The sequence below is a fragment of the Alosa alosa genome, chromosome 2 (assembly GCF_017589495.1).
Source record: "Alosa alosa isolate M-15738 ecotype Scorff River chromosome 2, AALO_Geno_1.1, whole genome shotgun sequence".
Lineage (NCBI taxonomy): Eukaryota > Metazoa > Chordata > Actinopteri > Clupeiformes > Clupeidae > Alosa > Alosa alosa.
In genome coordinates this window covers 31,080,257-31,223,497 of record NC_063190.1, presented here as the reverse complement: position 1 = coordinate 31,223,497, position 143,241 = coordinate 31,080,257, and the positions used below count along the sequence as shown (strand labels likewise).

The 143,241-nt window shown below is 43.6% G+C and overlaps 5 protein-coding genes across 19 annotated transcripts; 4 read left to right on the top strand and 1 right to left on the bottom strand.

The window, feature by feature from the left end:
• The first annotated feature begins 2,119 nt into the window (after positions 1–2,119).
• mapk9 (mitogen-activated protein kinase 9) lies at positions 2,120–14,946 on the top strand. 2 transcript variants are annotated; one of them, XM_048237510.1, is made up of 12 exons: positions 2,120–2,341; positions 6,131–6,285; positions 6,669–6,798; positions 6,960–7,018; positions 7,212–7,350; positions 9,099–9,264; positions 9,920–9,991; positions 10,728–10,910; positions 11,057–11,181; positions 11,585–11,636; positions 11,854–11,925; positions 12,585–14,946. In XM_048237510.1, exons 2-12 carry the CDS (start codon positions 6,170–6,172, stop codon positions 12,722–12,724), a joined length of 1,254 nt encoding a protein of 417 aa, XP_048093467.1. In that variant the 5' UTR covers positions 2,120–2,341; positions 6,131–6,169; the 3' UTR covers positions 12,725–14,946. The 2 variants fall into 2 exon arrangements, with proteins under 2 accessions (XP_048093467.1, XP_048093466.1); XM_048237509.1 differs by having other exon boundaries at positions 11,573–11,636.
• A 670-nt stretch (positions 14,947–15,616) lies between these two features.
• Positions 15,617–27,417, bottom strand: si:ch211-247j9.1 (rho GTPase-activating protein 24). 5 transcript variants are annotated; one of them, XM_048237503.1, is made up of 8 exons: positions 26,752–27,417; positions 23,427–23,543; positions 19,675–19,882; positions 19,339–19,471; positions 19,025–19,098; positions 18,578–18,699; positions 16,946–18,014; positions 15,617–16,471 (listed from the first exon to the last, which is right to left on the bottom strand). In XM_048237503.1, the coding sequence occupies exons 1-8, from the start codon at positions 27,053–27,055 to the stop codon at positions 16,342–16,344; spliced, it is 2,157 nt and encodes a 718-aa protein (XP_048093460.1). In that variant the 5' UTR covers positions 27,056–27,417; the 3' UTR covers positions 15,617–16,341. The 5 variants fall into 5 exon arrangements, with proteins under 5 accessions (XP_048093460.1, XP_048093458.1, XP_048093459.1 ...); XM_048237501.1 differs by having other exon boundaries at positions 16,946–18,020; positions 26,752–27,416; XM_048237502.1 differs by having other exon boundaries at positions 16,946–18,020; positions 19,339–19,468; positions 26,752–27,416.
• Positions 27,418–30,535: 3,118 nt separating this feature from the next.
• clk4b (CDC-like kinase 4b) lies at positions 30,536–38,225 on the top strand. Of its 2 annotated transcripts, XM_048237507.1 has the most exons (13): positions 30,536–30,675; positions 31,821–31,978; positions 33,113–33,377; positions 33,972–34,062; positions 34,372–34,438; positions 34,557–34,673; positions 35,289–35,455; positions 36,032–36,126; positions 36,482–36,611; positions 36,736–36,818; positions 36,928–37,007; positions 37,703–37,793; positions 37,909–38,225. In XM_048237507.1, exons 2-13 carry the CDS (start codon positions 31,821–31,823, stop codon positions 38,047–38,049), a joined length of 1,485 nt encoding a protein of 494 aa, XP_048093464.1. In that variant the 5' UTR covers positions 30,536–30,675; the 3' UTR covers positions 38,050–38,225. The 2 variants fall into 2 exon arrangements, with proteins under 2 accessions (XP_048093464.1, XP_048093465.1); XM_048237508.1 differs by lacking the exons at positions 30,536–30,675; positions 31,821–31,978; positions 33,972–34,062 and having other exon boundaries at positions 33,250–33,377.
• An 818-nt stretch (positions 38,226–39,043) lies between these two features.
• LOC125312294 (collagen alpha-1(XXIII) chain) lies at positions 39,044–116,536 on the top strand. Of its 7 annotated transcripts, XM_048270752.1 has the most exons (32): positions 39,044–39,556; positions 40,078–40,147; positions 90,836–90,871; positions 94,971–94,978; positions 96,124–96,150; positions 98,347–98,373; positions 98,641–98,667; positions 101,000–101,026; positions 101,301–101,327; positions 103,332–103,397; positions 103,840–103,911; positions 104,585–104,701; positions 106,187–106,213; positions 106,371–106,397; positions 106,522–106,575; positions 106,759–106,821; positions 108,116–108,160; positions 108,373–108,450; positions 108,617–108,652; positions 108,843–108,887; positions 109,017–109,106; positions 109,639–109,692; positions 110,467–110,532; positions 110,953–110,976; positions 111,809–111,877; positions 112,301–112,363; positions 112,580–112,606; positions 112,726–112,779; positions 113,729–113,815; positions 114,129–114,194; positions 115,179–115,217; positions 115,331–116,536. In XM_048270752.1, exons 1-32 carry the CDS (start codon positions 39,266–39,268, stop codon positions 115,331–115,333), a joined length of 1,812 nt encoding a protein of 603 aa, XP_048126709.1. In that variant the 5' UTR covers positions 39,044–39,265; the 3' UTR covers positions 115,334–116,536. The 7 variants fall into 7 exon arrangements, with proteins under 7 accessions (XP_048126709.1, XP_048126755.1, XP_048126732.1 ...); XM_048270798.1 differs by lacking the exon at positions 103,332–103,397 and having other exon boundaries at positions 103,840–103,876; XM_048270775.1 differs by lacking the exon at positions 103,332–103,397.
• Positions 116,537–117,302: 766 nt separating this feature from the next.
• On the top strand, positions 117,303–126,094 carry LOC125312274 (heterogeneous nuclear ribonucleoprotein A/B-like). Of its 3 annotated transcripts, none has more exons than XM_048270735.1 (9): positions 117,303–117,438; positions 121,648–121,947; positions 122,378–122,546; positions 122,637–122,795; positions 122,893–123,024; positions 123,879–123,981; positions 124,458–124,622; positions 124,725–124,810; positions 125,401–126,094. In XM_048270735.1, the coding sequence occupies exons 2-8, from the start codon at positions 121,664–121,666 to the stop codon at positions 124,793–124,795; spliced, it is 1,083 nt and encodes a 360-aa protein (XP_048126692.1). In that variant the 5' UTR covers positions 117,303–117,438; positions 121,648–121,663; the 3' UTR covers positions 124,796–124,810; positions 125,401–126,094. The 3 variants fall into 3 exon arrangements, with proteins under 3 accessions (XP_048126692.1, XP_048126685.1, XP_048126698.1); XM_048270728.1 differs by lacking the exon at positions 117,303–117,438 and adding an exon at positions 120,804–120,927; XM_048270741.1 differs by lacking the exons at positions 117,303–117,438; positions 124,725–124,810 and adding an exon at positions 120,804–120,927.
• Positions 126,095–143,241: the final 17,147 nt, after the last annotated feature.

Genomic DNA, 143,241 nt, shown 5'->3' with positions numbered 1-143,241 from the left:
ATAGACCATGACATACTACGACAAACTACTTAGGCTTGAAAATTTGATAGGCATCAAAGACTCAGCACTCGCTTGGTTTAGATCATACCTTCCTAACCGTCAACAATTTGTACAGGTCCATAATAAACCATCTACCCAGATTATGGTAAAATACCACAATTGTTAAAAACCTAGGAGTTATAATTGACCAGGACCTAGCACTAAATAATCACATAAAACAGATAACCAAAACTTCATTTTACCATTTAAGGAACATTTCAAAGATAAGGAAGTCCTTATCCTTACCAGATGCTGAGAAATTAATCCATACTTTTGTCACTTCAAGGATAGACTATTGCAATGCTATTGCAATGCTATTACACTGGCTGTAATAATACCTGTATAAAAAGCTTATACAAAATGCAGCTGCTCTCACACAAAAAAAAATGAACATATTTCCCCCATCCAACACACACACCAAGACCCCTGGCAGTTGGGTTAGCCCCTTGAGCCGTGGATCTGCCCAAGGTTTCTTCCTTGGTAAGGGAGTTTTTCCTTGCCCTTGTTGCTCTTGGGTGCTCCTTGTTGGTCCCCCCCAATCCCAATCCTCCCCCACCTTTCTTATGCAGCCCTTGCCACTTAATCTACTAACTATATGCATGTGACAATAAACTTCCTTGTATCCTTGTATCCATCCTAGCATCTTTACACTGGCTACCTGTTAAAAGTCATTGACTTCAAAATATTACTTATCTCTTGGTTGGTTGCCTGCATTGAAAGAGGACACCTCATGAAGACGCTCTTTTGTCTGCTTCTGACAGAAGAAGCACGTATCTATGCTGGCAGCAGCTGCTGCTGAATAAGTGTACAAAGTGTGTCTTGATGGACTTGATGCAGTTGCAGGTGTTGCTGCAGGTTCAGAAGATGGTCTGCCACATTTTTTCTGAAGACACTGAGTCCTGCCTGCTTCACATGATTTCTAGTAGCGAATCTTAGCATGCTGGAGATGCTCACTGTTACAGGTGGATTTGTAGCAGTTCCTGTACCAAACTGCTTTGTTCTGTTGTAAAATAACTGCACTGTAACGTTGTAATCGTTGGCTTATCTGTGATCACCATCTCCATACTCTCTCATGGACAAAAACAAGAAATTTGGCATGTCTCTACTAGTGATGGGTCATTCACCAGTCCACACATATCTGCCACTGGATACATAGCCCAAAATCTGTTTCTTTTAGAATATGTGTGCCTGCACTATGTGCTTCAGGTTATTCAATATTCTAAATTCTATAACTGCCAGCTATCAACAGCCAACTGTCACTGCTAGTCTCTCTTTCTCTTTCTCTGTCTTACACACACACACACACACTCACCTGTCTGTTTGTCTATCTGATCCTTTACCCTTTCTTTTCTTCACACTTACATAGGCTACGGAAGGCCTTACAGACTTTAGCTAGCTATGTAAAAGTCTATTAAACTTGATTTAACAGAGATCTCTGCACTTTGTGCTCTGAATGGGTGTAGACAAGAACTGGCAGAGCAGGCTAGGCCTACACTCAAGCACACTAATAGGCATGAATTGATAGTATTGATATTGAAGAATTGAGAATTTTAGGCACAATTTCTTGTAAAAGAGATCAATCATCAGCCTAAAAATGTTTTATAATGTTCTATTGTTTATGTGGTCCACTTTTGCATACTACCTTGTAGAATATCTTTGCTTTTTGGCACCAAACCCTATGCTATAATACCAACAATGTGAGGTTTATGGACAAAACACCACATTTGACCTTTTCTGAATTTGACCTTTTATTTGGGTCCTTCAAAACCTTCAAAAAAATGGAGACATGTTTTTTTTTTACTCTTAAAAACCCCTAGGCCTAGAACAAAGATATAATACTCTCCAAAAATTAACATGCGAATCCCACAAGCCCCCAAATTAGACACATAGGCCCCCCTACTAATTTGTGAAATTGGGTTTGCATGATTTTTCCTTAATATATTTTTTAATACCTCGGAAGTGTCTTTAAAATGACAGCTACTTTACACATTTGGCCTAACTTTTTGTGCCCATCAAAACTTGAAATTGACTCTGCTACGCGATTACGTCATTCTGGCTAACTCGCATTGCCGTCGAATTATTGTCCCACAAACCTCCGCCCCTATAGTCATGCTTCAGACATCGATGGGCTATTTTGCGTGCAGTCAGAGGAAGACCTAATCTAAAAGTATATTTCATTCACTATTCTATAAGAAACGTGTCGTTTTATGTAGACGCAGAGTAAGTGGCTATACTTCCGCAATTTGGTGTGTCTCGCTTGTGTCTGCATGGGAGAAAACCGGGGAGAGTGAGAGGAGAGAAGGTAAGCGGCAAGCTAGCTAACACATTTCATCCCGACAGCTGTGCACAAGATTCTCCGGCTGATTTTGAGAACATTTCTTTCATTCTACTAATCCTGAGTGTGTCTATTACACATTTTAAACAAGTTTCCAATCTATCGTTTACCACGTTGCTTTGGCTTTGACACCGAGGAATTGCTGTCCCGTACGCCCAGCACAGCCCAGCACAGCACAGCTAGCTGTCTGGATTGGTAAGGTTAACATTAGCTTTTGGAGTTCTGGCCTCTTCACTGTAGATATCGTGGATCCTTCTTAACATGTCGCGATGGCAACCATGAGTTATGGGTTTTGGTGGGAAATAACGCTGTTTTTTTAAGGTGGTCTTTTAACTTAAACGGGAAAACTGTAAGTTAGTCAGCCTTCTCATACGGACGAGTAATGTCAGATCAGAAAAGTATATGGTTCTTCTGTCTTATGCATGCCTAGCCCACGATTATACCGTATGCGTTACCATACAAGTGCTAGCTTGTCTGGATCTCGGAGCATGTGATCAAGGCGGTATATGGACGGTAGAGACGTTAGTTATGAACAAATTCTTATGAAATGTTAAGTGTCTCAGTGTTACACATTTTTGTTATGTTGTCCAAACTGGTATTCAAGCAAAGGTGGTGGGTAGTACTACTGGGGTTCTCACTGGTGTCCCTGGCCTGATACATCTGGATGGATGGATCATGGGAAACTACATGGTTGGTTTCTGTGGATGACGTATTTAAGTAACAAAACGTCCCTGCCAGTATCGTCACAGGTTAATAGGATGCACCCTAAAAAGAGTTGCTTTCTCTTTTAAATGCAGATAGTGGAAATTGCATATACAATGTAGGCCTACTCTCTACCAATTACACAGTTAAAGATAGTCTTGAATTGCACATAGACTTGTCATACACCATTTCAGTAATATGCTTCTATAAACAAATTTAAATGTGACACACATAGAGGAAAGTCTGTCCCCTGAATTTATGTAGATGACCCCACAGTCACTGACCCTGGTGTCATGTGGTTTCCCATTGATGTCACATATGAAGTCATGTTTAATCATAGGCTATAATGTGAATCTGAGACCTGGTAGAGTAAGGCGTCGTTTAACTCGTGGAGCGTAAATTTGAGACATTGAATGCGGAGCCCTCGCTTAATCATAGATCATAAAACAAATTTGATCTGTACACACAAGCAGTCATATCAGGTCTGTGAGATGAAGTAGTCGGCGCGAATCAGCTGCTGCCCATTGCTGAGGATCACACAGGCCTTTCTGGGTCACCAGTCTTTCTGCATGCCATGGGGCTCTTGACATACCACTGTCTGAGTCTGCCCGCTGACCACACGGTCACGCTGCTCTGTGTTTCTGTCTGTGTTGTTCATGTGTGTATGTCTGTTGTGGATTGGTGTTTTGAATAAGCAGTCTTTTTCTGCAGCATTTCCTTTAAAACATGCATCCTAGCCGAGAAGGTGGACCATCTATTACTTGGGCAAACTAACGCACTGTGTTGATCTCTCAGACATCGTCTGTGAGATTTGTGTTATCAGACAAAGTCTAATTATTGCCATGTCCCTGCCAGGCAAGCCGGACTAGAAACATGCATATGCTCCCTTCAAAACAGAATGAAAGGATGGCCATGACGTGTTCCGTATTCAAGCAGACACAGACTTCTCTGAGATGTGGGAACAATCTGCAGTTGTCCGCTACCTTGCTTTCCTAGCAGACACTTACAAGCACAGCAAAGATTTTATCACCGTGCGCTGCTGCAAACAGGCGGACCGCATGAGTGTATTTCACCGTGAATGTGGCGTCCTCGTAGACCAGACAGGAGTGCTGATCCTGACCCAGCTTATCTCTCCCATATGACTCTGTTGTTGCCTCCTCTGGTCCTCCTGGCTTTACTGTGAGCCAGAGTAAACGGCATGTGGCGCGGAATGCCGGAGGAGTCATTATCCAAGGTTCCCAAGGTTACCCTTTGTCTTCCCGAATGTGGATGATAATGTTGTAATGGCCACATTACATCACGATGGTCAGTTCTGTACATTGCACAGTGTGTGTTCAGGGTCTTTTGTTTAATGCAGGTGCATGCACGTGGCATTTAAGTCAGGCAGATGAAGTGGTACATTTAACTTGGAATTTGGTCTTTGTTACTGTCATGTGTGGTTATGAAATCACATTGCTAACATGTGGCTGAACTTGTAAAAAAAGACTGGTAAGTGCTGCAAGCACATTATTTCTTTAAGCCTTTTTCCTCACTGTGGTGGATCAGATTTAAAGATTGTGGACTGGACCATTTGGTTACTCCATCCCCTGTGGGACAACCTAAATGTTTGCATTGGATTGAGTCAGGGTACAAAATCTACAGATGTACTTGCAGCTCGGTATTTTCCTGCCTTCCAGTGAATATTCATGTTGCCCTGCAAGTATATTGATTTACTAGCAGGCCTGGATTCCTTGTATGCTTAATCTAATGCCTTTATGTGCTGCTTGTGGCCAGAGCAGCATGGTCTATTAAGATATTGGATTATTGAGCACGGTATAACATGATTAGCTTTATCTCTCTCCAGATCGGATGAAATGGGCTCCAGTACTTTTTTCAGTTGCAACCCTAACAAAATAATATTGCAAGGCTGTGGAAGGCCTGGGCAACGCTCGGCCGCCTCATCCATTTATACCCATCAGAAATGTAATGTTGTCACTGGTCATCCATATTTTGTTCCATGTAGCATTTATGGACAGCATTTTACCTGAAGACATGAGCGTAGACTGTATATTAGCCGGCACAATGCCACCAGTGTATAAAACAGCTTTGCAGAAAGAGGAGACTTTATGCATGCTTGAGCAATCTCTTCAGTGAGCAGGTCCGTTGGATTAAGAAGTACAGAAGAAATGTCTTTGAAGTGGGAAACAAATGGTCTTGCAGGCCAGGGGAGCACTGTAAATTCTGAGACAGGCTTGAGGCGCTGGACCATTTAGGGAGAGGTGCGAGCGCTAGTTGGTATGAAGTTGAAACCCCACGCATGGCTTTATTCTTCCTCCACTCTTCATTTAAGCCCATGACAAGTAAAGCCACGATGACAAAAGAAATGACCGCACAATGCAGTACACAGTACAGTAGAGCCTGTCCATTTCTCAGAGGTTGCAGGGCATGTGTGAGCTGACCAGGGAGGACACATAGACTGATATGAGACTGTGCCAACATTTTGTGACAGGTTTTTTCCCCGTCAGAATATTTGTGTAGCCGCCTATATGATAAGCTATCTGTACTGTACGTCTGTCCGGTTACATCTTTACCTCATCTTTTGAATTCCTCTCGTTTGTGCTCAGGTTAACTGTATGGAATGTGTTAATAATCATCATGGTCATGTTTTTGGGACATTCAGTATTTGTTATCAAAGAATTCTAAGCATCATTTCCAGGAGTAGCCTGGGCAGTCATGTTGTATTTTTCTGTAGCAGGCAAATTGTTCTACTGTAGAATATCAGGCTGCATATTTCTGATGGATGTGCTGAAGTGGGGAGAGAAGGAAGATGACTGGAAGGATCCTTGAACTTATCGGTCTCTTCACCAGTCTCCATTTTTTGAATTCGTTTTTTTTTCTAGCCCCTCAGTTAGAACGTGCAAATAATAAACTCTTGGAATGTTTTGAAATTTAGCTCAGTAAATAAATAGTAAATCTCAGTAAATAGCATAAAAGTCCATAAAAATGTTGTGTCAGGTTGATGGTACTGTGCTGGTCAGTCTCAGATCTAATGTTGCTCTTGGTCTCTGCCTGCAGGTCTGACCCATTTAGTGAGGCCCTTGCACAGGAGCAGCCATGACTGAGGGGGAGGGGCACTTCTACAGCATCCAGGTGGGCGACTCCACCTTCACCGTGCTGAGGAGGTACCAGCAGCTGCGAGCCATCGGCTCCGGGGCCCAGGGCATCGTTTGGTGAGTATGGGCCCACCTGGGAACTCATAAGTGCAGCTCGCACACACACACACACACACACACTCACACACAGCCACAGAACAGAAGTGAGGTTGCATGTCTTTGTGTTTGAACATATCAAATGCTTATTTTAACAAGAACAATGTGAAAGTTACAGAGAGGCAGCCCTTTTCAAGTCCCATAGAGACATAATAGTATAGTACATAGTAGTAATAGTATATAATAGTAATCGTACATGTGTCATGTGTAGCCTACATTCCATGTCTTGTGTGTACATGTGCAGGAGTTTCAGTGGTAATGACCCTGACTCTGTGAGAGTAGATCATGTTATGTATGTTGGTTGTGTGTGTGTGTGTGTTCATGTCTACCCTATTCCCCCTCAGCTCGGCTCTGGACACTGTCCTTGGGATCCCTGTAGCAGTGAAGAAGCTCAGCCGCCCTTTCCAAAACCAGACTCACGCCAAACGCGCCTACAGGGAGCTGGTGCTCCTCAAGTGTGTCAACCACAAAAATGTGCGTCACTCTCCTTCCTGGCTGTCACTCGCGGCAAATGCCGCTTTCTGCTTGAGTTGAGCGAGTGAGTGTTGCTGTTAATGCCAATCATGCCAACATTCTCCAGCCACTAACGGTCCTGCCTCTCCTGTCTTGTCTTGTTGTGTTTTCTCCCTCTGCAGATCATACGTTTGCTAAATGTGTTCACGCCACAAAAATCCCTGGAGGAGTTTCAAGACTTGTAAGTCCTGCACTTGTGTGTTTGCAGACACGTTAACTGTAGAAGTGTAATTTTCCAGTGCGATTCATTCGAAGTAGGGATAAGACCTTTTAAAAATGCATGAACTTCTCTCTTGGAGAGTCATCAAACATCTGGAGTCAAGACCAGAGGAGAATTGCTCTTGAGTTGCTCTCCGATGCTCTGTGCCTGACAGGTACCTCGTGATGGAGCTGATGGATGCGAGCCTGTGTCAGGTGATCCACATGGACCTGGACCATGAGAGGATGTCCTACCTGCTCTACCAAATCCTCTGTGGCATTCGACATCTACACTCTGCAGGCATCATCCACAGGGTCAGCATCATTTCGTATTAGTAGAAAGATGTGTTGAACTAAGGGATCCTGCTGTCAGTGTTTGGGCCGTAGGAGAGGCCGTTTGCTTGTGTTTACCTGAAACTTTTCATGATGAGAATGAGATTGTTGCCAATGAGTAAACCACTGTAACAGACCCTCTCTGTATAATAAATAACTCTTGTGCTATCTTCAACTGCCAAAAAGTTAACAAAGCCCCCTTGTTACTTGAACTTCTGAACTTCTGTCAACTAATAAATGCAATGAGTTAAAGACAAAATTTATAAAATCAGACTGAACATATCTTCTCAATTATTAGACTATGAAACTCTTGAACCTCAACTCTTCCACGTGTGGCTTAGACACTGTACTTACCGTTTTTTAAAAAATCTGTTCTTCACCTCATAGCAGCAGAAGTGCTTCACATTGTAAATGTATCATTGCTTTCTGGCACATTTCCTCGGTCAAATCATATCTACAAGAAAGGAGTTTTTTTTGTTGCCATCGGCAACTGTACCTCAACACCAACGTCCTTGACTTGTGGTGTTCCCCAGATGTCGATCTTGGGGCCACGTTTATTCAACCTCTATATAATCCCACTTAGTCAAATCATCAAAAACAATTTGATTTCCTATCATAGCTATGCTGGTGGCACCCAACTTTACTTAGCTGTGTCGTCTAATGACAGCTGAACAAAGAAAAAAGTAATGCCACTCTCCTTGATACAAAAGGGCTTAAAGCGAAACAAATCTTGGTGTCGTTAGTTGGGCAAAGGGGGATTGTGTGAAGTAGTCACCCTGTTATTCTACAAAGAATAGACAGAGCGGGCATAGTCTCTATGGGCGTAACAGCTCTATCTCGGCTTCTCTGAAGCTCTATTTGGGTGTCAACGAGACTGATGGGGTGTTACTCTAATTACTCTATTCGGGTATTAACACTCTATTCGGGTATTAATTACTCTATAGGGCATTACTGCTCTATCGGCCTTCTCTGAAGCTCTATTCGGGTGTTAATTACTCTATAGGGCATTACTGCTCTATCGGGCTTCTCTGAAGCTCTATTCGGGTGTTACCTAAAAGAGGAGTTACCCATCTCCTTGTTTGACAAATTACTCTATCTCAGGACTATATCTACAGGTTCTATTGGGCATTTTTGCACTAAAAGGATTATATTTGTGCGCGCACATACGGGGCTACTTCAAGAATCTTCATACAGTATTTGAAAGTGCTGCTGTTCATTGGGTGTTCAACTACAGTAATTTCCTGTGTATTAGCCGCATTGTGTATAAACCTCAGGACAGTGTTTTATGCAAGTTAAAAAAAAACAAAACCATATTAATACCATATTAACTGCCCCCGTGTATTATTAACCTCATAGCTGAAGAAATTTTGCAAAATCAATGTATAAACCGCGGCTAATAGTTAGGAAATACAGTAAGAATCACTGAGTTACACATGGCTCATGCTTTTATGCTGTTAATCAGAGTGCTCATCATTCCTTTTACTGTTGTTGTTGGTTGTGTTCCAGTAATTTGTTGTTTTGCACTTTTTATTATTCTATGTTGTTTTTTATGTCTTTCAATTATATATGTACTTTTTTTTTTTTTTTTTTTTTAACTCTTGCCCTTTTATGCTTTTATGTATTATTACTCTTTGCTTTTGTTTATGTAAAGCAGCTTGAATTACCCCTGTGTATGAAATGTGCTATAGAAATAAAACCTTGCCTAAAATAATCCTCCCTTTTGTCCACAGGACCTGAAGCCCAGCAATATTGTGGTGAAGTCTGACTGCACTTTAAAGATTTTAGACTTCGGGCTTGCCAGAACCGCCTGCACCAACTTCATGATGACCCCTTATGTAGTGACCAGATACTACCGAGCACCAGAGGTCATCCTGGGCATGAAGTACAAAGAGAATGGTACGCCACCCACCTGTCCTCCATCACCCCCAGATGTGCTCGTCTCGTCAAATGCTTTTACAGCCTCATACCCAAAGCACATTGGTCATGTCCTCTCCTCTCTAATTTGCTTTGGCAGTTGCTGACAGTGTGCTTATGGGAATTGATGAATACTGGTGGTAATGGTATCACATGTCAAACGTTGATCTAGTGCTGAGATTCACACACACCCTTTTCATTAGATTGACATCCCCAGTAATAAAATCCTCTTTGCCTATATAGATTTTTCAGTGGAGAGGGTGGACTGCTAGCTAGCATTACCGTAAGGATATGCCTGTTCACAAGCTTTAGCCTTATAGCTTGTGTTGCATTTCCTTTTGCAGATGCTAAATAGTGTGTGCTATCTGGTAGGATATCTGGTATATTGGTCCACTTCCTGTGAATATAGAAGATGCGTCCTTGCTTCTGGCATCGGGGGTTGTTTTGTAAGACTGATGTTCTCTACACAGTTAAAGACTAATTAATTAGTACATTTGTCTTTAATTTATATAACAGCCACATTTCTGCCTGTTACATACAAGGCTTTGCAAACACACTGTAAGACTGTAGAAGCGGATTTGCACTCTGTGTCTGCGGTGTGTTATAAAAGGCTAAACTGTCTGTGCTGTCTTTGCAGTGGATATCTGGTCAGTAGGATGCATCATGGGAGAGATGGTAAAAGGCAGTGTCATCTTCCAGGGCACAGACCGTATCCTTTTCAGACCAGATCTTCTGGAAACACACTTTCTGTCCAATTATTTCTGCACTTTTCTCTTTGGTGCATTCATGGGTATATTTGTGATTCAAGCTCATGTGGAACTTCCTCCCAGAAGGCCGGATGTGTCAGGAAATGCTTCCTTTCCCTTATCAAGTGAGCAGCGAGCCTCTTCCCCTGTGTTGTGCAGCTGACCTCCCAGTCTATTATTCAGTGGCGGGTGGAAACTTAAGTGACACGGCCGATAAGTTCAAATCCAAATCTGAGAGGAAAGGGAAACATCATTGGTTGAATAGTCTTGTCTGTCTGTCTGTCTGTTAGTAGGTCAGTCAGTTATTATCGGGTTCCCACAGGTCATGGAATTTCTGGAATATCTGTCTATTCCAGACATGTCATGGTCTGTGGGGCAAAGTCATGGAATATCAGGGAATTTTGTTTTTTAAAGCAATTTAAAATTTACTTTCCAAAATACATTAATGCAAATATATGTCGACACAGAATTGGTGTATATCTTTGGTCGGTATATTGTATGATTCATTCTATAGTAGGACATGAAAATTCAGGTTTTTTGTCAGGGAAAAGACATGGAATTTTACATCTGACTTAGAGTGGGAACCCTGTATTTATTTATAGTGTTAATTTGTCTGTCTGTATACTGGTAATATCCCTCTGAATGTTATTCCATCACAATGTCTCTTCTAGTCCCTTTCTTTAACTACACCTGCTCTAGATATCGACCAGTGGAATAAAGTCATAGAGATTTTAGGCACCCCCTCCATGGAGTTCATGAACCGGCTGATGGAGACTGTGAGGAACTACGTCATGAACAAGCCTCAGTATCCTGGCCTTAGCTTCAGCGAGCTCTTCCCTGACTGGGCCTTCCCCTCTGAAACGGAGCACGACAAACTCAAAAGTAGGCACTCTTGCAGTGTGATGCTTCTGTTGTTGATCTCTGTTGGTCTGCCCATAGAGTGGTCTTTTACAGCAGTGCTCCTAGTGCTTTGGATGGGCCGGTGGCCATTTTGGTGATGGCTCTCCTCTGTGTTCTTTCTGCTGCAGCCAGCCAAGCCCGGGACCTGCTGTCCAAGATGCTGGTGATCGACCCAGAGTGCCGCATCTCGGTGCAGGAAGCCCTGAACCACCCCTACATCCACGTGTGGTACGACCCAGCTGAGGCTGATGCGGTGGGTAGTCATGCCTGTTTTCATTTTTTTTTGGGGGGGGGGGGGCAACAGTGCTAGGAATGGGTTGTTCAATACAATAGGGTTCCCACAGTCCTGGGAAAATTCATTGTATTCTAAAATCCCTGAAGCCTGATAAAGTTTTAACTTGAATAGCCTATTAGAGAAGAAACTAAATAGAAAATATTGTTGTTTAATTCCCAGTCGACAATTAGACCTAACCTGTGGTTTAGTGTTTGCATTTTTTATTTTTTATTTTGTATACTTGTAGGTCTATCATAGAAATGTCATTAAGGGTCCTTGAACAGGCGCAGAACAGTTAATCTATATGAAACCCAGTACAGAGCAGACCTAGGTAAGCGCTTCTGATTGTGTTGTATTTGATTGTGTTTAGCCGCCCCCTCAGATTTCCGACAAGCAGCTGGAGGAGAGGGAGCATACCATTGAACAATGGAAAGGTAAAGAAATTTCTTTTTTTTTCACTTACTTGTACCTTTAACTTATTAGTATACAGTACATGCATACATTGCACAAAATATTAATATGCATGCATTTTCACCAATGTTTAACCAGGTTGTAGATGTTTAGACTGCTGTCACTTTTCATATCAGCTCTGTTTTGTCTGTCATATGGATTGTTTATGTGTTGTAATGCTGGAACGCTGTCTTTCTGCAGAGTTGATCTACAAAGAAGTCATGGACTGGGAAGAGAGGAACAGGAACGGTGTGCTGAAGGAAGAAGGCTCTGGTGAGGAACCAAGATGGACACGCAAAAAGAAATAACATGCTTGCTATGCTAATTAAGTAGAAGTATAAGTATCCTTAATAAAACAGATAGATAAAACAGATTGATGCCAGAAAATAACACAAACCACAATCTGTAAAAAGATGACTTAAGTAAGTATATAGTATAGTATATATACTTTTTTGATCCCGTGAGGGAAATTTGGTCTCTGCACAGTCCACAGTCTGTGAATTAGTGAAACACTAACAGCACACAGTGAACACACAGTGAGGTGAAGCACACACTAATCCCGGCGCAGTGAGCTGCCTGCTACAACGGCGGGCGCCGGGGAGCAGTGAGGGGTTAGGTGCCTTGCTCAAGGGCACTTCAGCCGCAGCCCACTGGTCGGGGCTCAAACCGGCAACCCACCGGTTACAAGTCCAGAGTGCTAACCAGTGGGCCACGGCTGCCCAAATTGTGTTTGTCAGTGGATAATTGCATTTGTCTAATTATATTACTCTAATGACATTCACTTCACAGTTTGCTTTGACAGTGTTACTGCATAGTTAATGACTTCTCATCCTGGAAGTCTTGCAGATCTTCTCTCTAGTCAGGTGGTGGTTTGTGTGTTAGTTTGGGGGGTGGTGTAAGCTGACGGTGCTGTTCTCCTCCTTGTCCACTAGATGGCATGGTGAACAGCAGCGCCACAGCGTCTCAGTCGTCCTCCATCAATGACATCTCGTCCATGTCGACGGAGCAGACGCTTGCCTCAGACACGGACAGCAGCTGCGCAGACACCCTCACGGGGGTGCTAGAGGAGTAACCCTCAGCAACCTTTCTCCTCTGTCTTCTGTCTGTCTCTCTCTCTCTCTCTCTCTCTCTCTTGTTGGCTCCTTCTCTGTGTGCCATGTTATGGTTTGGACTGAAAAGATTGAGACGAGTTATTTCAAGAGATGTTTCTTTTAGTTTATGTTTTTTCTTTTCTTTTTGTCTTCCGCTGGAAGGGCTGAGCTGCTGGTTGCTTCTTGTCTTTATTCATTTTAGTGTGTTTTATTGACTTGTTTACTCTCAGCACCGTATCTCTACGTGATTTGAAATGGCAGAAGCTCTAAGGTTGTGTTGCCTTAGAAATGAAAACAACCAGCCTTTAAGAAAGAAAAAAAAGTATCTGCGGAATCGACGTTGGATTTTTTTTCCATTGTGCAATTATTTTAAAATCAAACACCAATGCCTTTTTTCCCCTTCATCTCTCTCCCCATGATAAGTCAGACCTAGGTTTTTAAAGTGTTTTTTACATTGACATACACCTGGACAAATTTCTTGAACGTTAGCTCCATTCAAGGAACAATTGTGTAATCTTCAACTGATCAATATGGTTGTAATATTTTGAGTTCATCTTGATGAAGTTACAGTCACTGTACAGTTGATGGCCACCAAAACGAAGCACAGAAGCAGATAGGCTACTAGTAGTATATGCAATATGGACAGAATCCTCTGAGTTTGTGCCATCAGGATCATCTGTGGTGTTCAAAATTTCCAGCTGCATGTTAACTTCAAATGACTTAACACTCTAAATGCAACATACTAAGTATGCCTGTACACATGTAGAAAAAAGTAGTGCCTGCCTTGTATATAGAAAAAGTGCTCGTACATGTTTTATGGTCTGCATTGTCAAGGGCTTGAGGATAATGAATCTCATGCGTATAGCCTTTAGTTGTATTGATGTATATAGGTATATAAGTAAAAAAAAAAAAAAAAATTCTCGTGCTGTGGAAACCAAGTTTTACAGCTTCTCCGAGTGTGCAAAAGCATAAGTACTGTACAAAAGACATTTCCATTTATTTTGAAGCAAAATATAGATTTGGAAATGATGACGGATGAATTGGGATGTGAACATTAGATTCACGACGAACTGTTTTAAAGTGAGCTTGCACACTGTTCGAGTATGCTCAAACAAAAAGACCCGCCTAAGGGACAAACAAGCAAAAGTGACACTGTACATTTTGAGCACTTTCTTAATGGACCCTGCTACCCACTGTTGCGGCAGTGGTTCGCCAGTTAATGGAGAGAGCGGTCAGTTGTCATGTCTCTTCATTCTCTTTGAATACTACGTGTCCTCAGAATTCTCCTGGAAAACCCTTTGCTGTTTGACCATCTTTTTTTTTTTTCCCCCTGTTCACCTGCTCGCTCCACCCCTAGCCACCGCACTCAAAGTTAAACTGTACTCCTACAGTGTTTTCATGCTTTTTATTACCCGCCATCCTGTTTGTAAATATAAACATAAATCACAGAGCCGTAGCCTGTTTTAAAAGAGAGTCCTGTAAACTGTACTTCAGGAATGCCAGTCAGATTGAGAGGGTTGGTGTATCATGTAGAGGTTAGGCATCATGTCCGAGTCCCTCATTCTGTCTCTCTCTCTCTCTCACTCTGTCTCTCTCTCTTTCACTCTGTCTCTTTGTGTCTCTCTCGTCACTGTTCACCCATAGGCTGCTGACGGTCAGCTTGTCTCTGATCGTTGCTACATATCATACATTATGTCCAGGCCACCGCTGGACCTCTAAACTTGAACATGATTTGAAAAAAGTGTTCATCTGATCTTGTTGTGCACTTGAGCATCAGCCAGAGAGTGACCGGCTTGAGATGGTCACTGTGTTTGTGTCGGCCATCCTTCAGGGTATTGGAGTGGAGGTGTTCAGGAGAGAACTCACGTTTTCATGAGCTGTACATTATTGCATTTGCCTTAAACAACACCTGAGTATCACATCTTATCCACATCAAGGTCTATGTGATGGATAGTTTCACTAAGAGGACAAGACTGTTTTATTTTATTGGTATTATTTGGTCGGACAAGTTTGATTGTTTACCTTTTTCCAATAGAATTTCTGTGTCAAATTGTAACCCTGCTTCCCAGTTATTCACATCGGGCCATGGATCTCTTGTGGATGTGTCTGTGTATGATTTCTTTTTTTTTTTTGCTTTCTTTTCAAATGTCTGCATGAAAATACATTTCAACACAATAGTGCATCAGCATCTATTGTTTACCAAGTCTGTTTAGTGTCTTTTTGTGTTGTGTCTTTGACTATTTGTTGTCACAACCGCACACTTGCCACATCCCACTCAAGAACACTGATGTCAAATGTCTAATTCGTGTCAAAGTGTAGGCTGATCTGAGCACGGGCCTCAGCTTTTGAAAGGGCTTTTCATAGTGAGTTCATTTTCACACGCAGAGATGGTGGGGGGGTGTCTCTGAGTGCAGCAATGTTTGGCTGTCTGTCTGACAATCCAAACCCACATCAACGAATTAGGGCTTTGACGTTTCAGAAGAAAAGTGTCATTTCCACTGATTCCTGTACATGTAGTCGAAACATGTAGACTAGTGTTGCATTAAAGACTGTTGTTGTGAAACAACTTCTCTTGGCTGAGAATGTTTTCCCATCAGTGATCACTCAAAAATCAGAGATGTTTCATAAAAAAAACAGTTGTATCCTATTATTGCTGTATTATTGTGGGATATTGAGAATATTAAGATGTGCTTGAGAGTCAGATGACTACTCAGAGGCCCTTACAACATCCCCCAGTTTGTTTAATGTAAAATATACAGATCTATGGCAAGAAAAGTAATTGTGACGAAGCAGAATTAAAATAAAACCCTTTTTCTTTGGTGAGAGAAAATTACAAATAATCCTGAACAATAAAATATACACAGGGCAGCATGTTGGACACTTTTTGTTGTGTTTTATTAGTGTACTAAATGAGTGAGTTAAACGAGTGCATTATAACGTATTTACATCTATATATGTGTATGGAACACTCTTAAATGAGTGCATTATAATGTATTTACATCTATATGTGTATGGAACACTCTGTTGTAAAAGTTCAGCTTCAACAGCCAAAACGTGATGAAGTATGATGCCAACCAGAGGCGAGTCATTCCACTTAGTGTAGGCTACATGTGATTTCAAGCAGGTCTAGGTTCCCTCATATCTGTAAGCTACCTGTAGCATAAAGCAGTCCAATAACCAGTAATCCTATCCATGCTTCTATCATCCTATATCAGCAACAGCTTCACAGGACGTAGTTCATCACACCCTTCTACAAATCATGCTGATCCCCTCATCTTGTGGGGAGAGTATATTCCATTTAACTTGGGTGGTACCACCCAAGAATGAGAGGCAGGTTGGCTTTTACAGTATCCGTGTGATGGTAGGCCATCATAAAGTGAGTTGTAACTTGGCTGGTTTCAGGATTTTAAAAGGCAGCCCTTGACAACTAACACCTTGGCCTGTGTTTTGAGTTATCGATTGAGTCGGTAAAGGCAGTTTGATGGCCAAAGATTAGAAGCTCTGTATGATGCGCTCTGTTTTCTTTGCCTCAGTGGTGAGATCTCCAAAAGTGTCAAAAAACTGTTCCATCTCCTTTTGGAGGGCGGCGTTGCGTCGGTCAGCATCGCGCGGCGCGCTCCACGTTGCGCATCTTGATTTCCGCCACGCTGAACCACCGCCGCTGCTGCTCAAGGCTTGACCGGAGGCCCTCGACCTCAGTCTGTAGTACCTCGTTCTTACGTTCTAACCTACGAACAGAGATGCAGGTTCTCATACTCGCATCTGAAATGAACTTCCCTAACAATCAGACAGCCTGGCTATCAGGATAATAGTAGAAATGATAGCAGAACGTGGATGAACTTCATGAGATTGGGCATAAAGCTACACAAAAAACACTTATAGATTTACAAATGTTTGCCTGTGTGTGGGCCTGTACTGTAGTTTGTCAGTTACATTTATATTACTTAATAATATTGTCCCCTAGTAACATCATTGAAACAAGGCTTGTTTCCCCTATATGGGTTACAACTAGTCCTAGATTAAAAATGAATTGCTGTGAAAAAACGTTTAGTCTAGGACTAGGCTTAATACGAACTGGCCCCAAATGTGCTGACGATAAGGCTACTGTTCAAAAATCACATCACTCAACCGGAAGATTTAAAATCAGCCATGAGGCATTTTACAATAAAAAAATTGTAAAAATGTAAATTGTATTTATGTACCTCTGGATCCTGGCTTCATACTCGGCTTTCTGCCTGGCCATCTGCTGTCTCAGTCCAGCTAGGAGGCAGTGCATGGCGTGGGAGGCAGTGGGCGGCATGTGGGGGTCCAGCGGTGCTGAGGGCAGGAAGACCTCGCTGCTGCCCGTGCTCAGCGGGGCGTCAGTGGGGGCAGAGGACGAGGCAAGCGAGTTGGGGTGGACGTCGCCGTCCTCGCGGCCCTCCCGAAACAACGAGGGGAAGCTGACCGAGGCTTGGCACGGGCTGGTGGGACCTGCGCTTCCACTCCGCACCAAGGAGTCCTGGAGCAGGACCTCGCAGGACGACCACGAGCTGGCACTGCCCGCCTCGCTGGTGCCCCCCTCGGCCGTGCCGATGGCACTGCCCGGGTCTGCCGCGTCGTCACCGCCGCCGCTGCCACCGCCCACGTGGAACGTCATCATAGTGTCCATGTTGTCGTAGACGGACAGGGTGCTGTCCTCCTGCGCGTCGCTGCTGCCACTGTTCCCTGCCTGGTCCTTCTCTGCCGTCCAGCTTGGCTCCTCCTCCGCGCCGGACCAGTCTGTGGCCTGTTGCTGCGGAACCTCCAGCAGCACCATCTGAGAAGAGGCAGGAGAGGGTGGACCAGCGGGGGAAGCGACGAGTCCCGTTTCCTGAGGGGAATGACCCTTTGAAGGGGCAGGGCCGTAGCTCTGTGGGTCGGCCAGACTGGGCCCCGTGGCCGAGGAAACGGACAGCTGACATGCCCCGGTCTCGGTCACAAACGGGGACTTCCGTCTCTCCCTGGGACTGTGCGCCGACACCCGTCTCTCGGGGGTCAGCGGGAGCGACAGCTGGCGTGAGCACGGCGTGGAGGCCTGGGGGTGGGGGGAGGACAGGCAGTCGGCGGACACCCCCAGATGGGAGTCACTCTCCTGGGGCTCCAGCTCGGTGCACATCCACTCGGCCTGGTAGCTGTGACGGTGGGACAGGGGAGCCGGTCTGGAGATCCTTGGCTCATCGGTGTCCCTGTCTTTGGAGAAGAGCAGGCTTTGTTCCCGTATGAGCTCAGACATCAGGTGCTGGATCACAGCTGCCCCTTGAAGAGAAGCCCGCAGACAATCAACAACAATGCCACTAGATACACACTAACACAGCATATACGGCATATACAGGATTCTTAGTCATTCTGATTATGCATATTGTGTAAAAGCCTATAATATTGTACTCTCAGTCACCCTCTCATTCTCTTAAAATCACATTATCTCACTAGCCTGGCTAACGTCATACCCTCATCTCAAATGAGACGGGGTCTGGGAACTAGGCATTCATTTTCTCGTATTTGAAACGTGGTTTACGAATGCCCAGAGCCGTTTATTGGGCGCTACAAATGTCTATCAAATGCGTCTTTACGTGGCTCATAACGGCTATGGTGTGTCGTCATCGTCTTACTGCCCTCCCTCCGTTCTGTGATTGGTCCCCTAACTGAGGCGAAAATTTGCTCCATGGTATCCAGGCTGCCTAGCAGCGTGAATTAAATCGCGCGCGCATAGCAGCATGGGAAAACCCAGGCTATTATCTCACCCTCTCTCTCTCTCACTCGTTTATCTCACTTTGTATTTCCCCCTCTTCCCCATATCCATACATCAAACTTACCTCCAATGATGCTCTCAGGGTCCTCTGCTTTAGGCCGTAAAATGTTGGGCCCAAAAACAGTTGCCAGATTCTCAATGCTCATTTTGTTGCTGCTGGAGTAAGTCTGAACTTCACTCAAAAACCTGCAATGCACCAATGCACATATTACATATTAGTCACAAAGAAAGTGGGTTTTTCATACTGTGGAAAGGTTTGATCTTGATCTCCCAGACAAATCTTGATCTTACAGATAAGTATACTTTGTATTGTTGTTTGCGATGTTGTATCCTGATGTATAAGTTTGGATATGAAAACACTTTTGGTGAAGCTGAAGTTTTTGCCTCGCTTTCTCTGGTCAGGATGTCAATGTGACTAGAACTCATTACTATATTTCAGACTAGTAAGTGACCTGACTGGTGGCTCCTACATCAGAAGGTGTTACTATAGCCGGTTGTATTGAAGACTTACTGGCAAATGTAGTTCAGCAGGTTAAAATTAGCCACAGGAAGGTCATGAAGCAGACTCCTCAGCTCACGCAATCCCTGATTAACCAAAACAGACAAAAATAATTGTCTAATAATCAGTTACTAGCTTACCAATTTAATAGTGCCATATAAAACACATATTACATTTATCCAATAATGTCATAGTCAATGCCACAGACAGTCACAATGGCAAAGGATGCTGCAGAGTCAGTGTATTCTTGTGCAGCACCACCAGTGATTAAACTGCCATGTTGCCACTGTCTGTTTTCACTGCTTGATCGTGCAAGAGGTTCCTACCTGCTTCTTGTCTGCAGAAATTCTCTTGCCACAGATGAGGAAGTCTGGGTAGCGTGAGAATGGCACTAAAGGTTCAGGAAGTTCCCTCAGGTACAGCTTCAACAGAGATGCCACTGTGTGGACATCAGTACTGCTGGGAGAGGAACACACACACAGGCAAACACTAACATAAATACCTGCACGAGCATGCTAACCCCCTAGCATTACATAACCCTCAGAAAAGAAATCACAACCACTCTATCACATCATACACACTGTGTGTGTGAGTGTGAGTGTGTGTGTGTGTGTGTGTGTGTGTGTGTGTGTGTGTGAGTGAGAGTGAGTGTTTAAGGGCACCTGTCAAAGGAGGGTTTCTCCCCGGCGTCGAAGGCCTCCTGCAGCTCCTTGACCAGCGTGGCCTGGCCTGGCTGCCGGAACAGACCCACCTCAGTGAGGCCGCGCTCGCGGATGAAGTCCACACACTGCTCCACCACCAGAGGGGCCATGCGGAGCCCATACCGCCGCTCGTACAGCACTGTCTCCTCCAAACGCTGGCCAAACACACCTGACAGAGAGAGAGGGAGAAAGAGAGAAAGAGAGAGAGAGGGTGGGGAGGGAGGGAAAAGGACAGAGAGAAAAATACCTGTACTGAACTGTAAGACACTTTGGATAACATTGTCAGCCGAATGAATAAATGTAAGTTAATGTCATGAGAGAGATAAACAAGGTAAAGGTAAAAGAATAATCAACACTTCCTCTAGCACACGTTAAGTGTTTTGGCAGTAGATCTAGTGTTTATCCTGTGCTACTCACGCCTTCGGAAACTCAACACTCGCTTGATCTTCCTGTAAGCCGAGTGCGAGAGGTAGCTGCTCGTCCGGCACACCACAGGTTTGTTCTCAGGCATGATCGCTTCCCTCACAGCACCTCTGCTTCTGTTCTTTTTGTCTCCCTCGGGCCACCGCACTCTCCCTGCTGCTCTGTACATAAGCTTTCAATCTAATGATGACTCTCAAAGGATCTTAGTGCTGACACAGAGTTCCATGTCCTCGTGGAGATCTCCTTGTGTTGTTTATTTCTTTTCTGCCTGGAACTTGAGTGCGTGTTCTGGGTTTTTTGCTCTCCTCCTTCTCCTAGTCGTCCTGCCGCTCTCCCATCTTCATCTGAGCAAGATAAGGCTTCTTTGGTCAGATAAAAGCAAAGTAAAACGGGACGTTCCCCCCTGAACGTGTACAACAAAGACTCTCCAGTTTGTGACTATGTGATACTTTCATGCCTCAGTGCTGTGATGGAAAAACCCTCAATCAGTACTCCTCCCCCCACACACACAAACAAACACCGTGGAAACTCAAAACACGTCCAACGATCCCAGGAAAAAAATATCTCACTAGAAAAAAAGTCACCAAAGAAAAACAATACGTAAATATTGCAGTCACACAGCGTGCCTTCTCACATTGCCATTAGAACCATACCCAGACGTTTTCCTCAAAATCCACAAGGGAAAAAAGTGGATGTGAAGTGACCTGGGATTATATGGTCAGTTTGAGGAGACGAGCGATAATTCACCATGTCACTGAGTCAGAAGTGACCAATTGCCAGCAGGTGTCCATAGTGACAGAGCAGTGAGAGCTCCTCCTCCTGGAACTTTCCGCCTCCTGTCCCCTCTGTGGACGTTAATCTTGACCTCTGACCTCCCAGCTTGAGCTGGACTTCGCTGAGGGAGCATACCTGGCCGCGCCATGTGACGGGGAAATCGGAGAGCTGTCCGGCGGCTCACAATGCAGAGGATGTGGAGAGAATAGTGGTGAGGTGCTGCCAGATTCCACTGTGTGCGGTCACTCTATTTCAGGGAACAAATGCAGTCACGTGGCAGGGTCCGTGGTGCCATCCACCTCACTGTCCCTTCAACCCCTCTGGAGTGTCCGTGACAAAGTCTGCGAGGAAGAAGCCTTGTTGAGAAGAGGAGGCGGCTGTGATTTGGTGTGCTCTGAGTTCACAAGAGGCCATCCATCTGCTGCTCCCTTCTCAGAGCTCCAGTAGACTCATGAGACATGCTGTACCTCCTCAGAGCTCCAGTAGACTCATGAGACATGCTGTACCTCCTCAGAGCTCCAGTAGACTCATGAGACATGCTGTACCTCCTCAGAGCTCCAGTAGACTGTACCTTCTCAGAGCTCCAGTAGACTCATGAGACATGCTGTACCTTCTCAGAGCTCCAGTAGACTCATGAGACATGAGTACCTCCTCAGAGCTCCATGCTGTCAGAGCCAGTAGACTCATGAGACTCAGAGCTCCAGTAGACTCATGAGACATGCTGTACCTTCTCTTCTCCTATCCTCGCCTCTCTCCAACTCCATCACAACTTTAGTTTGTTCCTTTCATTTCTCTGTTGTTTGTTATTGTCTTTGTATGAAGACTATAACCACACTCCCTTCATTTCTCCCTCTCTCTCTTTCTCTTTCTCACTCTCTCTCTCTTTTCTCTCTCTCTGTCTCTCTCTCTCCTCTCTCTCTCTTTCTCTCTGTTTCTCACTCTCTCTCTCTCTTTTTCTCTCTCTCCCTCTACTCTGCATTCCTCTTCACCCGCCTCCTCACTCTGGTGTCAGAATACCTCACACCGTGCTCACTGGAGGGTGGCCAAGGTGGCACTAGCACCCACTCTTTCCCTCTCTTTCTCTCTCTCTTTCCCTCTCTTTCCCTCTCTTTCTCTCTCTCTCCCTCTCTTTCTCTCTCTTTCTCTCTCTCTTTCCCTCTCTTTCCCTCTTTCTCTCCCTCTCTTTCTCTTTCCCTCTCTCTGAGGAATCATTAACAAGTGAGAACAGGGCCACAGATTGGCTAAAAATAAATGAGGTGGAACTTTCTGCCCCTTTCTGCTCTGCTGCTGCTTGGACAGTGCCTCTGTCCCCCCCGCCGGGCTTTTGCACGCCCCGACAAGCACACTCGATATTAGTCGATCAGCTGATCAAACACTTCAGAACAGAGATTCTCATTCTTGGGGGTTTTGACAGCTTGAGGGTTGTACAGCTCTCTTATCTGGGGCAGTCTTGACCCGTGGATGTTTGGGCTGTATGTGTACTCAAGAGGTGAGGACCCCTGGGGGTCTCAAGTAGCAGACGGTTCAGAGGTTGTGTGGGGAATTCACTGGGAATGTTAATCTCCTCCTGGGAAATGATTGGTGGCGAGAGTGAACACGAGCCCCTAGACGTGAGACTGTGAGAGTGTGTGACACACACACACACATGGGAAACATCTTTTTCTAACAGTCTCAGCAGTTGTAGCTGCAATTCTATGATAGCCTATTCATTCAATGAATAGGCTATAAAATGTTCACAAATAGGTTCTCAATGCATTCAACAAATAGGCTATAATACACTCACTGTTATTTAAAAAGTAAAAGTGAAATTACTTTAGCTTTTTAGTTCTACCTAGCTCCTTGTTAAGAGTTACAGAATGACTGTATAGGCCAGGGCATAAACCCCCTGCTTTTGACCACAGCTCCTCATGCGCAACAGCACTGGAAGATGATGAGGACTGGATGAGCCTTGTTTAGACAACTATCCTGCACATCAATCTGAGAGTCACTAGGCATGTAGCCAAGGCAGACAGACGGCTGTACAGACAGAACAGGGGACGTGCTGCACTGCCAACACACAGGGCCAAAATAGGGGCTCTACACAGTCTCAAGCTGGCGGTATGTGAGCACACAAGGCTCCTCATTTTACCTGCAAGTGAGAGAGTTGAGATTCTGTTGGCGGTTGAACTACATTAACATTTGCATTACGTCAGGGTCTAGCTAAAGTTGATGCATTCAGGGCTCACATATTGAAAAGAAGTAAATGGGATTTCCCTGATATCTTCTGCATTACTTGAAATGTGCTCAACGGGCACATTTCGCATTGGGTGCGCGTCCTCCAAGTTGTTATGGCTTCAGACATATCTCTGATCACAGGGATCTTCCCAGAAGTACAAAGTATGCATTCAACTAGAGATGCTTGTGCGCATGCATGCGTGCGTGTGTGTGTGTGTGTGTTGGTTCAGGAGTGTGACAGTGCACGTCTATGTCTCTGCAACACCACTGAAGTCCATTCATGTGGGTGTGAGGATGCTAACCTGTGAAAGGTATCCACACACCCTTGTTGAGGCTCTTCAGCCACTCTTCCCCCTGACCACAGCTGTTCGACAAGAAGAAGTAGGAGCCAGGACTGACCAGCACATCCCTATTTCCACCTGAGAGAGAGAGGGTCAGAGACAGAGCAGATGAGGGTCAGAGAGAGGAGACAGTGTGTGTGTGAAAGTGTTGGTGTGTGTGTGTGTGTGTATGTGTGGGAAAGTGTTGGTGTGTATGTGTGTGTGTTTTGTGTGTGTATGTGTGTGAAAGTGTTGGTGTGTGTGTTTGTGTGTGTGTGTGTGTGTGTGTGTGTGTGTGTGTGTGAAAGTGTTGGTGTGTGTGTGTGTGTATGTATGGTAAGAGAAGCTAGAGGAGATAATACATTTCTGTATTTCTTATTATGTTCAGGGAACTAATTACCTAGTGGATCAATATGTGTGTCATTATAGAGATGGCTCTGTAAGTAACCCAAACCATATACACTTATACACTGATTCAGACTGATGGCACTTTCATCCCTAAACAGTACATTTAGAGAGACAGGGCATTTCTCTGAGGGCCCTGAGTTAACTTTTAATCCATTTAGATGTCTCTGCCATGCCTGCCCTCTACTGCAAGGACCCCTGATCTGTCTGTGTTTATGTATGTGCATGTTCTCCTTGTATATCAGTTTGTTTGCATCACATGACAGGACCTTAAGTGTAACTCAACTTGATGGAGGGCACCCACTTAGAATACACATTTACAAATTCAAATTAAAAAATGTTAGCTTGAATGCTGAACCTGATTCTTGTCAGATGTCCACTGATGGCAGCCCTGTTGTCTGAGTCTTGTGTTGTGATAGTGTCTGAGTCTGTGTTCGGTCTTGTGTTGTGATAGTGTCTTAGCTGATAGCTCTCTCTCTCTCTCTTTCTGACTCTATCTCCCTCTCTCTACTAGTGCCATACCACAGTGGCAGTGAAACATAACAAATCCCCACTCTCGGCAATCAGATAGCAAAATAGTTTTCAACTCTTTCCACGCCAGCATAGCTTTGCTCAGCTAGGGAGCTCTGAAAAAACACCCCACTGGCAGTGAAAGCAGGTGTGCAGGATCATTCAGGAGTATCTGAGATTATACGCGAAATACCATGCAGGTTAGGATTTATGTCTTCAAACCCACAAGCATGCTTTCATAAGCATTTTTCCCCTTTTGAGCTGGGGGTTTTCACACAGAGGATTAATTTCCTCTAATTAAAGGAGGTCATTTTTCTTTAACAGCACGGCCAAATGGGGATCTGGGCACTCACGGTCACTGCGTCCTCTCGGAAGGTGAGTGCGCGTGAGAACTGGACGACAGCCCAGGATGAATTGAATCACCATTTCCTATATTCCAAAGCACTGTGAAAGGTTTCAGTGTGGAAGGAGTGCTCACTGGTTTTCATAATTTAATTAAAAAAGGGAGGTCTTGCTTGCTGTCTTTTTCACAGACATTTCTCTAAAGGTATTAATCAGGAAGTGAGTCTCGGCCACAATTAAACTGTGCTCTCTATTCCAGGCAGTCTGCAGGAGAGTGTAGTCATTAATTTCACAGAGGACACTCTCCTTAACAAGCCCAGCGCCGTAAAACATAAAACAGCCATCTAAGTGGTTTATCAATACCTGTCCCGGATCTTGTTCGGTTAAATCTGCACATAGTATGCGGTGTGTGTGACAGTAACTCAAGAAAATTGAACAGCAGATCACAATTCCTATGAAATACTGGGCCACATCATGATAGTCGCATATATACTTATACTTAAAGATGTATTAATGTTCTTGAACAGCTAGTATTATGGAATACGCACTGATCATATTTTACAGGTTAACTACTGTACTGTCTTGTGTCATATTGAATAAGGGATCATTGTTTCAGATTCAAGTGGCTGTATATAGTAGATGTTACTGTTATTCCAACTTGCTTACAGCTGTGATTAAAATAGTGCCCTGTTGTACTTGAGCACAAAACTAAAACCTGTAACTTTCTTATATTATGAAACATTATGATACATATTTTAATGTCAGCAAATAGTTACCAAAATTCCCCTTGGGAACCCTCTCATGATGAGACTGAGCACTGCTTCTTATTGTTTTTGCCTAGTCAGGTCCTCCAATCCCATTGGATGCTGAGAGCATAGCAACACAACTGGCCAGCTACTAGGCAGTTTTAACAAAATAATTTGGCCTGACTGTGAGCAATCTATAGATTAGCTCCACATTTAGTCTTCAGTCTGTCTGTCAGACACTACGTGCCTGTCTGTCTGTCCTACATCTTGCTAGATGTTTTTCACCCCTGTAGTTAAAGAATGTGTCTGTCTCATACCCTGAGGTAACCTAGCCGTTCCATCTCATTATTTTAAGTGCCCTCCTTTTCTCCACCCGCTACACAGTCATCCATCAGGTTGCTACTGTAAATCACAGACTGAATTAAGAGACTGCCCCACCAGACTCTCCCTCCACTCTCCTTCTCCTATGTGGACATCCTTCTATCTGCTATATAGAAGTCATATCTCTCCTTAGTGTCACTGTGGAACAGAACCAGAATAGGTACAGTTTTGCTAGTTCCCTTTTTACTTCACACATGCACACACACTTACACACACACACACACACAAGAGCAAGAGCGCACACACACACACACAGAGAGAGAGAGAGAGAGAGAGAGAAAGAGAGAGAGAGAGAGAGATAGAGAGAGAGAAAGAGAGATACACACTCTCTCTCTCTCCTCATTCTGGCTCTTTCCAAACACCCTCCTTCGTATTCTATTGGGATAGACTCTCTTGAAATCCCTAGCTAAAAGTGGTTGGGTATAGGCTTTGAGAAATACCTGTACACATACAAGTAATTTGTTGGAGATCAATACCGACCAATACTCATTGTGTAGAGTATGTCCTTGCACTTGAATAGTAGAAACAAGTTTTTCCAGGACTCTGACCTTTGGAAAGGGCCGTTCTTTGCGTAGTGACACTTGCAACTGTTATGTACTACATACAGTTGTGTAAATACCCCAAATGCATATTTGCCATTATATACTTATACATTACCTTTTTTCAGATAAACCCTTAATACCTCAGTGTATACATTACCTTTTCAGATAAACCCATTATGCCTGTATGTTCTTATTATATACTGTATGTCAAAGGCTGCATATATGTTATTCGATTCAGAAGTCCCTTTTCTAAACTTAATTTCCTCCAAGACAATAAAGGGCAGACTATGTCAATAAAGCTTTTAAAAAAAGCCAACACTGCAATTGCATGAGCGAGTGACACAGACCCAGTTGCCAGGTGCCCAAGCTCGTCCCACTCACCTTTCTGTGTGGTGCTGTCATACTTCCAGGACTTGAAGCAGGTGAGTCCCATGCTGCAGGTGTCCGTCTCTGTGTCTCGCCTAGAGTCTCCTAGCCACGCCACCACAACTGTCCACGGTGAGTGTCCATCATCATTACCCGGCGTGCTCAGTGGAGACGGGCAGACGGCTGTGTCGTGGGCTGGGGGACGCTGCCGCTGGCCAACCTGAGGGCACCCGAGCGCCGCGGGCTCCACCGCGCTGCCATGGCCGGAGTCGGACTGCTGTGCGCATTCGTCTGCCTCTCCCGATATCTCCCTCCCCATTCATCTCATCAATAAACATACTGTCCCATTCCCTTGGCACCACTGTGCTCAGGGAGATAGGGAGGGTGGGGCTGAGGGTGTGTGTGTGTGTGTGTGTGTGTGTGTGTGTGTGTGTGTGTGTGTGTGGAGGGAGGGTGGATGTTGAGGGTGGGGTGTGTGTATGTGCGGAGCCGAGCGGGTGGAGGGATGGGGGGTGCGGACTGGCAGCGAGCTCTGCGGCAGAAGAGTCTGGACCAGAGAGGCAAAGCCTGGCCTCAGCATCCCGCCACCAGCCATAATTACTTCAGTACAGTGCAGCCTCTCAGGCAGGGGCAATTTCCCTAATGCATACCCCCCCCCCCCCTCAACACACACACACACACACACACACACACACACACACGGACACGGAGCTGCACACACACACGTGATGAGCCCTCCACTCCTCCCTCCCGTCCACCAGGCTCTGGTTTAATGGCCATCGATGTGATCGGCCCTCGCCCGCTCACAATGACTCAAGAGGTCATAAAGATGTGAGCAGCTGCCCGGCACATTCAACTTTTGAACCACCATCCATTACACTAAGAGGAGCTTCACTCGCATCTTCAATGCACCCCCTCCATCCCTCCCCCACAACGGCGGAGAAACCACACACACACACACACACACACACCACACCACACACACACACACACACACACACACACACACACACACACACACACACACACACACACACACACACACACACACACACACACACACACACGCGTTCTCTCTCTCTCTTCCTCTGGTTTCCCTATCCCAGCATGCAGGATTTATGGCCCTGCCCGGGCTGAATCTCAGGGATATATTGATCCTGATGAAAGAGGTTCACTTCATTTGGCACGAGAAATGGTCTTCTTTAGAAGACTCTACAGATCCCATCAAACCACTGTGGCCTGGCTGGAATGATAAGGCCATTGATGTGACCCCTGCATGCTAAAATTACCATAGGAGAAAAAAAAACCCTGCTTCCCCTGGAGATACACACAAGCTTTTGTGTTCTGAACAAAAAGTTCAACTTGTGAGGCTGTTTGTCCATGTCACAAAAATCACTTTATTCAGTGATAAAATCCTAATCAGAGCAATTATCTGTGGTGGTCACTTAGCTCTTGCTCTCATTCCTCTGTGGCCCTACACAGAAAGACATCTCAGCGTGCATGGATGACTGTACAGGAACCTGTTCATATTCTGTTTGACCAACATGTTTAAAGTGTCTCATGAGGCTCTCTGACCTACTGCACTGCTTCTGTTAGCTGTCTGCTATTTCAGAGTAGCGAGATAAATTGCTTTTCAGATCAGTCAGTCAGGTGGTGTTTCTGTAAGTGTTGCCCAGAGACTTGAGTCGCACAGCAGAGAAGTGAAGACATGCAAATCTGACAAGTACCTTATTAGATACCTTGCAAAGGTCAGTGGTGGACATTTGTTCTTCTGAAGATGAAAACTCATTTATATTCTGTGCTTAAACAGCGGAGTAATTTGTCTGTCATGGGTACTCTCTACGTTCACACTCAAACATCATTCCTACCCCTCCAATCATTGAGAGAGAGAGAGAGAGAGAGAGAGAGAGAGAGAGAGATTCAGTCCGTAACCCATTCCAATTACCGCTGAGAGCTTTCAACTCCCTCTGTGTCAATACACCTGTCTCAGGGCATTCATGAGGGGGGAGAGAGCTCTTCGGAAAATGAAAACAGTCACATTACCCCTCACCCGCCACCTCACACCCACCTCTCATTTTCTTAGTGATTTTTCCTTGCCATACAGTCCACTAGTTAGCCGTCTTCAAGTTTTCCATGGTTTGGGTCAATCAAACTGTCTAATTTTAGAAGATTAAAAAAAAAAAAAAAAACAGTGAAGTAACTGGACAGTAATATTATTCATTGGTGCATTTGTTTATTTATTCAAAGAATGTAGCCTAAGTCACCATGGTTATTACCCCTGTCTAGAAGATTCCATTTTCTGCCCACCACTTTCTCTAAAATCCCTCTCAACAGCCACTTCTGCCATCTACCGATAAAAGCATAGAATGACAATAACTGACCTCTTTCATGTAGCCTTAATGAATCAGCTGTGCATCTCTGTACAGGTAAAAGTAATGGATGCTTGCTTGTGGTAGAATGGAAATTAGTTTATTTATTTTTAATCTCAGAAGGGCTTATAAGGCTGAGATCCATCTCTGTGTGCCAGTAGTAAAAGCTAAGATTAGCAGAGAGGTAGTAAACTGCACCCACAGTTCATTGCCAGGAGACAGTGGTAGCAGTGGGAAGGTCACAGCAGGACAGTTAGTCATCAGCACCTTTTAGAAATAGTATCTGTAATAATCACATGTGATGGATTACCACTGAGTTCTGTACCATCTGCACAGGGGTTTGCAGAATATCAAAATATTATTTCCATGTTAAAATTAGATAGAACATAATATGACTATATACAAAAGGGGCATTTGCCAAAATAAAGGAAACTGTGCACATAGAAGTCTGTTGAATATGCCAAATAGGACCAGGACACTATTATAATACGCCTTCAATGAATTATTTGAAAGATGACCAATCCCATAGGGAAGGTGCTAACATGCTGAAGTTGTAAATGCAACTGAAACTATATCTTGCCATGTATTCAGAGAATGCATGGCACCAGACATTAATCATAAAACTAAGTGGCATCATGTATTAAAAGGGTTGTTTACAACCATCCCTTTGAGGCCTCTCGGTAACCCTTTCACACGCTGTATAAACACTATAATAATAAATGTATATTTCAAATGTATAAGAAGTTTATACGTTTATAAGACACTTGATGTCTTTCTCTTGGGTCAACATTAGAATATTAGGCGACACAATTTTTCATGCAATTATTCCATTGTAATTTATAGAGCCCTAGCCTATGTAAAAGAAAATTTGCTGATGGGCACATCTGGATATCAGTGAGTACCAGTGTAGCCTATACTAAACTCACTGAATGTATTTTGTGATAGGCCTAGTGATGTGCAAAGGGGTTTAGGTGTAGTGGTGATGTGTGGTAGCCTAAAAAACAGAAATGTCTAATTTTTAAAGCAACATTGATATGCAATGTGTGATAAGCTGGTTATAAAGCAACAATTTAGTTTGGTGATTAACGATCATTGTGCTTTTGACTTTTTTCCCCTTCTGCAGTCTTCAGATTATACAGACCTATTTCAAATAAGTCTAGCCTATTTCATATTCAGATTTAATCGAGTATGCCAGCCATCTCACCTACGATCTATAAACTCAACTACTGAGACTAGTTAAAAGTTAATAGTGATAGGCCTATCTATCAGGCAGAAGTCTCGTCCGAGCTGATTTATCTTTTAATGTCTATGGATTTAAGTAGGCCTTCAGACATTTTAGCTATTTTATGTAAATTCAGTGTCCGTCCCTGCTGGATTCGGTGCTTGTCATTAAAACGATTTCATCATTTCCTCGAACACGACTACATTTCCCGTCAGCGGTCAGTGGTAAATAATTGGGCAGGGTACACAGACGGTCGCCATTTTAGGTTGGAACGTTCGACGTGGTGAAACACAATTTAACAGAAGTTGTCGTGTCTTGTTTTAGATTTGAATTATCAAGTCGTTTGAGGTAAGTCTATATGTAACTTAAGAACGATATTTATAAAGGATGTGATTTCATTTCATAATTACGGTTTACATGTGGTTGTTTATTATAAACGTTACGCGTAGGCCCGACTTAGCTAACTTAGCATTCTAGTTTATCATAGGACAAATTGTACATTTTAGGTATCTAACGTAATAACGTTAGTGCTCTCTATATATAGCCTGTCAACCTCTCGACGGTGAAATATTGTTAATGTAGTTTGTATGATATGTACGTGTCATCGATTGTAAGTAAACTTATGTCTATTATCCTGTCATGCACTTGAAAATGGCTAGCTTAGCTAGCATTATCGAGTGCTAAATTTCGGTCTCGTTGCCTTTGTTCTACGCAACGTTAACTGCATTAACGTTAGCTAGCATGCTAACGTTAATAGCAGTAACGTTATAGCGTTTGTGCTCCCGGCTGATAACAACCACACGCCAGAACTAACTTTAGTGGTAACGTTATTGCTCATTAAAACATATTTAGTCAACGCATTGTGTACTGTCTGGAATTGGTAACGTTAGATGGTAACGTTAAAGATTGATCTCAGCGGTTATGATGGGGGTTGCGTTAGCCTAGCTGCTACCTGGTATAACGTTAACGTTAACAGATGTTACATAACTATCGTGTGGTAGTCGTTTAGTAAGATATGCTTATCAAGATCTAACATTAAAGTTCTGTGTTTAAACCGACCGAATGGTGTCGGGAAGCATCTACTTTAAAATTGTAACTTTCCACCACAGACGACTAGAAGCTAACGTTTCTTTTTTCTTTTTTATTACCCACAAGTCCATGCGCTCAAACTATCTCCTGACAACAACAATGAATATTTGCTAATTTTCTCGGCTTTGTTTTTAATATGTTAACGTTAACTTAACGTTGTTCTTACCAGATATGTTGTCGAGTTTTGTGATCCAATGACCATCACACAGCAACACAATTTAACGTAATATGCATTTTGCTTGTCAGTTCACTTGGCGGGTACTTGAGCCAGGTAGCGATTTGGGTGTGCTTGTTGACGTCCTTGCCAGTGGATTGAATTTTACAACCGAGGCACTTAGGAATGTGTAGGGATTGACTTCCCTGTCGTATTTTGTTTTCGACCTTTTTCTATTCTTGTTTGGTAGATGCGTCAGTCCAAACGTATGCGTTCAAGTGATGGCTGGCTGTCGGAGTACAGCTGGGAGGAGAGACTGGAGATTCGAAAGCGACCAAGGCGAAGGTCACGCAGTGGTGACCGAGAAAGAAAACCAAGGACACATCATCACTACAAAACATACGAAAGGTAAATCATTGTGACTTTGCAGTCAACTCTAACTTGTACTAACTATGGGCAGATACTTAGACAAACATTTCCTACCAAGTTAGTTATGTATTGTTGTTAATATAGGTACACAACCACAGCTTAATTACATGCTAATTAATTTAGTTGTGAATCTGTCTTTGGTTACCATATTTTCTTCTTTATCTGGATATGGCAGAGTTTGAACTTGTGAACTTTGAAAGTGTACATTGTTATAGGAGACTAATTATTGAGGGTTTCATTTTACTGGTTTACCTGGGAATTATTCTGCACTGTGACTTAGATGTGACTGGCCTATGATTGAAACCATAAAGTTACAGAAGCATCATTAGATCTTTGCCAGGCAATATGAAAGTGAAAGATGTTTAAAAAACAAAAAGGGTTGTGATGTGCTTGTGTTATTATGTATTGATAACTAGAATTGATTCAGAAATCAAGACGTCTGTGTGAGAGAGAGAAAGAGTGAGTGAGTGACTCTTTGGGCGTGTTGTTTCAGTGGAATGTGAAATCAGTACAGCACTATTTGTTTAGTCAAGTAAGATACCTGCCATATTTTGAAGTGTGGCTCCGTGACAACTCTGCTGGGTTAAGGCATTGCTTCCACTCCTGGCAAGCGTACATCTTGGGACAGAGAGGCGCAGTATCGGTATATCTTCTGCGGGTGTGCCTGTGATTTCCTCTAAGTATAGCGCACCTTAGCTGGCGGCTCTCCTTTCTTGGAAGATACTTGATGCTGCGGGTGCCTGTCAAGTCAGGATCTAGTGTCCCCAACCATATCAGTCCTGCTGAAAGGGACAATAAATTCACCCAGAGTGGAGAGGGCAGCATTGACCCATGGCCAGATAGCTCAACACATGCCAATCCATGAGTGTACTGTACATGGAATATGTCCCATATTGGTTTTCCTAAAGCTCTGCAGTGCTATAATGGCTTGAGTTCTACAATCTACGATTTAACAGTGGCTATCGGATTGTGAAGCTCCTTGGTCAGTCTCGCTGTTGTGTTGTAGTGATGTTCTTTCTGTAGGGGAGTGTACAGCAGCTGTTGTAGAACCCTGTTTTTAAAGTGTGGTGTATGTGGGAGTAGTTGTTCATGTTTGAATCGTTTTGGTTTCAGGTGTCACGTGCACACCAGGAGGCTGGAGGTCAAAGAGAGGCGCGTTGTGCGAGAGGCCAGCTTGGAGCCCGAAAGCTATGGGGTGAGAGACACTGACCGGGCTGACCCCAGCAGGGACCGCGACCGTGACCGCGAGCGGGACAGAGACTGGCACCACTACAGCAAGTCCTCGGCGCGCTCCGGCCGCAGCCAGTGGAGCAGCCACGCACATCACCGCTCCCGGCGGCGCAGCCCCTCCAAGCACCGCAGCCACCACTCCGACTCGGTAGGGCGCGTTCCCAAACATGCACACGCTCACTGCTCAGCAAATACACAGAAAACGGTATGCCTTAGGTTACATGAAATGTTGAAAATGTGGGGAGATTTTTTTTCGTACAGGGAATTTATATTATGTCGTTTTCTGAAATGTAATTTAGTAGCTGCATAAGCAACATAATGTTTCTTAAATATAGTTTAGTATTTAAAAAAAAAAAAAAAATGGCTGGAGGTTTGGTTTTGAAAGCAGTAATGTGAGTATGCGGGACCTGTAAGCCTGTGGTATTCTCATTGAATACCTACTAGATTGTATTTCTACTCTGTAATCACCAAAGCACTTTTTCTGAAAATGTGTTGCCATGTTTTTCTTCTGTAACACACACTATGTGGGCCCTGTGCCTTTCGCGGGGATGAATTTGAAATTGCTGCCGCCGCGGCCCTGATGCGGGTTTCTGAATGGGCCGAATGTCGTCCCCTCTGCGGTCACCCCCCTCGCTGAATGAATGAATGGCGCGTTCTGGCCTGGTTCTGGCGGGTGTGTGGTGGTGGTGTTGGTGATGATGGTGGTGATGCTGGTACCCATGAACCTACCTGCCCCCTCCAGAGGAGCCAGCGCAGGAAGAGAACCAGGAGTGTTGAGGATGATGAGGAGGGTCACCTGATCTATCACAATGGAGACATGCTAAGAGCAAGATGTATAGAACATATACCTTTTTTCTCTCTGTACCTTTTTTTTTGTTTTGTTTCTTGTATTTGTGGTGGGATGACTTTGTCAATGAAGACTAGCATCGGGGTTATTGCTTCGCTAAAAAAATGTTTGAATTCAGTTAGTAACTGGAATCTGATAAAGATTTCTGTGTTCAGGAAAGTGTTTTATATTGTCAGGAACACAATGTAGCAATAATTACCATTTAAATTGAATTTGTGGAGTTAAGTTGTATTTAATATGTTCATTTCTCTCCTTCTGGTGGTTCTAACTGCTGTGCTTTTACTTCCAAACATAGATGAGATTGTGTGCACTCTAGGCGAGGGAGCCTTTGGGAAAGTGGTGGAATGCATTGACCATACAAAGTAAGTAATGGATCCCAGCATGAATAATGCATACAAGTGCATGTTCATTACTATTAAAGTAAACGGGCCTTGACAGGCTGGAATGTTCCATCCTAACTCGGACTGTTGACTGTTTTAGAGACGGCCAGCGTGTGGCAGTGAAGATCATCAAGAATCTTGAGCGCTACCGCGAGGCGGCTATGTCTGAGGTGGAGGTTATTGAGCAGATAAATAACCTGGACTCCAGCAGCAACTAGTAAGTAGTAAGCGTGGTGCTGGTGCCCTGAATTTGTTAACACTGCTGAACTCAATACTGTTGTAGATGGGGGAGGGGAGGAAATGAATTCGACCACCTCCGGTCCCCAAAACAGCAGTTGGCGGTCATTATGTTACATTTCATGGCTTTTTGCGTGCACTCGTGAAGAAAATGTTTGAGCTCGAATGGGAATGGGAGTGGGAGAATGAGAAGCATGTTCTGAAGAATAATGACTTTACTAAAGAATAATAACTTTACTAATGATGAGGCAGAGGCATTCATGTACCAATAGTAATGTGGAAATAGTAATCCTGCAAATCATCGGTTTCTGTGCTTGTACGGCTGTACGCCTATTACTTGAAATAATTGGTGTACAGCTTAAAGTGCTCATATATTTGGCCCAGCATTGCTGAGTGTCTGTCTTTGATTTGGCTGTGGTCCTCCATACATAAATATAATTTTGGCCAGGATGGAGTGCATGTGCCCCTGTCAGTCCTGTCACTCTACAACTGTAGTATTATTTTTCCACACCATGTGGCAAAGCATTCTGTTTCTGACTAATAAAACCATGTGTGTGGAATGTGCTGAGTCATGGGCCTCCTCTCTTTCTTACAGTGCTTGTGTGCGGATGCTGGATTGGTTTGATTACCACGGACACATCTGCATCGTGTTTGAGCTGTTGGGCCTGAGCACGTTTGACTTCCTCAAGGAGAACGGCTTCATGCCCTTCACCATCGACCAGATCAGATATATGGCTGATCAGATCTTCCGAGCCGTGCTCTGTGAGTATGCGTTGTCGTTGTCTACAAAGTAGCCCAGAGACACAGTTATATCTTTATCTGTTACCTTCCTGCGACGCACACACACACACACACAGAGTGTAAAGTGTATGGAAAGAGGCTGGATGGTGTGTTGAAAAGGCATTATGAAACCCCAATATTATTAATATTGAGTGCTGATATTGATATTATTAATATTTATGGAGTTATGGAACCACTTAAATACTCTGTTCCTGCATCCTTCAATGATTGTCATTGAGGCTTCCGTGAACTTCATAATCTAACTCTTTAAGTGGTGGTCCATTTTATTGGTGGTGGCTCGTACCTGAAAAAAGCGGTCAGCCTGTATGTGTAGTAGAATGTCTGGTAGTTCTCACGGTCCTGAACTGACCCAGACATTTAACAAAAGCGTAGGCCTGTGGTAATTCTGGGCAACAGCTTGGAGCCATTTTGGTTTCAATATACATTCATATAAGTGTGTCCATATGTAGTTGACTTTAAACTGCTTGTTTGGTTTACATTCGTAGTGTGTTGTCTTCTTTGGACTAACTGAAGGTCTTTTTTTTTTTTTTTTTTTAGTTCTTCATCAAAATAAGCTGACTCACACTGATCTGAAGCCCGAAAACATTCTTTTTGTGGACTCCGATTACGACATTGAATACAATGCCAAAATGGTAAGTAAAATCAGTTTATACACATGAATTTTCTAGTGGTGAAGAGTTCTTGTTTATTTTCTGTGTTTTCTCCCTCCCTTGCCAGTAGAAAACAAAAATTAATTTTAAAAGCAGGGTTAAAAGCAGTTTGGGGTAAAATGACATGCAAGGAATTTGTTGCGATGTTGAGAAACTTTTTTTTTTTTAACCATGCCTTCATTTATGGCCAAGACTATTATATAGAATATTATCTGGGACTAATTTTGTTCAGGAAATGTAATAATTTCATCAGAGAGACTAAAGAGGCTATGCAAAAAAAAAAAATCAGTTTTCAAATGAGTGCACTCAATAAATCATTGGGATTTTCCTTTTACAGAAACGTGATGAGAGAAATTTGAAAAAGCTAGACGTCAAGGTTGTGGATTTTGGGAATGCCATTTATGACCACGAACACCACACATCTGTCGTGTCGACCCGTCATTACCGAGCCCCTGAGGTCATCCTCGGTGAGTCATCCTCGCCTGTCAGCCAGTGTGAACCATGGTTTACTGTTCCAGTAGTGGCTAGTCTTTGCATCAGCATTTTGAAGTAGGCCTTAATGAAATGTGTTTTTTTTTTTTGCTCACCCAGAGCTGGGCTGGAATCAATCCTGTGATGTGTGGAGTCTCGGCTGCATATTGATCGAATATTATCTGGGATTAACTCTATTCCAGGTAAGAAACTTTTTCTTCTGTAGTTTGTTGTTGATACGCTCACCTCTGCTGCTAGCATTACTTGGTGTTGTACTATTAGCCCGGTGACCTTTATTTGTCCTTTTGACAGACACATGATAGCAAGGAGCACCTAGCCATGATGGAAAGGGTGTTGGGCCCAATACCTACTCACATGCTGCAGAAGACCAGGTACAGCTTTACCATACTGTTGCCATTTATTTGCACGTAACCAAATTAATGTTGAATGTGAATGAATGTGCCTGTGATAACTTCACAATGTGTTTGAATGTTATACTATAAGGCAGATTTCCTGTGCATGGATTAAAACTAGTTGGAGACGAAGAGGCTTTTAGTTTAGGACTAGGCTTAATCTATGTATGGGAACTGGTCCATTGACTATTAGCAGCTGTAGTTGAATAATGAATGAAAGGGCATTAATGAACCATTTATGGTTCTCTACACTACCTAATGTGTTTTTACACCTGAAGTAAATTTAGTGTACAAAGGGTGGTGTCCTCGGAAACAGACTTTGTGTTTGCACTGAAATTGGGGCAGCCGTGGCCTACTGGTTAGTGCTTCGGACTTGTAACCGGAGGGTTGCCGGTTCGAACCCCGACCAGTAGGCACGGCTGAAGTGCCCTTGAGCAAGGCACCTAACCCCTCACTGCTCCCTGAGCGCCGCTGTTGTTGCAGGTAGCTCACTGCGCTGGGATTAGTGTGTGCTTCACCTCACTGTGTGTTTACTGTGTGCTGAGTGTGTTTCACTAATTCACGGATTGGGATAAATGCAAAGACCAAATTTCCCTAACGGAATTAAAAGAGTGTATATATACTTATACTTACTTAAATGATCTAATCTCGTATTTGTGTCTGTATTTATACAGAAAGAAACGCTTTGTGTACCATGAAAAGCTGGACTGGGATGAACATAGCTCCGGCGGCAGATATGTGAGGAAACATTGTAAACCGCTGAAGGTAAAGGCCATTCTCATTTTAATTAAATACATTTGCAATGGAGGAATTTGCAGATGTATATTTAATTAACTCAAAAACATGACCTCTGAGTAATGAGTTGTCTTTCTGCCCTCAGCAATACATGTCTTCCAAGGGAGCTGACCATGAGCAGCTGTTTGACCTGATCCAGAAGATGATGGAGTACGACGTGTCTAAGCGGATCACCCTGGAGGAGGCCATCAGTCACCCCTTCCTCGCCCCTCTGAAGAAGAAATAACCCAAAACCTGTCACTGCCCCTTTATTTGCGCTCCAAGGGAGAGGGACTCGTCAGACTGTATCAGTCTCACTTACATTGTAAATTCTGTTCATATTTATTTCTTGTCAGTAGATAATGTACATTTCACATGCACTCTTTTCTGTCTTTAATAAACCTTATGATTTGTCTAGCATTACTTTCATGTGTATGCTTCTTTTATGTTCATTTGAACATGGTAACAAATCCTGTTCATGCTTCTATTACTTTGATTTGAACACAGCAGCAATCCTAACAGCTGACCACTGAAGAATGATGGCCATGTATGTTGCTCCTTGTGTCTATTAACCGTATTTAGTCTGGAATAGATGTTGTGGTCTTGATTACTTAAACCTGAAACAGCTATATTCTTGGCGACAGCTTGTAGACATAGAAGTGTGTAATAGAACAGTTTGTCCAGTGGGTGGCGATCAAGAGTAGGTGTTTGAATACTATTCTCTTGGGCTCAGTCAGTAAAACAGTACTTCTCACTCCTGTATGTTCTCACCGTGTAACCAAGGCAAACTTGAAGTAAAGCGATATGACAATATAACTAGGCACCTATTTATTCTACAATAACAACTGGACTTGGTGCACACTAAATGTTGCACACTAACGCTCCACAAAACCTAAACGGAGAAAGTGAATTGGTATAACTATTAATTTATTACGTTAAAGTAATTTATTATGTTTATGTTAAAGAGTGGAGAGTCAAAGACTCAGTTTGGGGAAATGCAAAGTATTCGATAAAAGTGCACATGTGAGAAATCAAATGTATTAAGGTTAAGTATAGTGCCTTGAACAAGAAACAAATGGAGGAGTTTTAAAAATATTTTGTTTATCACGTCTTCATATCCACCGGCTGCAGTTTGTAGTGGCAGGAAGTGAGGGACCCCAATTTCGGTTTGCGATTCGCATGCCTCAGAGAGAAACAATTTAACCTGGCAGCCCGCGTGCAACTAGAACAAGCACAAGCGCCCTGCAGCTCGGACGCTCAACAGCAATTGGGCAGAGTTGCGCACGCTGCATGGACACGAGGGTGGTTCATGGTCTTAAGCGCAGGGGTGACATCCGATAACTTAGTTGTCTCACCATCCGACTAAGATAATAACAGTGTTGTTCGCGTAATTTAACGAGTGAGCTGCAGTTGTTTTACGTTGCAACTTTTATCCTTGAAGAATTGAAGAAGAAACCGTCAGGATGGACGCAAAGGAAAAATCGAATTTAAACCTAAAAGCGGAGAGCAGTAAAGGACAAAAATCTTCTTTCTTACATTGTGTGGGAGGATTGCCAACAATCTTGTGTGTTATGATGTCTGTTTGCTCGATGGCCTTTTGTTTTATGATGAATTTCAAGACCTCTCATCTGGAGCACAGAGTGCATGTTTTGGAGATGGAGCGACTGTCTCTGATTCATCCTTTACCGTCAGCACCGGAGCCAAATGGAACAGTGTCTGCACTGCGGGAGACTATCGAAAAACTTTTACAAGAGGTGAGAGCAACAACTTAAAGGTCCTGTCTATTTATACCGTTGTCATAGTACGCTTTGGCATGACTACAGTGAACGAACTGACCCCATAGTTATCCCTTCACAAGTGCCGCCTGTCGCGCAGGATGAACATACCATCACGCGTCCTGTTTTAAATATGGTTGTGTATGTGCAACGTTGCTAGCACACAAACAGTAATGTGTAGCTGTCTATCATCGTTAGGCCTATTTTTGCCCACTTATCTTTACCGATGACACCCAATTCCTAGTTACTGAGCAGGTGCTTAGACGTTTATTACAGCAAAGGATTTTAATTTCATTATTAATTGCTAGAGTAAGCAGTATATCTCTAGGCTAGATGCAGCATGTTCGGTATCAAAGTCACCTACTGAGTTTCAGGTATCCAAAGCTGTCATAAAAATAGTGTTGAAATACTTTTGGTTGGAAATATTTTGCGGTTCATCAAGCCAGTCAGGTGGATTTTTACCCCATGTTTCATGTCTCTCATTCTGTCCAACTTAACAGAGATTTAATACCATGGTGCCCAGACTTCGCACAGCGAGGGAGGCAGAAGCCGCATGTTCCTGTCCACCAGGTTTGTCCCTTAATAATGATATAATAATAATGTCCCCACACCACCTGAGTTTGACTAGGTAAAAAATACAAAAGGTGACGTTTGAGGCCAAGAGTTTGTGGAATGTCTAAGTCAGTGTGAGCGCAGCTCTCTCACCTGGGATGCCTTTATGCAGCACGCGCAGGTGGAAGTCAAAGAGCAGGCGGTACTGAAGTGTGTGCTTTGATGCTCTCTGTCATCTCTGCTGACCCCATCCTGTCCTTGGCTTGTAATGTTTCCTTCACAGAGCAAGTGGGTGTCTTATGTTTCATATACAAAGCAGATAGGATGGGGATAGGATGGGACTGTCTTCAGCAGATAGGATCTGTCTTCAGCAGATGGGATGGGACTGTCTTCACTGCAAGCAGTACTGTGTGCGTTGATTTAACACAAAACATCTTTCAAACTTAATTAAAAAGTTAATTGCTTCTTGCCTTTTGTTATTTTGAAGCAACTCGTGGTAGCCTACATCTTCATTAGCTGAAACAGCACTGCTTTGCCCTGGAATGATGCACTGTGTAGACAGTCTGATAACCGCAGAGCCACAACAGAATGCCTGTCATAGATTTCGTACAACAAGAAGCACTTACATGTGGAACTTATAAACTTTAAATGTGGTTCTTCCATCCACAGAGACAATTCAATGGTATGGGCGTATTGTGCAACCTTGGCCATAGCATTAAAATTTATAGCCGACTATTGAGAGAAAACAGAGCAGACAGAGTGCTTAACCTTTCATGCATCTGTGCACTTTTTGGCACCCCTCTCATGCTTTCTTCCCCAGCAATCTGCTTTTGTGCCTCAAAGACAGTGGTGGGGTAACCTTCAGAGCGACTTCAGAAACGTGCCCCGTCTGTGAATAGCAGAATTATGCGGAGTGAATGGATCTAGTGCAGCAGAGTGATTTCATGGTACTGTAGCCTACAGAGGCATTTTGTCCCCTGCGAAGTCCCCCAGTTTGTCTGAAATGTGCTTGTGTTTTGACTAAGTACCCAAGGGATGGTTAGCCTTTGGGGTAGATTCACATTACAGGTTGATGTGTTTAACATTTTATGTCCATACCGTTCTGCAACACCAGGCATATGTTACTGTTAAAGATCTTTCTAGCAGCTTGAGTTTGAGAGAGTGTTAGGTTTGTTGGTAAAGAGCACTCACAGTTGCTCACAGCGTTAGGAAGAGCTGTCAATCTCTCATAATTGATCACCTATATTTAAGAAAAGACATTATGTTATGATTCATGTAAATTACATGAAAATTAGAATATTTATAAATTATTTGATACCAGCAGACTGACTAATCATTAGTACCTATTATTATTATTAGTAGTATTATTAGACTAATCATTACATGATCCAATTATTTTTATGTTACCCCGGTTGATTGACTGACTCCAGTCAATCAATAATTGTCTGAGAAACCGTTTCGGTTTAATGTATTCATGAATAATGAATCCTACAGATCCTATAGCAAAGCTATATGCCCCTTTTGAAAGGTCATTTGGTTGATTTTATTGAAGTGATTCAAAAGCTATTTCAAGACTGAACCAAGTCTATCAGCAAGTCTGTCAGCTATGCTTCTTGAAAGAAGCAGTGTTGTTTGCTAGGAGTTTATTTGGAACCTGACTCATCAAAGGTCAGAGATGTTTCTTTTTTTATAAATAAAGATTACCTCATGCTTTGTGGTCATCTTGCAATTCCACCTAATGACACATTCTGGTTGAGATTCTGGTCTGTCTGTGTATTATTGTTACAACATTTTAACAACATTGCTTGAAATGCAAAAAGTCACATACATGTACACAGAGCTTGTACGACAAGCCAATGTTCATAAAACCAAGAGCCTTTGTTAGATGTTCTGGGGAAGAAACTCAAACTGACTGAGGCATCCCAAAGGGAATTCACCATTTTGGACTTGGCCTGGAGTCACTAAATCATAGAGAGGGAGCATGTTAACCCATCAAACAAGCTCAGGAGAACACAGGGCCTCACTGCTGAGTGACTGGTTCCTACGAAAAAAGTTTTCATTGTATATTTTATATATTCCAACATACAAAAACATCTTAGGAGTCTCATAAACTCATACACATAAAAATTGCTTGAGGGATATATAGACATTTGTCTTGGCCCTAGCAGAGTTTTTTCTGTTTTTTTTTGTAATTCAGAGGAGACCTCAAATCTTAGGTCTGCAATCTATGGCTGTACATAAGATACGTTCATGCCTTTGGGTATCAGGTGTTTGTTATTAACATGGCCTATCCCCCACATCTCCAGTCGGATGGTATACACATTGGCTTAAAGGGGGGAACTGAGAACCGTTCCCTCGGTTTGAGTGAATGCTGTTCTAGGGAGCCTTCTTTTATAGGTGTGGCAAAATGACATCCCCTGTGGAGGATGGCATGTTTCCCCCAGCGTGGTCTGATACCTGCAGTTCACATAATTCTCAATTAGCTGCCATGGAAAACACATCTGCTTTATCTCCATGGCTTCGTCCACCCACTCCAATTGTTTGGTTCCTGAGAGCATCTCACTCAAGGGGTTCTTGGAATTTGGCATGCCAGGTGTAGTCGCGAACATTTTTACACGGACATGCGAGGGGAATTCTAGGGAAAGGGAGGAAGTGTCTGTAATTTACAGTATAAAGTTGACCTCTAAGGACCAAATGAGAGGGGAGGACGGGGTCTGCTTACTCTTAAGTATTCCAGCTTTATGGTGTCTTACATTTAATTGGCTTGTAAGTGTAGTCCCCTAAAGACACTGTAATGTTCTTGGGTGTTTATGTGCTGTGTAAATGGCTTGGATACATCTATGTTAGGCACAGTTAAAGATCTGAATGTGCTCTTACATTTTAGAGAAACCGTTGAGAGGCATAAAATGAACATTGAGGTTGAAATGGCTGGCATAGTTTAACCTCAGGATGTTTTGACTGAATGTAGTGGCTGCAGCCAGATGCTAGGTTTCTGTTGTGAAAAATGGACAGGTTTGCTTGAAGCCTAGCGGAGCAAGATTTGCCAATCCCACACAGCTCTTGGCGTAAGGATATAGAACTAAGAAAGTGAATGGCTGTTGTTGCACTCACCCTTTCCCAATTAAAGCTTTGTGCTTAAACAGGAACAATGGACCTTGGAGTTCTCCACTTAATGTGGATACTTCCCTCAGAATATAATTCATTCAGCCAAAGGATGTGGGCATTATGCTTTCCTAATGGGAATGCCTGTTGAAAGACCATTCAGCAGACTTCCAAGAGAGAAGTGTAAGAGAACATGAAGTAATGGGATAAACAAATGACGAGTTGACCCACATCTTTCGCAGCAAGTCGATGAAGGCTTTCCAGGTCATGGGCCTGTTGCTGTTGAATCACTGGCCTCTGGGACCTTCAATAAGTGAAGAAATTATCCAGGCGCAGCATCCTGAAGTAAATCTGAGCAAGAAGAGAAGTTGAACTTTATCAGCAACTCGATTATTCAGGCCAAAAGAAATTACGGCCCGAGTTCTGATAAGAACAGAAAATTGTTTGACCCGACCACAGAAGCGTTGCAGCACAACAAAACCACTTGAACTTTGGCAGGCGATGCCGGTGGTCCCTCCTGCTCACATTGTTTTCTTTGCTCTTGAATTCGTAGGAGTGGCTTTTCTTCGTAAATTACATTTTTGTAATTCTCTGAAGAGACATTTCAATTCTTCAATTCAAGAACCCTTAAAGGGTCCTGAAGTCCACTTAAACTTCCAAGATTTGCTCAAGTCTTGTTTGCCTTACTTGACCACACTGAAGCACATATTTCTCCAACTTACGTGTGTGCAGATGTGGGAGAACTGCATTAATGTGTCAGAAAGATATACTGATTGAATGGAGAATGAAATGGACGTGCTGTTGTACAGATGAAATGGATTATATGCGGTTTGTCCTGGGAAGAAGAACCATGCCTTTCCTTTTTGACACATGGCCCTCTCATCCTCACTTAAAATACACACATTATCACATTATTACTCTTGTTGGTGTCTCAGTAATGAATGACTGTGGTTGTCTTAATTCCTCTCTTGCGTGCACTTATGTATAAAATGACGGGGACAGATGTCAAGTCTCAGTGACAGTGACACTAGTTGCCTGTATCCTTTGTTTTCCGCCAATGCAGTCATTGACTTGAGCAGCAATGTCTGTGTTCTTTCAATTTAAAGTCTACAACTACAACCAGAGCTGGAGAGCTTGTCTGGCTGTGTGTGTGTGTGTGTGTGTCTGTGTCTGTGTCTGTGTCTGTGTGTGTGTGAGAGAGAGAGAGAGGAAGGAGTGTGTGGGTGTGAGTTTGAGAAGAGAGAAGAGTGTGTGTGTGTGTAAATGTGTGAGTGAGAGAGTACAGATTAGAAAGAGAGGAAGGGAAATAATAGAGAAATAAAAAGCGCACAAAGCAGACAGTTCTGACTAAGCGTCTCGTGTCATGCAAAAGCGATAGTGGACACATGTCCGCTTGTGAGGTCAGAGAGCGCCAGCGGGACCCATGGTGGATCTTCCTGGATAAATGTAGCTTTAAAACATTAATCCCTCTTTTACAGGCCTCCCCATGGAGGGAACTGTACTGTTTAATACTTCCTCCCAGCTCTCCCTACGTGGTGGTATGTCTGACCCACAAGACTGTTAGACCCATAGAGTTATAATGAGTTCATGCATGCATTCAGTCCTCAATATTAAATAATGCTGGGGATAGGGGAAGGCATTAGTGTACGTGAGAAGTGGAGGTTGCTTTGCAGCCTGGTTTGTTTTGGCATCTGGCACGAGCCGAGCCAGATCGCACTGAGTGCCTCAGTCTTCGCCGCAGGAGTATGCACGGATGTTTCTGGAATGCGGGTCGCTGTGCGCAGCAGCGGTCGCTCTCAAGGGAAGTGAAACCCGAGCCCCTGGGTGCCTCCTGTGTTAATAGTTTCATGCCTCATCAGGTATTGGCTTGTTGGGGGACCGTGGGGCAGGGTCGGAGGCGTCAGGATATTACAGTGCCGTGCGCTCTGGAAAACGAATCCGCATCCGCGCGCGATTTGTGTTGTCGCCAGTGCAGACTGTGGCGTCGGGGTAAGCCAAGCGGCCATTGATGAACACTGATATATGCCGATATGCAAGCCGATGTTTGTTATCGTAGGGTGTGGTAACACACAGGTTGTCAGGTTGTAGACCGTGAAACTTTGTGTCGTTTATTTGGTTTAAGCGTGGAATGCTTTTGTAGCCGGCATCACAATCTAGGTTACAATAAGAACACAGAGGCCAGTACAGTGCCTCAACCTGGGCTTATTGGAAGCATGTGTACATAGTTTGTGGGAGGGCATTTGGCTTTTTCTCAAATGCAGTAAAATCCCTCGGCCTCATTCTGTGGCAACATTTCACAATTTCATTTATATGATATGTGAGGCCTTTCGCTTTCCACGATAGCAGCCGGAATGGAAGCAATTACGCGACGCTAGGCTTCATTATCCAAAAAAATTGGTGATTGTTTGATTGGCTGATCTTGTGGGAGATGCACTCTCTTTCACACACACACACACACACAGACAAAGCCCCAAGCACATGGAGTCATTGTCTTTGCAGAGCACGGTTGTGTGTCCTCTGCACGACTCCATGGTTCCATGGTTATCACTGCTGCAGCTGGCCACAAGGGTTGGAAAATGTGACAGGTCCCATTGATCAATAGCCTATATTTCCACCACAATTACTCTTCATTGTAACGAAAACAACATGTGTGGTACTCTTGGCGTTTTGATAAGATTTATTGCCACCTTCAGCCTTTCTATAAGTGCATGTATTATTTATAAAACTGTTGATGGAAAACTGTCAAAACAAGTTAAAGACATGAAGATAATACTTGTTTATCACACTTCAAAGATGACTTCCACATGTAATCACACAAGAAGTGACACATACTATGAAAGAAACAAATGTCATCACTTGGCCTATCAGCGGAGTAATAATTTATAACACTAGAAATATTTGTTTATTTATAAATCAGGGGATGTATAAGATTAGTGGTCTTTCATATAGAAAACATTTGACATTAGCAGTTTTAGTTACCTCACTCTTTGTGAAGTACAGGAATGTGAAAGCGTATATCATAGAGCTGTAAAGTAGGATGAAATGCACTTTCTGAAGGTAATAAGGTTTGTAAGTGTAGTCAAAATCAAAAACCCGCAGGCCGCACACCTAGATAAGTGTGTGCTGCTGGATTTATGGTGGAGTTGATGGCTTTTCGTGGCAAATACAGAACACAACATTTGCTGTCAAAGACATTGTCACTGCTTGTAAATTGTCAGTTGTTTTGTGTCAGTTTGCATGCATGAGGGAGTTGGCAAGGCTCGTTGCTCTTAATTTGTTGAGCTAGTGTGAAAATGCTTGTTAAGAGCCTGTGGTTGGCTGAACAGGACCTCTCTCTCTCTCTCTCTCTCTCTCTCTCTCTCTCTCTTTCTCTCTCTTTCTGTCATGAAAGTTTGTGGGGGGGGCAGCATACATCTGTATTGCATGCTGATGGCAGCTGCATTCATTGTCAAACAAACAATTTAATGTCACACAGACCATCAGGGGGTTGTGGGTCAAGGAATTCACTGTGTGTTGCCGTGGTGTGTATGTGGGTGGGCGTGTTTTCTTGGTGTTTTCTTGGTGTGTGTGTGTGTGTGTGTGTGTGCAGTATGTGTTGTGCGTGTGAAGAAGGAAACTTCTGAAGTGAAAGGAAAGTGATCTGTTGCAACCACTGAACTAAATGGGCAGCACTATGTTTAGTTGCGTGAGCGTCAGGGAAATGATCCAGAATGCCATCAGACAGCCAGAGAATGTGATTTTTTTTCACTGTTTCCTCCATCTGGGTGGCTGTATGACATGTCTCTTCATAATTTAAACTTCAATCTTCTCTCACTAATTCCTCCGAATGGCCTGATATAGAGGAAATGCATGTAATTGTGGTTGCAACAATGTCTCATACTAATTGCAGTGAATTGTGATCTTACTGTAATTATTCTGTTTTTTTGGCATGACATTGAGGAAACTTCCTAACCTGTTGTTGTAGTTGCTGGCCCTGGTCTTAACAACGTCCCTTAAAGATCACGTGCACCACAATAGCACCAGTGATTCAGACCTGCTTGCATGACACGCATGCTGTTCACCAGTGTGGGGACAGAGGTCGTTCCCAGAGAGGGTTAGTATAAGTATAAGTATATATACTCTTTTGATCCCGTGAGGGAAATTTGGTCTCTGCATTTAACCCAATCCGTGAATTAGCGAAACACACACAGCACACAGTGAACACACAGTGAGGTGAAGCACACACTAATCCCGGCGCAGTGAGCTGCCTGCTACAACAGCGGCGCTCGGGGAGCAGTGAGGGGTTAGGTGCCTTGCTCAAGGGCACTTCAGCTGTGGCCCACTGGTCGGGGCTCGAACCGGCAACCCTCCGGTTACAAGTCCAGGGTGCTAACCAGTGGGCCACGGCCCCCTGTTGGTGGGTTGTGGTCTCTCGTAGTCACCGCCACTCAGAGGTACAGTCAGACGGTGCTCTTTACCGGCAGGATGATAATGGAGGCGGGCTGATTTGAATGAGGCGTAGAATCCAAGGCTGGTTAAGCCGACTGCTTCCCAGTCAAAGTTGCATTGCGTGCTCAGGTCGTATTTAGATGATCCCAATCTCTTAATTGCCCCATGTGTGCGTGTGTTTATGTGTGAGTGTCTGAGAGTGTGTGTGTTTGTTTGTGTGTGTGAGTGTGTGCCCTGTTGTTGGTTTCTGTGATTAGCTGAGGCGATAAGACGTCCAGGCTTCCTTAGGAGTGCTGAGGAAGCTCGCCATTCAGACAGGGCTACCCTGGCATTCAATGGCTGCACTTTGTTTACTGTTGTCTTCCTTTACTGAATGATGTCTCTTGCATAATCAGGGTCAGATGAATCCCCTCTTGTTATATTGCTCTCAGTCAAAACATCAAAATCTGTTGGAATGTGTTATCTGCTCTTATCTTAATTTATATTCAAGTTTGGGTTTTCAGGGAGATTATCTAGTACTTGACCCAATAGATCACGTGATAGATAGAGATCCGGTTTCACATTTTTAATGGTTGGAGACCTTCATACCTCCATTGAAACCTTTAGAAGCACCAGTGGAACTCTACAGGCTTGGTTTAGTAGGATTTATCTGGACTTGCCTGTTTTTGACCTCTGTTGGGTGTTGGAGTGAGAAAATAATTAGGTACATTTACTCTTAACTCAAAGCGGATTCAAATATGGTCCTGTGTAATAGATAGTATCAGGCTTGGAATTTCAACATTCTGGGGGCAAGGCCACTTGGCCTTCAGTTGGGCATATTTGGTGGAGGGCACAAAGGCCACATGTCAGGGCACTAAGGCCAACTATACAGTAGTAGGCTATAAAAATGATCAAAGTTGTATTTAGCCTATTCACTGCAGTAGACCTGCATCACTGTATGGAACATTACAAAAAAATGAAACATGACACATTACATATAACTGTAAATCATCTGATCATCTAATATTTGCAGATATCTAGGCTATATTTAACATTTATTTGATATTTGGCCTGTTATGAAATCATGTATTGAACAATTTAAGCACAGCTCAGCTTTAAGAAAGTCAAATAGCCTAGATGCATGCTTAGCATTTTGTGATCATTAAGGCTACTTTCACAAACTCTTAGTCAGCTGTCCTCTGATTTACCGATATCTAGGCGATATTTGTAATATTTATTTAGTATTTGGCCCGTTATAAAATAATGTGGAACAAACAAACACAGTGTAAAACTTAAAGCCCAAATTTGGAGACATCCATGTATGTTGAAATTTACTGCAAATTAAAAACGGGATTACTCTGGAACGGCTAACTGTACAGGGGACTGCTTTACACCTTTGTGTTAGGTAAGGTCTGCTGTTTATTCTGATATATGGTTTGTCATGTGTTAAACGAGGGGTTCGTGAAGTATTCCGCCGAGATGAATGGGTAGGGAGATGGACGCAAAACCTTCAGTAGAATTTATGATTAAATTTAATGATATTATTTACTTTTCTCGCGAACCGTTCACCACAGCAATTAGCGGCTGACATCGTTTAAAAGCTGAGAAAAGGCTCTTTAGTTGTGATGTCTGTGTGATGAGTAGGCTACTTAGTTCAACTGAGAAGAATGGGTGAATTTGGATGCACTTTCTTTCTTGCGCTAACTTTCTCCACTGCGTAATTTGCGCTGTGAATGCTAAGATTGTTTTGACAGGCCATAGGCTAAATATATATCGCTATTAGTAGGACGCAAAGCAGAATATTGAAAGAAGGGGGCACCAAGGCCACCGTGGCCTGTAAACCTCTGATTCTCAAAGGGGCATCACGGCCAACGCCAGGGGCGTGGCCGAAGTGAAATTCCTACCCTGGATAGTATAATAGTATAATCCTGCCTAAAGTGTACATAATTGGTTAATTCACCACAGAACATAATTAGTCATTACAGTTCATTCTTCTCGTTTATATGTGACATATATCAGATTCAAAACAGCTGATAAAAACACCAATGGTGTGGGGAAATAATACTCAAATTATCAGTTACGCAGCTCACATTAGCAGTGTTATCTAACTAGAGCCAAGGGACCCCAGTCTGTGTTAAATGTGTGAGGTTTGGATTTACCATCGGCGACCTGTGTGCAGTTGTGTTTATGGGGCCCTCACGTGCCTATTTCCCTGAAACACGATAAAACAGAGGGCAACTGATTGGTCAGTTTGGAGAGTGCACAGGACTAGGAAACTGAAATTCTCACAATCTGTTATTTACACGGTGTGTCACGAACTGCCAAAGGCTGTCCATTTATGAGCATGGTCAGACACGAAACGACTTGTTGATAAATCAGCCCACGCGGGCAGTTCGGCGTGAGATGCGCCGGGGGGCCAGGGAAAGAAAACGCTGGTCGCCCGCCGACTGTGTAAACATGGCGCGGTCTGATTAATCCCCTTCCCGCTGATTCACATTGATGAGATGATAAAGGCACAAAAAGAAACGCAAGTCCACATATACATTGTTGCGGGTTTGTTGGAGTGGAAGGATGGGCTAAGAGTGCGCATATTTTCATCTGGTCCGTAGACAAACAAGGAACAGAGTTTCAGCTTGAGTAAACAACCAGTAAAGATTTTGCTGATGATAATTTATCCTCTTTTTTAAATCAGAATGTGTAGCTCTCTCTCTCTCTGTATTGTATTATTGTGTTGAATACATCTATTACCGTGTTCAGAAATACAAAAAACAAGCTCAATTTGGTCAGATATGAGAGAAATCAACATTTTTGTTTCCAAACAGAAAAAGGGATGGCAACTCTAGTGTTAATAGCTCGTTCAGTCATCAGATGGCCCTTAAATAGAAAGGCCCATGTGTCACTTTAAATAATAACCGTTTCAACAAACTTAGTAGAGGGTATTTGATTGCTTCAAGCTTTATTTAGAATTGCTATGATTTTGCGGTGTGTCTTGGCTAAGATCGTTAGAGCCTGCTCTTTTGCGAACAAAACAGTTCAGCATATCTGACCTACTTAAACCACTTACTTGGAATAGGTCTGGTATAATTTTAACTACTTTTGAGTTGTTTGTATGTCTGTTTGGTTTGTGTGTTTGTTCCCAACATGTTTGTTGGTGTTTTCCCTTTTTCGTAGGTCTTTAATTTGCTACACCTTTATTTGTTTCTTGTTTGGCTATTTGTGTTGATGTCTTTGTTTACATGGCTGTTTTGCACTTGTTTATGTCCATGTTTGTGCGAGTCTCCGGCTTGTTTGTAAGAGGTCTGAGAGCATGCGAGCGAGTGAGCGGACGGGATAAAAACGAGCCGGCGCTGTGCACTCTCCGAGAGGGATCTGTGTCCAGATGCAGGAATGTCAGCTGCGTGCCTGGCAACCCGGAGATATCAGAGCCAGTCAAATTTAGGCCCACGCTGGCACACTCAGCCAACACATAAAAGCACTGGAGCCTCTGCCCCCTGCCCTATGAAGCCCACTGCGATTAAGGGGCTTAAGCGGCCACGTCCAATGCACCCATGATTCATCCTGCTGCTCGCGCTGGAATGCTTGTCTTGATTCAGAATGAGAGGTGAATAATATATATACAGTTATATATATATATATGTTGTACAACTACTGACACCATGATGCTAAACTCCTACCAAGACTCTCTGGTGGAGATTCTCTCATTCTCCCGTGGTGCTGCCCCCCCCCCCGGCCTGTGAGTTGTCATTTGACCCCAGCTGACTCTCTCACTCTCTCACCCTGGTGTGTCCTTGTTGTCGAGAGGAAGCGTGTCTGTCTCATTTCCTCGCTATCTCTGGGCCTGACGGAAACTCACACCCCTGTGCCGACAGGCTTCGCTCCAGCTGTCCCTGACGTGTTCTGACTGATGAAGGTCGAAGCGCGGAAGGGGCCGGGCCTCCGATAGGACCCCCCTGAGCTTAACACGCGGCGTGTGCAGTGTTGACACCGTTGAGTGTGCTCTTGCAACCGGCTTAGTGGTGATGCTATTTTAGTGGCTTCAAAGATGCCAAATTGAACCCTATCAAGTCATATTCCCTGATTTGTTTTTATTTCATTCTATTTTTACACCACACTGCCTATATTGGCTTCATCGATGCTTTTGCCCTGACAACTGCATTTAAGATGGGTGGAGGGAGTTTGGTGTTGCCCAGCGATCGTGAGAAAGCTAATGGATCTAATCAGGCAAGATTGATTGTCATGATGTTTCATCAGAGACAGAAACCTCCAGTTATCCCCATTTTATGGAGAACAGAAAGCTCGGCAGTCTCGCAGTCTCTCTCTCTCACACACACACACACACACACACACACACACACACACACACACACACACACACACACACACACACACACACACACACACACATGTGTCTCTTAACACTGTCTATCCTTATCTCTGCTAACAGCCCCCTGCCAGCAAAGACATTGCCCATGCAGAGTCAATCAGGGGTCAGGCACAAGCAAACCAGGGGACATCCTCTCAACACTGCGGGTCAGCGCAGCCAGTTGAACTCTGCGGTCGCAGTGTCCGGCAGAACACGCCTTTCCCCCCGGTCAGGTCAGAACTCGAGTTGGTGACCCAGATAGAATGTTGTGTGCACGCAGCTGCCCCAGGATTTGTGGTGAACTGGTTTCTTATGAACTGTGAGCTGTTAAGTTACAACAGGAGAGCTGAACTTCCCCTGGTGCTGGTGCATAAGCAAAGCATCTGTCAACAGTCAGGTGTGTGTATAAACACGATTGCAGATGCAGATACAGGTACAGATGCTCACACACTTATGCTCACGCTGGGAGACTTCAGATGAGCTAGTACCCCTTCTAAAATGACAGATTTGTAAACACAACTGAAATAAGAAACACCTTGAGGGTAATGAAAGCTCTGGGAAATGTAAATTGTGTACCTGTAATCACTACACAACACCACATCATACATTGTCAATGTTGACATATCAACGAAATCAAAGATAACAAAATCGTCAAATGACTCAGAGACAGGGCGAGCAAATAGCAACCAAATGACGTTGCTATGGTAATGATCTGGACTTGGCGGTGGGGGGTATGGAAATCCACACTCTCAACAACCTGATGTTTATCACCGTGCAGTATGACAATCTGTACTCTCAACAACCTGATGTTCATCACTTAGGAGAGTGATGTGTGTGGTGAGGAGATAGGAAGTGAATTATGGGAAAATAGGAACTTATTCTCATGTGGAAGTGGATGCTGAGTTACTTAACTAGTTCAACAGATGGCGAACCCGCTCAATGGAAACAGAGAGTGAGAATAAGCCAGCTCCAGAGAGAGGGAGTGTATGTCTCGTGTGTAAATATGTGTGTGTGTGTGTGTGCCTGTGTGTGTGTGTGTGTGTGTGTGTGTGTGTGTGTGTGTGTGTGTGTGTGTGTGTGTGTGTTAGTGAGAGAGTGAGATGAGAGAACCTGTCCTTGAACATGTGTAGGCTATGTTAATCAAATATATAATGGGGAGCACTCAGCCTTGTGGTTTGGAGAGGTTTGTACTATAAGGACTTTATATAGATCAATTAAACAACACGGAGGCCCATTTGGGAAGTCAAAGGCGGACCACTTCACTGTGATTGAGCTTAATGGTGCTAATTTAGACGTTCAAAAAGCCCCTCTGCTTGTGGCGTCGTGGTGCCTCCTCATTGGACCAGATCCAGCTGCGCCTGCCTGATGGATGATGTTTGTTTTCCAGAGGCCCGCAACATAGATCAAGCTCCGCTAAATATTTGAGAGCGTTATATTTACCAATCATCTAAACAGATTGGATTGCGCTCCTCCCACGCCACAGACGACCACTCCGCAGCACGCAGAGGTTGCAGGTGTAAGAGTCCGCCCGGCCGGCTCCTGCCAAGGCTTGTCGCCCGACCTGAATGTCTACCTACGTCCAGCCGTAGAGTGTGGTCCCGACCTGTGTTTCCCATTAGCATGTCATTGGGTTTAACTTCCTTGGAAGTTTTTTTCTCTCCTCCTCCTCTCCTCCTCCTCTCCTCCTCCTCTCCTCCCCCTCTCCTCCCCTCCTCTCCTCCCTCCGTCTCCCGGTGTCAGGGTTGTCCTACAGAGCCAGGGCTTGCTGTGCGTCTGCAGATGTTTAGGCCATTACTTCCTCTGCAAACGCCTGCTAACAAGGACAAACAGTAGGGACAGTAAATTTAGTGAAAGTGGCAACAGTAAAACGCGGCCTTTCCTGTGTGCTTGACCCTGACCCTGTTGCAGCAGGTGAGAGTGAGGAGTGTGTGTGTGTGTGTGTGTGTTTTCTTGGCTTGGCCTTCAGGCTCACACATGCATCTCAGGGTCCTTCCGTGAACTTTTTCTTTCATTACACGTGCGTGTGTGTGTGTGTGTGTGTGTGTGTGTGTGTGTGTGTGTGTGTGTGTCTGTGTCTGTGTCTGTGTGTCTGTGTCTGTGTCTGTCTGTCTGTCTGTCTGTTTGCTTGCAGATAAAAATAATTTACGTAATAAAATAATTTTCCTGCTGTGCATCAGTATCCACATGAGGGAAATGAGTTAAATATCTGACTGTCTTTTTGTCTCCCCCCTCTATCTCTCTCTCTTTTTTCTCTCCCTCTGATTCTCCTTTCCTCCCTCTCTCTCTCTCACACACACACACACACACACACACACACACACACACACACACACACACACACACACACACACACAATTATACATACCTTGGGAGAGTTTATGGATAGCGCTTGTGTTTTTCAAGCCTGTCCGTTCTAAAAGGCTTTTTGTAAAGCCATGCTGATAGCTATAGCATTGAGACAGTTACTGCTCCGTTTAAACTTCTCAGTTGAGTGCAGTCCAGTTGGCATGACGCGAGAGCTTTCAAAAGCAAGGGAAAAACCTCTGCTTACAAAACAGGAAACTAACAGTGTAGTCAGGTATGTCTGGAGATCGTGTACTGAAAATTGCCTTGAGCCATGTTTTTAGTAGGCTTACATTAATAATACAACTAAAAGACCATCAGACAAACAATTTAAAATAAACCAGCTTTAGCCATTAGCTCAGACAGACAACTTTGTGGAGCTAGACTTAAGCACTAGAAATGTACGTGGCTAACGTGGTTTACTCTTCTGTTTGAGCAGCTCTAGAGTGACAAATAAAGATCCATAAAAAACAAAGCAGGAATGTGTTTTACTGCTTTTGGGTAGGCCAACGGGGAAAGTAAGGTCTATTAAACTGAACTTGTGATGCATCGGTTTGATGAAGAAAACTAAATGAACCCATAGACTCAGGGTGTTGTCACCCACTGTGTTTTAAAGTGAACTGTTAAGCGTGCTGACTGCTGATGATTGACTACATCAGTCACTTGACAAGGAGTACATGCAAACTATGGCATGGCTGGGATCTTGACTGGGTCACGGACACAAGCCAACAGTGACTACTGTAGATGTTTGTAGCCATGATGTTACTAACAATACCATATGACCTCAAACTGTTCTCTTTACTCCAGCACTTTGAAATAATGCCTTAACTGCACCTGAAACAGTTATATCAGTATGTTTTAATATTGTTTTTTCTTTGAAACAGTGGTATATGCCTTTTTAACCTGTAATAGGCGATAAATAGTTAGAATTGGTAGAATAATACAAAATGTAATTGACACACATCTGATTGAGCTGTGCACATTCATTTTGAAAGCAGGAGTTGATTTGCCGTGACAGAGATGACAATGTCTAATTTTGAAGTAATCAGGATTGCATGGATAGCACTAAATTAAAATGTCCCCCCACAAGTTTCCAACCAAAAGCATCTTCAGTGTGGAAATATTTTGCGGAAACTCAACAAAATGGTGGTTTGCTGTCCATGTTGTTTACATATTTGTCTAGTTGCAGACTGTTGGGTTTTGGCTCCTGTCCTGTTCTTGCAGGCTGTTATTCTCGAGACGACGTTTTTACTGACCCTCTTAGTCGAGTGCAGAACAGCGCACACTAGTGATACATTCATTGGAAGAAAAACGCATCTAATTATAGACCGAATCGTTTGCACGTACACTACAGTATGTGTATGTGTGTGTGAAAGAGTTTAAACAAAGCCAAGTAATGAGTTGTGTGCCTGATGCTGACACAAACAGGTAGGTACTGCATGCAGTGATGTGAGACAGGGGGGATGGAGAATGAGGGAGGATAGTGGAGGGTGGGGGTGAGATTCCTGCCGCACCGGTGTGCTGAAACAGCAGAGGGAGCGGGGGGGCGGTGGGGGTGGGGAGGGGGGTTGTTGATGGGAGTTTAATATCCATTCATCTCTGCGTGACAAACACCAGGCTGGCCAGGCCAGCACACCACAGAATGTCTGGAATCCACGGTGCCCTGCGCTGCCCGTAACTGGATGGTGGCCCATGCTCACGTGGGGCTTGTGTGTGTGTGTGTGTGTGTGTGTGTGTGTGCGTGCGTGTGTGTATACAGATGTGTACGCATGTGTGCACAGACTCCCCTGTGCGTGTATGCATGTGCAAATGTGTGCGTGTCCATGCCTCCGATCGCATGCTCGTGTGCGGTGCCCTTTAATGAGAATGTGTATGTTTAACCTGGTCAGGTTCTGCAGCCTGGGGGGTTTATGTAAATACAAGACTTAGCCCCGTGGGTGAGAATCAGAGCGGTCGGACAGCTCCTGAAGGAAGGCTAACACCTGCCTAAACATCGGAGTAGGCCTCTGCTGCTCCAGCTCAGCCACTCTGATGTGGCTTCCCATTATAAATAGATCGGAATCATGAATACAAATCAAGGTGGAGTGCTCACGTTTACCGCTGCCACTTTTATACAGGTCGCATATTGCTACTTTTATATGAGATCGTATGTATTCTGTACATTTAATCTGCAAGGTAAGACTCTGAGGGTTTGGTTGGTGGGAACTCACGTGGTAATTTGCGTCTCCATGAAGATGAGGATGAAGATGAGCACAGCAGGTAGAAGGCTGGCTGCCATCATCCAGATGTGGAGCTGGCCATTGGAACCAAGGGGGTGGATCACCAAGCCACGCTTCTCTGGCCTCGTCACAGAGAACCCACTGGGCACGCTCAGCTTTCTTCACCTCGCCCCTTTTCTCGTCTTTTGTCTCTCTGCCTTTTGTTTTTCTCTCTCCTCCGTAGAGCTGTGTTCAGGAAATGAACACGCTAAAGTGAACTGCAAAAGCGGCCTTCCATGGGCTTCACTCCCATGCAAAATGAGTTCAAGCTGACCACACAGCGTGATTGTTTCGAAGGTGCATGCTCTTTATCACGCTAAAGACCATATTAAAACAGATCGTAAATATCCCAGTGCATGTGGGCTGCACTCTCCCCTCTCTCTCTCTCTCTCTCTCTCTCTCTCTCTCTCTCTCTCTCTCCTTCTCTCGCTCTCTCTCTCTCTCTCTCTCTCTCTCTCGCTCTCTCTCTCTTCTTCTCTCGCTCTCTCCTCTCTCTCTCTCTCCTTCTCTCGCTCTCTCCTTCTCTCTCTCTCTCTCTCTCCTTCTCTCTCTCTCTCCTTCTCTCTCTCTCTCTCCTCTCTCTCTCCTCTCTCTCTCTCTCTCTCTCTCTCTCTCTCTCTCTAAACTGATGAGCATGTAGCTGTGGGCATCACGTCTGGGAGGCACGGGAGTGAAACTGAGTGTATCCGTAGCTACTGCATCCGGGTTGTCTCGCTCTGCCACCAGTGATTTACTCCGGATTAGCGTGCTCTTTGGCCCCGCTGTAGGTAAATACACACATGCGTGACCTTCTCCATCTTTCTTTTCAACCTCGGGATTTTCTAAAGAACTATTATCTTTTCATTTTCACGGTTTTGAAAAACAAATAAAGTGGCAGCAATAAACCCATCAGAATCACATCTGTGTTATCATAGCCAAAATGTCCGAAGACACCATTAGTATTGCTCTATAAATATCAACGGGGTTATCGGAATGACTCATAAACATTCCCATCTGTCTGTTTAAGCATGCTTGCATTCGTTTTTTGCTCCCAAAGAAATAACCTTTGGCTCTCAAGATGTCAAGTGCAGCTATTTTAAAGAAAGAGGGTACAAAGTAGGTCAGTTTGGACGTGAGCTGATCTGTTTTTAGTCATACATCTCTCCTCACTCAACCAGTTTGAAGAGAACGACGACTCAGGAATGAGAGGAAAATTCCAATGACCATAGATACACGCATCACTTAGACGGTCATCCTACATTTGAGTAGATGTCATTCTTCTTGAACAAAATGACTTCAGTGCTAGATATAGGGAGGGCTGCGTTGGCTGAGATGTTTTGTGAGATGTTTAATGGTGGAGCTTTGTGCTAAAGTACTGGCTGATGTCGGTATCTATAATTGCTCACAATTCACCCCAAATAGCCCTTTAAATGGTCATATCGTTGTAAGTCAGCTGTTTGTTTCTCATTTTCTGACAATAGAATTACTTGAATTGGTACTCATGAACACATGTTATAGACACCTGTTACGCATTATCCCCAACCTCTATTAGCCTCTTCTCTCTCTCTCTCTCTCTCTCTCTCTCTCTCTCTCTCTCTCTCTCTCTCTCTCTCTCTCTCTCTCTCAGTTTGTGTGGAATTTGGTTTTGAATTTAAATGTGCACTTTAAAGCTTGGACTGTATAAAATGATCAAAGCCCACAAGACTGGTATACAATGATAAACCGAGCATCTGGACAGATATGTGAAACTCCTTGGGGTCCTTGGAGTTGGTGGTGTAGCTATCCTCCAGGGACCGTAAAGCCATAGATACTCACTGTGATGGGATAGGGAGTGCATATGTACATGTGTATAGGAGATTCGCTCATAGGCCAGCCAGGCAAGCAGACAAAGACAGCTGCTCAATGTCTCTGTGTAGAAATGTTACCTTGTTACCTCGTAGCATTAGGTGTTTGAGAGTAAGAGTTTGGAGTATTGTGTGCTGAACTCTCGGGGAACCCTCTTCCTCCTCCGCGTCGAGACTCATCTACGCCGTGGAGGACCAGCCACAGGGTCTGTGTGGGCCACGTAAACATTCCACATTTCCATATGGCGCAGGGTGAAATGTTAGCTCAGTCCCGGCTCAGTTGGGACATTGTGCAATGGCGCGTTCCCTCTCCCGAATCAGAATGCGGAGGGGTAGAGGGCCGGTTTAGGGGGGTTGGAGGGGTGGTGGAGGTGGTGGAGCAGTGACAAGGTCACCTTGTTTCCAGAACGTACTCCACTAGATTGTACTGTATGTCCTGAGAGAAAAAGAACTCCAAGTGCTCTCTCCAGATAATGTTAACATACATTTGCATATTCTTAATGGCCTTTCAAGGGAATATTAGGATGTGACCCTGAGTAAAATGTTACGGAGTAACATTAAATATAAAGATTGGTGAGTCATTTTCGTTAGTATTTCTTTTTACCTTTTTGAGACCTGTTTTTGAGCTTAGCAGCGTTACAGCAGTCTCGGCATGTTTGTCAAGCTGATGTGTTGGACATCTGCAGACTAGTGTACTTTCTCCTCTGTGAGGGACTCCTCATTCATTATGATTCCAGGGCCACTGCACTGTATGTATGCATGGTGAAAGAGGCGCACTATTATGCTAAGCATTTCCTGCGTATCTGATGACAATCTAATGGCTGTGGCTTGCAGTGGGTCGGAACATATAATGCACTGGTGTTTTTTCCCCCGGAGGTCTCCCTTACAGGGCAATGACTGCTCTGAGCTCGTGGGTCATCCCCTGACGGTTAGGCTGCTCCCACTACCTCGGTAGATCTGCTGCTGGAACGAATTAAGCTGAGCTCTGGAGACTGTGGTCAGTTAGCAGCACCGTGCCAGTTTAAGTGGGACTTTGGGGCGCTCGGATCGGTTTGGTTTGGCACGTGGGGAAAGGGCGCTTCTGGAAATATGTGGCACATTGACACAAGCAGAGCCGAACCCAATTGGATCTCCAGTGTGCTGTGGCAGAGGCTTCATTCATTCATTTTCAGGATATGTGTGTGTGTGTGTGTGTGTGTGTGTGTGTGTGTGTGTGTGTGTGTGTGTGTGTGTGTGTGTGTGTGTGTGTGTGCACGTGTGTGTGTGTGTGTGTCTGTGTGTGTGTGTCTGTCTGTGTCTGTGTCTGTGTCTGTGTGTGTGTGTGTGTGTGTGTGTTTATATGCGTGTGCTGTATTTAGTCTGCATCTCATTAGGGCCGAGTATACCCACAGCAGCCACGGGAGAAATGATGTTTGTGTGCTGTGGGGGGGGCTGGAGCAGAGTAAACTTTAGCACAAATGATTTACCTCCCCTCGGAGTGAGGCCGAAAAAACTAACCAGCACCATATGTGACCTTCTTTAACCTAAATGTAACCGCCATAGTGTCATTTGCATAAACCAGTTTCACTGAGGAGGCCACACTGCAAGACAGACACTGAGCCATAGAATATAGTACTCGTAGTTGTGTAATCTTTTATTGACTTTTTTGTAATTAGGAAACAAAACCAGAACTTGTATTGCGATATTGCTTCATGTATCTCTTAAAAGTCTGTGTGAATAGGACAGTAACAATAGTAAACACAATTCCGTATTGTAAACAGTAGCCCGGCCGGCTGCCTGTCTCTTCCACTTGTTTCAGAACTGTAATGATCCAGATATAACTGCCAAAATAAGGATACACCCTGACTTGCCCTTGACTTGCCCTGGACTTGCCCTTGTAACACAACTTGGATTCCTGCTGTAAAGCATATGGTTTTAAATTATAAAAGTCTCTTGGATTCCTGCTGTAAAGCATATGGTTTTAAATTATAAAAGTCTCTTGGATTCCTGCTGTAAAGCATATGGTTTTAAATTATAAAAGTCTCTTGGATTCCTGCTGTAAAGCATATGGTTTTAAATTATAAAAGTCTCTTGGATTCCTGCTGTAAAGCATATGGTTTTAAATTATACAAGTCTCTTGGATTCCTGCTGTAAAGCATATGGTTTTAAATTATACAAGTCTCTGGAGTGTTTTCCCTTTGGGAGTCACAAATACACTTCAGTTGAGCTCAAAACCTGTGTGTGTGTGTGTGTGTGTGTGTGTGTGTGTGTGTGTGTGTGTGTGTGTGTGTTTGTGTGTGTGTGTCTGTCTGTGTGTGTGTGTGTGTGTGTGTGTGTGTGTTTGTGTGTGTGTGTGTGTGTCTGTGTGTGTGTGTGTGTGTGTGTGTGTGTGTGTGTGTGTGTGTGTGTGTGTGTGTGTTTTCCCTTAATGTCAACAATACACATGGATTTATATGGCAGTCAGCCTGATCAAAGTATTCCGACCCGAATCGACTGTCAGCGTCACAGGGCAACGGACTTTATCTTACCTGCTTTCCCCCAACCCCTCCGTCTCTTACATTTTTTTTGGAGCCACAGATCGCTCAACCTGCACCTCACAGAAAGGTGCTGACAGGCAATTCTGTTTGCTTAGGTGTGTGTGTGTGTGTGTGTGTGTGTGTGTGCCTGTGAGTGTGGGACTGTAGGTCGGGATACAGCCATCATATATCAGCTGGGATCTCACCTCGCACACATGGGGGTTGTTAGTCTTCATTATCACTGTTGACCTCACAGATATGTTGGCCCCCCCTGGGTCACTGAAGAGGAGCCAGAGAGAAGAGTGACTGAGGCGTGTCAGGGATATATTAGGTCTTCATACATTTGCCTTTGCTTTTTTTTTCTGTACATATTTTTAGTTTTCAACATCTTTCTTTTTCGACATACCTTTCATGTTTAGATAAGATGTTCTCAAATCCTTCAGTTACATTCCAACCATGTTGCCACTTACTCATCAAAGAATTTAAGATCTGTCAAATCATTTCCCATGCCAAAGAGAGATCTCAAAGCAAATTATGGATTCAGTATAAAACATTTTTAGTCTTTCTAATACACTCTAGGCTGAGCACAAATCTGAGCTAATTTCCACTGTGTTTGCATATATGACAAACTTTTCACTTGGTAAAGAATGGTAGTTATTTGTTCCCCCTCCTTTTTGTCAGTTATCAGATATGATATATGTAGTGTTTGATAAAGATTATGCTGAATGAATAATCCTGGTTCAACTAGATTATATGCTATCTCTGCAATATGACATGGAACATTATCTTGTCAAAACGACCAACATTATGTTGGATAGATGGGATACTTTGAAGTTAAACTAGGCTCTTCAGTGGAGGCATTGATCTCCAGGTATTAGTGGGCCCTGGATACACCTCCTAATGTCCACCGACTAGATCATTTCTCCACAAGCTACCTGTCCAGTTACTGGCACATGGACTCATTGTACATCTGGGACCATATGCTTAGCTCACATTACAGATTGCCTGCCAGTTCCTATGGATGAGTCTCCTAGACATGGAGAGTGTGTTTTGTCTACTTTGTTTCTCTTAGAATGAATCTTGTTAAGAGGCAACATTGATGGGTCTCTACATTTATTTAGAAATGGGATGTAACGTGTGTGGATTCCAGTGGCGCTTCCTCTTGAGCAAGTTCACAATGGAGATTTTCCATCCCATTGACCCCATCGCATGTAATCGACTGTTTATGCAAAAAAATGAAATAAAATGTGGCTTTATAAAAGGCCATAATCAGACCTGTTTATAAGGATGATTTGTATAATGGGATGATTGCCGTGAGGGATTTTTACCATGATACATCATAATAACTGGTAGCCAGTCTATTACTAGTCCATTACTTCATGTAGGTTATGGCAGATCCCAAGTCTACTACCACTGTGGTGATGTTGGTGAGACCCATGATTCATTGGACAGGCCAGCCTTTGGGTGCAAGCCATGTTGTGGTAATACTTCTAATCCCAGTGTGAATATCTTAAATCGTTTATCATGGTCAGGATATGCAGCCTCCATAATAGTCCATAGGGAGCCCATATTGCTACTGTCTACCACTGTCACGATAGCAGTAGCCAGCAGTATTGTCTTGCATTATGGAGACTCTTGACGCGTTTCTTCCTTTTGAAAAAGTTGTTATTCAATTGACCGTCAGCACTCAGCAACAAGCAGTAACTTGAATGTGTTCAGGAGTCCTCAGGGCAAATGAGCCAGTGATTGATGAATCATTTATTGAAAACGGGGGATTATTTCAATTGTGAAGTACAAGCAGCCATTATTGTTCAAGCTTTCAGTAATAGTTCAATGATGGAATTACATTTGACATGTGAGCCTGTCCCATATTTCATGACCTCCTCGTGGCTTGGTGCTCATGGAGTCGTTGAAAAGCTGAGATGCTGTAATAGGCTTAAACATTTGTAGCTGGTGCATGGCAAATTAGTGAATACATTGTCCATTGAATGTGGTGAGTGAGAAATATACCAGCACTGACTGGAAATGCAATGCCGATGTTGAAGTTGATCTAAAGCGTATGGTCTTCTAAATGCAGCCATATGCAACTTTACCTTTTAAGCATTCAGAATCAAGTGAGTAGGATTTCTCTGTAAGTGTACCTTAGAATAATTTCTCTATTCTTTGACACATTTTCACAAATGTTTTACCTTGTACCTTGAAGAGTGTTGGGTTTGACAAGATGGTCCATGTCAGATATACTTCTTACATTTCTTTGCCTCTGTGTAACCTTAGACTGGTTTGAACATTTAACCACTGTAGAGACCATGATATACAGTATGTGGTTCCCTTTCTCATACCAATTGTAAGTCAAGAGGTACTTTTCTTGTTTTGTATTTGACCATGACAGACATGTTCTTGGCAGCAATTATATACTTTTATATTATTATTTAAAGCCCAGGGTTAATTTGTGGTCAGATGTTCTGACAAATGACAAGAGTGAGAGGTCTCATTGTCTGCCTGACGGAGAACCAGGGAGATGGAGGATTTGCAAAATTCACCTGCGTTTGTTCATTTCAATTTATTGGATCCCATAACATGGTTCACTCAGTTCACATAACATAAGATCAAAATGTTCATAAGATGTTGTGCAACACCACTCTGTTGTCAAGATGCAGTCCTTTAACAGCATTGTTTTTATTCTGTCCATTTCATGCTGTTGCAACATCCAACACATATGGAAAACATTTAACCATTGTGAGGGGGAATGAAAGGAGCCTGTCTCAATTATTACAAAATTAGAATTGTATAAATCTGCCACATATGGCTGCCTAATGACAGAAAGACTTGTCGGGTCCTGCAAACCTTTAATTTTATAGAACTGTATCAGATGAGGCCCAAACACTTTGGCAGAAAGGGCAAAACACAGCCTTGATCTTACCGCCATTAATCATATATCCTGTCAAGCAATGCAGATGAGTCATTCAAAGCACTTGTTTCCGGAGATGACTCTCTGGCACCAGTCGCTAAACAAGAGTGTTTCTAAACAAGCACCTTTCTTCAGTTGAGGAGGTCATGCTTGGACGGTGTGGGAGAGTGGGTGTGTGTTCTGAGTATGTATGTAGGCCTGTGTGTGTGTGTGTGTGTGTGTGTGTGTGTGTGTGTGTGTGTGTGTGTGTGTGTGTGTGTGTGTGTCTGTCTGTCTGTCTGTCTGTCTGTCTGTGTGTGTTTTGAGGTGTGATGGTATTGGTTGGGTAATTGGGGTTGGGTTATTTATGAACTGATATATCTGGACAGAAAAGATTAGAGATTGTTGTCCGAGTGACATAATCACTAAGGTATAATATAGTCGGTTCCATGTGACACAACTTTTGGCATGAATTACACACAGAGGTAATGCTGTGTGGTGTTTCAGTCTACAGATCTGTGAGCTCTGGCAGATTTATGTGCAGTTGTTCTTCCAGGGCATGTGGTGAACGATCATGCCTTGCACACGCATATGGGTTTGTTTTTGAACTTAGATAGTTCATCTCCCGTCATAGGTGTCGATGGTCTTGCGCAAGCGGCCCTCTTGATAATGCGTTCTGTGGATGGTTCTCCTATAACAGCTTGGCGTCTACTCCCCCATGTCATGTCAAGACCCAGAGTAACACATGATCTGTTGCCAAACAGGTGTCTGACACAGGCTCACTGTGTTGTCCTCCAAGCCTCATTCAGTTCCCCCATCTCCGCGTTGAGTGAGAGTGAAGCTGCCATAACTCCCCACAGTCGGAGGTCCCAAAAAGACATGTCTGTCTAATCTCTCCACGTGCCCAACCTTACCAACTACCACGTGCAAACACGCAGAACATATATTCAGCGTGCATGCAAACACTCACACGGATAAATACATAGATAAAAAACATACACACATAACCGCTAGGCATATATACATGTGCTCTGTATGCGTTCACATGTAGGAACACATAAGTGCCATTTCCTGCAGGTGCTCTATCCTAGGTCTGGTGTTATGAAGTGCGTGAGTTTCAGGCTCCGGTCCCTTGTTCTTGACACTTTAGTGCACAGATGTTGTGATCCTTTAATAAACATGCCATTAATCATGATCATAGTATTTCTCTATCAACATGTAAACATGATCTTCATGTGTTCGTGTTAACACATTTCCTATGACCAAATGCAATTACATGTGAAAACACAGGAAGTCATCAGGTTTCCTAGATGTCAGGCGATACAGTGTTAGCTACGTTGTTTATCTCTTGAATCCGTATTGAGCCTCTGCAGTTGCTTCTCCATTTCTAGAGTTCAAAGAGCTCTCTGCTATTCTAGTCCAGGGCACTTTTTGTTTCAAATTCAGCAAATTGCTCTTCACCTGTCCTCTAGTTGTGTGTTCAATGTGTGCGGTGCACTCAAAAAAAGTATATAAGTATATATACTCTTTTGATCCCGTGAGGGAAATTTGGTCTCTGCATTTATCCCAATCCGTGAATTAGTGAAACACACTCAGCACACAGTGAACACACAGTGAGGTGAAGCACACACTAATCCCGGCACAGTGAGCTGCCTGCAACAACAGCGGTGCTCAGGGAGCAGTGAGGGGTTAGGTGCCTTGCTTAAGGGCACTTCAGCTGTGCCTACTGGTCGGGGTTCGAACCAGCAACCCTCCGGTTACAGGTCTGAAGTGCTAACCAGTAGGCCACGGCTGCCCTCTGTGGTTGTTTGCTCAGTCTTGTCTCTGTAAATAGTATATTAACATAATGACTCGGACAAACTCATTAATTAGTCTATAATTCATAAAAAAGAAAACACAAAAGAGAGTAGTGTAATTTGATTGACTGTTGAACTCAATTATCAACACCCTTTCTCCAGAGTTGTGGATTTTGCCTTTAACCCTTAAAGGTGTAGGTTTTTGAACATTCTAAGTTCCGCAACAATTGAAGGTTCTAAAATTCTATGTTGAATTCAATGAACCCAGATATTCTTTAGAATGTTAATTTCTCAACATTCCCGTCACACCGGTACTCCTTTAAGGGTTAACAATCTCTCGTCTGCCCACCTCCTGACCTGACTGACACCTGACTGACACCTGACTGACACCTGACTGACACATACAGTACGGCTGCGCGCCTGGGTGCCATGACGGCCAGACGAGAGAGGGCTGACTGGAGTCCATCTCGGTGCTCACTCTGCATTTCCCAATCAGGTGGAGACTTTCCCCCACTGTGACCAACTCCAAGGACAAGACACAGGCCAAATCCATTCACTGCAGAGAGCTGTCACCATGAGTCTGACGGACTAATGTCTCCAGGCTCCCCTGAGGGGAAATTATACTTTTGCATGGAGGAACATGGCAAGATAATTTAGTAGCCTGAGTTTCATCACACCCCCCCTCCCATATTGTGACAGAAGCAGATGTTTGTGTTGTGATTTGCAAGGCCAATTAATTGTCGTTGTAAGCGCATTTCTTGTATTGACTAATCAGACTGACAGCATTAAATCATGTTTGGTGCTTGCTCCAAGCCAAGGCCTTGTTGTATTAATTATTAAGGACACTGTATCGGCAGCTCTCAGATCCGATCGCTGCTTGAGTATTCCCTCCGGCCAGCAGCGCTCAGAAGCCTCCGGACTCAGGGATTTGGTGCAATTTCCTCCATGCTGTCTGTGGTACCACTGCTGAGAGACATTTGCTTACATTCTCTCTCCTCGCTCGAGGGAACGCTGATACATTTTCCTATTGCGCTTCCAATTCTGTCTGCTTGCTGCTGCCTCAGCCCACGTTTGGCTTGTCGTCAGTGAATAATGGCGGTTTGAATGAACCCTGACGGACTAAGGGATCGCAATTACTCTGTCTTCATTTTCTTTTAGATTTAATTCCCATGAAATGGGATGCTCGAGACCATTAATCACATTACGGAGCTATGTTGTTGCTTTTACGGGCCCGTGCAGATATGTCCAAACTTCAGCGTAAGCTGCTGGAACAAGCAACAAATCCCCTCAGCATTGTGCTCGAGAGTGGGAGTGACATGCAAACGGATGTTTGGTCGTTAGCGCCGGGCAGCCAAATCCAGCGTGTCAGTGTTGTGCGTGATTCCCTTGGCCAGGCTCACCCTTTCCTTCCCTGCTTAAGTGGAGCTGATCTCCCCATAGACCCTGTGTCTCGGTGCTGTTCCCTGTGCCATGTTCACTCTTCCCTGTCCTACTGAAGTGCAGCTTACTTCAGACAGACTCCGTGTCTCTGTGTTATTCTCTTGACCTGGCTCACTCGATCGGTGGGCCCTTCTCTACTCCCTACTGGATGCTGTAAAAAAGGATTAGCGCCCCAAACAGAACCTTGTCACCGTCATCTTGTTACTCTAGCTGACTTATGTTATGTCAATGTGTAGTGTCAGGTTTATGACACATAACTAATCCTTTTTTACAGTTTAGTACATTACGACAAATAGACCCAGTGTCTCTATTATTCTCTGTGATACTAAGGCAAACTCTTCTGAGCTAATTTACAGTACATGAGCTCTTAATGCAGATGTGTATAAATGAGTATTGGTCTCTCGCGCTGCTCTGGTTAAGATATTCCCTCTTGTTAATGGATTGCAGTTATATCGTTGAGCATGACATTGTGTATGCACTGGCTGGTCAATGTTTGTCTGCCAGAGCGTAAGCACTGTTCACGTCTACACGTTGTGCTCAGTGAGAGCCATGCTGCAGCTGGAAGAATAAGTCTGTTATTGAAGTCATACAGTCTGTCTTAGAACTTGACCTGGGGTTGGTCTTCAAATTCCTTAAAAATGTCATGATTGAATTTTAATACAAAGTGATTAGTCTAACCATGTAGTATTTCCACCCTTCAATACATAACTGCCCCAGACATCGACTGTTTGAATTGTTACAAATAGGAATACAACTCTTACGGTCATACTAAAATGTTTATGTGCTTCCTGTAGTTTAACTAATAGCTGAGTGTTCTGTTTAGCTAGCGCCATAACATTTTTCAGGATAAATATACGGTTTGACTTGCGGAGAGCCATTATTTTGGTCATTTTCCTCAAATGAACTGGCTGCTCAGAAGTCAATGTGGACCAGTGAACCACACGACTATTCTCTAATGGCCTGACCACATTGTAATGTAATAACAATTTTCTGTGGAGAAACTGTTTTCTGCTTTCCATCAGCATGAGATCAACAATAAAAAGAAAGAAATTTGACTCTGACAACTTGCTATACTGTAAACGCAATGTAATCTATATCCTCCTCTATGTAAGAATGTGCTTATCATGAAGTTGTTTTTTTGTGAAAAAGAAGAAATACATATCACAACAGCGACGGCGTGGCTGTGGAATGTGAGTAAACTCGCAGTTTTTACCCACGGAAAAGCATCGGCCATTAGGCATGGTTTACCTCACGTTCCGCCGTCTCTACCACAGTGGCACCCAGACAGAGATGTTATTTGAGTTAGACGGCAGACAGACAGAGAGAGAGAGAGAGAGAGAGAAAGGAAGGGAGGGAAAGAGGGGTACGGGAAAGAAACAGGCTGTGGAGGAGTAAAGGTCAAAGGTGAAACAAGAGGGACTTGACAAACACCAGTGTGGCCCAGGACTTGGTCAAGCCTCCCTGCCCTGTAAATCACAGTAGGCACAGATCGTTCAGCCACACAGAGGCTACGTTGAGGAGCATTGGGAGGAGGGTGTGAGGGAGGGTGATCCCTGACCAGTGCTGGAAGACTGATACGGGCCTTGAAGTAATTTACGAGTCTGACAACAGCGTGTCTTGGTGTCTGGGGGTTGTTCGAGGTCACCAGAAGTTACTTTCTGACCGTGCTAGTGTAGTTCTGTTTAAGGAGAAAGAGCAGACACGCAATCACAACAGGGGGAGCAGACCTACCAAAGAGACGCCCAAGGAAGGTCCATCTACGCAGTCCCGCACTTTGGTCCGTGACAGGCGGAGAGGGTCCCGCAACCAAAGCCCAGGCATGTGTTGAATTACAAAGATTGACATGTAGTTGGAACTTGTATGTCATTTGACATGTTAGGGGTGCACTGCCATCAGGCTGTGAGTTTACCTGACGGATCCTCCTGAGTGTGTGTGAGGTAAACAAGATGAGCGGGAGTTTACTCCACTCCTCCGCCACGGGCCTCAGGAGCGAGCCTCCCCTTTGATGTTGTATTTATTAGACCAGTGAAGTGGTGCCTCCTCTGTGTGTGTGTGTACGTGTGGGTGTGTGTGGGTGTGCGTGCGTGCAAAAGACATCAGCAGAGATGCAAATCTGAACAGATACATTTCTGAGCAGCACGCTGTTGTCAAGAAATGGGATTAGGCCGCCAGATTAACGTTGCACGTTTCTGTCAAACAAAAATCAGTCGTGATGTCGGAGGTCAGAGAGATGCTGTAAACAGCGTTTGGCTGAGTGTGTGGGTGGATTTGCCCTTAGGTGCTATGCTTGACAACAGGACTAAGGGATCTTGTCATCTAGCCAGCGGGGGAAACCACGTCTCTTCGCTCGCCAGGGAGGATAAAAGTGTTCATAAAGTATCTGTTGTTAATAATCAGTTACACTATATTATGTATCTTGCGACATCATTTATAAATTGTGAAATCGTCTGTTATAAACTGTTTACGGAGCCTTACATGAATGAGGATTCCCCCTGTGTCATCTCCACTCCGATGTTTAGCCCTGGCTGTCAGACTCCACAGGACAAGCTTTCATCACCGCCGTCCAGTTTCCAGTTTAATGACCGAACTCTCACTGCATGTCAAACCACAGTTTCGCACACTGGGAAAGCTTACGTATATCCATCAGTACTGTCACCACTGAGAATAAGCGAAGATGCGACGCCCTGACCGTATGGCTATTGCTGCCACGTGGTCAACTGCGAAACCATGAAGTGTTTCCCTGTCAGCAGCATGGGATTAGTATAATGGACGATGTGGGCATGGAGGTTTTTATTAAAGGCGCTGAATCACCGGGTCAAGAGTGGCAAAGCCTGCTGGGCGATATGACCAGAGAGAACTCATTTATCTTCAGCTACATTGTGTTCCATCCACCAACAATCTGCTCTCAATTACCGAACACGGGATGCAAGAAGGACTGCAACATTTCTGTTTTTTTGGAAGGGTTCTTCAGCTCAGGGGTCTACAGAAGCCAATAAAATTGTGTCTCAAAGTTATTTTTGAGGGTCTTTGACCACATTTGTCTCAACTCAACGTTTCTTCACACAGATGTTGAAAGTCTTATTACATAGTCCTACTTTGAAATGGGAGTTGAATAGTAGAATGCACTGCAATTTATCACTCCTCAAGAATGTGTTTTAACATTTTATTGCTCCAGACGCTTGAAGGCACATGTGCCATTATTTGGTGTTGGAGACGTAACTTCTTGATGCGATACGTTGGTTTGTTTTGGTATCTGACCAGTGCAACTGCTGCCCAATCTGGCCTTCCCCTGCAGACTCCCTCTTGTGGCTGAGAAACGATAATGCAAGCACTTGAAACAAATGAAAATCTCCATACTTTCTCCCAAACATTTTTTTGACAAATGGCAGACCAGAGTGGTGTCTCACTGTCTGTGGTCATTAACTGCACCATTTTCCCTCACTTTTAGCCCCCCTTTTTCTCTTTCTTTCTCCGTCTCTCTCTCTCTCCGTCTTTCTCCCTGAGGGGAGGAAAAGGCCTTTATATCTCCTGTCTGTGTCTGCCCCTGTGGGGGAGCGGGCGAGTGCGAGCGTGGAGGATCTCTGATGTGCGGCGCGCTGGAATTCCTTGACACGTTTTTAAACGTTTCCTCATGAGCACCGTCCTGCTCCAGAGTGACGCGTGCCGAGTGGGCCCTCTGCTGCTCCTCGTCCGTCCTCACGGGTCCCCCCTGTCCAGCCAGCGCCAAATTCTAAAGGCCTTGGGAAGAAAACCAAAGCTGCTTTGGACAGTTTCTCTGCTTATGACTCTCATATTTATGTGTGGTAACTTTTTTTTTTTTTTTTTCGGCTCTATTTCTTTTTTCAAAGCCAATCTCTGAGAGCTGTCAATCCATTTATATTTCAGAGTAGCCTCCTTGATCTGACATGCTGTTGATGGCCCCCAGTTCTATTCTGGGCTATGAAGGAGGGCGAAATCTATCAGCTCTAATGGCTGCCAAGTACATTGTGATGAAGAAAGACTTCCCCTGTCCTCTTGAATTATTCTTGTGGATTTTCCCCCTGTCAGTGATAGCAAAACATTGTGTCAGGCATGCGGTCCACTGTCATGTGATCCATTGTCTTATATTGTACTGCGCAAGGATGGTGCACGCACAAAGCTGCTGGTTGCACATTTTAAGGGGTCAGATATGAAGCAAAATGGTCTTGTCGTTGACCCACTTGTAAACTCTGGCAGGATTAGTAGTGGATAAAGTGGACGTAAAAGCTCTTTTAAAATGATTTATTTGGCCGCGCTGGGGCTGGTTATTCCACTGTGTTGTGGTTAGCCACGCAGGATTTACCAGGAATGTATATGTTCCGTGGGGTTTGCTCGAGAACTACTTCCCCGCCTCGCAAAGGTCAAGGAATTCCTGTTGTTCCAGCATGCAGACAAAAAATCTGCAGTTGGTTTATTATGCTGCCATAATCCACAGAACAATCAGCAGCTCTTAAACCAGCACATCCTTTACTTAACCTGGGACGCCAAAACGTGTCCTCCACGGCCATTTATCTCACTCACTTATCTTCCTCAGACCGTTGTCAGGCCGCCCCCCCCTCCAGCCTTTCACGGCTGTTAAGACACCCTCACTCCAAGACCTGTGGTTTAACATAGTAGGGAGCGTGAGGTTGAACATGGGTTAGCCAACCCGTTAGTCTCAACCCTCATTTCAATTTAAAAGAGGTATACGAGGGCAGTATATCCCAGCTAGGTAGAATTTACTGTGTTTTTTACCATGCTAATTAAACATGGACGTGAGAGTGATGAGGGAAGCATGTGGTCTGGCTAATGAAAACAGAGAGCACTAGGTGAGCGTGAATGGATAAGCCAGACCCTCACACCCATAAATTAAACACGAAGTCTGTTTATACCGCAGCATTCTCCTTGGCAGCCTCGCCCCCCCCATCTCATGTCCCATCTTCTCTTAAAATTAAGCCGATGTCTGAAACATATTAAGCCACTCTTGATCTGTCATACATTATATTAAGTTTCATCCTGGGACTGCTTTTGTTGACATTTCTATTTTCCAGCCAAAGTGTCTGGCTGACTGAGACTCCCCTCCTTTGTGGGGTCAGGCTCAAAGCTTCCTCAAGAGCAGCTTAGCATAATAGGGAGCAGATAGAAGTAATTTCACATTGATCTGTGTTGGGCCTGTCGGATAAAGCCGAGGTGCTTACAGGCACGCCGGGCGGCGGGGCCAGGAAAGGGTTATCTACGGAGGAAGCGTCCGGGTGAGCTCAGTGGTCCACCATGCTAGGCGCGTAACATTAGCGCTATGAGATTTTCACTGTGCCCTAATCATTACAGAAAATATTACATTTGAAGTGAGTTAACTGAGCCGTGGATATTTTTTTAAATATCGTTTCATGTTTTTTGAACTTTAGTGATGGAAAACAATCACTGTGCAGTGTTCTTGAAGATTGTTGTGTACTGTGGAACAATTCAGTTCAAACACATTTTGTTTATTATGCCAAAACATTTGAAATTGTCTCAAGGTGCTTAACAGAGCCTGAACCCTCAGCAAGGCAACAGTAGCAGGGAAACACTCACTTAAAACGGAAGAAACCTTGAGCAGACCATTGACTCATAAGGGGAACCCAAACAGTAGAATGCACCTATGCAGCACTCTGCTTTTCTCTAATGTATTCATGACTGACTGTTTGGGCTTCAACTCAAATGCAATAATTTGATGTAGTAAGCTCATGGAGTGGGTTTAAATAATGGCTAAAGAACCCCTGCAAATCATTCAGCTGTTTACACAAAAATCCGTCCTCACCAATGATAAATCGAAAATACTTCAGAACTAAGAAGAATGTTTTGGTCAGGGAGAGAGAGAGAGAGGCTTTCTTAAACACTTTACACTTTTAGACAGAAATCAAGCCAAGCCATTTTTAATCCAAACTCATTCCCCCTTCTGTCAAGCTCCCTCCCCAAACACTACGGCCATTACAGTTCCTCTGATCAAGGACGGCTGGTCCCAGTTAGCTCAGAGGAAGCCCCGCTGCTTGTGTGTGTCTGTGCGTGTGTGTGTGTGTGTGTGCGTGCGTGCGTGCGTGCGTGCGTGCGTGCGTGTGTGTGTGTGTGTGTGTGTGTGCGTGCATGTGTGTGCATGTGTGCGCGTAGGTGCGTGTGTGTGTGCGTGCGTGTGTGTGTGTGCGTGTGTGTGCGTGTGTGTGTGTGTGTGTGTGTGTGTGTGTGTGTGTGTGTGTGTGCCGCCCCCCTCGCAAACTTAAAACAGGGTCTGGGGGGGTTTAGGGCAACTTCCTCCCTGCTGAGCCAGCTTTAAGATGTAACGCTGATCCGCTGTCCTGGTGGGGGCCACGGGTGTTGAGTGGGCCTGTGGCGAACACTCAGGTGAAGAATGCATTAACTAACGCACGTCGACCGGGGCCCACTGGAGCTCCTAATGACCACGCTCAGCCCCCACTGAAGGACATGTGTTGAGAGCCACTAAAATGATGCGTCCTTTTTAAAAAAACCGTCTGCGTGGCCCAGTGGAGCTCCTAATGACCACGCTCAGCCCCCACTGAAGGACAGTGTTGAGAGCCACTAAAATGATGCGTCTGTGCGGCCCCGGAGGCTCGAGGTCTGGTGATCAGAGACAGCCAGAGGGTCGGTCCTGAAAGTGCCAAGAGCTTTATTAGCAACCACCAGCAGCACACTGTGCGTGTTCCACCCTTTGCGTGTTCAGTTGTCTTCTGCTGATGTGGACAAGGCCTGTAAAAACAACAAGACTTTTCAGCACTTTTTGATTGTCCTGTTTTATTTATTTTGTGGGATCTTGGGATGTCATGCAGCAGAACAGAAAGAAAATGCTGCTTTTATCATTCTGCATTCTTTCAGAATGTTTTTCTTATTACGTTGCAGGGAAAAAAAGGCAGTTTTAAACGAGATACATAAAATGGTTGATAATAGTAATTCAATATACATATTGCAGGAAGAAGCCCAGGATTTCTGGGAATGTGAATTAATATGGTCCCCTCCGCCAGTTCAGAAGTTCAAGAACGCTAAGGTAATCTGTCCTGGTTTTCCGCAGGTCTGTCCCCGCTGGCTCGTCTGGGAGAGTGTTTACTTCTCAGTCCCAGTGAGGACGACTTGAAGGAGTTTCCTAATGAAGTTAGAATTTAATTAATGAGTCTCTCCTCGTTTGCGCCACAGGCACATTCGGTGAAGCGGGTGAGCGGCTGTGTATTTTTCTTTTCCCCTCGTAGCCCTCGTGGTGACCCTTGGGGAAGAAGTGGTCACTGTATGGAGAACAAGAGCTAATGACCCAAATTAATCAGCCCCTTGCCTTTTAATGATGGGGGTCATTTTAAACAGACCCCCCAATTGACAGTTGAAAAACAAATTCAGGAATTTAATTTATATAATGAAGTTTTAAGGTGAATTTAAAATTCTGTAAGGTTCAGGTTAAGGTTGTTTAAAAATGTCTTGAAATCTTTTTTCCTGCTTAAATTGCTGGCGATTGTCGGGGGTACAGCGATACATATCAAATGGAGCAGATGCTAAATTATATTTGAAGATATCGGTGCTCCTGGCTTGTCCGCTCAGATGGGACTGAACTTTGCTTGGCCTTATCGTGACAGAGAAAACCTTGGGATTATGGGAAACACGTTGAGAGAGCCGAACGAACTCGTTCCTGACTGCCCAGTGCTTGGCTTGAGGGTGTGAAAGAGGTTACAGCAACATGGCAGGTTTGGGATGCTGATAATTGCTTCAGCTTGAGGGGGTCACTGAGAGTTCCCCTTTGTTTTGGAAGCGGTCGAGGTGCCAGAGTTACCTCGCTCACAAATATTTTATCTTCCATCGAGCCGCTTTTGCCCAAAGGAATGTTTCCTCGAGCTTTCGGTGGCACACATGGAAGCATGTAAAAAGAAAACACGTATGTGCAGACTCAGAAGGTCCGACGGTCGCCCAGCCATCACGCCGACAGCATCACGCCAGTGTTTGGTGCTAATAACATATTCCTGTCATACATTCTGCATAGGCCAGGAGTAGGCATCAAAGATGACCCCGGTGCCTGTTTAATGCACTCGCACGCAGAAGGCTTCGCTAGTACAAACACACGTCACTTACACCTCTATGTCTTCTTTTTAGAGGTGTCGGACACGCATGGGCTTGGGCTTCTGAGATTCTGCCTTCCCTTTACACGTTAAGGGCCTCTGAAAGTGGAGGGAGGAGGGAAAAAAATGATTGCAGCAAAGACCAGTAACAGGATCCACTGTTTATTATTGTACATGCATGTGCCCTGCTGGCGCACTTGCAAATGAGAAAAAGATGCAACAACCATCCGGGTTTGTTGTGGAGAGGCACGACACATCTGGAGCACAGGAGAGCTCTGCATTCAGGGCCGGTGACTCAGTCAGAGGCTGGAATATTCTCCTGCCCCCGTGCAGATTAGACCTGGGTATGGACGAGAGGATGTCTTCGCCAGTGTCTCAGTGTGGATGATTTAGGGGCCGTTTATACGATACGATTGCGAAGGAAGACGACAAAATATTTTATCATAAGTGCCTTTCGTTTACACGGCGACCCCGCCATCAGGGCTTGAAGACGCAAAAATCTGAAGACTCCTTCCAGAGTGTAGAGTTTTGAAGACGACCCGGGTTGCGTCTCCGTCTAAACGGCTAGACCAAAGATCCTTGATTACCTCTCTGGTTAAACTGTCAAATTAGAATGTCTGCGCCTGCCGGGGTTCTATCACACCACCACCCAGCGGTCTGGAATGCATATCCAATCGAATATCACATACTCTTGCGTCTTCATATAAACAAAGATTTCCCCCTGAGAATGCTCGTCTGAACGCGAATAAAAAAATGAAGACGAGACGCCACTTCTGCGTCTTCTCTTTTCATCGTCACCGTAGAAACGTAGCCTTAGTGTCCCTCGTCCACACATGGCCACCTAGAGCGCAGGCCCAGGTGTGCAGGTTATCCTCCTCCAAATCCCCGGGAGCTGGAAACTCTCCCTATCTGTCTGTCTGCCAGCGTGCCTGCCTGCTTGCTCATGGGACCGTGTGTGTCCACAGCTCTCTGTTCTGCTCTTTAACCTGCCTGTGTCCTGCTCACTGATGAATCCTGTGCTGTCTCCTCGCATGCCCTTTTGACGTGTTTGCTTCTCCATTTGAGTTTTTGACTGGCTGTCCGTTGGTCTGCTTGCTTGTTTGTCTGCCTGTCTGCCTGTGTGTGTGTGTGTGTGTGTGTGTGTGTGTGTGTGTGTGTGTGTGTGTGTGTGTGTGTGTGTGTGTGTGTGTCTGTCTGTGTGTGTGTGTGTGTCTGCTCTTGTGTGTGTGTCTGTCTCGGTCTACCCATCTGTTTGTAGGTTTAGGCCCAGTGTTCTCTCACTATTCAGGCCAAGTCTCCTCTGCAGCACTCTGTTTGTGTAGGCCCAGAGGAGCTGGCTACGACCACTCGGAGGGAGTGGGAACCAGGTTAGCGTCCACTCAGTGTCCACCACATGTGAGTGAGTGGGTGCGAGCATCGCTTTGTGGTGGTCAGGTGGTCTTAAGGGCCAGCTCCACGGTGGTGGAGCACTGATAGGTGCTAAGCTGTCCCTTTTCGGACTTTAAAGCCGAGCCTCCATCTGGAACCACTGAAATCAAGACGCAAAATCAGAGACATACAAAGAAACACAATCTTCACAATTACAGTCACTCTGAAATATGTTCTGCGGCATACAAAAGGAACCATTGTTCCGAGAAGATAAACATACCTCTGCAGATTTTCGTTTGTGGCATTTGTGCTGGTTTAGTGTCACTGAAGTAAATAAATAGATAGATGGAGTAGGACAGTCGTAATGGTTTCAATTATACCCCATTTGGCACATAGTCTCTGTAGCCTGGCTTTGCTTAACAAGAGACAAGACTCCATGCTATGTCTCCCCAACCCTTTCTTTTGTTCAACTAAGTATTTGTTGTTGAATTACAATGTTCGTCATTTCTCAGTGGGAGTGCGTAAAGGGATTGACCATGTGTTTGTCTTTCTTGCTAGCCTCAGAACTTAAGAGTGCCGTCCCATTTAGAATACACCACAGTACCCAAAACTGTTTGCAGCTCTTGTGTGTGTCTTGTGTACGTTTTCGGCCCCATAACATTTGGTTCTATTTTTAGGATGAAGGAAAAATGACGCCAATTTCTAAGATGCCAGTGACAGTTGCGTAGGTCGGTATTGTACCGTGGAATGAAACCATCCTCTCAGGGCCAGAAGGGTTTTTGTGTGGACGCCGATGATATTATGGGATGCCCAATTAGGTTCAAATGAAGCCTAAAACCCCCATTTTCTTTAATTATGATAATCAGATCAGTTCCTCTCCAGCCCTGCACTGTGGTTTGGCTTTGGGATGACTGTCAGATGCCATATAATGGCTTCAGGAACATTTAAAAAAAAGAAAAAGAAATCCCTTCCTCTTGTTCAGTGTCAGTCCTCACTCCACCTGTCGATCAAGCCTGTCATCGTTGCTGTTTTAAAGTGTAGAGACAAATGCTGCAGTGTGTTGTCCCCCCCTCACTCAGCCCCAAAGCAGACATCAAAGCCAGTAGCAGTATGTGGATGTTTAATAGGCTTCTTTTCATCTTGCTCTGTTTGGTTGCTGGGCTGTTTTGAAGCGAGGAGCACAGGATTTCTTTTTCAAGGGTATCAGTAAAATCAGTGTCAACCACAGCACTGATTTATTCAGGCTGCTCTCTGTGACCTATTGCATTACAGGATCAATGGCTGCAGGGGGTGTGTGTTCGAGTGTGTGTGTGTGTGTGTGTGTGTGTGTGTGTGTATGTGTGTTTGGGGTTGAGTAATACACATACAAAGGCTACAGAAGAATATGCTTACCCATGCTGATGGGGAAGGACCCTGGTAAGTGTTACACAGAAAATCAATCAAAAGATGGAAAAACTCTGAACGAACTGTCTGATTATACCCAGACCTCTATTTTGTATCAAGTCACCAATTTTTATTTGTTTTGGGACTTGAGAATAATGGAGCAATTCGATTTAAACAGGAAGCAGATGCTGAAAGATATTAAAATATTGTTATCAAGTCCAATTATCTAACAATACTGGTGAGAGAATTATTAAAAAACAGTATATGAAAGTATGAAATCAGTATATAATTCTCAAGTCAGGAATAAGAATAGGAATGTATGGCTAGACATAAAATGAGAGATCTTGGTCAGACAAGCACTTTTGTTTTTTTGCAAAGGTATTATTTACACGAGAAGAATTTATAAGTGGTTCATTGGGGTATAAGTCACAATAAAGATAGAGGGATGGTTGGAAAAAGCATGGATTAAATATAAAAGGAAATATCCCACAGAGGATAAATGTTTTTCTAGTTAGTTAATCAAATGCACCTTTTCTTATGGGAAGTGGCGCTGGGGGGGGGGGGGGGGGGGGGGGGGGGGGTTGGCGAGCTCATGTTACAGGGCGCAGATTCTGGAGGCTGAGATAATTATAATGGCCTGGGAGCACCAGAGAGAGAGAGAGAAAGAGAGAGACGTGCTCAGCTGGGATGAGGTGCTTTCTCTCAGGTTTTGTCCAAGCCGGGATCCCAGCTGTCTGATATAGCTGTCTGTGGCCCTCTGAAGTGCTGGTCATCCAACACCCTGGTGATGTAACACTCTGGAAGAGGGAAGAGGCTAGTCACCACGCTCAGCGTCAGATTTTTTTCATTTTTTTTCAATTGTTCAACAGATTTTCAATTCATGCGACCTGAGTTTCTAAATATTTTATCCAGTTTTGTTCTGTAAACATGAAATGGAAACCACCAGTACTGTCAGCATATAGATGCAGTAGATCAACAAGTAGGAGCTGTAGGTCATTATCGAAAACTCACCTATTTTCGCCTAATCTAAAAGGGCGGAAATTGGTTCTTATTACGATATTTATTCTCTATCATCATTTACCGGTATACGGTCACATTCTGACGTGTCTGGTTGGGAAAGGGTTCTTAAAATGTTAAAATGGGAAACAATAGTTTTTTTTGGAAACTTACCGCAACTTTATCTTCCCAGAATTCCAGTAACTAATCAACAGTGGAGTGTTTGAGGATTACAACCGGTATGGCAAGCCTACCTGTCCCTGGCTGTATGGGCAGTATAAATTCTAGCGGATTTCGGGGGGGGGGGGGGGGGTATTGTTGAATAATGAGAAACAGACCTGCAGCGGTGTCCACAGTCTGCACACATCCACGGAGTCATCCAGTGCAGAGCAGACACTGCACCCCTTTGATGACTAATAACTCATCCTGTCTGCCTGAGAGACCTAAAACAGTAATACGCAGAAAGAACGAACCTCCAGTAAGTAGACACGAGGCATATGATAAATATATACACAGACATAAGGCCACATATCATGCCAGAAGGAGGAAAAGACAGTGGCAGATATAGAGATTAAAGGCGAGGAATACACTCCATATGAGGTGGCCATGTGTGGGAAGGCCAGAGAGGGTTAAAGCTTTAGTAATCAAGGATCTTTGGTATGGCTGTTTTCATTCATTGCGTTGACGCTTGCATATCCCAGCTAATAGAATGTGAATGTGGGAAACTGTGAGTCCAGTGTTTCACATGTTATAAGCCCATTATGTATTTTAGTTTATCATGGTTTATGGCTATGTATGTAGATCTAAGGCCACCTGTGGTGTTTTGATATCTATGTAACCACCTGCACCTGTTTGTAGTTATGTACAAACATTTAGATGTTTTTGGTTTTATTACATTTAAGCTCCCAGTCAATAATAGTGTAGTCATGCAGACATCAGTTCGTTTGGCCAGTGCTAAAATATGAAAATGTGTGTTGAGCAGGGTAGGAATTTCACGGCGGCCACGACGGCCATGGCCGTCGTAGCCCCTTGCGTTGGCCGTGAGGCCCCTTTGAAAATCAGAGGTTTACAGGCCACGGTGGCCTTGGTGCCCCCTTCTTTCAATATTCTGCTTTGCGTCCTACTAATAGCGATTTTTATTTAGCCTGTGGCCTGTCAAAATAATCTTAGCATTCATCTTCATCTTCATTCATCTTAGCACGCAGTGGAGAAAGTGACAGCGCAAGAAAGAAAGTGCGTCCAAATTCACCCATTCTCAGTTGAACTATTCGCGAAGTAGCCTATTCATCACACACATCACAAGTATCAAACGAAAGAGCTTTTTCTCAGCTTTTAAACGATGTTAGCCGACAATTGCTGTGTTGAACGGTTCGCGAGAAAAGTAAATGATATAATTCAATTTAATCATACATTCTACTGAAGGTTTTGCGTCCCATGTTCTCCCTACCCATTCATCTCGGTGGAATACTTTACGAACCCTTCTTTTAACACATGACAAACCATATATCAGAATAAACAGGAGACCTTACCAAACACAAAGGTGTAAAGCAGTCCCCTGTACAGTTAGCCGTTCCAGAGTAATCCAGTTTTTGGGCTTTAAGTTTTACAATGTGTTTAAATTGTTCCACATGATTTCATAACGGGCCAAATACAAAATAAATGTTACAAATATCGCCTAGATATAGGTAAATCAGAGGACAGCTGACTAAGAGTTTGTGAAAGTAGCCTTAATGATCACAAAATGCTAAGCATGTATCTAGGCTATTTGAGTTTCTTAAAGCTGAGCTGTGCTTAAATTGTTCAATACATGATTTCATAACAGGCCAAATATAAAATAAATGTTATATATAGCCTAGATATCTGTAAATATTACATCAGATGATTTACAGTTCTATGTAATATGTCATGTTTCATGTTTTTGTAATGTTTCATACAGTGATGCAGGTCTACTGCAGTGAATAGGCTAAATACAACTTTGATCAACTTTGATCATTCACTACTGTATAGTTAACTTTGGCCTTGGTGCCCTGACATGTGGCCTTTGTGCCCCCCACCAAATATGCCCAACTGAAGGCCAAGTGGCCTTGCCCCCAGAATGGTGAAATTCCAAGCCTGGTGTTGAGGTTTGCTGATTGGATTTGAGGCTCTTGATTTATGTTTTTTCTCAGACAGTGTTAACACAACGGTCCGGACTTGCCTTTCCCAGCCTTCTCTTGGCTGTCAAAATGATGTCATGTGGGAATGAAATCCCAGATATTCAGTGACACTGGATTTATTTTTGATAATAAATTCAAGGGCAGAAATGAAATAGCAGACGAATGATCCAGTAAACACATGTCGTCGCCATCAATCAGAAGCTCAGAAGTCTGCTCAAGCTCATTTAGGAAATCAGACAGAGTCAAAGCAAATGTCAAACAAACATCTTTCGCCTCGCTGCAGCATTTGTAAACACCGTGGAGTTATAGATTTAAAAATGGTGGGGTCTCCATATCCCTGTACTAAGCCTTTTTGCTTAGTGCTGTTTGTTGTTTTCCTGAAGCGCTGTGGACACATGGTTCTGATTTGGTTTTCCTCTTGTGCAAGCAACTCTCAAACAGAGTTACCTTAGCAGCTTTTTTGTTGTGAGCGTAGCTCCACTGATCGCTTCCCTGGACCATTATGCTAAACTGGCGGTGCACCCCAACCTGTGCTAAATCTCAGGAAGTCCCTGGTAGAGCCTGCTGTTATTGTACAGTTGACCACAGCTAGACGTGGCTCTTGCCCATAATGTCTTTGACGGGAGAAGTCTGTTGATCAAACAGCTTGAAGCTCATGGTCTCCCCCTCCTTACCTCACTTGAGAGAGTCCTAAGAGCTCCACCACATCCCATGCTTGACGCTCACTTATGTCAATTACGTTTCACAAACTTGAGCCTGTGTTTACATCGTTACAAAACACTGGCCATCTCTCCCCAACTGGGCCCATCTGGAGAGGATCTGCCTTATAGACCTGAACAGCGGCCTGTTTTCACACACACATACAGTACAATACATACACACACACACACACACACACACACACACACACACACACACACACAAACACACAAATGAAATGCACACACAAACAGGTACACATGCAAACACACATGAAAACATGTACACACCGGCACACACACACAGGCACCTACATGCACAGGCTTACCCTCTCAAGCACACATGCGCATACACACACACACACACACACACACACACACACACACACACACACACATTGAAACACACATACACATGCACACACACACACACACACACATTGAAACACACATATGCATATGGAGAAACTTCTCAGAGACACACACAAGGTTCCTCTTTCTCCAAGGGTCACGGCTAAGTAAGCAAACGGCCCTGGTACTCCAAATGAAGCAACCTCCTGTATCTCCTCTCCTGCTCGCTCCCTTCCTCACTCTTTCCACTCGGGACATCTTTGGTGGCAGGGCGGAGCAAGCGCATGGGGAGACTGAGGGATGGCTTAGCAGAGACGTTAGGCCCATAGCCAGCACCATGAGGAAAGGGAATGTTTTCACAACTGGAGTGGATTTACTTTCACTGGAGAGTTTGTTATATACAGCCACATTGTTTTGCGACCAACAAACCCCCTCTGAGCTGTACACAAATGCAGCTATTGTAAATTCAGGGAGGTTTCACTTTTCCCAAGGCCTTTGTTTTACTTATGTGTCTCTATCCCCATTGTCTAGCCATTGAGGCTGTTGACTATATTATATGGGAGAGAATATGATTTATTGGTTATTGTAATGTAGCTGCTGCTAGTTTTTGAGGAACGCACAAGTCACCGCTGCCCTGGAGCCTAAAGGATAATGGCAAGAAGGCTTATTATGGTTTTGTTGTCAGGATTGGTTACTGGTAAAATGACGTTCTTCAAAACTCAATAGTTGTATCTATCCAACTGTAATGTGAATCATTATATCACTTCAGTCTAAGACTTCTCTAGTTAGATTTGATTTGAAGGAGTTTTATTTTTTTTTACTCTGAAGAAGACGCATGGGCGCCGAAACGTTACACGGTTTGCACTATAGGCTGATAAAAATCACTTTAAGCGTTGTGTGCTCCGGTCCTGCTCCTTGATTCTAGCTAGACCTTGGGTTTCCTCTTTTGACTTCTGCGTCCTGTTCCGTGAGCACCAACCAGGCTGAAGCGCAAGTGACCCCCTTCTAAGGAAGTTTTATAAACTGACAATTTTCTTACCCATTCATTTCTAATGCCCGGTAATTTTTGACCGGGAATACACAGTGTTCTAAAGTTAAGTAAAACACCTAAATTGTTATGAAAATTATAAAATTCAAATTCAAATTGTGTGTTCAGATGCCCTGTGTTAACAAAGTCATGAATCCTGTCAATGAATGAGTCAGAATAAATTAACAATATTTTTGAGAGAACAGAATTGTCAATCGGTCACATTTGACCACGACCACAACAGGAGGGTTAATTATAATCATATATACCCTATAGGGTTGCAACTTTTTTTATTTATTTTTTTGCAGTATGATAATTGTCTCCACATTCACAGTTCACAGTATAGTGTGTATAGTGTGTATAGTGTGTGTAGTGTGTGTAGTGTGTGTAGTGTGTATAGTGTGTGTAGTGTGTATAGTGTGTGTGTGTTTGTAAGTCAGGTTACCATATTTGGGGATGATTAGAATGATGCTGTACAAAAAGGGGCAAACAAAACTTTTTTTTAGCCACTTACGGCCACTATATACAACTTCACTGTAAAAGAAGGTGCAGTGGGCCACCTGTGTATCCTGGGGATTGAAGCATCACTTCCCCCACTGTACTGCCGGGTCACTGGCGTTCGTCAGTGCTGTCACTGCGCGGACCCCCACCTCTCCGCTCCACTCGGGCGCCCGCTTGATGGGGAGCGGCTTGACCTCCCCCTGCAAACGTGTCCGTCACTGCCGAGCTCGGCTTTCCGCTCTCGGCGGGGGTCACGATGCGCCGCTCCCCGAGCCCCCTTCTCCGGTTTTGATCTCACTGCAGTCATAATACGGGATTGGGTTTCCTCTGGCCGCCTGCTTCCAGGATAGCGCCCCATCGCCGTAGATCCTCTATTTGTTCAGTGGAAGTTTCTCATTTAGGAGGAGATCACAGAGAGACCTGCGCACTGTGCTAACCTCGGGGAATAGCCAGGCACAGCTCAATTAAATGCCTTATCTGCAAAAGCTGCTGGAGGATTTTGTGCTTAAGATGAGTGTTCTGTCTATGTCTCTTTACGAGCTGAGTGATTATTGTGCTTCTATGTTTTAAGTAGGGGTTGCATCAGATGAAGAGTTATGTGGTTGTACAGCCGTTAGCTATCTAACATGCTTGTTTTTTTTCCTCTGTAAATCATGTCCAGGCTCCTTGAGTTGTCAGATATCTCTGTCATGTGTTGGCCTTTGGGGAGCAGGTCACTCACCCTTCTGGAGCAGGGGACTGCAAGAGGCTTGACTGATTAAACAGCTTCCCTTTTATTTGACAGAATGTTTTGATTGCTTTGGCATAGCAACGGACCATATGTCCTGTTCTTTTGGTCATAAAAACAGGGATGAGGGTGGGGGGGTGGGTGGCTGAAAGATTTGCACCTGGTGTTCAACAAACAATGGCTTTTTTATTCATTTATTATTTATCAAATGTGTTAACAACTAGAGCACATGCTATGACACACATTACTTTTAACAAGATTGATACAAGTGGAATTTGTTTGTTTGGACTTGAATATAACATTGATGTCAACACAAATCAATCCTCATCTGATGCCATTTAAACATGAGGATCAACTCAATTAGGACTACTGTATATTGGTGCATTTATGACATGTAGGACATTCGGAAATCCCGACCAGCGACTCAGGAAAAATGACTTGAATGCAAAGTCGGGTTAGATTTTATGCTCTGAGACTTGCGGAAAACCTCACTCTCGTTACAAAGAGCCAAGGTACTGTAATTTATCACAAAATTGAAACTACAAATAGAAACATTCACCTGCGACATTCTCATTCTTACTCAACCATAGTAAGTAGTTCTAATAACTTATTTATGTGTTCCCTGTAAAGACAACGCAAACATGCAATCAAGTCACTGCTGGAATCCATGTTTGTTTCCCGAGCTGATCTATTGAACACACTTGCTTTGGGAGTTGGGATTTTTAAGGTCAGGTCGTCCGAGTTTACGGTCGCCGTGAAGGCAGTATATATGCATCAACACCGGGTCCAGCACAAAGATGGGTTTGATCAACCTTGGCTTCTTGTTGGGCTTATATTGTGTCCCCCGTAGGTTACACATGCAGGAGTCCTCCACGTTTTCCAGTGCACACATGTCCAAAATTGCACAGGCGTGTAATTTCATGGATTAAATGGACGTGAAAGAATAACAGTGTTCCTAAGGCTAGATTTCATCAAGGCAAGATTTAATGCTGCTTTAATCAAGCCCTCCAGTGGCGCTCGGGTAGAGTTTGATGAATTGTGTAATTGTTCCCCCATAAGTTTGAATAAGATACAAATAAACACAGTCAGTTTAGAGAGCTTTTCTGCCTTTTAAAAAATGCCAGATTTCCTCAGGTATCAACTTTCTGTGGAAACTCTTGAGTCCCCCCTGGATTTACTGTAGTTCTGGCAGTGTCATTGGAGACAGCGGCCCGTATTCATGCTGCACCTATTAAACCTAAATGGAAGTGCAGCTTCACTCAGTACAGTGCTGCCAGGAAAAGGCTCCCATAAGCACAGGTTGAGCATCAGGTTTCATGCTACCCAGGGACATCTCCGTCATTTTGAGGTAACTTTAGAACTGATCTCAGGACTGTGGAGCTGTTCACATGCACACATGTATGCCTGCTGGATGATGAGGTTTTTGTCCCATGTTTGGGTTGCAAATGAATCAAATAAGGACCACATGAACTTGACCTGAACCTCTCCACACACATTCAGATGTGTTACTACCTCTGTAGCGATTATAGGATACGTGTCAAACCGTAAATATGCGGCATTGAAACTTTCTCACTCTGACAATTAAATTGGTGGCTTAATTTGATTGAAAGTTATTGCAATTCAAATTGGAGTCGTTTATATAGCCTATCAACGTAGCCATTATGTACTGTATGTGCTGTAAACAAAATAATATATTCAGATATATTTAGATTATTTCTCAAAAAATGTAAAATGTGTTCATCATATAAGGTTAATGTTCTGGCAGAAATGACCAGTGAATAGCCTCGATGATATATGCATGTTTAGATGAGGTCAGCACACAAGGCTACCGCCAATGAGGTTTGTTTTAGCCAAGATGGTTGAGGTTAAAGCATTAACATGTCATTAAATGGTTACACATCAGTGGATAACAAACTATGCAACATGATGATTACAAGGAGCAATGCAGACATGTTCCATGAAAAATGTTTGGCAGCATTGTAATTTATTTAAAAAAGAAAAAAAAATGAACACAAGGAATTAGTCATTTAGAGGACGAAGCCAGGCTGTAGAGGAGAATAGACATTATTTTTGTATTGTGGAATTGGAGGTGATGTTCTGTGGGTTTCTAGTGTTTCTCTGTTTAACTAAGACGCTTATTACAAGAGACAGGCTGTGAGGTTAGAACCAACCATTCCAGTGAAATGAGTAGTCTAGGCTTGTGCTGCAACATGTGCTCGACAAACAATACAGAATAAATCAGACTGGAGGAACAAGACGCCCCGGATCTGCTCCTGACATAGTTTGTGTGTGAGTAACCCTCTGAGGTATAAACCTATACCCATACATCAGCATGATCTATTAGCCAATCATTCTCTTTCATTTCAATTCTGTCACTACACTCATAACTGCATTTGCCAAATTTTGATGACTAGTAAAAAGGCCTTTCTTGCCTTTGAACTGGAGTGGAATTTGCGAAACTTTTGTTGTGATTCTCTTGTGAGTTTTCTTTTTTCTTTACGAAATCAGGTAGTTCCACAAAGCAGGTTTAGACATAAAATTCATCACAGGTAGGGCAGATGTAGAGTAGAAATAATGCTTCAGTTTGCTGTCAAAATAAATGACAGACACACAAATGTTTCCTTTGATGTCCATTAAATCCTCAAGCATAGGACCAGGTATCATCTTTGCAAATGTGTTGTATTTTAGCGATAGCCTTGTATCTGTGCACCACACAGACTGTGTAGCTCAGGAAGAATGTATTTTTGGCTCTTCAGAACTCTAGTGATATAGTGTTTCATACAAATATGGACTTTGATTCGCATCATTAGTCAGTTCATAATTCAGTTCAAATCTCTGGCCAGGTTTCAGATTTGGCAGAGTTCTGCTAAACATTTTAGCACATGCAGGCTCGCTGTAAGTGCTACTGAAACCTGATGTAGACTAATGCATGCATGTATGCATTTGGGGAGCGAAAGATGTGTGTGTGGGGGTGGGGGGAGCAGTCATGTTTCCTGCCATGGTCATTTTTACTATTAGTTTATTTAAGCAGTGTTCTGCAACAGCGCCTTTGTATCCTAAGATGTGGAGAAGGGATCCTTTAGTGTGAGCCTGGTCTGAATTTGATCCTAAGGAGGTCGGCAGATGCTGAGGCCATTTATTGGATTTTACCTCCTTCTTTTCACACTTTTTGTGTGAAATAAGACGTTTTCAGATGTAACAAATTAGAAATCTTAACATAGAACACCTGTTCATTTAGTGGCTGTGGAATTTATCATAATTAATGCCGGCTTTGGCACCTTTCCTAATCCAACACTGATGGAGGCCTAGGCCTAGGTGTGAAGTTACTAATTAACAAAAGCCATGTTTGAAAGCCCAGAATAAAGGCCTTGTGGTGGTCATGAGTTCAAAGGTATCAATTGTTTATGTTTGTTTCTAAATGTTGTACTATTTCCTGTTTTATTTTTGTAATCATTTGCTGCCTTTCAATCTATCTCGCTTGTCCTCTCAAAGTGGTAATTTCATGATTCATAGAGTACTCGTTTAAAACTCATTTAAACAAAGCCGATGCTTTCCCAGTCGTGAACGGACTCGTAACTCTGTTCAGTCTGTGTTTGTGCTGAGGACTAAAAGAACCAATATAAACAGAGCAAAAACAAAAACAGAGTCTGATGAATCACTTCCTCATGGACGAGGACTGGATGTAAGACAACTGTGATGATCTTTTAAGGACATGTTTTGTAACAATGAACAGACAACTTACATCAACTAACATCCATTAAGTGTAGTTGTTAACTTTAAAGTGTATAATACAACCTGTCATATTAGTGAATGTTTATTCATGTTGGTGTGACATATTTTATCCGGCGTCATATTAGGTTACCAATTTACCAAGCTCTGGATGTGAGATCAAATAGATAGAGAATATTATTCATCCCGAGGGGAATTCTTCCTCTGCATCTCACTCATCTGTGGTTATTGAACACACACACACACACTAGGAACAATGAACACACAGTGAGTAGTGAGAGCACACAAACACCCGCTGCGGTGCCCGTGGAGCAGTTGGGGTTAGCTGCCTTGCTCAAGGGCACCCCAGCCGTGTATGTGGACAAGGGAGAGTGCTCCTACCGATCGGGGATTGAACCAGTCCCACTCACCAGTCTGAATCCCTAACCCCCGCTGCCCCCAATCAGCATCATGGTACATGTGCTTTGGGTCAGTGCTGACCACAACACACAACTTAAGAAGTCAGACCAGCTAGTAAACAGTGCTGAGCATCGCTCAGAGAACATTCCAGATAGCACACCTGAGTACAGCCAGTCCAGTCATATAAAAATATACAAAGTTTATCAGCCTACCTTACTGGCAGCCTTTCCAACTTCACTGCTTTTGTGTGTAGCTGAGGCAGGCCAAGCAGCAAATGCAAACAGCAGCACTTGTCAAACAAAAAAAGTACACTATCCTGCCAGCAGTTGGGCTAACGACAACAACATCTTACCTGCATCTGGTTTAACAGTCTTGGCCTAAAAGAAAACATGGAGAGTAGACCATTACGAATGCCGAGCTTTCCCGTTTGGCCACAGGTCTTGCCATTCCTATGTTTGATTTCCACTGATTTGAAGCAGTGGACCAGTGGTATCTATTACCTTATCAAACCTCCCAGCTTAGCTCAGGGGATTAGAGGAAGAAAATATAACAGCATAATCAATGAGATGGTATCAAACAGGGGTAAGCAGTTCAAGCTGTGGATTAAGCTACCACTGCATAGAGAACACCAGTCAGGCCTTGTCATGTTTTGTTCTGTATGTTGGGTTTTCTACACCCACTGTTTAGTCTGCTGTTATCACAGTAAAGATATTGTTTAAGTAAGTATTTTTGTTCTACTCTGAAGTTGTCAGCAAGGTGAGAAAGCCAGGGATTGTGTTACCTACAGCTTGTATTGATAGCTGTTATGTCAACAGTTTTTGGGCAGACCATGGTGTGCCATGTATCATTGTTTTGTCTAATAGGTAGCGTTAGCTTTGAATCACTCGTGGCCATCTTTTGCTCTCTGAACTAAGGCCAGATAGTAAAGACAGATAACGGATATATTAACGCTAAGACAAAAAGAAAACAGCTCTGTCAGACTGACAGTCTGTCAATTTATTTTGGTTCGTGACAAGTTCTGTATAAACCTACAGGGCAATTTGACTTGAAACATGGATGGGAGTGATTAGGCGCTTAACTGAGTTTGAAATGTCTTAACTGCTCCCACCCACGCCTTGTGATAGCACACTTCGAGTAGTCGGCGTGATGTGAACATCAAAGTGCAGCGGCCACTCTTGTCAAGACTGATCATGATCTCATGGGTGTAGCCCATGTCATGCTATAGATTTCATCGCCTATTCATTGGCCGTCACTCAGCCCTGATCTAAAGGGAGGCGTTATCAAAGCGAAGGGGCTCTCGTCTTCTGGCGTCTTTTGTTGCTCCCAGTCACGCCGAAGGCAAAATCCCCCAGCTCCTAACAAACCTCAGGGATGTCTGTTCCGAGACATGCCTTGTTATTAACAGAGCAACAAATCTTCCATTCTACGCCGTTTAGTCTCTCATGCGACGAGCTGGCCGTGTTAACAATTTAGTTTGTTTGCTTGGCTGGCGTGATGTCATTGTTGGCAGAGGGGAGCTGTCCTCCAGCTGAGAAGGGAAGCGTGAGGTGGTCACCACGTTTCCTCTCTGGCCGTCAGGAATAGCCCTTTCCCAGAAGAGCTCTTATCGCCCGCCGTGGACACTCCTCAGGACGTCTCGCGCGTAATCAGCCAGGCCGCGTCCACAAATGGGAAGCGGACCTGCCTTTTTTTCTCACGCTGGACCCCCCTCGCCCCCTTGTTCTAGGTGCTTGAAGACCATGAGAGATATCCCACAGTGTGGATGATAAAATGCAAGTGAACTGCCGAGATAGGACTGAAACCATGCTCGATGACTTCAGTTGACTCTTTGCAGTCTAGTTATCTGACTATGTTATCTGTCAACTGGCATAAGTCACAGCCAAACCCAAACAAAATGATGCAATGTGCTCACCCCCAGTCATTTGTGTTTGCAAGGAAACTGGGTTATCTAATCAGCTGAGGAATTATCAATATGTTGGGGTAATGGGGGCGGTGGGAGCAAAAACAATAGACTGAAAAGTGTTTTGATTCTGATATCCTTTGTAATGTTTGGCACGTCAGTCTATGGTATTTCAAGATTTTGGCAATTAAAGATTTCAAATAACTTAATGTTATAAAGACTCCCAAAAAGACAGATACCAATAAAATACATGCTATATTCCATTGGTCTGGACAAGAGAAAACATTGCCATTGTTTTAAGTTGACAGATTACAAATGGCTGTTATGAGTGCTCGTGTTGTTAGCCGTCCACAGTGAAGCCACATTATGTCACGTCTGTTTTCCACAAATGAAATATGCTTATGTTCAAAGCAAATCAAAATGAATGATTAAAGTAATCTACCCTGTATTTACTCTCACTTTTCTTTGTCTCACAGGGCCTCCTGGGAAGCGTGGTAGAAGAGGCAATCCTGGTGAGTTGGTGGAGTTTATTGTCTCTCTTTGAACTGCTCATTTGCTGAACATCTGTGAGAAATACAAATCAAGTTCTTGTGTGTGCTCTATTCTAGTATGAGCAGAGTATAGCGACAAAGAAAAGAAATTAGAAAAAGAGATTTTCATCACATCACAGTTTACATATACAAACATTTCAGACAACAGAGCTTGTCCTGAATAAATGACTTCTTGTTTTGTGCCATTTTCTGTTGTGTACATTTTGCGATAAATTCTGGGGAAATTTCGCTTTTGTCCCAAGCATGGCGTGTTTGTGTATGTTTGGGCTAGGCTGGTGAATTAAGCTGGTGAGATAGTGGAAAGTGCCTGTCGGCCCATAAGCCTGTTTGTCTCCACAGAGTTGAAGCTGCCCTTGTAATTTCCCAGTGAGTCATTATGAAGGCTTATTGTTTAGGTGATAGTGTTCTAGACTAACCGGATCCTTATAAGGACAGAAATGGAGAGACAAGTAGGCTAATTTGAGTTCCTCAGACATTTTGTTGAATCACATTGTGGCCAGAGTGACCACAAGCTATCAGGCCTGGAGGTGAGTGGTTCAAATCAGATGGCTCGGAGATCCAACTGAGATTGTAATAAAGAACATCTTGTAGACCAGGTCAAGGTTTACCACGAGGTGATGGATTGACGGCAGACATCTGAGCGCCTCTGAAAGGGCTTGTGTGTGATAGTAGAGTGTGAAACCGACAGGCAGGGCCTTCTGGGCTGTACAGTAGCCTCGACTCGGGGATCTGGCACCCAAATGTACATTAGCGCGCTCCTAGTGTATCACAGGTGGGGGGCAACGCTCGTAAATCTTCCTGCTGTCTTTCTCCCTTGGTGGTCTGGCGATACTGCAGGGGATTTGCACTGACACCCTAACTGTTATTCCGTATTTACCGAAGGGAGCAGACCAAGTCTGTGACCACCTATGGTTTTGCATGTACATTACTTGACTTGTTCGAAGCTGTGTAGATAGGAGGGGAGATTATCTTCAGTGTGTGTTTTGGGTGGGTTGTCGTGGATATGGACCCCCACCACACCCAAACCCCCCACCCCACACCCCACCCCCCACACACACACATGCAGACCTGAACAAGACTGCACTAATACTCACTGGAGCAAGCACAAACGGAGAAGAACTGTGTCTTTGTTCTGTGTTTGATTTCTTTGGCTGTCATGACAGGGGGCTTGGGGGAACGGGGGGGGGGGGCAATTTGACAGGCTCCAAAAATCACAGCGACATCTCCATAAAAAAGCTCCCCTGCAGCACCTCCCCTGCTGTCTGTGGCCCGGTTTGATCTGCTGAAAACGACCTGTTTTTACATCCAATTGACCATGCGGTCTCCAGGATGGACGCACACACACACACACAGACACACGCACACACACACGCACACGCACGCACACACACACATACCATACGCTCTCCAGGATGGACGCGCACACACACACACACACACACACACACACACACACACACACACACACACACACACACACACACAATCACAATCCAGTTGTTTCCATGATGGATTGAATGACAAAATGTAAGAGACCAGAAAACAGCTTATCTTCTGGGTGTCATTGGTCATTGTGCAAGATGGATCATTTGTTTAGCCGATAGCATGATTTTCTCCAGGGTCCGAGTCCTCCCCTAGGCCCCCAGTGTCATGAAGCTCTATTCAATGTTACATTCCGACCGCGATATCAAATCTCCTCAGGCATCTGAATATGACCAGAGACAGACCCCCTTGAACTGTCTCATGCATACATTTCTTGTCTCTTCTGATGAGAGATCAAGGGGGAAACTATGCAGCAGGCATGGGAAATTGCTCTCATCTTAGCGCCGTACTAGCCTAGCGCCTATCTCCTCTTTATGTCCTGTGACACAGAGAGTATGTGAACGTATGACCTCCCTCCCCAGCGGATTACAAAGAGAGAGAGAAGAAGAAGAAGAAGAAAGGACTTCATTTCCATCAATGTAGCTTTACATTCCTAATATATGTGCTTCATCTAAACTGGTGTCATGTATGGCTAGGCTGTGCATGCTTCATGCCCAGTCTCTTGTTCCGCTGCACCAAAGAGAGCTCTCCCTCAGCCCACACATTGCTTCCATGCTGGGCTCAAATGTTTTTGGATGAGCTTTTGGCACCTGGATCTAATTCCTCAACGTTGAACAAAAAAAAAACTAACAAAAAAAACTAATTTGCATTTATTAAAAAATGCATTGCTCTGTGGTGCCCGATGGCACATCCATTCCCACAACAAAGCATCAATTGGGATGGATAAAATATCCAGCAGTTGTGACCTTTGACCCTTTCTACCCAGCGTAAACAGTTTACAAAAAGATTGAGGAGATTGTGTCTCCATATGCTGTGTTATTGCATACATTATCATAGTACATAAACACACATTTGTAAACAAATTGACTTCAGGGCATGCAGCCAGCAGTAGGGACCCTGATGGCCATGGGGTTGTGGTCATTCCTCCACACAACAAGCCCATGCAGGCAGAGAGGGATACTGAGGACAAACATATTTTTGTCTGTTCCTGATGCAGATGTGGACTTGACGGAACATGGTAGCGCATTCAGGCATCAGGAAATTGAGCTGAAACCAAATATGTCGCAGTAATGCCTTAGTCATCCTCAGTCAGCTAACTACGGTGAGACGTGAGGGACAGACAGCGCTTGTGTAATACTACCTATAAAGATGATCAGATAATGACTTATGTAATGACTTAATAGACGTGAGGCGGGTGAAGCTATTGAGCTGCACAGGAGGTCTGGCAGGAATGATGGAGGCTCTGCCATTAAGAGGTTGAAGTGCAATAGCTGTGGTCTAGTCCAAGTCATTTAAACATCAGATGCCATAAAGATGCACATAAGAGTGGTCTAACCCTTACCCTAACCTTGTCCTTTAGAGGGAAAGTGATGGACAACATGTTGTATCCTATTGATTTGAGTGACAATGGAACCAAATATATATATATATATATATATATATATATATATATATATATATATATATATAATTTTTTTTTTTTTTTTTTTTTTTTTTTTAATGTGTCAATGCATGGATATCTTCAGAAACATTGTGGATTTTCCATAATGAATGCATACTCTTAATTGTAATAGCTATCCATGTCGGTACTTGCTGATTAGTTTGACACATGTGTCCTCAGTGTTGTGGAGGAAGTTACAAGGCACCAGGAGGTTTCAAATGTGAAGTATTTTGAGGTCAGACATGAGATCCAGGAGGTCTGTGTTGAGATGACTGATGTTAAATAATGAGGAGATTTCAGCCATTTCTGGGGAGAGGAATAGGATAGTGTGAGAGTGCTGGAGGTCCTACATATGCATATGAAAGGCTCCGTTTCAGCCAATTACCATGTGGATCTGCACACCAGCCGCTCTGTCCACAGTGAGGCTTGGACATGGCTTGCCCAGAATATTACAGCTATTCAATAGTGTGTGCGTGTGCGTGGGTGCATGTGTGTGCACACGTATGTGGTTCTCCTCATGGAGGCTTGATGATATTGATACAGTAAGTCATTCTCATCAATCAATGAGTGAAATCCAATAACGCCATTATATACCATGTACCGGTATACATTTGATTTAGGCATGATTGAAATCTGTGCGCCAGGTATAATTACCAGCCTAAATATTCTTGTTAAAATCTCTCTAGTCAATCTAGGTATCTGAGAACAGCTAAACAGATAGCTAGATCAATATGTGTTAAAACCCAGAGTGCATATAAACCACTGCCTATAAAGATAATGCTGTTATATCTGTACTGTAGGTCATACAGTATGACGGGATGGAATCCTGACATGTGCACTGTGTCTGTGTCCTTCTGCATGCTGTATTTTGCTGCTTTGTTGTTGGATAATCATGAGAACCAGTTACAAAGCAGAATGCTGTGCAGATTTGTCTTGATCAGTCTTTTAATCAAGGTTAGCAGCCACATTTGTGCATGTATATTGCCCCACTGTAATGTAATCAAGGTTAGCAGCCACATTTGTGCATGTATATTGCCCCACTGTAATGTCTACATTTCTTTGCTTCTTGTGTTTCAGGAACACCTGTGAGTAGCTTGCCGTGGTCGTCTTGGTAACGTAGAACAAATACTTTTTGGTTTGTTTGTGTTTTTTAAATCCACATCCACTGGGCTCTGATCTGGTGAGAACCGTGGGTGGTTATGCGTCATTACCCACCATCATACCGCTTCTGGCAAAGCTGCTGTCAACGCCTCATCAAACATATCCACCACTCCACTTTCAACTAACACTGATATTTAGGTTATATTTGAAAAATGAAAAGTGAAAGTGTTTTCTATGCATAACAAGTGCCCAGTGAAATGACATTGAGAGGTAGGCTACTGAAAAGTCAGTGCGCTGATTCTGGAACTACTGAGAAACATAGTATTAGTTTTATAAATCCCAGGTGGGCAATCATGTGTTTTAAAAAGCTCATGGCAAAGACAGAATGACTCCCGAGTAAAAGCATTCCTGCGGAAGTCCTTGGACCATGTGTCAATTGGTGGAGTTACCGCACAGCCTTGAATGGTCGCCACCTTAAATGGCATAGTCCTTGGCCACGCTGAGATGGAGTCCTGTCACTCTCGCTTTCAGGATTGATTATGTGCTGCTTTTATGGGAACTGCAGATGAAAGAACGACAAAATAGAGGCATCAGTGGGGTGCATGTAGGCCACAGACACAGCTCTCTCTCCCTGAGACACAGATGTCTCTGTCCCTTATGAACCACTGCTCTCGGCTGCAACTGGGAACTTTATGACACCACAGAGGACCAGATCTCTCTCTCTACATCTCAAGCCAACATGTTATGGCTTTCGCAGATGATTTGTCGTCACAACACGATAAAAACATAAATACACATACAGCGAGCAGCTGAGTGTGTTCACATATCCCACAATCTGACACTTTGGATCCACTGGCGGATTTTGGAGGTCGAGGGGTTTTTTGCATGTGGAAACATGGTCATTATGTGGTTCAAGAGGATGAATGCATGATGATGCAATATGTATATATAGTACTAGGATTTAATTCATGTATAGTTTTTTTTTATAACGACTTTAGTGTTGACATCAGATGCAGCTACGTTCATCACAATGCTACTACCTCATATTTATGAACAGCAAAATCCATTTGTGTCGTAATCCTAATCCTGGTCTTTGTCTTGTTTTGCTTTGTTGACTGTAATCCTCCAGGGAACGCCAGGACGGGATGGCTATCCGGTAATGTCCATTTCAGTGTCCTCCTTCAATTAAAGCGCAGCTCACATCTGCTGTCCTGCATGAACAGTATTAGTTGCAGTGTTGTCTTGACTTGTGCTTGTTGTAATTCTAGCAGTGCTAGTTTTTGGGGTCAGTACCCTTCTAGAGTAATGGCATTGTGTTGCGACAGAGCAACACCTGGTGGTTCTGTTCAGAACAACACTTTAACAGGCTGAGTGTTCAAATGAGCTGTTGCTATACTAGTCTCAACATATGGGATTATAATTCATTCAACATATGTGGAAAAGTGTTCTTCTATATATAGTGTATAATTTTAATGTTCAGCAATTTGTCTCCCTGATGAAAGAAAACCTGCTGCTTTAATGATGTGTGATTTTGCAAAACATAGGAAATGCTACATGACTACATCTAGGATTTGACAATTAACAGGGAAGCATCGGCATGTCGCATGTTTTCCATCAACAGGCCATACGTTTCTGCGTCCATGCATCAGCATTATGGCTGTTGCTCCAGAAAACGTTAATTCCCGATATCATAAAAGCAAGGGAACAGTCAGAGAGCATAGCCAACCCCTGCAGACAACCGGGGCCAGATGCAATTGGTTGCATGCCTTGGCAGCCCTCGCGCTGCCGTAAGATCAACAGGGAAATGCAAAAGCCTGTGAAGTGGCTCCAATAATAACAAGCTGAGCGGCTCGGTGCTGGATGTGCTGTGCGTAGCCACATGTGGGCTTAGCTGGACTTCCAGTTCCCTTCGCAGCGATCACTAAACACTATATCCATCTCGCTCTCACCATGTGCTAGCGTCTGTTAGCGTTTGGGTGTTGTGTGTGTGTGTGTGTGTGTGTGTGTGTGTGTGTATGTGTGTGAGAGAGAGAGAGTGTTCGTGCTTTCCCTTTCACTGTACAGCACACTCCACTGTCCAGGCCCTGTGTTATTGACAGGCATTAGTCCGGTTTGGAATCAGTCACAAGTGCATTGACAGCTGCAGTGCTCTTGGCACGGGTCATCCACTGACCCCAATCGACGTAGCCCCAAACCCAAGCCATGCGTGTTGTGAACTGCAAGCTCAAGTGTTTAGTTTCCCAAAAAGCAAACAAATATGGTCAGTGAGAGCAGGTGGCCTGCAGTGTACTCAAGATGTGTTAAAAGGACAAAAAAAGTTTCAAACTTAAAAGCCCGAACAGAAAGGAACAAGTCCATCATCAGGTTTCCCCCCTGAAAGGAGAGCTTAATGTTTTTCGTTTGATTTAGTTTATTCACTGTTATTGGCTGTTTGCAAACACACTGCCCAGTTGAGAGCGTCCTGTGGGGGTCACGTCTATGTAGACCTTTCAGCACCTTGATTGCTGTGGACAGCGACCTTCCCTGCTCCCTCTAATGAATGTGCCTGGCTGGGTTCGTGAGGTGGGACCTACAGATGTAAACGCTCCCAGACTCTCCCAGACTCCTGAACATCAAACGCAACGCTGGTTGCAGTCGCCCTCTATTTGTTCTTTTGTTTGATTCACTTTTTCAGTTCTTTTTTTAAAAAAAAAAATTTTTGAGAGAGGATTCGCTCCGTGGCCTAACACATGTGTGTTAATAAGGACCATGGTGAACACTGACCCGGAACTGGTGCCGTCTTCTGGGCTCTGCCCATTCGTTGGGGGGTACATGTGGGCCTCGGAGCTCTGGGCAGGTCAATGTGGTCGTTGTCAGCGGGGCTGTCTGAAGCGATTGAGTTCCTGCCCGTCAGGGGAGCAGAAACAGACACATCTGGGGAACGTCTCCACATGTCTTTCATGCACAGACCACAGGCCCTGGACTCCCTGATGGCTACCTGATCACAGAACATTTTAGGCTTAAGGTCAAAGAAACACACATGCTGAAGACAAACACTGCACGCTTACCTTGTGCTTGTTTCTGCCCTGCATTATGTTTTTCTGTATACATGTGTATTTAAAGTGGAGGGGGGGTGCAGTTAGGCAAAGTAATCCCTTAAGTAGTGGAATCTGAGACCCTTTGCTGGGTCCGAGCAGTTGTGGGAACGTGTTACGACAGCCACGGTCATGCTGACAGTGTGCAGATGTGAGTGTTCTTAGATGACCTCTTAATGGGGAAGCCCCCAAGAGGCATGTGATTCTCTGGACTCCTGTCATAACGTGTGCGCCCTTTATCCCTCTCTCTCTCTCTCTCTCTCTCTCTCTCCATCCAGGGCCCTCTCGGCATGGACGGGAAGCCAGTGAGTATCCACATCTGTCATCGCACTGTCAGATTAAGGCACAGAATAACGTGTTAAATGGGGTATAATAGAGGGGCTGTTTCTGCTGTCTGCTCGGTCAGTTCATAGCCCGGCTGTGACAGATATATGTGTCACCGAGAGGTTTTCGAACGCAGGGCCACGGGCCGCCGAGCTGCTAGAGGCGCAAAATTCAGTGTTTATGGGGGGTTTTTCTCTCCCTCTCTCTAAATGTCAAAAACCTCTTTTTTTCTCTTCTGCTGTTATTAGGGCATACCTGGACCAAAGGGAAGCCAGGTATGTGAGTCTCTTTTCCTTTGTCAGAGTTGTTCTAGGCAGAGTTGTTGTAAGTGCTTTGCGAATGGCAGAGTTTATGTAAACATAGTCATTAAACCAGATACTGGGAAAAAGCAAATGGAATATGTTCTCAGGCAGATGGTGGAACAACAACAACATGTGTTTGACCAACTTATCTTTTGCTCCAGGATATACACAATATGTCAGAAGTTATTTATCGGTTATCGCATACTAGTTAGCTCATAATCACAATGCTCTCTGGGCTGTAGAGTTGCAGGTCTAAATATCACCCTGAGTTCTCCTTCTCAGTCTAATTTGTTATGCACTATTTCAGCCAGCATGGATGTGTTTCAGGAATTTGGGAGCCAGAAGTCCAAGTTGTAATTGTACATCAACAATACTTTATTAGTTATTTGAAAGCAACCAAATGGGCTGATACTGGTAATTGTAAAAAAATATTTTTCGTGCTTGGGCAACCTTTGTGTTCTCTGAACACAAAATACACAAAATTACAGACTTAGGTTGGCTTGAGTGCTGAAAATTCCATAAGTAAACCAGTGCACTTCCACAATACAGCCACCGAAATATGCAAATTACTTGTGTCATATCCACTGACATTCCACTGTGTTGCTGGTCCAACAGTAAATGCATCTGCAGCATCATTCTGCCAGTAGTTAGACAGATCTCAGGGGTATTGTTGGTTTAGTATAATCTCAAACAGTCCTGTAGTCACTGCTCTACCCAGAATGTGTCAGCGTGGAACATCAGGAAAATCAGAACATCATGAACACGAGAACATCCAAAACCGCGCGAGAATAGAAGGATTTTCAAGTTAACACACTCAGTAGTGATAAGCCACTTGACCAAAACTTCCCCTTGACGAGATCAACACCAACTCTGCTTTGTGTCTCAGTTCTCTCTGCTGCAGTCTCTCAAGGCTAGTCTTAATCCAGTCTCCAGATTAATCGCTCTGCCATACGCATATGTGTTTACATCGGGGGGCCTAAGAGGCATGGCTTGAGCAAACGATGGAGTGTCACACACACACACACACACACACACACACACACACACACACACACACACACACACACACACACACACACACACACACACACACACACACACACTCACACATGCACACAGACACACACACACACACTCACACACACTCACACATGCACACAGACACACACACACACTCACACTCACACATGCACACACACACACACTCACACATGCACACACACACACACACACACACACACACACACACATGCACACACACACACACACACACACACACACACACACACTCACACACACACACACACACACTCACACATGCACACAGACACACACACTCACACATGCACACACACTAAAATAAATGAAGTGTTTCAAACTTGGAAGGGGGCTCTTTAAAATCACATTAACAGTGAGAGTTTACACATAGAAACCAGAAGATCCTCATAAACAGGTTATAATCGCTCCAAGGCACAGAAAACGGGTCGTGTTTTGTGGCTGTCATGCGAGCAAGAAGACAAACAGCTTCATTCCCACTTCGCTAGATGTGCACTGAGTTATTTAACTGCCATCAAAAAATCATTTTTTATAGGCAACTGGATTTTGAATCGTCAAATTCATTCTTCAAATTCAAATACTGTACTGCTATTTTAACGTGAAGTCATTACATTAGCACTCCCTTCATGTGTAAGAGATCTCTCTCTGACGTGAGTGATCTAAGCGTATGGACTGGGCTTTTCAGGGGCTTTAGTTAACACATGGGAAAATGCATTCGGAACGGCAAGGGCCTGAAACAACAGCCCCTGCATTCTGAAACAATTTTAAATGCTGTCCATATGTCAGAGAGCTGTCAGAGGCGGTGAAGCAGAGAGGCCCGCTCATTTTCAAAGACAGTATCAGCAGATGTACTTCAGCTCAATCCCCACATGCGTCCACATCAGGCCCCCGGGCCATGAGCGTCCATGACATCACAGGATTAATTGTAATCAGGAGAGAGCTGAGGCTCAAATGTGCCTGCAAACTGACTGTGTATGCATCACGCTCTCGCAGATTGTCACCGAATCATCTTTTTCTGTGCACCATGTTCCTAGGTAAGGGCTTTGAGATCTTGGCTTGAGCAATGAGAAAGGATTGTCATGTTATAAAAATAACAGTTCACTTGTCCAGTGTGCTAATTTGGAAAAGAACCATGAAACTGCTCTTTTGAAACAAAGGATTTTGGAGGAGGGGGGATGGATAGGTTCAGATTTGATCCTTTCATGTGAGTCTAACTCCTGATCCCGCTGTTGATTTCCTCTGTTGCCAGGGTTTGCCAGGAACCAAAGGAGAAAAGGTACGTTATGAAATCTGTCCATGTGCATTACTGTGCAGTGCACCCCGCTATAAAAGCACTGTAATAAACGTTTGGGCATAATGAAGACCAGACCCTCGACATTACAAGCAAGTGGAACAATGGCCTCTCTGAAGAACACAGGATCGAATTAGATGTCATTTGTGTGGTGCCTGTGTCAAATCCGATTGGCCAAAACTGACTCTTTTTTTTTCATTCTTTTTCTTTCTTTCTTTCTTTCTTTCTTTCTTTCTTTCTTTCGTCTTCTCTTTCTCAGGGTGACCGAGGAGACATCGGCCCCAGGGTGAGTTCACAACCTTAAGCACAGCCTCCCTTTGGTAACCCAAGCAGAGATGCGGCCCCAGCTGCCATTGTCATCATTGGGAGCAGCCTCTCTGACCATTAGCAGCACACTTATCCACATCAGTTAGCCTGCACCGGACAGCGTCGTATCCCTCCACCACTCCCACCTCTCCCTCTCCATCCACCTCCCAGCGGGAGAAAATAGAGTCCGTGTCCAATCAGGAATTCGACCAAAAGGGTCATAATGGTTTTCTATTTATAACAGCCCTAGCCATCACGGGCCAGCCATTTAGGCTGTTTAACGGCAGTGACCTGTAGGCCCCCCATCGCCCACGAGCCAAATTGGCTCTATTAAAAACAGTTGCTGTCGTCCAGGCCCACCTCTTAAACTGATTATACTGAAGAATGCTTTGAATAGTTCGCATTGCAATATTGTCCACGCGATACTCACTGACGATGGAAATTCTCCCCCAAAACCATTAAGTCATATGAGTGTATTGAAAGAAAGGCGCTTAATTTTCCCATTAATAATCATACGTGCAAAGGGCTGAGTAATGAGAGGAAGTCCGCCTTCTGTGAAATCGTATTTTTAACAGTAACTTGGAGGGAGTTCCTGGAATCACTTAAAAGTTCTTATGGGAAGAACCTCACAACTTTGACTACCCCAAAAAGCAGTCAATTAAAGTGTTTTTTTGTTTTTTGAGCTCTGAAAAGAGTTTTCTCCTCACAGATGGCAAATTGTTGTGTAACCCAAGTGCACTTAACAGGTGGACCCGTAGCCTTTCCTCCGTACTTGACCCCTGCGCCCTTGAATGGAGCAAATTAAGCGCAGCCCAGGGTCAGTCGGCGCTGCCTCGTCCATCCATTACTGTCAGTGCTGACGTCCCGCAGCTGCAGGGGCATGCTTATATGCTTATACTTTAACCCATGTCTGTTTGTCTCTCATTGAAACGGCATTCTGCATTTTTTAAAATGCATGAATATAAGATGACTAAGGGGAGAATGTCAGCGAATACACAAGCTTAATTACTCCAGGTCTGAGCTTCATGGATTCACTTTTTTAACTGTGTTTTTTGTGGCGTTTTGCCTTCATTTGTGTATGACAGTGAAGAAGGTCCCTGTCAGTGCTTGGACCCGAAAGTGGTGCAGAGTCTGCAGCCGCGGGCACCACAGCTCCCCCATCTTTAACTTGTCTCTGCTCATTTCGCATCCATACAGTATTCCGCATTTTTGGGATGGATGCTTGTAGCATCACTAGCCAGAGAGAATGTGGGCTGATAGGCGAGCTTGATTGCTCCAGGTCTGAGCGTCGCAACACAACAGCCATGTGGATGTCGGCCCAGACCGCTGTGTTCTGGGTTCCATCATCACTATTGTGAACTGCGCTCAATAACCAGTGTCACTGTGGGAAGAGAGTGCAGAGAGAAAAATCACTCCGGGGAAAATGTGATTTTACTCTCCTCGACCACAACTATCCGAGCAAAAACCACGGCCCCAATGCAAACCTCATGGCCATTATGTGCGTCTTCCGCTGCGCCAGCTCCTCCAGGCTCCGTGGGAGAGGTGTGGCATCTCCAGACGCAAGCTGTTGTGACAGTTAGAGTGGTCAGCGCTGCAATTTAGTCCTATGGAAATGGAAGTCACGTTGAGCTGTGATATTCGGATTGTCACATTTTGCTCTGAACTGCTGGCCCCCACCATCGGCCTCACCTAATGCTTGAGTAAACAGTGTCTCTCTCCCACTGCTTCTGCATCTGTCATCATGTCCCATCATATACCCCCACCCTGCTCTCTCCTCGCCCTGCACTATACCCCCCTGGCCTTCTCTGCCCCCACCTCAAACTCCATCAATCCATCTCTCTATCTCTCCATATATCTATCCATCCATCCATCCATCCATCTATCCATCCATCCACCCATCCACCCAATCCTCTTACTACCTTATTGTCTGCCCTGCTCTCCCCCACCCTGTCCTCTCTTGTTACCCCCACCCTTCTATTCCCAGGGACCTCCTGCGTACCCCATCTCTGCAGGCCTGTACAATAGAGACAATAATCAGATTCCTATGAAGGTTTGTTCCTCGTACGCCACCCCTTGCCCCCCTCCCCTGCACACACACACACACACACACCCACACACACACACACACACACCCACACACACACACACACACTCACACACACACACACACACACACACACACACACAGAGCTGTCTGTCTCCAAAGCCGTGACACTAGCAGATCTGTGCTGGGGTCCACGGAGGCCCCCTCTGAAGGCTTCTGGTTTTGCAGGTCTTTGATGGGGTCCCGCAGCCTCCTCTCATCTCTTCTTCCTTTCAGACTCTTCCTTTGCTTTTGCTTTTCCTCTTCTTGTGGTGAGGAGAAGGGTGTGTCAGTCACGACTGTCCTCTTTTCACTAGACGCCTTTTGTTTTCAGCCTTTTGTTGTTTTGTTTTTCTTCCTTTCTTCCATTTTCTCTCTCTCTCTCTCTTCCTCTGCTTCTGGGCTCTAGATGGTCTTCCCTCGACATGACCACGGCTTTCTTTCAGGTGACCAGCATGTTTTTCCAAGGCGCCTTCTGAAGGTAGAGCAAGCCTGTTGCATGCCTCGGCTGTATCTTACACTATCTGTCTTTCTCTCTCTCTCTCTCTCTCTCTCTTTCTTTCTTTCCCTATTCTCTCACTTTCTATTTCTCTCTCTATTCTGCTCAAATCATGCATGTTTTCTTCCTCCTGGCCTTTCCAATTACTGTTATAAGTTCTTTTATAACTTTTTTCTGTTGGGACCCCTGTCTGTTTCCAATTAAAACTTAAGGCTGAAAGTTGGAAAAGTTAAAAACCCCTTCTCATAAAGGCCATTCAAATGAATTGCTTTGTTTTATGGTTGTTAAGTATAAACCTGCCTCACCAAAAGAATAAAAATAAAGTCTTTTCTCTTGTCAATGCAAGTGCCCTTTTGTAATGTAATTGGGCAAAAGTTATTTATGTATAATGCCATAACAATCAACCGCAAAATTTTCAGTTTTCCAGCCACATTGGACTGTATTTAACACATTGGGTTTGGCAAACGTCCCCCAGCCTCTGCTTCTGCCATCACGTGACTTAGAAAAGACACGCATGCAGCTGTTTTTTTATTGTTACCAATATATGATTATTACATTTGAGCATGAAATTGTGACTCATTTTGATGTGTTGTTTTGGTGCCTGCATTTTCGCCACCCACACATCCACCCACCCACACTAATGTTGTTATGTTAGGGAGACCAAGGCCAAGTGGGGCCCCCGGGCCCTCCAGGGCCCCCAGGAACCCCAGGCCCCAGGGGACCGCCTGGGAACACCGGGAGGGATGGACCGAGGGGGTTCCCTGGCGAGCCGGTACGTACCGTCCCAGGATGTGTTTACCTTAGGGACAGCAGGTCTGATTCACTCATCGATGAGTCACACACTCACTCACGCACACACAACACACACACATGCACACACACTCACTTACACACACACACACACACACACACACACACACACACACACACACACACACACACACACTCCTCACACACACACCCTCACACAATCCATCACACAATCCATCACACACACACACACACACACACATACACTCACCAGGTGCTGCAGCGCCAGAGAGGGAGGTGACTCTCACTCGAGCCTAATGACTCACCATTAGTTACTACGATTAAACACATCCAGCCTGTCCCTCCAATCCACACACATGTCTTATCAGTGAGCCATACAGATCCCTGCCACCCAGACATATCGACCAGGCCAAGAAACCCACTGCTCCATCACTCTTGGAAGGGAACCAATGGGCAAGTTCCAATGAGCAAGTTCTACACCCAAACCCCCCCCCCCACACCCACCCCCACCCAAACTCGCCCCTCTCCTCCCCTGTCCCGTGTCTGTCAAGCACTGAACCCAAAAGGCTCCGCACACACAGCCCGGGATACCACAGATGCGACAGCTCAAAGCTGGCGTTCACATTGAGAGCAGATGTTCCAGGGTCAGCCAGGCTCAAAGGCCATTTCCTGTTGTTGTGTCCCTTAATTGTGTTTATCTAAGCTCACTGAAACCACCTCATTAGCAGCTTGAGAGGGCTGATGGCTGAGCCTGTTGCTTCTCACCAGACGCGTGGTGTTAACAGAAAAGACACTCTGACGTCGCAGAGATTTATTTACAACCCGGACTCTAGTGTCCCAGCAGGCTTTGAAGCCCATCCCATAATTCAATGCGTTGAGACCTGTCACCAAGTCTCATCATTAGACCATATGCATGCGAGTGAAGCATAGCCTGTTATACTATTTGAAGTGTCTATATGACATATCTTCCAAGGACATCAAATGCCTCTTCTGATGTGGAAGATAATGATGTAATATTTTTGTCTTAAAGAGTTTTGACTTGAGGATGTAAATCATTTGGTGGGACCTCTCATCATCGAAAAGCATATTTTCATTAAAGGACGCCTGTTTAAAGGGAGAGAGACTTTCCCTTTAAGGCTACTCAGAGTGTAGTGCTTGCTGTTTTAATGCTGGGAGAGTTTAGAGAGGCTTTGTGTTTGTGTTTTCGGGCAAACAGGCCAAAGAATTTATGACGGGAAGAGAGGGCTTAACATTTCATTCTGCTATGAAGTTGTTGTTTTTTGTCTGTTTAACTTGTGAGGTAAATTGTGCTTAACTACAAAAGAATGTGAGGCAAGGACATAGGAGCCCACAACTCAGCAGTATTTCACCGAGCAGACCCACAACCAAGCTGTATACTGACCCCTAGTGGTTATTGAAAGAAATTACTCCTCATAACTGTTCGCATTCATGTGAGGTGTTTTAAACCTTCATCTGTCTTTCACAGGGACCTCCCGGACGTGATGGCATTGAGGTGACATTTTGTGTTTTCTTTACCTCTTTACTACTCACATACAGTATATTTTATTTATTAACACTTCTATTAATATAATGTATGTAGTTAGGACAAAATAGGGGTAGAATAGAATGCTATAGAATAGATTTTAACTTAAAATTCTAACCTTTAACAGGGACCAAGAGGGCTCCCAGGCATTCAGGTCAGCAACTCAAATACACTTAATACAATAGCCACATGTAATAGTGCATGCATACATAGACACATGCGTGCAGACTCTTTCACACACTCTCTCAAGGTGACTTGAAATGTGTATGTGCTTTCAGGGTGATGACGGTGAAGATGGCGGGCCAGGGCCACAGGGACCTCCAGGAATAAAGGTACTGTTGTCTGGTCTGCTGTGACGAATATAACGAATATTTATAGTAAAATCCAGAGCATTTCTTCTGTAAGAACTGAGAAGTCTAGAGCCCCAGTATCAGTGTGTGTTCCCTGGTCACAGTACTGGTCAGTGGTCGTCATGAGTTCATGTGTTGTCTTTGTCTCCTGATGGTGATGTGCAGGGAGAACCTGGCATGTCGGGTGGTCCTGGAGAGAAGGGCATCGACGGGCTCCCAGGGATGAAGGTGAGCTACCGGCCTATCTGCCATCAGAGTATCACATAATCAGCAGGGCTCAGCATCTGGTGAGGTTTAGGAACAGAATGAGGGGATGAGGTTTAGCAACAAAAAAAAAAAACTAGAAAAGAATCTATTGCACAGAAGGTAGCCTGACGTCGTCATACTCAAATTCTAGTCAGAATATGAGTCTGATACTGCTCCATTGGGACATGATTATGGGGCGTGTTTCAACTGATACAGTGGGGAAAATGCCTTTGCGCTTAATTGGATGGTCCTAACCAATCAGAGCAACGAAATAACTTAACGTGAGCTGTAGGAAGAACACCCGAACCATCTTTCTTCTCCACAAATGCCTTAACATTGTTTTCTGGTCGTTTTTCAAAGTTATTGCGCTGTCAATATCTTGTACAACACCCGGAAGCTAAATCTAAGACAACGAAACACGTAGCAGGGTAGAAACACGTAGCAGGGTAGGCTATTCGGAAAAACTGATATTTCCCCTCCTTCCTTTTTAAAAATAATTCTGTTCATACCGATGCTAAAAACAGCTGGGGAAGGGTGTCGCAAACCCCTCAAGCAAACAGGTGGCCAATCAGAGATTTCAAAAAAACGAGGGAACGACATGTCTCAATGCAAAAACACTGTTTCCCCTTGATGAAGGTGAAACTGGAGTTTTCCCAAATATCCACTTTAGCCGGAGTTTTCAGAAATAGTCTATTTCAGTGATAAAACCTCTGTTTTCGTGTAAATAAAAGGCCAAATCGCATGGAAATTTCGCTATGTGTTAACAGCGTCTTAGAAGCCGTCTGTCTAGCTTCTAGCAACAGCGTTTTTGTTGCAAACAAAATCAACCTAAGCGTGCTCAGTGCACTGTTGCTCTGTCCATCATCGTACAAAGCCCAATTTGATTGGTCAGAACAGCTCTGGTCCGGGCCTAGTTGCTCCACAATGGAACAAGTCCAGACCAAACTTCCCCACCTCAAATGTTGTGGGCAGGGCTAAGTTCGGCTGGCATCCAGGCTACACATAAGGCACTAGACCGAAACACATTTGACACTGAAATCTATGAATCAATGAAATTCTAATAAATTAATTAGTTCATTTAAAGTGCAACTCTTTCTCTTTTTTTCTGATTACTAAATCATACGTTTGGTCCAGAATATTGAGTGAGCCCTGCTTCCAGGTTTAACAAATATCCAGATAAGCATTGCTTATGCTTTAATGGCATCTGACAGAGGATTAGCGTGTGATAGTAAGCATATGTCTGGTGTATATACATAATGTGGTGATATCTCTACAGGGGGAGAAGGGTGATTTTGGAGAGCAGGGGCCTCAAGGAATTATGGTGTGTAATACTCTCTGTGTGTGTATTTTGTGCATCGTATTTGTGTGTTTGTGTGCAGGTCTCCCTTTGTGTATGTTTTGTACATCGTATTTGTGTGTTTGTGAGTAGTTCTCCCTTTGTGTACTTTTGTATATTTTTGTACACCGTATGTATGTGTGTTTGTGTGTTAAGTACCTGGATGTTTGGCTTAACTCCATCTCTTGTCTGTGTAGGGTTTACCTGGTGAAAAAGGAGCCCCTGGTTCATCCGAGGGAATTGACCTCACTGGAGAACTCTTCCACGCTCTTAGGGTCAGTTACTATGGAAAGCTGGTATTCTGGGATGGAATTTGTATTCCGTTGTACAAACAAAGCATTCATATGCACTGCACATGTGCACTGTATGCATCTTTTGCTTTTGTGTGTTCACGTCCATTGTCTACAAATTTCATGCAAATATGTCCCTGTTTCCCTTTAGGGAGCTCCAGGGCCGCCGGGAGAACCAGGACTCAAGGCAAGACCACCCTGTCTCTACAGATATTTAGTTTGACAAGGCACGAGGCAGTACAACTGTTGTACAAATGTTTGTGGCACCACCCTTCCCTCTGCCCGTGTTTAGTTTGAATGCAGTGGGTCTGGACAGATGATTGCAAGTGATGTGGTAATGCTTGTCACATGTGTGTTTGTTTGTATCGCTCTTGCAGGGAGAAGACGGCTTCCCTGGCCTACGCGGAGCAGATGGAGCACAGGTGGAGTAATATCTGACCATATCTGACCTGCGCCCACCATGATTATCATTCAGCATGAACTTACCGAGTAGGACTTGCTAGAGACGTGTTTGAAATGTGAATGGAAATGGGCCTTCTCCTCCTCCACAGGGCCCGCAGGGCGAGAGGGGAGAGGACGGGAGGCCAGGGAACCCTGGGGAGAAAGGAGAGAGGGGGGAGATGGGGCTGTCTGGCCCGTCGGTGAGTCTGCTGATTATACACAATACATATACATTCATATGTGCATATATACATACATATATGCATACATGCTTACATACACAGAGCAACTGAAAAAGAGCAAAGTATGTTGCATACAAACTAAAACTATATGGAACATATGGAAGCAATGCAATAACCCACAAATGCACACAAATGTACCTGTCATATGTTTAGAGAGATTTTGTGTAAGGTGGCAGCATTTGAAACTGTGTGAGAGTGGGCCTGCCAGAGGACACATTGTGTTTCCTTAAAGGAGAATTCCGGCAATTTTTAAAATCATGCCCCCAAAGTGTAGCACTGTAGCTGCCTGCTCTAGCTGTTAGCTGCAGTATTTTTTTGTCATTTAGCCGACAGTACTCTGGGAAACAAAGATCTATGTGAAAAATTGCTAGAGTGTGAACCAACACAGCCTGTTTGGTCATTATAATTTGACCACCCATTTTGACCACCCATTTCATTTAAAAAAGATTTGACTTGCCATAGTATTGACATACTTGCATGACTTTGTCAGGGTATGGATGGCCAAAAAGGAGAGAAAGGAGACGCCTGGATTCAGGACAACCTGGTAAGAATAGCATGTCATCACCTGTACAGGGAAAACACACTGAATGGGAATGGTGCCATGGCTTGTTTACATACATGCTTGCCAAGCTTAAGAAGTTACATAACAATGGGAAATCAGACAGGTGTTATGGCCTTTTTAAATCTCTCTTTCTCTCTCTCTCTCTCTCTCTCTCTCTGCTATATTTAAGCAATATGGAACAAGTGAGAGTTGGGTTGGTAAAGGATATCCCCACAGCTGTGGTTTGGCAGCAGATAACCACAGCCGTAGGTGTGACCTTTACCAACACCATGACCATGAGTGTTATATTGCTTTTATATAATAGTTCCACTTGCAACTAGTGAACCGTAAAGACATCAAATTGTGTTTTTATCATTCATTTTGATTTTGGCTCGTTCCTCCTCTGCCTCTCAAAAATAGTTCTAATCAATAGTCTTGGCAGTTACTGTTGCCAAACAACGGAAACTCTGTACATATACTTTGTATACTCACTTGTCCTCACGTTACATGTTAATCTGAACACTCACCCTACTCCATTGACTCCGTCTTCTCACTCAGTAACAGTCAAATGTGACATTATGAAATCGATGCTCTCTCGTTCATGTCATACATGTCAGACGTCATTCATGTCAGACAGTTTAGTGCTAAATGTGGAGTGATTACGAGTGGGGATGTCCTAAGATATTGCCTATCATGGAAAGCCTCTCGTCCAAACAGACGCCAGTAATAAATGTAGCTTTGTTTAACTGAGGTGTACTGGTCCCCTTCTCGCTGCAGGCACAGATCATTTCACTGCCTGGACCTCCAGGGCCAGCTGGCCCCCCAGGGCCCCCGGGTCACCAGGTGAGTCTAACCAGATGCAGAGAACATCTGAACAACAAGGGTGAAGATCCTCCATTATGCCAATTTTGCGAAATGCCCCTGTCAGTGAGACATATTTTGACCTGTTGCCCTGCCTTGAAAACCAAAAAGCAACAATTTTATCACCAAAATTCTATAGCTGATTTTTTAAGTAAGGTCCCACCTTTGTTACTAGCATAGTTTTTTTAAAAACATATTTAAGCTTCTATAACACACAATGCTCTGGTCATTAAAAGCCTTAGTTGCTGAAATGGCCTTAAATTAAACCAACAAACAAACAATCTGAAGGACAAGCCATTGTAATAAAAATCTAATCTAAATGCATTTGCCTTTGAATAGTGTAGACTTTCATTTGAAGCGTGACCACTTTACAGGCACACTAACACAGGCATTGTTTTTCAGGGTCATGGAATACCTGGCCCCAAGGTAAGAATTCTTTTGACCATTACATAAGCTACTTTAGACGGGGAAAAACGTTGCCGTTAAACAACAATTTTGTGCTTTGAAAAAATATCTACATTTGTATGTATGTCAAAACACAATATAGTTTTACATGTAGCTTAATGTTCAACCCAGAGAGTATTCATAACATTCATTTTTGTGTGGAACTTTTTCATTGGATTCAAATAGTTAATCCATGCAAATTGTTTGTATGTAATAACTTCTGAATAGATCAAAACATGACTGAAAAGATTGTACCAGCTCAAAGCTCACTCCAATGTTGCTGACATAAAGGCACATAGAAAGAGAAAATCAAGCTCACCAAACCAGTACAGCACTGATACATTTCCTCAGGCCATTTTCAGAAAATCTTCATGAAACTATGCACCTAAGCTCAAATCAATTGTTCACTGACTTGTAAGCTTTCCTGAAAGAGCTTGTGTGGCTCTGAACGCTTTGTACCACATTGTACTACCCACTATTTTGTACTACCCAAAGTTGTCCATTATCCTTTACGCAGTTTTTACTTCACAAATAGATTTTAGCCACTAATATGTTCCCCCTAACCTGTCCTTAAAGTTGGAAAGCTTTACTTAAATCAACTCTGGTGGCGTAGAGCCAAAACATACAGTGTGTAACAGAGTGAGAAGTGTTGTACTACATCATGACTACAGTCCACAGTAACTCATGGCGGTAGCCTATACGAGTGTGCAGACTCGTGTGATAGTATGTGATAATGAAGTGATAATGTAGTCATGTTGTGTTAATGAGGATGTTTATTTGGTGTGATGTGTGAAGTTGGACTTTGTGCACTCAGGGGGAGCCGGGCGAGGCGGTGAGAGGAGAGAAGGGAGAGGTGGGAGAGCAGGGGGCCCCCGGCCCAAGAGTGAGTCCCCAACAGCACTGCACACGTCCATGCCTCACCAGCCACTAGACACAGATGGGCCTCAGCTCAGACAGAATCATGTATAGAATAGAATAGAATAGGATAAAATAGAATAGAATAGGATATGATAGAATAGAATAGAATAGAATAGAATAGAATAGGATAGAATAGAATAGAATATCTGAATTGTCATTACACAAGTACTGTAGCCTCTGTAAATAATGCCATGGAGGACAGTAAATAGATGTAAATAAAAATAAAGGAATATGATTAATAGCAATAAATTAACAAAAGGTGTAGCCCAAAACAGTCTCACTGGCAAAACACTGGTTGTGTCCATCCCCTATCCTGTGCTTCTTTTGAAGATTTGCCTTGTGATGATTTTGTTTTGAAATGACGTGTAACTCTCTCTCCCATGCCCAGGGCGCTCCTGGTTCACCAGGTGCTGATGGATTAGTCGGACTTCCAGGTTCCAAAGGAGAAAAAGTTAGTACCTTTTCCATCCATTTGTGTCTGTCTCTGTGGAAGTGTACACATCTTAATATGTGACCTTGAATGATTCTTGTCCTGGTAAGAATCAGCGACGTGACTTGAATATTTAATGCACTTTTATGTGAATGTAAAGCTATTAATAATCAGACTCTCATCTGGTCGGAAACATTGTTTCATTATTATTCTCTTCTTACATGTGTCTGGCCACAGGGCAAACAAGGCCTGCCTGGATTAGATGTGAGTATTGGATTCCATTTGTGGGGGAGTGGAGTCATGCTTAAGATTGGTTGCATTTAGTGTGATAAATGGATCTTTTCTGGGCTGTGATTGGTCCTGAGAGTGTGTTTGATGTGCAGGGTTTCCCAGGGCTCATGGGGGAGAAAGGGGACACGGGAGGCAGAGGAGAGAAGGTTGGTGCTGCACCTATTACACTCAGTAACCAGCCAGCCAGCTGGAGAAATGCGCCCAGTCATGTGCTCAAATCAAGGAGTCATGGGGTTATGGAGGTTATGATCAAATGTTCATCACTCTCTCTCTCTTTCTCTCTTTGTCTCTCTCTCTCTATGTCTTTCTTTCTCTTTCACTCTCTCTCTCTAGCTGCTTTCAGACATATCCTCTGCAGTATATGTGGAGCTTTGTCAAACGGAGGTCTGATAGATAAGATGCTAACATGATGACATTATGCGATCATATGTGTGAACAACACCTATGATCGCACATTAACAGAATCTCTGTGTGGTTCAACAGGTTGAACGTGGTTGAACATGCACATGAACAGAATCTCTGCATGTTCTTTGCTTCGTTCAGACACAAGCTCATTTACATAATGTCCGTCGTAAATACTAGGAGGGTTGTAGTGTAACAGTCGGCTAAGTTTAGAATTCCAAATGGCCAGTTATGTTGTTCAGATATACGGCTCAACCGCTCATCCACAGAACATGCAGACTTACACGTAGGTCTGACAACAGCTTATCTCTTTCATTCTCTTTCTCTCTCTCTCCCTTTCACTCTCTCTCTCTCTCTCTTTCTTTCCCTTTCACTCTATCTAGCCTCTCTCTCAAACATTTAACTAACATAACAACCAGTGACAACGTATTGAACAGCATTACTAAAGTGGTCATTTTGACCAAATTCCATACTAACAAACCAATTAAACTGCAAATAGTTTTTTGTCAACCTAGGGCACTCAAATTAGACACTGCTTATCGTACCAAGCGATCACACTAGACTAGCCAAACACACTGAACTTTTCCGATCAAAGGTTCTTGAGCATGGTACGGATTGTCTAGTGTGAGTACACCCTTGAAGAGGAAGAGGAAGAGGAAGAGGCGTGTCTCACCTCTCTTCTCCGTCCCACAGGGTGACCGTGGCCCAGGGGGGAAGAAGGGCCTGAAAGGTCAGAAAGGCGAGCAGGGTCCTCCTGGATTGGACCAGCCCTGCCCTGTGGTACGTCACCAACTCATCTCATATGTATAGAAAGTGGAACTCTAAAGTGGACTGCTTGTTTAATGCTGTAGACGCAGTAACATCCTACCTACTAGGGGCTCCATGTCTTTACTCTAAGCTGTGAAACATGAGGCTTCATGATAGATAATTTTTTTTACTCAACTTTAGAAGGATTACACTTTTACAGATTCTTTATACCCATGAAAGTTATATGAGTGTTCCGTGTATGGTAGTGTGGAGATGTGGTACGTGAGTGTGGAAAGATTCAGACAGACATGAACATAACAGAGAACTGAATGAATTTCAATGGCAGGCTGCCAGCGTGTTAAAAGGACATGGCGGGAAAGCAGGGCTGCTCCCTGACGCCCCCTGCCCCCTGGTACAGTATACTGTGTGTTCTGTGTCTATGTGTCTCCCACGACCCCCTCATCATCATTCAGCTAACCCGCAGGCAGTGGTTACTGTACTAGGTGGAAATTTAAAATAAATACCTCACCAGTCTCAACATACTGGGACCAGGAAAGGAGTTTGACTTGTGTGTTTGTTTAGGTGGATGACGTCAATAAATAATCAATGATGCAACTCGATCAGGGATTCTGAACATTCGTATGATTGCCACTTAGTCAGTACATGCATGATGGCCTAAAACTGAAAGCGGGATAACAGGAAGCAGGAAACCCCCTATTACTACCTCCCTTCTCAGCTCACTGCCTTTAAAGGCGTTTTCGAAGAGTAGAATTATGCATTTCCTGATTACCACAATGACCACTGCCGGTGGGGCCTGTGAGTATGGCTTGTGTTGTGATGTCTCTTATTGTGGCTCAGGGTAACCAGGCTCTCTTTTGTAGCATTTCAGTCAAGTAGCCTTGACTGTCAGTGCATGGTACCAGTACTTAACCTGCATATGTTGTTTAACCCAGCCTGGTTACTCTCTGTGATTTCTTTCATTCATGACAGATGATCACACCTTATGATATTGCACTCCATCTAGAACCATTGCCCCTAAACACACTCAAATCAGAGTTGGACACATTCTAAATATGTGTGGAGATGTATTGCCTGTGTGCGCATGGTGATCAATTTGTTTGAGTTTTTTTTTTTTGGTCTGTGTTTTTTTTTACCCTGTGTTTTTGTGTGTATGAAAAATGACTCCTTGTGTGGTTGTGATTGTGATGGAATGACCTCATAATGTTTGTGTTCAGTGCCCCCCCTTCTCATTAAGGGTGCAGATTGCAGATTGCAAATCAGTGCAGTGATTGCCTGCCTCTTTGCGTTTGCCTGCGGTGGTCCTCTCCTGTCCCTCAGTATGGTCAGAGCTTTGGATGGCATGCAATAACTACACCTATTCTATTTCTGCCAACAGGGTCGAGATGGGCTGCCCATACCAGGATGTTGGAACAAGGTCTGTATTCTCTGTCCTTCTGTCTCAGCATTCTTAGACTCAAATTTCTACACGGTTCATAAATACTGTTATTATGTGATATTGACGTTTCTCTCTTTTTTACTCTCTTGCAGTGATCGTTGACTTGGAAGCATGGGATTTGTACATATCGATATATATTTTGCAGCTAACACACTTTTTGCCCTTTTTAACATTTTCTATTTAATATATGGAGGATTTATATAGGATCTGTCTATTTTTTTTTGGTGTTTTGTTTTTATATAAACTATGGCACTATGGTTTGAATATTTGAATGAAGGATGATTCTATGGCATTATAGCATGATGCTTTGTAACAGACACCTGAATGGAAACGTATGGGAGACTAGTAAATGACAGCGCTCATAGGATGGACAGAGAATGCTGCTACACCTCTTGAGGGAAGGATATGAGGTCAAAAAATAACAAACACGACGTCATATGATTATTGGAATAGGATGTACATTCTGTTACTTACCATATGCAACATACACACCAATAGCATGACCCTCTTTATCAGCAGAATATATGATGTTCTGGATCCAAGACAGCCACGGCCTACATTTTGTCTACCAGGCTTTCTGCAAATGGTTTGAATTCACGTTAAAGTGACCTCAACTCTCAGGAATTCTATCTTTTCACATTAATCATATCAACAAAAAACTCTGCAAAGCAATATAATTAGAACAGAAAACACCAAACAGGTAAACTAAGATAATGCAGTGGTGAGGTATGAAGTTGTATTTTTGTTTGTTTTGTACTTTTTAAATAATGTGTGTTCTGAAAACTGCTTAGCTATGGAATCTTAACGAAAGCCAGTTTGAATATTAAGATACTTTGTTATTACCTGATCAGTTTAAGATCTTAATGGTTGTTGATGTAATGTGCACATAGCTGGTTGTAAATAACATGTCTATAGTTAGAATTATTGAGGACATTTCAGTGTCTTAAGTATGTGTGTCTTTTCAGTATCATTTGTGTATATTTCTTTAAAATACCCGTTGTATTAAACAAACATTTTGTTAATTATATCTGTTACAAGTTCTGTGCATCAAATGGACATGATCGTTCAATCCACACACATCATATTTTATGGACACTGTGTAATATTTACTACACTTTTGATGCAGTACTGCACCTGTGCCTGCCATGTTGTAGAATACACCCATCTTTCCTGGGAGATACATAGTTTTTTTTATCTTTTCCAGTTGCTGTTGACGATACTGTAAAGGGATTTTCATGGAGTAAATCTAAAATACCAAATTTTTCAGGAAACCGAGATAATAAAAAAGTTCAGATAAACATTGTTTGTTAAGTGAATTATGTACATGTTATCTGTTTGCAAAAGAAATAACTAGATTTGTGTCAGAACCCCAAACTCAGGAGTGAATTGCCAATGGAGGTTAGCCGTTATGACTATCTGTGGCTCTGTTTGTCAGACAGGCTGCATGCAGGATGTTGCACATCTGTGTAACCTGACCCTACTCAAGTCTGGTCTGATTGTGATGTGGTAGTCAGGGGTGCTGTTAGAAATGGTGGGCCCTATGACAGAATGTAACAAAGGACCTTCCCAATAATGGCAACTTTGGTCATGAGGGCAATATTGGTCAAGTTCTATGTGGGGAAAGCAATGTGCATTCTATTGGGAGAATTCAGACTGTGTCCACCGGGTAGAGCATTGGCCACTGCAGGCCACCAACCTATAAAGAAAGCAGATAAGGTCGTAAGCCAGAGACAGGATGTTTGAGATACAATATACTGGAGAGGTATCAGAGAGCTTTGAAAGTGGATAATAATTCCTTTGAGGCTGATCTTGTCACAGTAACATGTTGTTTTGGCAACTGTTCTGCTAGAATCTAAAGATAGGGGATATTGATATACCCATAGGTGGGCTGGGTTTTTGGAGTTTTGCCATTGCCTTTCCACTGCCCTAAGTTTAGCCCATTCTCGGATAACATCAGAAAGATACAGGTTTGTGCCGAATCAGATGGTGTACGTGGTTCTGGTTGTTGGGAAACGGAGACGGTACAGGCAAGAGGTGAGAGTTGTGTTAAGCCTCTCTTGCATCATTAAGACTAGCATCATTAGCAAGCAAGGATCATTCTACTGGTATTAGTACAACAGTGGACGCTGAGGAAGAGAAACAAGTTCACATTAGAGACCCCGAGGTGAAGGAATAACCATAGTGGCCGGGAGGAAATCTGGTAAGTGCAAAGTGGTGTGGGCAGTGGTAACCTTTTGATTGGATACAACTCATGACCACTATTGTAATCAATTGAATAACTTAACCACAGACAAATCATTGTACATTTTCTGCAATGTGATGTAGGAGCTCATTGCTTATGCATGTACAATTCAGACAGAATTATAGCCTATACCTTGTAAACGCTCTGACAGCGGAGAAGCTGACCTGGATATGTTTAGCTGTGGCCAACATACATTTGTGGTTCAACAACCTGATGTAAATGCAATAGAGCAGATATAAATAGCTTGGTGGAGCTCCACTCCAGCAGGAACACCTCTGGCGTGTGTGTGTGTGTGCGTGTTTGTATATATGTGACCAGAGACATTCCCCCTCAACAACACTTGAAAGGCACTTCTTGCTGCCTATAAAGTCCTATGTCCACAGTATAGGCCTAACTGCATTGGCTATTGGCATTATGGTACAGCCATGAATGTCCCTGAAATGTCCATAACAGACCAAAATGAATAGATCACATTTTTTTTTAGTTTTGTATTTAGTCTGAACCACTAACATAAGTGTCAGTAGATTGTCATAAATTACAGAAAATTAGTTTCTGAGTGCTACTTATAATCTAATAAGACTCTGCATTACCCAGATGGCCCACTTATCATAAAAACAAAGGCCAACACCTTTCAGTGTCACACCTACACTTGGATCAGGCAGTTAATCTAAATAACAGACACATGGGTGGGAACAGGGGGAAAGCCATCAAGCCCTGTTCAGAGAAAGGAACACAAAAACTTCATTATCATAGAGACAGTATTCATTTGCATCAGTTCATTTATAATGTGGGCAGCAAACTGTTGTCTTGGTGCTGCCCTACCTAACTGTGCACACGGTCTGTAGTTGTTCATTATAAGTGATGCAAATGTATATGCAATCTGATTACTTTCCCATGAGAGAAGAAGTTTGAACAATGAGGACATTTGAAGATCTTTTAAAAATGTGCTTCCAATCAACTTCACTGCTGTTGTAAAAGCACATTCACTTACCACCTAAACCCTTGCTCTCAGGGTGAGAATGTGGACAGCAGTCTGACAAACCCTTCTCAGCTGTGCATTTTCAGACTGCAATCATAATCATAACCAGATTATCAATCCATATAAGAGGCTATTTATCAGAGGTTTTAGACTTCTGCTATTCATGGTCCAAGTATCCCATGCAATACCTTCTAATCAAATGTTTTGTTAAGGTAAGTTGTGCGATGGCCTGTGTGAAAGTCTTTTCATTTCAGCAAGCTATAAGTTAGATTTGGTATAGTCTTCCTCAATTATTCATTTGCAGTTTGTTTGTCATATAGCAGCCTATGAGCAGGCTTACTGCTAATGCATCTACAAATAAAGGCATATGGACATTTGGTAGATGATCTTTGGAGCAAGCCACAGCCTGCCTTAGCATCAACACAGGCTGCATGTGAGAAGCCCTGGAGGTCCTGTGTTTATATGTCTGTTTGGTTAGCTAGTAGCCTCAGCTATTTAATAGATTGTCATACTGAATTAAAATACATTTTGAGGAGAATTCTGGCATACATGACAAATGACTGCTTACTTCCTATCCTTACTTACCCAGGACTATGAGAAGACCACCTCCTACACCCCTATTCAGTGTAAAGGCACAACACATTTAAATGACTACATCTCTGAATGGGCTACTTAGGAAATAGCAAGATAGTGGACTTTTGACAAATGGCATCAGCAAATGTATGAGCAGAGATGTAAAGTAACTAAGTATACATACGTACTATGAACGGGGAGTATCTGCATTTTACTTGAGTTTTTATTTTTCTTCCTACTTTTACTTTTACTTCACTACATTTCGTAAATTAAATGTATACTTTTACTCTACTACATTAGCAGCATAAAGTAGAAAGTAGGCTAAAATAATGTGCAAATGAAAATAAAAGCCACAGCTTCCATTCAGAATGTTAGATATTTGCAACAAAGATATTCTGACCTGATGTCATCACAGGACACAGCAATGAATGGAGACATAGTGACAGAGTTAAGGCCTAGCAAATATAGCATATAGATATAGCACACAAAGGCCTAGATCATGCTGTTGTAAGGAGCTGAATTAAATTAAAATTCTAACTGCTTGCTTTTCATTAATAGCACTTTTTTTTAGGCTTTCAAAGTGTGAACTGTGGTGTAGCTGCCTTTCTAAACATGTTGAATAAATTTCATTATAGGCTTATAAAAGGAAGCAGCAGTGAAAAATTAATGGCAGCCATACCTTTTGTTCAGGCTCTGAAGTAATTGTGTATGAAGTGTAAGCACCAAGTTTTAAGGTGAACCTAATAGCCTATCTAAAGTTCTGACTGCTTTCTTTTTCATTAAAAGCATAGCTATGGGAGGGCTTTGTCACCCCACCTGGCCTCGAAAGCTTTTACAACTACTTTGTACTTTTACTTTCAGTTTAAGTTTGTTGAGCTTATGTCACTGAAAGTTGACAAGTTGTGTTGCCCCACTTATGGATCAGGCTTCAAGCATGCAACAAAAGGCCTATTTTATCTGTTTCCCAAATTTGTATCAGTGCAAGAAAGAGATTGAATGTGTACATTTCTAGTAGCCATGCGCTATAGGCTAACCAACAAACATGGAGACGAGTTAAGATGCTGAATGATCTCTCTATCCCTTACTACTATTCCCATGTGTTTGGAACTTTAGTTTCTTTCAGTTGCACAAAAAGGATTTTCATCACACACTGCTGCTTTAACTTTCTCAAGCCTAAAGCCAAAACTATTGAGGCCATATTGTTTATTTCCAATTCGGTTCTGATGAATGGACCAACTTCCAAAAATAAAAGGTAAAAAACATACTGTTTGCATTACAAATGTTTCCAATACATATTTGTATCCTGGTAGGCTAAGCTATATTAACAGATCTCACAATTAGGTGGGCTATTCGGCAGTAGGCCTACTATAAATTGAATAGCAATAACATGGGAGGTTATGCCCTGTTAACAGTGTGAAGAAACAGCCGGTACAGACTGTTTACTGGGTAGCCTACAATAGGCTATTTTAGGTAATGTTATGTGTTTGCAAAGAAGAAGAAAACAGATTGATTGAAAAAGACTTCAGAATTTCAAACCAATAATTTCATTATCACATCATGTTTAAAAAATGTTACTATTATATGCTGAGTTGCATACATTGTGAAGGTGGAGTGAAAAGTTATGGTCGTATGTAGGCTTACTTAGACAGGGGCACTTATTCCTCTGGAACATTTCGTTCCAGACCAGTATGAGAATACGTCAGAGGGGCGGGAACCTTTTGTATGACCGACCAATTGAAAAGCACTATTATCACCACGGCCGCTCAGATACCAAATCAAGTTTTGTGTTATTGAGGGGGCACTTTATTCCGGTTAGATATCCATGCTGCCACGAGTTGGCGGTGCAGGGGAGAGTCCATTTTAACGAGATTGCTCCGGCTGAATTAGTCCACAGAGTAAGCCATTATTTAGTTATTTGTTTGTTTATGTGCATTATATGTTACTGTCGATGATCGGTGTGATCGGTTCTGTTTATCCAGCAGAATTCTGTTGTGTGCATGGAAAAATAGTCAAGGAGTTAGGTAGCTAATGTTATGTTTTATTCGGGGATTTGCTGCCTAGCAAGCTAACGTTAGCCGACATGCTAGTACATTTGTGAAACGATGGTAATATTGTGTTTGTTTAGAATGTATTAGCTCGTGTAACCCCGCAATATCAAGTAATTTGTTAATTGCTTTATATTTTTATTGGTAGTACGGTTTGCAGAAAACGCAATGCAGCGAACCTGGGCGATTCCGTTTTTGGTAGCGCTATGAAGGCTAGGTTGTAACAATGCCGCGTTAGCTACGCTAACTAGCTAGTTTGGTCATTTACGTTTTTCATCAGTTGTAATCCTCACTAGAGTTAACTTGTTAACTTTCGGAAGTGCTACAATGTAGTTTCACTTTGCAATAGTTACTATTTAAGCCTGGCGGATGGGTAGTTACATTTATGGGCTTGCTTTAATGAATGGACTTTGAGCAATCTTCAACATTAAGCATCCGTCTGGAGATCCACCCATCTTCTTTTTGCTTTGGCGGCCGGCTAGCTAACGCGGAGCATTAGCCTACGTAGCTAACTTAGCATGTATCTACTTAGCCAACATTAGCCGATACTTATTGTGTTTTACATTTCAGACGATCGCACAAGATCATGATGTCAGAAACCGAACAGCAATTTATGGAGACATCCGAAAATGGCAACGAAGTGGAAGAACATTTCAATAGCGAAGAACCCGTGGAACAGCTAGAGGAGGAAGAAGAAACGGCTATCGAAAAGGTAGAAGACGCAGCAGAAGACGCCGCAGAAGAGGCAGAGGTAGCGTTAGAAGCAGAGCCCGAGGGAGACGCAGAAGGAGACGCAGACGCAGAAGATTCTCAGAATGGAACATCAGAAGGCGGGCAGATTGACGCTAGCAAAGGCGAAGAAGACGCGGGGTGAGTATAAACAAAAAAAAAAAGAGTGCAATTAATTTATTTGGTGTTTAATGCGTTTGGGCATTGCTGAAAGGGCGCTTTTGTTCATTCGGCTTTTGTTGGCGCCATGTGTCCTCGTATGGGGGATGGGCACGGGCTAGCTGGCAGGCGGCGACATTAGCACATAGTGTAACAAGCTGCAGAGGCTTGTACACTAAGGTTGTACAGGCTGCATTAAATTATATTTGTATGTGTAACAAGTGTAAGTCTGTTGGCCACATGTCCTTGTTGACATTTGCAAAAACAATAATGTATCTTTTGTGAATAACATACATCTGTACATATAACAAAGGTCACTTACTTGCATGGGTTATAAGCATGTAGTAATGTGCTTTGCCAGTAGGTTATTTGGTCATTGATTTTCTTTATATTTTATGACTCACTCCTACAGTAAAATGTTTGTTGGAGGACTCAGTTGGGACACCAGCAAGAAAGATCTGAAAGATTACTTCTCAAAATTTGGAGAGGTCACTGATTGTACGATCAAAATGGACTCAAATACAGGGCGTTCAAGAGGATTTGGTTTTGTTCTCTTCAAAGAAGCAGCCAGTGTTGAAAAGGTAATGGCATCAACTGGATTTTGGTGGTATTACATTGTATTCCTTAAAAGTTGGGTGTATTTCTAACAATACATATGGTTTCCATTGTAGGTGTTGCAACAAAAGGAGCATAGGTTAGATGGACGACAGATTGACCCCAAGAAAGCCATGGCGATGAAGAAGGAGCCGGTAAAGAAGATATTTGTTGGTGGCCTTAACCCTGAGACAGAAGAGGAAAAGATTAAAGAGTATTTTGGGACCTTTGGAGAGGTTTGTTTTCCATCCTTGCTGTGCTGTCTGTTTTGTAAGTGTCGGTCCAGCAAGAACTCTGTCAAACCGTTCTTCTTCCCCTATTTGATGTCCTCAGATTGAAACCGTTGAATTGCCACTGGATCCCAAGTCGGAGAAAAGGAGGGGGTTTGTCTTTATCACATACAAAGATGAGTCTCCTGTCAAAAAGGTCCTGGAAAAGAAGTTTCATCATGTTAATGGAAGCAAGGTAAGGAAAAAAAACGTACTTCTGTTTACAACTGTTTCTGTTTAAATACTATCTTAATGGTTATTTCCTGTAGGGAAATTGAAAAATGGCAAAGGCCCCATGTCTGTGTGACCCAGGATCTGTGCGACCCATGATCTTTTCAGTCTCTTAATTTTCTGTGTGATTATGGCTGGTTGAGCAATATCAGTACCATCAGGGCGGTCCCTGTGTTGGTCAACAAATTACAAAACCCTGATGGAATGAATGGACGACACTGTATGGCAAGGCTGATTTCATTGCTTGCCGCTGCAATCTTTTGTACCCTTTTATACATTGTGAGTCATTATGACCAAATTAGCCAGTGCAAACTTGATTTAGCAACAAAGATGTGTACAACTAGGGAGGTGACTTAACAAGATTTCCTCAATATGTAATTGTCCATGTCTGACTTGTTAAACATGTGTTAAAAAGTGGGTGAGGAAAGTTTGACTAGAACTAGCTTAACTGTTACAGAAAGTGGTATTTAAAGATGCCCAAAAGAATCCGTGCAAGTAATTATGTCACTGTGAGATGAGGTGTCATTTGATAGATTTTTTTTTTCCACCTTGTAAAGTATGACTTACAGAACTCATGTTTTACTATGAGTAAAATGAGCTCTCTGAATTGTGCCTAATAATATGAAGAGATGGTATAACCCGTTGACTTGCAAACAGTGAACATTTATTGTAAATGCAGCCTTTGGTAACTTTTTGCATTAAGACTATTTATCCATTTTATTATTACTTTGTATGAACTGTATCACTATGCAGACATTGAGCACACAGACTTGGCAAAGCTGTGAACATAGTGGATGAGGTTTCCCGATTCTGTTTCAGTGTGAAGTAAAAGTGGCCCAGCCTAAAGAGGTCTATCAGCAGCAGCAGTTCGGTAGCCGTGGGGGTGGCTATGGAGGAGGAAGAGGAGGAAGGGGGCGTGGTGGTGAGTGAAGTCACTTCATATTGTTAACATCTACCAAAGCCTCCACAAAGGCTCTTAAAACTCTCAGAAGGTTTAGATCAAAAGTGTTGACTATTTTGAATGTTTTATATTGTGGTCCAGCATCAAATTTTATCTGAGGAGTGTCGGAGGAGCTTTTCTCATTATAACACTTTACAATTTGGATGTGGAGGCAACAAGCTCTCTCATAGTAACACTCCAGAGTATTCAGAAAATAGCAACTAGTGTAGTTTCTTTTCAGTCATTCTCTAAAAGAAGTATTTTGACATGGTTGTGCAAAGTCAGTGCTTGCAGCAGTATGTGTAGTACCCGTGTTTGTGCTGAGATAAAAAGCAAAACATTCCTAAGTATCTAATGTTTACACAGCACTTGTATACTTGACATTTTGCTGTTAAAAGGAGAGGGGCTTTGGCCTGCTAGTTAATGTTGAGTCTGCTTGTGTTTTGACACATTTTTAGGACAAAACCAGAACTGGAACCAGGGCTACAATAACTACTGGAACCCTAGTGGTTATGGCAACCAGGGCTACGGTTACGGCAGTCAACAGGGCTACGGCGGCTATGGACCTTATGGCCAGTATGACTATTCATCTGGTTACTATGGCTACGGAGGCTATGGCTACAGTAAGTGGATGGGCCCCTCCCCCCTTCATGTGCTTACCTGATCACGATGTTTAACTTGTCTCTGCACAGAGAGCACTCAGTCCTCTTTCTCTCATCCTCCAGACCAGGGCAATACAAACTATGGGAAAAGTCCAAGACGTGGAGGCCACCAGAGTAGCTACAAGCCATACTGATCACATGTAGTGCAGGTATGCATTTTTTTAGATTTTAGATCATCTCCTCATACATCCTAGCTGTTTCGTTCCTTTTTTTGTGGTAGACACTCTCGTTGCCGTGGTTTCCCCACGGCATCAGTCTCCCATTTGAATTTGGATGCAAGAACTGTGGTGTTAACTGTCATCAGTTTATTTCCATAAGAGGAGGGCTGGGTTAACTACTGCAAGAACCAATTTTGACGAAACCAATCCAGTTTTGTGCAATTTTGCATCAGTTTCATGTTGCCTAATAAAGGTCAACACGATATATAACTACACTACTTGGTCAATAAGGGTTGAGGTTGTGGTGGACCCTGCACAAATGGGTTTTTCTTACGTGGGAGAAGGGACCTGCTTGCTGTTTTCATGCTTTGAGCCTTGTTCTTCTTGCCTTCTTTTGCTTAGTTCAATCTAACAAGCCTCATTGGTATCTTTAATGCTTTTGTGGTTCTTTTCACGCATGCTCCTTACACCTCCTCCGTTTCCTAGTAAATGTGATTTTTCTGTCCATGTTGGGATGTGTTTTTTTTGTACCTGCTTAAGGACCACAGTGGCACCTCCTCTCCTCTCTTTTCTCTCCCCAGGACCTAAATGATCATGTGACGGCAGGAGGCCTGCAGTGCAAGCAGCATGGATGGAGTGGAGGGGTGACGGGGACCTGACTTTTACCTTACAGATGAACAGACTCACACCTCATTTGTACAGACAGACAGACAATTGGGGAAGCAAATGTCACTTCTCCTCTTTTTTTTTGTTCACATTTCCAATGATGGAAGTGTTATTTTTACTGTACTTTTTGGTACCTCTATGAATTTAATGTATGTTTTTTTTTTTTCCTTTTTTTTTCGTTTGTATTTTTCATGTCCTGGATTTACAGTCGAGATTGAGATCCGTCAACGTTTTTAGAAAAAAAAAAAAAAAAATAAAACTTTTGACATTTATCTAGGTTTCCTTTTTCCCTGGTGCTGTGAGGTGCATGGCTGAGTGCTTTAGCGAAGAAACTGTTGAGTTTTTGTCATGGAAAAGGGATTTTGAGTTAACATTAATATAAGTAATATGTGAACGGGGGGGCATCCTAAGTGGAAAACAAAGAGTAATTGGATTGCAGTACTATATTTGACATAAGTTGACTTAAGTTTCTAATTGTTTTTGATCCTGCTTTATGTGGCTTTGATAAATAGTGCAATTGAAGTTTCTTCTCTGCTCTAAAGAGTGGGCTGCTGCCCAACTGGAATTTTCTTTTAGTGTCAAGTTAGAAATAAACATTTGATTATAATACGTTTTGAATCTTTGTAGTCTTTTTCTGGCTAATATTAATGGCATAAGTGACTTGCCCACAGTTACAGCGCTGGTTATGTACTGTTGTGGTCTGGTTTGATGTTTGTTCTTGCACATTTGTTTTTGTAATGTGGTAAATGTTACTGGTACATGTTAACTGTCTGGTAAATGTTAGTTTGTGTTAACGGTATGTGTTGAGTTACAACCTTGCGAGTAATCCCAAGAAGCATTATAGAAAGGTCTTGTGCGCGTTTCAGGAAATGACCATACACCTCCAGATTCACCTTAGTATTGACCCCCCTTATGTCCTTATTTCAGTGCATGTTTTTACTGACCTCTTTAGGCATCATTGACCAATGTTTTTTTTTTTTCTGTTTCACCAGGGACAAAAATGTCATTGTTTTAAAAAATGCACTTACTGACTTAAACACACAAATAGATGTATTGCAAAATGTCAACATATCAAGAATGTTTTTAGTATTCCACAATCTTGTATAGTACGCAGGTGTTACCAACACATTTTTAAGAACACACACAATGTGATTGCATACATGTAGCTGGCAGTCATTTTGGTGTTTCACATTGACTGTCTTTGAAGTGAAAACTGTGGTTCATTACTTTTGGCCTTTAATGTATGTGGTGTGTTGCGAGACAAAGACTAAGTTGGCTGGGTCACTTTTAAAATGACTTGCACTCCTGTGTTGTGACAGAGAAGGGCTTAAATGACTTGATAAACTCAGTTTGAGGGCAGTGTATTGGTCATGGCTGTCCAGGCCTAGTTGAGCTGCAGAATGGAGTATGAATGAACACTGACTGGTGGCTCTTTGCCAAGTAATGATAAGACCACTGTTATAGGGGCCAGCCAACTGTGAAATTCCCTGAATAGAAATCATCACTTTATGAGGAGGTACTAGCGGGTATGCCCTTAACAATTATGCTACTTAAAAAGGAGGGCATTTCATTAAAAAAAAAAAAAGACTGTCTTCAAGTAATCGCTGTGCTCCATTTGTGGCCTGACACTCCACTTAGCCGCTGCCTTGTCTTGTTAATCAGTAAGGAGGGCTCCTCAGGAGTGCCATGAGTCAACGCAGAGTGTGACGGGTGTGTCTGTGTGGGGGAGGAGGAGAGGTCAGTGCATGTTCACACACATAAAATAATGGTGGTTACCAGGTCAGTCAAAAATAGTTTTGTGGAATCTATTTGAGAATGCTATACCGCTTAGATGAGCAGGAATATCTGATTGCAGAAACAAGGGAGATGAATTTTGTTTGGTTTTCTCCAGATGCCTAGCTCACTGATAAAAGCTGCTTTTGAAATGTTGATTCATCATCTCCTGCATGTTGTTCACATCAACCATGTATGGTGCATCAAATTCATATGGTTAAGATGTGCTGGAGGATGTGCACTTTGTTGACTTTTAGGTTCTTGTCTTTTTTCCAAACAGAACCCCAAAGTGACACTCCTCAGAGGCCTTGTGATGTTTCAAATGGCAATTTGTCCCCATCATTGTCAGCATCATGAAGGTAGCTGCTGTCTCGAGCAATTTTACATCTGTGGAATGAAAGAGCTTCTGATGGACGTAGCAGTCAGGTCAACAGCTCCTGCCTTCGCTCCAAGTCAACAAGAAGAAACAAAAAAGAAATGTATCTCTGAGCCGAACTAAAGGTGTGTTATTATCTTTTTTGTAAAAACTATTTGCACATTAATCATTATTTGGTGCAAGTGAAGGCACTGAACAATGAACATGCAATTAACTGTCCTTGGTGGAAAACAGCTAAATATGTTTTTCGGTTTGGTTGGCACTTTTACAAAGTTACAGTCGTATTAACAAAGTTTTTTGATCATCTATTGGCTTCTGGGAGATTTGGCTTTTAAGTTATTGCAACAGGTGATGTATCTAAACTTTATATATAAACTATATGTTGCCAAAATACTAACAGTGCCACCAGAGCAGGGAGGTCTCTTTCTGCCTTCAAAAAACTCTTGAAGACCCAACTCTTCCAAGGATATCTCCTCTCTTCTAGCGTTTCTGACAACCTGACACACCTGATGTGCACTTACCAGGCACTTCCCCCTCCATCTTCTACCACTTTCCTCTCCTACCACACTTTGACTAGTGCTTATAATGTCTGCACTCGTACTGAGCAGGTATACTCTTTATTATCAATTTAATAGTTAATAGTTTAGAACAGATTGGTTGATGGAACACGGTGAGGTGTGTGAGGGCAGAAGCTGGTGTGTGTGTATCCGGTGTAAGCTGATGCACTAATGGATTTAGTTCTCTCTCTTTCTCTATTTCCCTCTGTGCTTTGTCTCCTCTATACCCTCCTTGCTCTAGCATCAGTATTGCTCTGTCTTTTTCCTCTGCCTGCAACAACAGGTCAATCTGCTTAGACATATCCAATGTAGCATGGCATGTAAAACATCCACCATAGAAAATTAATGGCAGGGGCAACTATACAGTGTCAGATATTATGCTTGTTAGACATTAGTTCTGTATCAGAACATAAAGGGCTTGTAATTAAAAGCTTTACCTAATCTAAAAATATTTTATTGTTATGATGGGGGAAAAAAGTCTCGGATTTCCAAGCAGAAGATCTCTCTCTCTCTCTCTCTCTCTCTCTCTCTCTCTCTCTCTTCCCTCCTCTTTCCCATTCTTGTGAATAAAGGTCTTTGTTAAAAATCAAAGGCCTCTTTTGGTGTGTGTGTGTGTGTGTGTGTGTGTGTCTGTGCTGAGCAAAGATATTGGCATGGCAACAAGTACAACCTTTAACCACTGCTCTTTCATTCTTACCCTCAAAACATGAATGAGGGAGAAGGATCCTATGCATGTGCGTCTGTATGTGTACGCATGAATGAGGGAGAAGGATCCTATGCATATGTGCGTCTGTATGTGTACGCATGAATGAGGGAGAAGGATCCTATGCATGTGCGTCTGTATGTGCGCATGAATGAGGGAGAAGGATCCTATGCATGCATGTGTGTCTGTATGTGTACGCATGAATGAGGGAGAAGGATCCTATGCATGCATGCCTGTATGTATAATGCATGAATGAGGGAGAAGGATCCTATGCATGCATGTGCGTCTGTATGTGTACGCATGAATGAGGGAGAAGGATCCTATGCATGTGCGTCTGTATGTGTACGCATGAATGAGGGAGAAGGATCCTATGCATGTGCGTCTGTATGTGTACGCCTATATGTGGTGCCCTTGTAGTTAATGTATATAGTTTTGTGCCCTTGTAGAGAATATGAGGATGAGTGTGGCTTCAGAACACACATGTTGTGCCAAATCTGAGCATTTTGTGAAATGTATGTACAGTACATGTATACAACCCCAATTCCAAAAAAAGTTGGGACGTTTTGGAAAATGCAAATAGAAGGAAATAATCTGCAAATCTCCTAAACCCATATTCAACTGCAAAAAGGACATAGACAACATATCAAATGTTGAAAATGACAAATTGATTATTTAATGGAACATATAAGCTCATTTTAAATTTGATGCCAGGAACAGGTCTCAGAAAAGTTGGGACAGGACCAACAAAAGGCTGGAAAAGTTGTGTAGCGTTAAAAGAAAACAAGAGGGACATTTCCTAACTAATTAGGTTAACTGGCATTGTGTAAAAAGAGCATCCCAGAAAGGCAGAGTCTCTCAGAAGTAAAGATGGGGAGGTATTCATCACTCTGTGTAAACCTGTGAGGGCAAATAATGAAACAATATAAGAATAATGTTCCTTAATGTGAAATTGCGCAAAAACAAGGGACAGGGCTGAAAAACAATATTGGTTGACCGTGGTCTTTTGGTCATCAGATGGCGCTGCATTATAACCAGACCTGTTCCTAAAGAAAATCATTGTCTGAGCTTAGGAAAATGTCCAATATCCATTGTCTATGAGTTGTATGCTCCATCCATAAATGCTAGTGTAAGCTCTACTATGCAAAGAAGAAACTATATTTAGACATGATACAGAAATGCTGCCGTCTTATCTGGGCCCAAGGTAATTTAAGATGGACTGAGGTAAAGTGGAAAAGGGTCCTGTGGTTAGACCAATCAAAATGTGTCATTCTTTTTGGAAATCATGGAGTCTGTATCCTCTGGGCTAAAGAGGAGAAGGACTATCCAATTTGTTATAGTGCACAGTTCAAACTCCAGCCTCTATAATGGCATGGAGGTGCATTAGTGCCTATGGCATGGGCATCTTGCACTTCTGGCAAGGTACAATAAATTCTGAATGATGTACACAGGTTTTGAGCAACATATATTGTCATCCAGATGATGCCATTTTTGGGGAAGACCTTGAATATTTCAGGAAAAATATAGCAAACTTTATTCTGCACATAGTGTAGAAGTGTGGCTCCACAAAGTGCCCGTCTGCAGTCCAGACCTGCCACACTGGGTGCATCATGAAATGAGAAACACGGTTAAGACGACCCCAGACTGAAGAGCAACTGAAAGTCTATATCAGGCCAAGATGGGACAACATTTCCTTCACAAAACTGTAGCACGTGGTTATTTTTGTTAAATGAAGAGGTGGAGCAACACAATGGCAAACATGCTCCTGTCCCAACTTTTTTGAGAGGTGTCGCTGGCATCAAATTCAATCAATTTTCCTCAAAACAATACAATACAACAGTTTTAACAACTGACATGTTGTCTTTGAACTATTCTCAATTAATTATAGGGGTAACATGATTTGTAAATCATAGCATTCTGTTTTTATTCACCTTTTACACAGTGTCCCAACTTATTTGGAATCGTTTGGGGTTGCATTACATTAATACACAGGATTAGATGTTAAAATCCCTTGTGCCAAAATCCAAGGTAAAAACACATTCAGAAGCCCCTGCTCAAGTTTAACTTTAAAAAGTACACTACCCACCAATCCGCCAACAAATGGTCACAAGCACAATACAAATGGCCCATCCAACAGCAGTAGCCTATATAGTATGCGGCATGTCATTGGGGTTATCACATAAGCAGGAATATGAGCTGCATTGTAGCAGAGGAAATTATTAAATGGGGCAACATTTCTTTTGATGAATTTATTTCTAATGCATGTTGACCTGGCATTGTTGTTACTTTTAAGAAATCCACACAGATAAATTAATCATATATCACATATCACAATCCATTAGAAATATATGCATAATTAAATGGTTCTATTATACAATACTAAACACCACACAATTCATAGTTAATAATGTTAAAATAAAGATTATAAACTATAGGATGAAGTATTAACTATATAGCATGTGATTTTGTTATTTAGCCTAGCCTCAATAATTGAAATTGAATAGTCAAAATATAATATAATAGTCTCAGTTCTACAAAATAAAATTCATGAACACCACAAACTGTACCCTCCAAATTTAACACATGCTGAATCAACAGATCCTTAAACGAGTTAACAAATACGGAATAGTGTAATTTTTATAAAGCTAAAAGAGTTGACCAGCAATTGAGTGTACTATGGGGACCTAATTGGACATGAGACCTATGGTGTCCTGTCCTCTGAAACAGCTGCCTCTTACTGTTCCATCTGATCCTTAAACGAAAAGTAGTAGGAATAGTGTAATTTTTATAAAGCTAAAAGAGTTGCCCAGCAATTGAGTGCACTATGGGGACCTAATTGGACATGAGACCTATGGTGTCCTGTCCTCTGAAACAGGTGCCTCTTACTGTTCCATCTGATCCTTAAACGAGTAGTAGGAATAGTGTAATTTTTATAAAGCTAAAAGAGTTGACCAGCAATTGAGTGCACTATGGGGACCTAATTGGACATGAGACCTATGGTGTCCTGTCCTCTGAAACAGGTGCCTCTTACTGTTCCATCTGATCCTTAAACGAGTAGTAGGAATAGTGTAATTTTTATAAAGCTAAAAGAGTTGACCAGCAATTGAGTGCACTATGGGGACCTAATTGGACATGAGACCTATGGTGTCCTGTCCTCTGAAACAGCTGCCTCTTACTGTTCCATCTGGAAACCGAGGCAGTGGCAACACCAAGCTGTTGAATCTAGAAGGTTCCTGGCCCCCTCCACGGATATCTGGAACAAGTGTTAGATGGTAGGTCAATACAAACCAGTCCAGTCCCGTCTGTGTAGACCTGTGTAGTGGTGGACGCTGACATCAAAGAAAACTGCCACAGCAGATAGCAGCTGAAGTGTTTCCAGAAATATCACTTTCCATTTGAATATTTATATAGGAGACTGGGAGATAAATGTCATCAAGGGCCATATATGCTGAACAAGTCTACATGTGTTGGGCATGTTGCAGTTTACTTGGATTTAGTATGTAATAAGTTAACCGTCACCACATAAATCTGGAACACCGCCTGTGCATACCATTATCTCCACAGCCACGGTAAGTTCACAACTGGACTGTCTGACTGATTCGGGTGAGGAGGATTGTCCCCTGTAGACCTCTGGATGTGTGGAGGTGAAGAGTGATGCTCGTGAGGCTGCATTGATGTCTGCCCTTAGACCCATCCTGGACCCCACGGGGGGCTGAAGGAGCATCTGTTTCTCTTAGTATTTTCTGCTCCCTGTAATGGCGGCTCCCTGCTAGGTCTAGCCTCCAGGTGTTTTGAGTTTGGAGTTCTAGGTCATGGGTTGTGCTCAGTTTCTGCCACATGATTTGGTGTGGGTTGCATGCATGCATGCCTGACACTGGGAATCCAGGCCATGTGCCAATGTACAAATTCTCTCTCAGAGCAGCTTGAATGACTAGAGTGACCAGTAGCATTGATTATATTATTTTTCAGTCATACCAGTCAGTGAATATATGGATATATTAATCCATCAGTGTATTAATTAAAGATCTTTTTTATTCTGTTATCCAGAATTACTTTTGAAATGGAACATTTTAATGGCTTGACATAAAACTAACATAAATCTGTGGCATGATTTTTATGTAATATGATTTAAGAGCACCAAAATCCCTTATAGATTGTAAATAATAGATGGATTTATAAAGATGCTGATACTTTTAAATACCAAAAGCACTATACCATCACATATGATTTCATATACTTACATACACTGTACATATTCTGTGCTGTAGACTAGTATTTTTAGAAATATTTTTGACTAGGCCCTCCTGTAAGGTTAACAGGCTGCCACTAGAGGGCAACAGAGAGCTTTCATTGAACACAGAGACAGGAACTGAGTCAGTCTGTCTGCAGTGCCTGTCCCTCCAGTCTCAGCCTCTACCATTACTCACCATCTTTGTTAGTCAGACACCTTCATGTAACACTATGGCCTCAGCTCAACCAATCATTCACTGCTGCTGGTGTTTTCTATTTCTGTGTAATGGCCTCCCTCTCCTCCTAGGCTTGAAAGATCTCATGTAATTCAGTGAGAAGAGAGCACAATTGCAGAGGCGAACCCTGTCACAGTAGTATAACAATGAGCTGTAGGCTTAAAGTGTTAGTACAGGATCCTGATCCTACGGTGGACCCTCAGCTTGGACCTCACTCTCTCTCTCCCTGTTCTCTTTTTTCAGTGTATGTTTTGTGGCCTGAAATAATGTCAATTTTTGAAGTCAGGAGCCTTTGGCTGCTCTTGATGTACGCAGTGAACCATCCAAGTTTTAAAGCCAGCTCTTGAAAAAAGTAACAAAACAAAAAGCACAATTAGGGCTGCCTTGAAGTCACAGTTCAGTGTTACTTGAACTCCACAATACAATCTTACTGGGGTGTGTACAAATGTACCAACCGTAAGCCTTCAGGCCCTGTAAGGACTACTGAATACATCTGTAGGCAAATCACCCCCAGTCCTTGTCTCCCTTCTACTCATCCTCCAGCTCCAGCTTTCTTCTCCACCTCATCCTTTTCTTTTAATCCCCTTCTCTCTCTCTCTCTCTCTCTCTCTCTCTCTCTCGCTGCTCGAGGCTGAATGCACTTGACGTGTTGCAGCTGTGCTCAGCAGAGCAAGGCGATGTCCCCGCCCGCCTCCCCTTGTCAGAGTCCACTTCCCACGCACTCACCCCTCCACCCCGTTCACCTCACAGTTATCAGCCCTTCCACAGAGCATTAATCACTGTCTTTTGGAGGAGGGCTCGGCGTCGGCGGCAGCGGCAAAAGCCGCACAGCGCTGTGCCACGACCGAGCCGAGCCAGAGTCAGTCATGCGTTCAGAGGTCCGCCCGAGCCACTAAAGGAGCTGTTTTTGTCTGTCTGGAGGTGACTAGCACACAGAGGGAATGAGAGTCTGAAACGGTGGAGATAGATGTGGGGCCCCCTCCATTATGCTCTTCAGCAAGAACTCCAATTAGCACAACGTGACCCGGTATTGTGCGCGAGTGGAGGAGTTGAATGCACTGAAGGCTTGTGATGACTCACCTGCTGCATTTGAAAATGGACGGTCACTAGCCCAACCACAGACCTCTTTTCAATAGGGAGTGATTAAAAAAAAAAAAAATTCTCTCACATGCTCAGGCTTTTGGTAAAAAACATGTCCTTCATAAGCCTTATAATTTTACTGCACTTCTGCCTTTCTCTTTCAGAAACTCTCCACATCAATGTTTTTTTTTTCTTTTCTTAGTTGCGAAATGATCTCTAATTTGTTGTCCCTGAGTGATAACACTCGTGCCTGATGAGATTGTGTTCACAGCTTTGTCTGTGGTGCTCCTTGCCTTAGTCCCTCAGCAGTCATACAGCATCCATTCTTGGAGACTGCGAAGAGCCACTTTCCCGTTGAAAAGGGCCTGTTGTCATGGCAACTGTGTACCGATGGAAGTCATGACAAAGGGAAAGCGCATGTCGGCCAGCCAGCAGGTCTGACACAGTCACAGGCAGCTGTTGAGAGGGAAAGGAAGCGAGCGAGTGAATGCATGGCTCCGGTGACCCAGTGCAGAGGGTTGACGCCAAAATCCTTTGCCGTGTGACGAGAGCGTTATGAAGATGCGGCGGTGGCGGTGACGGTGGCGGTGACGGCACTCTCGGCGCTGTTGCTGAAGTGGAACTAGTGGCTCTCATGTGCTCAGCGTGTGAGGCGAGGAGTGGGTTGGGTTGGGTGGGGGGGCTTGAGACCGGGGACAAGGGTGGGGATAAGTGCCACCACAGTCGGTGTTGGGGTGTTGAGGGGGTTGGGGGTAGAAGGGTGGGATTGGCTTACGATAGTACTGCTAAACTCCTGCAGAGCTGCCTATGAAATGTATGGGCTCTCTCTTACATAAAGGCTCGACGGATGTGTAGGCGGCTTACATAAGGGCCGTGGCATAGCGCTCCATTGCCATGCTCCTCACTCACTGACAAATCACAGTTTCCCCCTCATTAAAAACCCTCCTCTCTCTCTCTCTCTCCCTCCCTCCCTCCTTTTCTCTCGTTCTCTCTATGCCCCTCTCTTCTTTCCCACAGTGCATTCCTGCCTTCACCACTTCTCTCCCTTCTCCATATCCCTCTCTCCCTCTGCTCCTTCGCACCACAGTGTTGATTAGCGTTACCAGGGTGATTCTCCTGCATCAGCACTGAAATATCTCCATGCCGACAGCACTGCGTCTCACTCACCCCCACCCCCTCCACCATCACTATTGCCACGTCCCTTTGACCGACTTCCCAAATGACTCTGCTCACTCCACCACTGAAGGAGTCCTTCAGACTAATCCTAATCTGTGGGCCCCTCCTGCTTTGCCTATTTACTGTCATTTCTGCCGCTCGATATCCATGTCCTCTCAGACAGTGCCATGAAGGAGACCAATGGCAGATAAGCCACTGAGACTCTGGCGATTAGCGCACTGATCCAGCGGTCCGCCGCGGCCCTGATCCTGCCTCTGGCCTACCGTTTGCTCCTCCGGTGAAGTCCCTGTGGCCCTCGGGGGGGGGTGGGGAGGGACGCTCGGGGTAAACGAGGCGAATCATACAGCTGTTCCCAGGCCGCTCCGGTGGGAGTAGTGTATGGAATCTTGGACGCAGTTCTCCCGAGGGTGACCGCTTTGTCTCCGGTGGGACTCCACTTCCATTCCCCAAAGGTAGCCGTGGCAACTCTGTCATCACTGTGCTCGCTGTTAATGTTTATGTTTTTCATGTTGCCACGTGTGAGCGATCACACATGTTCCCAAGCGAGTGTTCCCGCATGTGCACATGTGTTGCTGTGTCCTTGGTATGTGATATGATATGCTATAGGCGCTGCTCAGCTTGTGTTGGTTTTTCAAAGCCTTCAAGAAAAGGCAATTTGCATGCATCTTTCCCTGATGTACAATGTCAAAACATATCGAGTCCCTGCCTCGAGGCACTAATCTTATTTTTCAACAGAGAAGCTCACAGTCTATTATTATAAATTATTCTCGACTGCGCACCGCAGAAGAATATCTTTACACACTATGTAACAAAAGTTATTATTCATGGTTGGTTGCGTCGAGTGAGAAATACTAAAAAAATAGATTTAGTAGATAGTGCTCTGAAGAGAGTTGTGGAAAGTTTGTGAAGAGGACTTGGGCTTGCTCTGTATCAGTGCCCATCAGACATGCTCTGGCCTCATGCAAGCCTTTAAAGTCCTCATCTCCCTACTCAGCTGTTTAGCATCCTAGCATCAGTACAGGGCTGATTGTTCTGTGGGTAGACACAACATCCTCTCTCTCCCTCTCTCTCTCTCCACTAACAACCTGGGGGCAAGCAGGCGCCTCATCAGCAGAGAGATAGAGAGATAGAGAGTGAGAGAGTGTGTGTGGAAACACTCCTGTCTGTTTCTTCCCCTGAAGGTCACAAGCACCCGTTTCTCTTAAGGATCAAAGGCTTGGCTCTCTCTCTCTCTCTCTCTCCCCCTCCCTCTCTCTCTCTCCCCCTCTCTCCCCTCTCTCTCTCTCTCTCTCTCACTCTCTCTCTCACTCTTCTTTTTTGTGGAGTTGCAATAAACATATACAGAGATGCAGGATGAAGCCCATTGCAGAGAGGGCAGAGAAGAGAGATGGTACATGTGTGTGAATATGTATGCTATCAGGTGTTTGAGGTGTGTGTGTGTGTGTGTGTGTGTGTGTGTGTGTGTGTGGGGGGGGGGGGCTGAGGTATGATATTAATACTGGCAGCCAGTTAAAAGAGAAAGAAAGAGAACAAAAGAAAAAAAGAGACACTCCACTCCATCAAGGGTCAGGAGAGGACAGGTGTTTCTCTAGGAGCTCGCTGCCTCCCTCCGATAGCCGGGGCCAGATTTAGGGGCTGGATGCGGTGTGCTGCTGACACAAGGTGGGTGGTAACCTACTTATCTGTCATGGAGGTGGCTGGTGTGAGGAGATTGTGGCAGAAGTGCTTCCTGGGTAACCTACGGCTTTGTCACAGTACACAATCCGCTGCTTTTGATTCGGGGGATCATTCATGTCAGATATAAAGGAAAATATTACAATGCTGTGGGTTTCGTCAGTATTTTTAGACTTACAGCTACACATTGTTGTCTATGAAAGGGAGCAGATCCAGGCAAAATACACCTCCACCAGCCAACATATGTCAAGAAAAACAATTGTAATACCGCTGCTGTTAAATATTTGGGTTAGAGATAATTGTATGTATATATAAATATGTTTTGTATAATAAAGTGTGTGTGCACACACACACACACAAACACACACACACACACACACACACACACACACACACACACACACACACACACACAAATGAGAATAAAAGACATAAGCTTAAAGAAACCTGGAGGAGTTTCAGAGCCAGAGGTGTTATGGCATCATTGGCGACAGCTGAGGGCTGGGCATGTTTGTGCCGCCCTGCTCAGTTATTTAGGCCACTGCGTAGAGCGTAGAGAGCCTTGTCTTGATGACTTGACTCACTTCAAAGGCCCAGACCCCATTCCAACTGACACTCCTGCCAAGATCGGTCAGTTTGTCTTTATGAGAAATAGATGCAAGACAAGCATACCAATGTCACCATCTGTCTCTGCATATTTCCTCTATCTCTCCCTCATGTGGTCTGGCTCTCTCACCCTTTCACTACATGTACTATTATACTATATAATAACCCGCAACATTTGGAAAATGTTTTTAAAAAAGAAACCAGAAATGGAGAACATTCCTGAGGGGCTGACAAAGGCTAACTGTCTTACGGAGAGATTTTCCACCAATCATGGTGAGCTATTCCCACTGTAACCCACTGGCCATTACTGCTACAAGCTCCTGTTTCGCGACTCATTAGACAAGCCCTCATTAATCCCGGCTTCCATACTAAGCGGTCTAATCAGAGCCCCTCACCCTCTCGCCTGTGCATTTGATGGGATGACATTCGAAAGCCATGGCAAGATGAAGTAACTGGGGATCCTGGCTGACATCTATACGTTCAAACGCAAGCACAGGCAGTGAGCCAATAGTGACTGGCTTTTGAAATGGTAAGGCTATTCACATTCAGCGTTTTTTTTATAAATGAGGTTTATCATAAAATCACACATAAGCTTATATACTTAAGGATTTAAAGACCAAATCCAGAACAATAACAACCTACATATCTTGTTCTTGGCAAAGGTAGGAGGAAGCTTCACAAAATAATTAAATAATTTAATGAATCTATTGATTAATTAAATTAATCTATCTAATTAAGTTATTGATCTGAAATAGAAAACACCAAATCATATGTTTACTCTTGGAATGTTCCTTCACTGAATACCCTTCAACACACAACAATTTCTTTCAGGTAAATATGAATCGCATACTGTCATTTCCTGTGTATTAGCCACATTGTGTATAAACCGCAGGAGAGTGTTTTATGCAAGTTAAAAAAACAAAACCATATTAATACCATATTAACTGCCCCCGTGTATTAACCTCATAGCTGAAGAAATGTTGAAAAATCGGTGTATAAACTGCAACTACGGTATGATCTATGTGGTGCCCAACACTTCCTTTAGTGCTACTGAGTGTTCCACATTGATTATTATAGTTGCTGAGTCATATGTATCAGTAACATTACAGCAGGTAGGTGTCAGTGTTCTGGGCTTCAAGCTCAATTAAAATCGAACAACTCCACCTGATGCACAGGGAGGAAACCAGGAAGTGAGCATGGTTGGAGCGTACCTAATGCACCGAGGGAGGGAGACAAGCCTCCTCTGGTCTGTATGTGTTGACGCTCCTTCTTACACTTCACTCCATGATTCCTTTTATTTGTTTTTTTTGTCTTAGCATATATTATTTAGTTATACATTTATCTACATGTAACACTATGAAATGAGTCATCAATGTGCATGCGTATGTATAAGGTTGATTACTACAGGGCAGGTCAAGCACAATGAGCACACTGATTTGCATGACATTCTCATAGTGACTTTCCCATCTACTTCCTGTCCCTTTTTAGGTGCCTTGTTGTTTAGCAAATGGCAAAAGTAAATCCATTGTCGAAGTAACCTTTGTAACCTCCCATACATACAGACAATGGACACAGTTGCCCCCTCCCATACAGACAGTGGCGGGAGGGGGCACTCCTCCCATATGAATAAATCTCTACTCATCCACAGAGTTGGTGCCTTAGGCAATTAGCTACAATAGCTATACAAACCACACAGCTGGCACAGCAGCGGAAAATGAAAGATTTTGATGCGGATTTTTAACACATTTACCCAGATTTGAAGGAAAGTTGCTCTGTACGAGGTGGAACGATGTAGGCTTGCGCCCCCTAGTGGGTGGAATTGTGCTGGTGTCTCTCTTCTTAATTGCGCCTCACCTATGTGCTCCCACAGCAGCAGCGCTGGATATTTGATGTGGATTATTAGAGGAGGCAGATCTGCCAGCGACAGTGATGAAGGAGAGGGAGGGGGCGCAGTTGGCCTCCCCCTCTGCTCCAGCTGCGGTGGATAGGGAAGGGGGTCGATGACGGTGGTCCTGGGGCCCTGACAGGGGGTCGGTGGTCCTGGGGCCCTGAGAGGGGGGGGGGGTCGGTGACGGTGGTCCTGGGGCCCTGAGAGGCGGGGGGGCGTGGAAAGGAGAGTGGGATGGGGGTGGTGATCATTAGGACAAATCACAGAGTCCACACATACAAATCTATCATTTCTGCGGCGCCAAAGGTGGGAAAAGACCACCCACGGCTCCCGTTTACAGCGTCCTTCGGATTTTGAAAATAAGTATCGATAACACAATGCATGATTGGTGGACACAGACAAATTGACTGGTGATGCTGAGCGTGTAGGTGTGCTTTCATTTTTACCCAGCATGATCCATGCTCAACTTCAGACGCATGTGAAAGAGCAGCAATGCATTGATCATGTCAGATGCCTCAGGTGGGGACCAAATAGCGGGACATTCTCTCACAGATGATAGCGGCCTTCCCAGTTCCCTCCTGTCTTGCAGACTGGGCAGTCGGTTCTCTTGGTGTCTTATTTATTCAGTCACAGTGCATTGTGGGTAATTGAAATAGTATGCAACTTTGCGTTTAGGATAAAAGAAACATGAGAGAGAGAGGGAGAGGACAAAATAATAAATGACATTTTCAGACTGTCAGAAAGCATGAGCCTTTGTCTGGCCAGATGAGAGGTCAGCAGGTCGGTGCTGATGGAAGCCCATTCTTCCTTTGTGTCATTGTGATCTCGAGTGAAAAATGGACCTGACTGCACTGGCACTGAAACTCCAGTATCAGAAAGAAGAAGATAAAAAAACAGAGAGAAAGATGCATCGGACAAAACACTATGGGTAAATATGCCAATATTCTTGACAGCTTATGTGATGTATCTAGGCACATATCAGAAGTGGTAAAGAGGACTGAATGATTTAGTGATATGAACTGATTGTGAGACTATTAAGGATCCATTTCACAGCATCTGAGAAATCAGTACATTTTCCAGGGGAGATAGGGTGGAAATAGAATCCATATATATTGTGTCAGTATCAGTTCAAACTAAAGTCAGCAATCTGTCTCCACTTTTTTGCCAAATCAGTCAGACCAAATGAGTTTTGGGCCTGTGCGCTTCATTCCCCATAGCAGCATGAGTAAAGACATTTCTTTGAGGATGGCTGCTTTATATCCGGCGCCAGTTCAACTCGAGAGCCTCCGGGGATCCAGATTTTATACACAAAGCTATCAGCTGTGCCGAGCAGCAACGAAACAAAAAAGAAAAGCTCCCCGGTCAGCTGTCCTTCACACACCCACTGCCATTGGTCAACAAAACATCCTCAACCTGGAGAGATGGAACTGCCCCCTGAGAGGTACTGGACTGGCTAGGAAAAGGAAAAAAAAGAACACAACTCTCGGAGACTGAGTCTGTGTCGGTGTGTGTGTGGCATCCATCTTGTGGGTCTGTTTAATTAAGCCACATGGCTCCGAGGCTTCCATCTCAGAGATCAGGGCTTTAACACCCCGACTCAACCACAGATGATGACAACGTGCCATCCCTGGAGGGCTTAATCTATTAAATGGGTCCTCATGTTACTCCACTTCTGTTAATTAGACATGATGGAGCATTAATTACATAATGTGAGCTGGGTTCATCTGACTGCCACACATGTCTATATAGGTCATTAAAACAATGACAGTGACCCCTTCAGATGGACGGTGCAACACCGTGGTCTCGTTCTGGAGTAGAGGCCCCGTCCACTGGAGTAGGAACTTCTGCTGGCCATACTGACAGTTGTTAGAAACTGTTACATCCTCCCAGGAGTTCCCTCACACACACACAGGGCATCTGCAAATTAAAAAAAAGAGTAAACTTAAAAGGGATGGGTTTGAGGATATGTTGCGCAGGCAAAAGACCCTTTTCAGATGGTTGTGTTCTGAAAATCTGCATATGTTCTCCAATCCACTTGAAGCGGCCTCCAATGGTGACACAGCAGATGGAGCTTCAAGAGAGAGAGAGAGTCTGAGAAAAAGTGCTGTCGAGAGGTGGATTTTTACTTCAGTCCCGTCCATATTGGTGTGAGTGGAAACATGAGGGGTTCCTCTGGGAATAGAGGCTATCCAAACCACTAAGAACCTCTTGAAGTTCCATTAGCAAAATAGTAGTTCCCCCTCTTTTGTCGCAATGGGAAAATGTGGCCAGATTGCCACATAGTAGATGTGTGAACTCATCCTCATCTGTGGGCAAATTGAGCTCTTAGAGGTGGCTGCAGGCACAGCAGGCTAAATAGAGCAAGCAACTTCTCACTGACAGTTTTGGAAGTGCCACTTTTTGTCACTGTGTTAAAGGAGACAAACTTGACAATCCCATAACGTTTGTCTATTGACATCTGGACACGGCTAGAAAGCAGTTTCATTTTTTTCCACTCCCTTATTAGGTAATATTTAAAATAGGTCTTCAAGGTGTTCAAGAGCTTACAATTATTAAATCAGTAAAATCCTTTGCTCACAAACATATATTAGAATGCCCTTGAGAAACACATACCAGTGTAAACAAATGAAATGTTTGTAATTCTGCAGTATTGCTCATGGCCAAGACAAGGTAAAGCTAGTCTCCTAACACTGAGCCCCTCCTCTGCCTTATATATTGTGTTTCTGCTTGGCGTGACATATCGGCCAAAAGGTAAGCACACAGCCATAAGAGGAAGAGAAAAAGAAACACACAGAAACAAAATGAGGGCGCTCAAAATATCATCCTCCTCTTCTGAGTCTTCATTCACAGGCTGCACACGCATGGCCTCCAGCTGTTCAGATGGCCATGTGTTGTGGGAGAGCCATGTCTTCTGCACTGCCTCAGCGCTCGGCCGACAAATGTGTCCCTCATTAGAGGCTGCTTTAAGACTCCTGACAGTAGGGGCCTCTGAACGCCCACACGACTGCCGCTAAATAATATGTGACAGCCAACATGAGTGGAGAGTTGCTCTGACTGTTTCTCTTGCTGAAAAATGTGTTAATGCATCGACACAGGCAGGGCCTTACAAACATATATCACATCCTTTGTTATTCTGCTAATGTTATCCAATCAAATAATCGCACCTCTCTGCTGTGCAGACCTAATACTCAACTGTAACAATGTGTCCATAATTTTTTCCATGAATATTTCAGTGTTGAGGATTCTGTAAATACCTAAAAAAAAAATTGTTTTTCTGCTTCTGGATTTGGATGAGTTGAAGAGCATTAAATGGAAGGTCCTGGGTTGCCCTGTGGCTTATGTGCTTCAATTACTGGATCCAGCAGAGCCTGACCTGCAGATTACATGCAACATAGTGGGGAGTGGGAGGGGGTAGGTAAAAGGTAAAAGGTTCTGGTAATTTGGTTCAGGTAATTTGCAT

What these genes read in the sequence shown, in the direction of transcription:
- mapk9 (XM_048237509.1), top strand. Translation starts at nt 6,170, where the DNA reads ATGACTGAGGGGGAGGGGCACTTCTACAGCATCCAGGTGGGCGACTCC. An exon ending in AGTGTGTCAACCACAAAAAT is followed by an intron (nt 6,799 to 6,959) that starts GTGCGTCACTCT and finishes CTCCCTCTGCAG; the next exon opens with ATCATACGTTTGCTAAATGT. An exon ending in CATGAAGTACAAAGAGAATG is followed by an intron (nt 9,265 to 9,919) that starts GTACGCCACCCA and finishes CTGTCTTTGCAG; the next exon opens with TGGATATCTGGTCAGTAGGA.
- si:ch211-247j9.1 (XM_048237501.1), bottom strand. Translation starts at nt 27,055, where the DNA reads ATGGGGAGGGAGATATCGGGAGAGGCAGACGAATGCGCACAGCAGTCC. An exon ending in GAGAAACCCTCCTTTGACAG is followed by an intron (nt 19,472 to 19,674) that starts GTGCCCTTAAAC and finishes TTCCTCTCCCAG; the next exon opens with CAGTACTGATGTCCACACAG. An exon ending in CTGCTGAACTACATTTGCCA is followed by an intron (nt 18,700 to 19,024) that starts GTAAGTCTTCAA and finishes GGTGCATTGCAG; the next exon opens with GTTTTTGAGTGAAGTTCAGA.
- clk4b (XM_048237507.1), top strand. Translation starts at nt 31,821, where the DNA reads ATGCGTCAGTCCAAACGTATGCGTTCAAGTGATGGCTGGCTGTCGGAG. An exon ending in CACTACAAAACATACGAAAG is followed by an intron (nt 31,979 to 33,112) that starts GTAAATCATTGT and finishes TTTTGGTTTCAG; the next exon opens with GTGTCACGTGCACACCAGGA. An exon ending in TGGGATTAACTCTATTCCAG is followed by an intron (nt 36,819 to 36,927) that starts GTAAGAAACTTT and finishes TCCTTTTGACAG; the next exon opens with ACACATGATAGCAAGGAGCA.
- LOC125312294 (XM_048270752.1), top strand. Translation starts at nt 39,266, where the DNA reads ATGGACGCAAAGGAAAAATCGAATTTAAACCTAAAAGCGGAGAGCAGT. An exon ending in CAGGAACCAAAGGAGAAAAG is followed by an intron (nt 101,027 to 101,300) that starts GTACGTTATGAA and finishes TCTCTTTCTCAG; the next exon opens with GGTGACCGAGGAGACATCGG. An exon ending in GAGGAGACATCGGCCCCAGG is followed by an intron (nt 101,328 to 103,331) that starts GTGAGTTCACAA and finishes TTCTATTCCCAG; the next exon opens with GGACCTCCTGCGTACCCCAT.
- LOC125312274 (XM_048270735.1), top strand. Translation starts at nt 121,664, where the DNA reads ATGATGTCAGAAACCGAACAGCAATTTATGGAGACATCCGAAAATGGC. An exon ending in AAAGGCGAAGAAGACGCGGG is followed by an intron (nt 121,948 to 122,377) that starts GTGAGTATAAAC and finishes TCACTCCTACAG; the next exon opens with TAAAATGTTTGTTGGAGGAC. An exon ending in CTACGGAGGCTATGGCTACA is followed by an intron (nt 124,623 to 124,724) that starts GTAAGTGGATGG and finishes CTCATCCTCCAG; the next exon opens with ACCAGGGCAATACAAACTAT.